The sequence below is a fragment of the Carettochelys insculpta genome, chromosome 8 (genome assembly GCF_033958435.1).
Source record: "Carettochelys insculpta isolate YL-2023 chromosome 8, ASM3395843v1, whole genome shotgun sequence".
Taxonomy (NCBI): domain Eukaryota; kingdom Metazoa; phylum Chordata; order Testudines; family Carettochelyidae; genus Carettochelys; species Carettochelys insculpta.
The window spans coordinates 33,408,395-33,534,699 of record NC_134144.1 but is presented as its reverse complement, the minus strand read 5'-3'; the positions used below and the strand labels follow the sequence as shown (position 1 = coordinate 33,534,699).

Genomic DNA, 126,305 nt, shown 5'->3' with positions numbered 1-126,305 from the left:
GCTGCTAGTTCAGATAGCAGCGGGAAGCAATGGGGAAGCATCCACTGCCTAAAAGATGTTTCCCTCTCGCTGCACTAGAATGTATGCTGTGGTATGTAGGATAGGACAAAACTACACGAGTGCAGCCCTGGTGACACCACAGCAATAGAACTAACAGCAGTGAAGACTGGCTTTGGGGAATGGTCACAGTTTTGCAGACTCATGGATGCTTCCTGCTTACCATTTGTGCTGTTTCCAAGTAAAGTGTGAGGCACTTTACAGAAGACATAAAAAAGCACGGTCCTTGCCCTTGGTCTATTGGCCAGATTTAAAATGTCTGGATTCATTGTTAGTAATATTATAAAGTTAAATTTTATATATACACACAGACAGAGACACACACACACAATAGTTGTAGAAGTGGTAAATTTGCCAGTTTAAAATTCATGACATGCTCAACAAAATGATCAACAGAATTAACAAATGTTTCTATCATGTAATGATGGATATATAGCATCTGTTCTTAATTTACCCGAATTATCTATTTTTTTCAGCAAAATTCATTAGTCCTTTAATATAATTCTGCTGAAAGTCTTTGGATGCACAAGACAAATGTTATTACAAGCAAATTAAAATATTAGTCTTTTTCCTGATGGAAAGCACTCAAGATATTTATAAATACAAGCTATATACTAGTATTTTACATAGCAGGAAACGAATAATGACTAAAGCCCAGTCTACATTACAAAGTTATGTCAAAATGAGGCAATGTGTATCCACCAGGATGTCCTGTGAATCCTCTGTGGAGATCACAAGGGAAGGTGACTGGTGTACAGCTTCATGAACCATGGAAATCAGCAGTACAGCTGGGTCTTTCAGGTATTCTACGGCCATTTTCGCATCCTGAATGGTAATACTGTGGTCTGGAAGAAAGTCCATGCTTGCAGTTTTCCAAACAGACCTGTGCTCTTCAAAAGGTGTGTCCCCTATGTTTATGTCAGTAAAACGTCTCCATTCTTCCACCAGCACTTGTAATACCATAGAAAATCAGCGCCTTCTTTTGATGCAATGTGTGACATGGTAGCCTGGCGTCAAAATGGAGATGTGTGCCATCTATCACCCCACTACAGATTGGTAACTCTATTGTTGTAAAACCCTCTGCTGTGTCCTACACATTGGCCTGAGTCACAGTCCTTCAAAGCAGAATGCAATTAGTGGCTTTACACACTTGCACCATACCAACCTCCACAGTGGATTTCCCAGCTCTAATCTACTCTCAATCGACAGTAGAGATCTAGCATTACCAGCTTCCATAGAGAGATCACCCCTTGCTTCTTCACATGCAATGCAACACTTATTTTGGTGTTGCTGCACTGGAAGGCTGGGGTGAGCTCTGCACACATTTCCAGGAACGTGGCCTTCTGCATCTGCAAGTTCTGCTTCTCACCCCAAATCTGCATAACAATATGATTCCACCCAGTTGCTTATTCCTCTGACCCAGAATCAGCACTTCACTGTTTGCAGCTTCTCCAAGGCCAACAACTGTGAATTGTTGCTATGTCCAACAGCAAGCTATTCCCCAAGGAATCATCATGTTCCCTCTGGTTCCTCTGGCAGTTCTGCAGATACGGCAGAATCAGGTATGTCATGCTGGCATCACTCATCACAGTGCAGAGCTGCGCAGGATACACACAGAGATGGCAGATGCATGGATTTTGAAAAGAGGTGCAAAATGTTATGGGATGCAGCTAAAATGATCACCTGGAGAACACTGCTTCCTGGGACATTGACATGCTCCCAGTTACCCCACATGACTCATTGCCCCAAGGAGGCACTACAAGCCCTTCCCAGAACACCTTGCCCAAGGTGGTAGTGAGTTACATCACCAGATAGCTAACTACAGTGCACTGCTCTCTGGATTGAAGCAGGAACTGGTAGTGAGGACGCAAGGAGCATAGCATGAACATGCAAAAGTGGTTTAATTATGAAGGGAGTGATAAGTTGCATAATTTTGTAGTACAGACTTGTCCAAACATGTATTTAAAATACCTTAAACATACAGTTCTCAATACAAAGCTATAGCTATTTATAATACTTATCTGATGTGTGATCAAAACAAGTTTTATGACCTTTGATTATGAATATTGTATATACTGAAGAATTGTAAATTCCTTATTAATCTTATATTTGCATTAATCTTATCTCTGTCTAATATGGTGCCCGGCATAATTATATCAAGTCTTTTTCTGCTTAAATTCCCTGTGTAATTTATTTAACTGTGGTTTTCCATTTTATTTTAAATACCAAGGAAGCCAAAAATTACTTTTTGGAACAATTCATTCATTTCAATTAATCAGTCCAGTTTAATCTACGGCAATATTTTGTTTTCAATAGTGACATATTACGACTGATTCTGCAAGAGAGAGAGATAGAAATGTCCATTGTTTTCCTAGCTAATAATGCTGTTTTGGAAACAGGTGAAGGAATTCCTTCTTTGGCCATTGAAAGACCAGCTTATGATGTAAGATTTAAGATTTAAATGTTGTCATTCAAATTTGTTAAACAAGTCTATCATTCATTCTCACACACATTATGTTCACTCTGCTGGGGGAGGCTACTGTAAATGAAACTCAAATAGTTTTGGTTACATTTTGATTTATCAAGATGGCCCCAAACCAGATTTAGGGCTCCATTTCCTGACAACGCACGTGCACATAAGTGAAAATTTCTTACCTACAATTCTGTTCCCATGCAGATATTTTTCTGACAAGATTCTCCCTCTTGGATCTTAGCAGCCAGTGTTAAACTGTCAGAACTCCTAAAGCTGTAAAACATTAACCCTGAGGGACAATTGCGACCAGGTTGCATGTCAGCCACGTTCTATTGCCTACCACTTGCCACCTCCTACAGATTACAAATACTATTGCCCCTCCCCTGGAAGCCACTTGCCTCCTGTTCATATTTGGAGAAGGCATTCTCGATATTGTGACTCACTTCATTGCTTCATGTCTTTCTGTATCCTTTGTATATTTTAATGGACTTTCAGTCTGTACATTGCCTAAATTACTGGCACTTTGTTTACGTATGTTATGACTACTCTTGCCTCCTTATTTCACTGAAATATTTCTCACTAAATCATCGCTGAGATAAAAATGAACTATGAAGTTTTACTGAGTAAGTGAAGAATGTATTGTACAGAATACCCCTTCCACCCTCCAGAAAAAGGTAACAAAAAATAACTTGTGTGCAAATAAAATACAGAATGTCATTACAAAAATGGCAAAAGTTGACGGGGAGATGTTTTACACCAAACAACAAATTAAAATGATCAAAGTGTTAATACATAACCTAATTTAAGTACAGTAAACCCTCGCTTTAAGAGACTAATGGGGGGAAGAGGTGTCCATTAATGCTGAAAGTCTGTTATATCCAAATGGTTATACTGTGTGATGATGCACGACCTTCCCAGCCCATCGTTCACTCCTGTCTTCTGCCCCACTCCTGCCCCATTCTTCCCCTCACAGCTCCATCTCCCTCTCTCAATTACCAGGAGAGGAGCTGAATGCTGGCCGCAGCTCCTCCAGCACCGGGCTCCGAGCCTCTACACAAAGGCGGAGTGTGGCTGCCCCCCGCCAGCCAGCAGGCAGCAGTCTTCGACACCATGGCTGCTGCTCAGCGCCATTGCAGGCAGCAGCAGCTGGGTGGTGGACTGCTCCATGTACACAGGGCTGTAGGAGGAGACCTCCTGTGCTCCACCGCAGGCCACCCCTCAGTTCCTCTAACCCCAGTGGCCTCCCAGCTCTGGCTCTGGCTCTGATGAGTTGCCGGCATTTATTTAGGGAGGATCGGGGGGGATGGCAGGCAGTGTCCATCATTTCTGAAGTCTGTTATATCAGGGTCAATTAGATCAGGGGTCTACTGTATCTAAAAGGGATACTTTTAGGGGTACAAGGAGGAGGGAGAAAGATTATTCTCCTTCGCCTCTTAGGATAGGACAAGAAGCAATGGGCTTAAATTGCAGCAAGGGAGGTTTAAGTTGGATATTAGGAAAAATTTCTTGCCAGGGTGGTTAAGTGCTGGAATAAATTGCCTAGGGTGGTTGTAGAATCTCCATCACTGGATATATTTAAGAATAGATTGGATAAATATCTAACAGGGATGATCTAGATGGTGTTTGGTCCTGCCATGAGGGCAGGGCACTGACCTTGATTACCTCTTGAGGTCCCTTCCAGTTCTAGTATTCTATGACCTATAATCCTATTAAATGACTAAACTTATTCCAGCCCTACACTTGTGCGATTAAAAAAACCTCTTTTTAAAAGACATGGTCATGTTTTATTTTTTATGATATGGCGGAAGTACCGCGTGTGACACAAACGAGCTAAATTCAGACCCGATTTTTGTATTGCTGCTGAATTTCATGCCACACTGAAAATTCTGTACAGTGTGCTATGACTGCTAAGACGTTCCAGAACATATTTTAATTAAATCTAAAAATGTACTATTGCACTCCATATGTGACAGGTCTGTTAGATATAAAACTTTCATAAACTTTTTGGTTTGTATTGTGCTTTGGAGCATCTTGCAGAGTAAACAGGCTGCAAAAAGCCAATGCCATACCAGACTCCAAGTGTGCAGGCTTCAATACAAGTTCTTTTTACTCCTTATTGCTGAAACATGAAGGTGGGGGCCAATGTTAAGTTACTACAGCCTGCATGCTAGGAACAAGCAAAGATGAGGGAAGAACATTGGAAAAAATAATCCAGTGTAGCTCCTTGAAAATCAACAATTACAGGGGCAACCCACATGGAGAAAGAAAGATACTGGGGAACAAACAGGGAAAAGGTAAGATTTTAAAACTCCAGAAAAGCATTCTGGGAAAAATACAATAAAGAAGCCATAGCTAAATAAAAAACAAGAAAAACTAGTGGGCAAGGAACTGTACAGCCACAAGGATCATTTTGCATGGAAATAGGGAGAGGGAAAAATAAAAAAAAGTATTAGAAAATACAAAGCAAAGTTAAAGTAAAAAAAATACCCAAAGATATGACAGAAGTAGATCTACTGGTGGAATCTAAAGGGGAAAAATCAGAGTGGGAGAGATTGGAAGAGGCAGGGGAAGAAGGCAGCCAGCACATTGTTTCTACATGGCTACTATCTATGGCAGTGGATCTCAACTAAAATTTTGGCGGCCTCAGGTGTAGCCACCAACTTTTGCTTGTCGTTGCTCTGACAATTTTCCTAAAATACTTAACTTCAGGAAAAACAAATGAACATGCACATATACATGTCCCATTCATTGTAATTTATCTATGTAAGGCTTTTTTGCAGACTCTATAAAAATAATGTACAGTTTTCTCTATTCTTTACTTAACCTAAACAGGCAAGAAGCACAATTAAGGTGTTTTGAATGATTTTTTTCTTGTTTCTTTTGCCTCAGAGTGTGCTATGAAAAACGATGTTGGTTAATACCACTTCTCACGTCAGACCTACTCAGTCTTGGCAAGCCTGAGGACAAATTAAGGCTGAGGTAGGAAGGTGGCTACACAGGCCCCAATGGCCAAAGAAAGGGTGCGGGGACTTGCGGTCAAAGCCCACCTTGCACAGCCAGGGAATGGAGCTCAAAGCTTTACACCCATGGGACAGAACTAGACGCCCTGTGACTGGAGCCTGCCACCCCAGGGCTACCGCCCAACCTCACCACCCCTGGTTAAAGTGGCAAATGCATTGACTGCCTACTTCTCCAGCTGGATTGTCTCCACAGCAGCTCAAGGGCCCAAGCGCTACTAGTGGCCCCTCAAGAAGGGCTGCTGCTTGCCTTGCCCCAACTCACTGCCTAGGAGCTGTGGAGACAAGAAAAGACCCTGGTGGCCACATTTGAGAAATACTGATCTATTGTGTTTAAATTCATCCTGACAGACCGTTTTTTCTTTGTCTTGTACAGCTCTAAGTGCAAAGTCACAATTTTAATAACAAAACATCGGCAAATGGGAACATGCCTCTGAAGTGAGAGGCTTCTTGCATTCCTGCCCTCAGGCGCAACAGTAGCCAGGACCCAAAGAGGCAGCAAGGCAACTGAACCCTTTTGTTTGGTATTGTATTCTTCCTAAACTTTTCCCAGTGCACGTAAGATTCCTGTGACTATCAGCAGGGCTGTCTAAGTCTGTTCTGTGCAGGAAACACTGCTAATATAGAGCATTCACAATTGCTGCAGACACTGGCAATAATGCAACACACAGTAAGAATTTTTATAGATAATATAAACAGATAACATTTATAATATTATAAAACAAACCTCTTTACTGCTAATTGTTTTCCTAGAAAGGCAGATAATACATCACAACACATACCCCTATATACAGACAGTAGTTTCCAAAATAAGTCTATTTTTTCCAATGTATATAAAATATATCAGAGTTCCAAGCTTACCTAAAATCTTGTTCAGCCTAATTTAACAACACATTTTATAGGCATATCTGAGAAGTCATATTTAAATGTAATGTTATCTATGTGAACCAATTTATTAAACCAAGTATATTTTTTCCTTATCAACCTGCATCAAGCTCCACTGTCAGTGTGCTGTTGTCTGTCTATAGCAAATTGATTCCAGAATTTGGATCCAAACTGGGTAAGATGCCATTTTAATATTTTTCTGTAGGCAATAAATGTGTGGTACCATGAAAACAGCTCAACAAAAAGGTTTGGGTTTTAGTTTAAAAAGCGATAGTATTTTAGGATTTTTTAACCAGATTGCTATGAGCAAATGAACTGAGAAGTAGGATCAAGAACAGAGCCCAAACCTCTTTACCTCTGATGTGACAGTCCTATTACCAAGCCATTATCTTCAAAGGGCAGCACCGAAAGGGAAAACAACATGGGGGCAAGGGGCACAAAAAGGCAAGATGACAAATCAAAGTACAATTTGTCCTAGATATTCTTTGCAGTGGGCTGACAAGTATTCACTAGATCTGAATGAGTCATTTATTCCACACATGGTTATAACGTTTGTAGCCAGATTATTTTCTTAAATTGACACATTTATTGCCTTTTTTCTTTTATTACCCTAAAACTGACTAGAAACAGATTTAGAGTGAACGGTAGACTAGTCTTCACTGCAAAGGAGGTGTGTTTTCTATAAAAGGATGTAAAATCATAATGGATACAAGATACAGGTAGTTGTAGTCAACCCTTTACCTCCCACTCTTTTAAATCAATTCACTACATCAAACTGCAAGCTAGCCATCAATCATCTCCATTAGGATTTTACATTGTAATTCCAAGTGACACGAGATAGTTATTTCAGTACAATGAAGACAGCTTCTGACTGGCAATTTTTAGGGGTTAAATAATAAATTTGCCAATAAATTGGATGGAAATTATTCACAATTTCAGATCAAATTCAGCAAATAACAGCCATAGATTCCAAGATCTAAAGGGATCATTGCAATCATCTAGTCTCATATGTAACACAACCAAAGAATGTCCTCAATGTAATTCCTACTGCGTATCTTTTAGATAACATCCCATCTTAATTCAAAAATGGCTGGTGATGGTGATCAACCACGACCCTGGAAACTGTTCCAATGGTTAATTACTCCTAAAAATTAACACCTTATTTCCAGTCTGAACGTGTCTAACTTTAACCTTTAGCCATTGGACTGTGTTATATCTTTCTCTGTTAAGTTTAAGAGCCCATTATTAAATATTGATTCTCCACATATTATACACAATAGTCAAGTCACTCCTTTACTTTCCCTCTGTTAAACCAAATAGGTCAAACTCTTGATTCTGTCACTGTAAGGCAAGTTTTCAAAACCTTTAGTCATCCCTGTGTCTCTTCTTTGAGCCCTCTTCAAATGGTCAACATCCTTCTTGAATTGTTGACACAAAACTGGACACCTTTTTTCAGAAGCACTTGCAAAATACAGAGAAAAATTTACTTCTCTCCTTGAGATTAATGTTTATGCACCCAAGGATTACATTAAGCCCTTCTGGCCACAATACTGTGCTGGGAACTAATGTTCAGCTCTTTATCATTCACATACTTTTTTCAACACCACTGGTCACCAGGATAGAGTCTAGAAGTATAGCCTACATTTTTTGTTCCTAGAAGTACAATTTGTAATTAGCCACACATTCAGAGATCCAGATCACTCTATCAGGCTACGGCAAAGCAGCAAAGTTATTTCAAGAGGGCACGTTATTTCGAATTTCATAGATCTCGTAGGAGGAATAATGCTTATTTTGAAATAGCTATTTCAAAATAGATGCTGTTAAGACATGGAATATCACTGTTTCAAAATAGGCACTGTGAGTGCTGCATGCTCTTTTGAAATGCAGCCTCATGTGTAAGCTGTGTTATTTCAAAATAAACTATTCTGGAAGAGCTATTCTGGAATGGATTATTTTGAAACAACACTGCCATGTAGATGCAGCCTCAGTGACTTGTCCTCTTCATTATTTCGCACTCCTAAATGCAAACTTTATCAATAAGGACTTTCTTTTCCTCCAGGTCACTGATAAAAGTGTTGAATAGCACATAGCCACAAACTGGTCCCTGAGGGACCCCATCAGAGAAAAACCTATTTGATGATTCTCTGGTTACAATTACATTTCAACATGTATCAGTTAGCCAACTTTTAATCTGTTTAATTTGTACCAAGTTGATTTCATATTGTTCTCAATCAACACTATTTCCTTATCAGCCAAATCTGTGATCTCATCTAAAAAAAAGATAAAGTTTATTTGACATAAACCTGTTTACTGGCATCAATTATATTACCTTTCTTTAATCTTTAGCAATTGAGTCTTGTATTAGTGGCTCCATCATCTTGCCTGGAAGTGATGGCATGCTGACAGGCCTATAATTACCTGGGACATTCTGTTCACCCTTTTAAAATATTGGCACAATATTAACTTTCTTCCCATCATCTATCACTGAGGTCAGCAACCCCTGGCACAGGTGCAAAGAGCAGCACGTGAGCTGATTTTCATCTGCACATATGGCAGGAGCTCATCCCCACCCCTCCTCTCCCATGCTGCCCGTGGATTAACAAAAGACCAGCTAATGCTACCAACCACCACCGAAACGGTAAAGCTCTGCATCTTACTTTATTTATTAATAAAGCCAGGGCCACCTTTTTTCCTGGGACTGTCATTTTTAAAAGGTGGTTGGGTAGATCTGAGCCGCATGTGGCTCTTTGAGCAGCCACTTCTGGCTCCCACCACTGCTGCGCACTTCGGCTCCCTCCAGCTCCCTGCTCTTCCAGTGTGGCAGGTCAGAGAGCTGCCCCTGCTGCAGGGTATGGGGAACTGGAGGGCTGAGGGGAGCCACGCAGCCATGCGGAAGGGAACATGGCAGCCAGCGAAGGAGCAGCAACGTGTGGTGCTCCTTTTGAAATATAAGTGAATCCGGGGTTTGGGACGGGGTGGTTGGGGGGGTTGTTCAAGACTGGGGGTGGCTTGGGGCCATGGCCACAGGAGCAGCAGGGGTTGAGGCTGGTGGTGGGTTGGGAATAGAGGGCGCGGGTGGGGTTAAAGCCTGGCCGCAGGAGGGTGGGGGGTTAAGGCTGGCAGTGGGTTGGAGCCAGGGGGTTAAAACCTGGTGGTGAGTTTGAGCTGTGGGGGCAGTTAAGGCTGCAGTGGATTGGGGCCTTGGGAGTCAGGGGGTTAAGGCTGCAGCAGCTTGGGACTGCGGTGGGTGGGGAGGGTATGGGCTAAAGCCTGGCAGCAGGTTGGGGCCACAGGGGGCAGTTAAGGCTGTGGTGGGTTGGAGCTGGGGGGGCATGACGTGGTTAAGCATAGCAGAGGGTTGGGGCTGTGGAAAGGGGGCAGAGATCCATCACATTTTTTCCTGGTAAACAAGCACTGAATAAAGCTGTTGTAAGTAGGACTGTTAGTGACTTTAAAAAGTATCACTGGCACTTGGACCATACATAGAGGTCAAAAGGTCAAATTTTGGCACTTTGCCTCGGAAAGGTTGCTGATCTCTGTTCTAACGCTTGCTTGGGGTTACCAAGATTTACTGAAAACAATCAAAAGCTGAAAAAGGAATGGAAAATAATTTTTAAAATGACTAAACCGTTTCAGCCATTTTGATACCAAATGTTAAAATACTGTTTGAACCATTTTAAAATGAAACGACTTCAGTAAAAATCCATTTTGTAATTAAATTTAGTTAACTGCAAAATTGTTAGACTTCCAAAACCCAAGACATTTTGTTTTGGAGTGAATGAAATGTTAGTTCAAAACAAAAACTTATTTTTATTCCCAGTGTGTCCCCAGAACAAACAAACAGACAAACAATTTTACTTATTTCTGACTCTACACACAATATTTGAACAAGGGTGGTGAACATAATTCCTATAAATCAGGAAAGGAGCCTCAGCTGACCTTTCACATCATCAAAGTCTCAGGGAGAAAAGCAAGAAAAGTAAAATATTACACTTTTTATCCTGCAGGCCTTGTTTGAGGCAATTTTCCTATATTCAACTTCTGTAAGAATGAATGACTACACGAAGAAGTTTAGTTTTCTCAAAATAATTGTATGTACAAATCCAGCTACAAAAAATGCAATAAGCTTCCTGTTTGCCTGGTTGTCCTCTCTCTGTATCAGAGCTCTGTGGAGAGGTTTTCGGAACCGGGTCTCCTAGATACTGTAAGGGGTGACGCATACTGAATGAACCATGTTCACTGTGAGCATGTAAAATGTATGTGGAAAGTACATTACAGATTATGAGTGTAAAACTTAACCAGCTCAAATGTTCTCAAAAAGCAAATATAAGAGAGACAGGATTTATTTTCAAATTTGATTGAATGCTCATAATTTGTGTAGTATTTACCTACCTCTACTTTCCACACAGCTACAGTGCTTATGAGTGCTTACAGTGATTGTAAGAGTCATCTGTAGATTTCCATTACTGTTGTAGCTACACAGATTATTAGCCAAAAGACAAACAAAAATCATATTAAACTCTACCATGGAACTCACTGCCACCAGATTGAACAACTTCAGTGACGTATGGGCAATGCTGCATGACTCCTTTCTGATGCCCATCTTCTGTTCAGAACTTATGATACAAGAAAAATTCCTCAAAAAAAAAGGGGGGGCGTGGTTTGAACCCAAGAGCAGAAGAATGGAATAGGACTCCACCAGGAGACAGGGATGTTCTTCTACATTTATATAATGTTACACTCCTCTGATCATGAGTTCCACATAAATTCTAACAACCATAACAACACTAGAGAAAGAAGTCTGAGCATACCACTATTTTTTAGAACAGTTATAATTTCATTAAAATAGGAACATAAAGATTATTTTGTGTTGATTACTCATGCAAACTGCACATAAAAGAAAACAGTACAGTTTGTGAAACGTCAAAGGTAAAGACTCAAAATGCTAAGTACAGAAGTAGTGTGACATAAGTCTCAAAATGAAGTTCTTGGTTGAACAACTAATAACTGTCTTCTCTATTTGCTAAACACAGACAGGTTTATTGTAGTTCTTTCCCCAATCCCATTGATGAATTAGTTAAATGTTTATATGTCTGCTCACATTTATATAGACGCATTTCACAGGCACAACAGTTTTATTAAAAAATCACTTGAATAAATAAGATAAAAATGCCTTAGTGTTTAGGAGAGAATGATGATGAGGTTTTATCTAGTTCACCAAAATTACAATGAAAAGTAATAACTATAGTTTTCCTGCATAATTCACATTTTGTGCCTTTTAGATCAATTCCATTTTCACAAGACTTACGGTGTATTTTATCACTGTGGATTTTTTCATGAAACCAGTAAAAGTATTTCAACAAATGGGTTTATCAACTCAAAAGTTACTTCCTTGTTTTTAAAATACAAAATATATAGAATTCCTATTATTTTCACACATATAGCAATGAAATGATATACACACAATTCAGATATTTCTTTGTCCAGTTTTCATTATGGTATAGTTGTATATTATACAAATTATGTTCTTCCTTTTCATTACCAATTAAATTTCATAGATTTAAAACTGAATCGCACAAGGAATTTGATAGCACTGAGATTTAAGTGTAGCATTGAGAAGGAAGAGAAAACGAACTACACAACCCATTATAAATGCATTAAATCCTTGTTATATACATAATTGAGTCCTGTCTGCCAAAATTTGCTACTCTTTTGCTATTATACAAAGTTTTCCGACCTGAAAGTACACATCTAGTCCCACCCCCCCACCACATAATCTATTGTAAAATATTGTACTGTATTTTGAACATGAATAGGTAATGGCACATTTAAAAAAACTCAATATCCCACAGATGATTGGATAATGAGAAAGTGTACCTACAATCATCCCATCAGAAACAAACGTACATCATGGAATGTTAGTTATCCAAGTTCGCACTGTAAATAACATTTTAAAACTGCAATCTATCGGCCAGCATCACATTGAAGGCATCTTTAAACATTCAAGCAAAGACTGCTGGCATAAACTACTGAACCATTCTCACACACATACACACCACATTATAATTACATTGTTTCCAAGATATGGTAGATACTGATTTATCCACAAGAAAGGTATCAAAATTTTGCTACTAAAAGATGACAGTGCTTACACAAGAATTAAGTACAAGTTAGCTTGCAAAGACAAGACAATGATAAAGAAGAAGGGGAAAAAGGTGTCATTTAACAGAGGTTTTTTAGGCTTCTCTGGCATCCATACTTGGGTATGAGTAAACTCCTTAGTCTGTGATTCAAAAATCCACAAAGTATCAAGACAGCTACTGAAAAATTATCCCATATTTGATAACCCTGTATTACACAGTATCCGTTTGCAGCTTTCTACTAGCCTCAACAAAGGGGAGTTGCAGACCATTGTTTTGACAGCAGAAATAAAGCCCCTTTAAAACGGAAGTGTTGAAAAAATTGGCATGAGTTTTCAAAGAAAATCTAGTTAGTAATGACCCTCATCTTTTTTAGGTATGTGCATAAAAGTACTGTATGTCCCTATACCATACTGGCCCTGTTAAACAATTAAAAAAAACACTCAACCAACCAAAACAGTTAACAAGCCAAACAAAACGCTACACATGATATAAAGCAAATATTTTCTCCCAATGTTCTCTCTCTCATATTGTGCAAAACAATAAAAAGGCAAAAAGACTAAAAGCAAATGTACTGTTACTGTCTTTTTCTCTTGCCTAGTGCTTTATGACCTTGCTAACATTACAAAGTCAATGGGGACTATGCAGAACTTTGGTATAACATGTCACATAACAATATTACTATCACAGTCTTGGGGATGAGCTTTAATAATTCACCCCCAACGTTGGTTGAAACCATACCAGATTAAAAGCAAAATAAAGCACATTGTACTGTACACACACTTTACACATTGAGCACAGAAAATAATTAGTAAATCTAACTTTTTTTAAAAAATCATTCTTCTACAAGGAGACTAGAAACTGCTGTTCAGTCTCCTCTTCATCTGCCAACCTGCCAATCTTTAAAGCCAAATTTCAATTTGAATCTTAAAAACGAGTAATTTTAAGCTACACTTTTTTAGATGGAGACTGGTCATGTTTTCCCTTTAAAGTCACAAATGTATACCTAAGAAACTGTTGCAATGCAAGTTTTTAATCAACTTCCTGAAGGCTGTGACTGGGAAGAAGGAGCCATGACAATCTGGGAAAGCACGGGTTCTGTACTCTGGTCCGCCATCTGGGTGAGAACTGACGTGGCTACGGCTTCTGCCTTGGAGGTTGAACTTACTCCATTGGAAGTGCTGACAGAACTATGCTGAATCGCTTCTGTATGTGGACTGTTGGGCACTGAAATGTCTTCAGAACTGTCATCTTTATCTGCAGCTGAAGAAAAAAAATCACTTGCTGTTTTTTCTAAAACATACATGCAATTTTTTCAGGTATTAATGAGTTCAGTAAATAATCACAATTAAGAGCACATATATAGAGACATTTGCCTCATTTCTTTTTAGAAATTAGTTTATATATACAGAACAGGTAACTTGGTTTGTACTTCTCTACAAACAACAGGCTAGAACATAAGAATATTTTGGACACTGGTACAGTTGCAAATGCTTGTTCCCACCTACATAAAACTACAGGTAATTTTGGTTGATTTTCCCCCCGAGTGCAGCAACTGATGACTGCAACACTTAAGTCTGATGATGCATGCACAGAGAACAACAATATTTATAGTTTAAATGCTGCCAGCTGTTCTACAGTAATGTGAACTGGATTCAGATTTTTAAAAAACCACAAGATACTGTATATAACTAGCAATTCAGCAAGAAAATCATCCTCAGTTTGATAATTAATGTTTATGAAAATCACTCCCTGTAATACCGTAAATTGTTACTGCACAGTTGGACAATAAAGTTTTCAATATGTAAAAATGTCATTCTTTCAACAGGATGAAATTCAATTAATTTTGCGTAGTGCTAAAATATCTGCCAATCAAAGTTAATTAATGTATGACATAAGTCTATAAAAATGAGAAGACATGCAAAAACTTCTTTGTTAGGCTTGCTGTGAATCAATGACTTACCCAACCATTCCTGTCCATATTTCTTATGAACACAAAACCTATGTGTTGAAAAAAACAAAACTTTTTCTTGCTGTGAAAATTAAGATTTAAAAAAATAGGAATTATTCTTTCAACAAATGCAGCAGTTGTATTTTAGAACATGATCCTTTCATTTAGAGCAGAGAAAGTTCCCCTAAAATGCGTTATATATATCTATGTATGAAAAGAAAGCCAATATGGGAAGTGAAATTCACTTTATAGATGTTCCTTCAGCTTTGGAGCTAACTGTCCTGAGTATTTGTATTATCTGCAAATTTTGCCATCTCACATTCACCCATTTTTCCAGATCACTTTTGAATATGTTGAATTGCTCTGCTCCTGGTACAGATCCATGGGTGAACCTTGCTATTAAACGCCATCATGCACTCAGGCTGTTCGTTTCTAGCCATTTTTTTTCCCCCACACATCTTTTAACCAGTTACTGATACATGGCAGGATCTACCTTCTTATTCCATGACTATTTAGTTTGCTTAAAAGTGTTTGGTGAGAGAATTTTTTCAAAGGGTTCCTGAAAGGCCAACTCTGTCAACTGGATTACTTTTGTCTACTAGAAGGTGAGCAAGGCTTTCCCTTTACAAAAAGCCATGTTGACTCCTCCTCCCAATACATAGGCTACACACTCACTAAAAGCATCTGTAGACAGAAGTTACTGTTGGAAGAGACGGTCTGACAAAACTTCTGTCGACAGATCACGTCTACGCATAAAAGCAGATCAATCTTTTGACCCACTTTGTCTACGAAAGGGCCCTCCGGAGCATCTGCAAGGCTTTTTTTGTCATCAGTTTCTGTCAACAAAACGCGCTTTGTGTGTAGATGCTCCATGAGTTTTGTCTACAAAACTCTCTAGTGTAGCCATAGCCATGGTACTTATCTAAGTGTCTGATCATTTTTTTCCTTATTGTAGTTTTGATCAATCACCTGCACTGAAGTTAGGTTTACCAACCTGTAATTGCCAGGATTGACTCTGGAGCCTTTTCTAAAACTGCGCATTATATTAGCTACCTTCCAGTCACCTGGTACAGAGAAAAATTTAAACAGGTCACATACCACAGCTAGTAGTTCTGTAACTTTTTATTTGAGTTCTCTCAGAACTACTGGGTGAATATCATTTGGTCCTATTGACTTAACACTGTTTAAATTATCAAGGTGTTTTAAAAAATCCTCTACTGACACTTCATTCAATCATAGTGACTCGTAACAGTCATCTAAAAAGAATGATTTCAGTGTAGGGATCTCCGCTATAGCCTCTGCAGTGAAGACCGATGAAAAGGAATCATTTAGCTTCTCTACAAAGGTCTTGTCTTCCTTGAGTGCTCCTCCAGCACCCTAATCATCCAGCAGCCCCACTGACCATTTGGCAGGCTTCCTGCTTCTGATGCATTTAGAAAAAAAGGTTAATGTTAGTTTCTGTGTCCTTTGCTAGTTCCCCTTCAAATTCTTTCTTGCCTGACATACTGTACATTTACATTGGATTTCTCAATGTTTATGTGCTTTCCCATTTTCCTCAGTAGGCTTTGACTTATAACAATGTCTTTTTGCTTCTCACTCCCTTTTAGTTTCCACTGCTGATCCATGGTGGCATTTTTTGGTCTTATTTAAAAAATAAACTGTGATAGACACTTAGTTTAAAACTCCACTATAGTACAGTATATTTGTATCCTCATCCATATCTACATCTACAAAAAGGAGTTGCAAATATCTGCACTGACACCTGCAGATACAAAGAGGATATCTGAACATTTACAGGGTTCTAGAGACAAACTCTGTATTCACACATCTATATCTGCAAAAATGAGCTGCGGATAGCTACATTCACACGTGGGTGCAGATGCCGGCACATATAAAGTGGACATCTGCAGATTTTCAGGACGCTACTAATTAAATTAGTCCTATTTTGAAGAGCATGGTGCTGAACCTTTGGAACGGTCTGCTATAAAATTTCTATTCACTTAGGCTGCGTCTACACTAGTTAGTTCTTTCAAAAAAGCCGGACCTTTTTCAAAAGAACCCACAGAGCGTCTACACACAAAATGCATTTTTTGAAAGCAAATCAAAAGAATGCAGTGCTTCTTCCAGAAGCGCTCTTCCACTCCCAGATCAGGAAAAGCACCTTCTTTTGAAAGGCTCTTTCGAAAAAAAGCATGTGTAGACGCTCTGTGGGTCGTTCTTTCAAAAAGACAGGTCCTCCGTGGCACCAGCTAGCTGGAGCACAGAGATGCCTTGGCCAGTGGTCTCAGAGCTCTAAGCTCCGTGCGTCCAACCAACTTAAAGGCCCAAAGAGCCCAGGAGGCTGAGTGTGTGGAGACAGCAAGGAGATGACCCTAAAGCACCACACACAAAATGCCACCCCTTGCAGCACTGAATAACATGACAGCTGACAGCCAGCTGCCCCGTGACGCTCAGGGAGCCTGCTGAGGTGTCCCAGGAGCCCACCCTGACCACGAAAAGGAAGACCCCGTCCTGGACCATGCTAGACCTCCAGGAATTCCTGGGCCTCTGGCAGGAGGAGGAGGTCCTGTGGACCACAACCGAAAGAGGCTGAACGCCCCTCCTTATGGCCAGCTGGCTACCAGACTCGCCACCGAAGCCACCCTGCCCGGACCGTGGAGCAGGTTCACTCAAAGACAAAAGAACTATAGCAGGAGTGTGTCTGGGATTCCAGGACTCCAGCAGGTGCTTGGAGGCAGGGCCAGTCACCTGACCCTTCTCTGGGGAGTTGCATGGCCTCCTCACTGGTGAGGACAGCTCCTCACCCCACACTATCCTCAACACTGCAGCCAAGGAGCCTCCCTGCCACACCGGAGGGGGAGTCATGGCCACAAGGGGACCAGCCTGGAACCTCCAAGACAGGCAACAGAGCCAGAGCTGGAATCTAAGGCCCTGTCTGAGGACCCTCTAAGTGCCTGGTGCATTGCATACCCCATGGCGTGGGAGTGGGGGGCACCCACCCCTGCCACGGCCTGAGGCATGCCAGCCACACAGGTGATTGCCTGACCCTAGACGCCCCACCAATGAGTGCATCTCCAGCATGTGGGCACACCTGCTGGCATCACTCATCATGCTGCAACCCTCACATGTGTATTGGAGAGGCCTGGGAAATGCTGGGTTATGCCGAGCTCACCTCCCACCCATGCAGGGACCCCCTGTGCCTGGACACTGCCACTTGCCTGCTAGCCTGTTCCCTGGAAGGGTGGGGGGAAGGGGGGGCGCGGGCTCAATGATCAGCTCCACCCCCAAGGCACTGCAGAGTCCATGTGTGGTAGGGTCCACTGTGCAGAGTACGCATGCCACCGCTTCTGGGACAACTCCGTCCCTTGGCCCGGGACTGGGGGCTGCTGCCCATGGGGGATAAGTGGCATGTCCTGGTCTGGCAGCGGGAAGCACAGGGAGAGGTCATGGTCACCCTGTAGACTGTATGCAGGGCCCTTAACTAACCAGCTGGCCCAGCCTTCCACCCCCCGTTCCCCCACTTCCTCCCCTCCCGCTGAGCCCACTGCACGCCACAATGCTCCTACCTCCGCATGGTCCCAGCCCCATCCCAGCCTGAAAGGGAAACCCACAACAAGGTCAAGAGCTGCTCCTGCAAGCCACTGTAAGGTCATGATCCCCCACTCCTGCAGAGGACTGAGGTCCCCACCCCAGCTCCAGGCCCCCCCTCCAAGTTTTGGTGCCCCTACACCCTGGCCCAAGTCCCTCCCCCAATGTATATAGTTCCCCATTTACCCCTGTAAATAGTTAGTAGTTTGAATAGTTTAAATTTTCTAAGTAGTTTTATTTGTTCAGCTAAACTGTTTATTTTTCTGCACCCCCACATCACTCATTACTGGGGGGAAGAAGGTGAGGAGTGGATGGGCAGCAGGGGTCAGGATGGGCATGGGATGGGGCTGTGGGCTGGAGGAGCCTGCAGGGGATGCTGGAGCATGGGTCACTGGGGCCCAGGGGTAAAAGCCTCCTGGGTGGGCTTCTTGGATGCAGAGCCTGCTGCTGTGGGCCTGATGGTCAGGGGCGGTGGAGGACTACTCGTATCTGGGGCTGACCTCAGCTGTCCACCCCATGAGAAAGGTCTCCCCCTTGGCCTCGACGACATTGTGGAGGGCACAGCACACCTCCATGACCTGGGGGACATTCTGCACTCTGACACTGAAGCACGTTAGGAAGCACCTGAACCATGCCTTCAGGTGGCTGAAGGTGCACTCTACAGGGTAGCATGCCCGGGTGAGATGGCTGTTGAACAGCTCCTAGGAAGGGTTGGGATGGCCTGTACAAGGCTGCATGAGCCAGGCTTGCAGTGGGTAGGCCGGGTCATCCACCCTACACCAGGGCATGGTGACATCCCCAAGCACAAACTCCTGTTGGGGGATGCAGTTCCCCATCTCCATCCTCTGGCAGAGGTTTGAATTGAGGAAGACCCACGTGTTGTGGGCCTGGCCCAGCCAGCCCATGTAAATGTCTGTGAACCAGCCCAGATGGTCCACCAGGACCCGCAGCACCACCAAATGGTAGCCCTTGCGGTAGCTGGTGCTGCGGCCCGGGGCTTGGACGGTGATGTAGGTGCCTTCAATTGCGCCAAAGCAATGGGGGAAGCCAAGGTCAGAAAACCTTGCGATAGCTGCATCCAGGTCCCTGACATGCACAAGTCTCCAGAGCAGCACCTGGTTGAGCACTGTCATGACCGTGAGGGGACAGAAAGTAAGCACACGTGTGAGGGGATAAAGGGGAGCACCTGTCCCCTCCCACCCCCCCGACTGTCTCCCCTCCAGGCCCTCTGAGACTCTCCCTGTGAGGCCACCCTTTGGCACTGGGCCTATGTAAGGGTAGGGCAGCACGGTCCCCCCAGGCTAGCCCTCCCTGCCCCCTCTGTCTGTATTCATCCCCTGAGGGTCCCTCCCCACTTCCCCTGGGCCGGGAAATGGAACATGTCTTACCTTGATGAGGACAGTCCTGACAGTCAACTTGTCCGCCCCAAAATGCTACCCTGTGAAGCAGTAGCTGTCCGGGGTGACGAGTTTCCAGATGGCAATGGCCACGCGCTTCTCCATGGTCAGGACAGGCCACATGTGGGTGTCCTGGCATCTGAGGGCGGGCGCAAGCCAGCTGCAGAGCTCCATGAAGGAGTCTTTCTTCATCCGGGAAGTCTGTAGCCAGTGTGCATTGTTCCACTTGGCCAGGACCAGTGGGTCCCACCAGTCAGAGCTGGCTGGTTAGCTCCAGAGGCACTGGCTGGGATGGGGTGGGGGGGACAGCATGGCTGGGGCAGTGGTGGGTTGGATGCCCTGGGGACAGGTCTCAGCCACTGGAAGAGGTGGAGGGCAGCTGGAAGTAGGGTGGCCAGCAGCCCAGCCAAGATATGCAGGCGGCTCTGGGGCTGCTGTCAGCCCATGGCTCTCAGGTCTGAGTATCAGGTCCGTGCACAGGCTCAGCTTTGCTTGGATCAGCTCAGCAGGCCTCAGTTTGTGCAGGAAAGGGGTGTTTGGGAGGGACACTTTAGGGGAGCACATGGCTGGCACTCCCAGAAGGGCTTGCCAGTCATGAGACCCCATCCACAGCATTTCCTGGACCATTCTTTCAAAAGAGGAGCCGGGGCTGTGCAGCCGCTCTCTTTTGAAAGAGTGGATCCATCTTTCGATGCACTTTGGTGTGCGGACGCGATCTTTCAAAAGAAGATTTTCTGGAAGAAACCTGGAAAATCTCCTTTTGAAAGATCTCTGTAGTGTAGATGTAGTTTTAGATAAATCATTGTGTACTGTGTTCCTTTTTTAAAACAGATGCTTCAAACATAAGAAAAAAAATCAAATTACATCAAGACAGGAGAGGAAGCTCACTGACTGGTAGCTGTTTTCACACATCTCAAGAGACCACATGGCAAGGGATGGGAAAAGAAAATGAGATGGAAAAAATGGTTTCAGAAGTTGTTCAAGTCCCTAAACAGGGCTGGAGCCAGCCAAGGTAGGATGCATGGAAGAGGGAGAAAGTTAATTTGTTCAGTGTGCCACATTTGGCAACAATCACCTCTTTGGTATTTGATACCCCATTTCATTAGAATACAAGCCTGTATTGATATAAAACCAAATTAAAATAGAGATGCAAAGAGGTTACAGATTTGTCCCTGAAAAATAATGGAAACTTCCATGCAATTTCCTGCATTTTACAAAATGAAGACTTTAAAAAAAATAATGAAAAAACAAAACAAAAAACAGAGAGAACTGGAAAGAATGAGGAGGTATTAGATGTAGCATCATTAGAGAAGAGGATGTACAATGGGGAGTCCCAGCAGATAAATCTCTTCTTCCCCTGTCAGGTGCTGCTGCTATCTCCATCCGCTGACAGAAAATACTGAAAGTCCCAGAACTTCTCCCCTATGCACCAGCGCCTTCTGCCGCTCTCATTTTAGTCCCCGCCTGCTGAGTCCTTCACATCACAAGCCAGAGAGAAAAAGAAAATCTGGTGGCCCTTTCAAGGAGGTTCTGCCTCTGTTTCACATTCCCTCACAAAAAACACAAACAGCTCATTGTGGGAGACCATTTATGCAATGGAAGGAAAAAAGTTATAAAAATCTGGCCCTTACAAAAAATACATAAAGGCAAGTCAGACAAAGATGCTAAATGCTGTCAATGAGCAAATATGCATTCGAAATAAAAGCTTTTGGTTCAAACACTTTGAGAAACCAAAGATTGGAAGGGGACACTTACACAGATGTTATTATCACTACCTAACAGTCAGGCTTAACACTTATTTAAAATAAAAATATGGGCCTCATGCTCCACAGCAAACTCTAAGAAATGAGCCAGGTGAGAAACTACTAGGGTTTGCTTCTGAGCATGAGATGGTGATCTGCAACACGAGATGCCCCTATTTTTGTAAGGTTTATTCAAATACAATCAATCATCTAGTTTTCTGAGAACTTCCTGAATCTTAACAAACAGAAGTAATGTCCTCAACACCTACAACTCTTCAGCTAGCCTCTGCTCCTTCACAACTATTCATCCTGACTCATTTCTCCCTATCCTCTACAGCAAGAAGTCATCTAAGACAGTACATAGGCCCTGCAGCAATGTGTTTCTGAAATTACGTCTGAGATGAGACTACAAATAGCAAATGAAGGTTTCAGTTGTCTCTTGTAAATTACAGATACAACTTCAAAATTTTCTTTCAGTCTCTAAAGGCTTTCTCAAAAAATTCCCCAAATAACTAACCAGTAACATACCTGCTTGGGAAGGACACATATTTATTCTTGACTGACAACTCTTACATTGCTCCAGGCTATCATCCATTAAATGTTATTGGTTTTCTTTTTGCCCTTTCAGGCTTCTCAGCCATTATCACCTCTTTGGCTGTGTCTACACTATGAGATAAATTTGAATTTATTAAAATTGAATTTATAATGCTGAGTTTTATAAATTTGAATTTGAGTATCCTCACCTTCCCACAGGTTCCCCACAAATTTCACTTATTGCTGCCACACTCAGTCGCCAAACATCGACTGTTGCTGCAGTGCATTTTGGGAACCTAACCCACAGTTCCCTCAGCCCCATAGCATTCTGCGTATTTTTGCAGATACAACATAGGAAAAAAAAATGCCTCGCAAGTAGTTGTGGGTATGTGATGTCATCTTCCCACATTGCTTTCCATGGGAGGGGAATGAGGATAATGCAAACAGCATTTTTCCAGGAGGAAGGAAGGAAAAAGTAGGGCCTGGCGTCAGCAAAGATCGCCAAATTAATTGAAATCAGTGGTTTGTGAGTTCAATCCTTGAGGAGGCAAATAGATGTATGAATCAGGGGCAAAAGATTTTTTTAAAAGAAGAAATCTGTCCAGGATGGTGGTAGGTCCTGCTGTGAGTGCAGGGGACTGGACTTGATGACCTCTCAAGGTCTCTTCCAGGTATATGACATAGGTATATCGCCAGATAAAAAAATGTAGCTGTAACTGAATTATCAAAGATTTACAAAAAAAAAAAAGCAGCAGGTGTCGGCAATGGGCAGCAAGGCAGCTGCAGTCTCTTCAACTGGCCCTCTACCCACTGCTCCCTACGTGTTTGGGGAGCCAATGCATGAAGAAAGAAAACAGGAAAGGTTCGGAAAGAGATTTTGTAATTGAAATATCAAAGATTTTGCAAAAAGCAGCAGGTGTCTAATGGGCAGCAAGCCCTCAAAAATATTTTTGGCAGAAGAGTCTGTGGCTTCAGAGCCAGTTGAAGATGTCCCCCAGGAGGCAGCAAGTTCCCAAAAATCCTAGCCGCTGGGGGAGACTGCCCCCCCCGAGTGGCAGCAAGCCCCTGAAAAATCTTTTCCACCTTTGGAGCCCTCATCATGCGCAAGCCAGGACATGGTGCTGCCTGGCAGCATGGTCTGCACTAAGCAGCAGGCATGGCCTTTTATAGGGTCAGGGGCTAGCCATGTGATGTGGTTGGGTGTGGGAAAGACCCCCAACTGTGTGGCATGGCGGGGAGGGGCTGCAGAAATGTAAAGCGCAGAAAAGAAGTTTCTCAGCCTCTCACACAAGCATGATCCTCACCCCTCCAACAGCCTAGCTACCACATGGTGTAGCGGGGCAGGGGCTGGCACCAGCACAGAAACAAAAAAGCAAGTGCTCAGCTAGCAGAAATAGAGACAGAAGAAAGAAAGAAGTTTCTCAGCCTATCACACAAGCATGACCCACAGCCATGGGCTTCCTGGATCCAAACTCAAAGGCTTCCTGTTACCTGATCCCTGTGCACCTGGACAGCAGAGGAGATGGAAATGGACAGAGTGGGGCATTGTGGGATAGATACGGGACACCTCTGGAGACTAATGAATCCGATTCAAAGATATCGCCTTTATTTGAACTTTTAAGTTCCAGCTTGATGCTACACCCAGCCAGTTCCAACAATATTATGGTGTCAACATTAGTGCTCCTTCATTTGAGCTAATGGTATTTACAGTGAAGACAGTCAAATTTTAATATTGAGCTACGACTTAAATTTGAATTTACCTCATAGTGTAGACGTAGCCTTAGAAGCAGAAGAAAGGTACTTAAAATAACCAGAAAATGCTAGCAAGAAAGAGGGACCATAGTACTTGTGTTTTTCACTCTATGTGAAACAGAAGCTGTTCAAAAGATCTCTAAAAATATCTAAATAAATGTCAAAAATCCTGCAATGCCATTGATGGCTTATGACTGTATAAGTGCATTTTAAGTAAAACACCATTAAAAGTTGCGGACCAAACTGTTAAAGCCACACCTGCATGGTACAAATAAACCATCTCAGCAGCACACTATACCTCATACGGCAGGAACATTCTACTTCTGCCTCTTTATCCTCTTCTATACCACACACAAAATGTTAAACTATTTAAGGCTTTTTTAAAAGTTCAGCTAACACCATCATGCTACTGATGTAGGTAATGTATAATTTTGTTAATACAAAAATGTGAAATTATTTTCCATTCATATCACAACCACAATCATCAATTAAAACAATTTTAATTGATACTTGCTATAATTTATCATATAGTCTTGCACAAGTCACTTTTGCTATTTTTGTGTTGGTCCAATACCTGTAAAATTAAGATACTATTTAATTCCCTTAGGGTATGTATACACAGCAGACTTATTTCAAAATAAGCCATTCCAGAAGAACTATTCCTAAATAGATTTTGAAATAATACAGCTACACACAAAAATGCATTTTGAAATAACACTTAGCTATTTCAAAATACAATGTCTATACACACAGAGCCTATTAAGAAATAGAGCCATTGGCTGCACTATGGCTTAATTTGAAACAGGCTCTATTCCCTGTCTTAACAGCACCTATTCAAAATAAGACAAGCGCTAATTTAAAATTATTTCAAAACAGTGGTTGTGCTGTATAGACGCTAGGATAGTTATTTCAAAATAACAGCTGTTATTTCAAACAACTTTGCGGTGTAGACCTACCCTTTTGGAGCTATTGTGAGGTACTTTGGACATAGGGTGAAATGATTTTAGTGCATATTCACATTCTGTATCCACTTACATATCTAGCTCATCTCCACACTGTATTACGCATTGCACTAATTCTGTAGATTATTTTGCATGACACTGTGCAAAAGGTTTTACAAAACTACAAAGCAAACATTACCCCACATTTCCTTCTGAACTTCTTTTTAAAATGTAGTTCTTTTTCCATGCAAATATTTCAGCTCCTTCACTTCTGCGTCCTTATTAGTATTGAATTAGTTTTACTTTGTTTTATCTAGTGAAGACAAGCCTTAGAACTTCAAGATCCGTACAGGCTGAACCTCTCTAGTCTGGTGACATCAGTTGTCCAGCATGCTTTCAGTTAGCCAGATGTCCGTTATTATGGATGTGGCCAAGTTTCCTGTGGTCCCAGAAAGTTTATAGGACCAGTCCTGGCTCTCAGTGTTCTGTTCTGTTATTTAGCTGTAATATGCCCCTAAAATGTCTTCTAAGAACCCAGTAAGCAGTGGAAGTGTTGGTAATGCTGATAGAGAATAATGACCTCCCATGGTTCAGCAAATTCCCTGCTTTGGCACCGGACAGGTCCCAAGGATGCCAGATGAGAGAGGTTCAACCTGCAGTGATATAGAAATACTACAGCAATTTTTCAGCTATGAAGGTCAACAACATTGCTAAACATTCAGTCGTTAGTGTTTTAATTAAATCCTTAGTATGTGATTGTATGCCATTCTATTTCCAAAATGCTTAAATTTAATAATTTCTCATGTAAATCCAGAGAAACATATGTATCTTCAAACTATCAAAATTCACAAAACCTAGCTTGTTCAGGAAAACCATGCATGCATAATGGTATTCCCAAGTTGCTTCTATATGAAATTATGTTGTTCTGGCAGAAGGGAGCCATAATGGCCTCATCCCTGCAGCCATCATTGTTAATGTAAATCCTGAATATATTTCTATATGGCTCCAATTTACTTCAGGATGCTATTTTCCAGCTTGTCAAAGTGCCTGGAGATCAAAGTACTACGATTTATAAGCTCAAAACTGACAAAATCACTATTCTCTAAATATATATGGTAACAGAGAGTTGCTAAACCCCTGAATCTTTTAAATTAAAAAATATTGCCCATTCTGATGAAACTGCTTACAATGACTACAAGTAAAGATGGTGGCCATTAAGTTTTATCGCAGGCACCTGAGGAACTGTTTGCATGCAATACAAAATGTTCCTTTATTCTCCTGAATTACTGACACGGGCAAATTAAAATGAAGTGGTTACATATGGCAGAAACAATCTTCACATTTACAAATATCCTGAAATATCACTAAATCATAAAAACGAAAGCTGTGGGTTCTATATTATGAATGTTGCCTAATGCATTCCCAGTTCAGTTATTTGTTACGAATTTGTGTACAGTGGATAAAATTGGCCATTTATTCTACAGCAGCAGCTGGTTCTAGCTCTCTGCATCATATCCAAAAAGTTACAAGAAAAGCACAATTAACCTCCAAAATGCTAAAAGAAAAAAATGAAAAAGTGAAAAACAAACTTAATTTCCTTAAAAATTTACATTTTTACCGATTTCACCTCAACTTGTGAATTCTTAGTAAGTCCTTCCGTATTAGAATCCTATTTTAGACATTCAGACATCTTAAATTCTTGTAACAAAGAACAGTTTTATTATGTCATAACAATCTAGGGACAGCATACAGTAAGAGCCAAGAACCTGCATCTGATTATTTTAATGGGTTGACTGATCCTGGGCATGCTAGTAAATAAGGACAGCTGTTACCCTACCCTCCATGGAAATCTCATTATGAAATGGAAGAAATAAGGTCCTTTCATCTTACCTAAGACAATGAATTACAGCGATTGCTCACCATACACTGTCAATACTCTAATTGTTTATACTAGAAGCTGCCATTGCTGTACTTTAGTATTAAATGAGTATACACATAGAAAAAACAATACTGTCTTTAAACTTCAGATAATCTATAACATTTTTGAACTGAAATCATTTAGAATAATAGTTTCAAAATATCATACATTCATTTGTATCTTGCAATAAGCTTGCAGAATTTTATATATTTAATGTTAAATATTGTAACTGCACTTTTAGTTCTTAATGGTTGCTCAGTTCACTTTGGCAGTATTTCACTGATGCAGCCTAAGGCTATAGGTAATGGAACATTACTCACTCTGATAGCCAGATTTCTTCTGCATGGCAGTTACAGGGCAATCTTTATGAGCCAGAAGAAGCTGTTTCAGCTGTGCCACTTCATTTCTCAGCAGGGTGACTTCATTCTAAAGAAGAAGAAAGTTATGTACTTCACCAGGCTCAGACTACACACATTTCAGAGATAAGTATTAACAGTCTTAAGTTTTACAAGATTTTTGGATGCCCATTTAGTACCGTACAAACTTCCATGGTCTCAGACTGCAAAAATACTTACTTTTGAATTCAGAACACTTTAAACATTAACTACAGCCATTACTTGTAAAAATATATTTTATAATAAATGCCATTGAATTTAGTGGATTACATTAGTAGATGGTAGACTGAAGGTTCTATATATGGTCCAATTCACACAATCAGACTGTTGTAAATCTGGATGATTTTGTGTGTTGTCTTTCAATCACATAGACTTAATTTTAATTACTCGCATTGTAACGTACATTATAACTCTGAATATGCTCAGTGAGTGTGGAATGATTTTTTGTGAACACATTTGAAGTCTCTACAAAATGCAACCAGAATAATAAGACAGTGATCTATTTTTAGATTTTATTTTTCATAGCTATATGAAAGAATCTAGTAATAAGAATGCGAACAATCCCATTGTAGCAGAGAAGAATTAATAATGATACGTTTAGATGCAGTATAAGATAGTAGAGCACTAGACTGGGACTCAGAACAATAGCCGTTTTAACCCTGGCACTGTTACTAGCCTAGTGGGTGACTGTGGGCAAGTCATTTCACCTCTTTGGGCACGTCTACACGGGCACAGATCTTCGAAACAGCCATGCTAATGGTCATTTCGAAGATTACTAATGAGGCGCTGAACTGAATATTCAGCATCTCATTAGCATTAGGACGCTTCTGGCTACGGCGCTTCGAAAGTGCCGCTTTCGAAAGCACGCAGCTTGGTGTGGCTACATGGGGGGGGTCCTTTTCGAAAGGACCCCACACCTTTCGAAATCCCCTTATTCCGATCAGTGAGCAGGATAAGGGGATTTTGAAAGGTGTGGGGTCCTTTTGACAAGGGCCCCTGTGTAGCCACGCCAACCCGCGTGCTTTTGAAAGTGGCGCTTTTGAAGCGCCGTGGCTGGAACCATCCTAATGCTAATGAGGTGCTGAATATTCAATTCAGCGCCTCATTAGTAATCTTCGAAATATGGCTATTTCGAAGATTTGTGCCCACATAGACACAGCCTTTGTGTTCACATTTCCTAGTTGTAAAATAGGAATAATGACACTGACCCTCTTTGTAAAGCACCTTGAGCTCCACTGATGAAGAGCATAACAACAACTGGGTATTATTATATTAGACAAGAATCAAAATTAAGAACAGCATGATATTTCAGATGCAAACATCTTTATTTAGAAATAGTTAAAACTGTCTTATGCAACATTATGCTGTCTATAAAACAGTAAGTAATCTGTCATCATTTGTTGCTCCCACATCTTTTCAAAATGCACTTGTAATGCTAGTTTTGATGAGTTAATTTTTGCATTGAACAAAAATGTTCCATGCAAACATGCCTATTAAAAAAAGAGTATGTTCGCACAGTAGCTTACAAAACTTTAAGCACAAAATTGTTCAGTTGTCAATGTGCTACTAAACTGATTAAAGAAAAGGGGAATAAAGGAATGAACAGAAGAAAATTTGGTCAGACATGAAAATAAAATTATGTCAGACATGGCATTTATTAGCCTGGGATGTTAGAAATGAAACACTATGGAGGTGCTGGTGTCATCATGAATAGGACAGACTACCAAAAGGAGGCTTCCAGGCAACTCTCCAATGCCACATTCTACAAGCCACTGTCCTCTGATCCCATGGAGGAGTACACAAAGAAACTACACCATCTGCTCAAGACCGTCCCTACAAAAGCACAGGAACAAATCTACATGAACACACCCCTACAGCCTCAGCCAGGTTTATTCTATCTGCTACCCAAGATCCATAAAACTGGAAATCCTGGACGCCCCATCATCTCAGGCATTGGCACAGTCACAACAGGACTGTCTAGATATGTGGACTCCCTACTCAGACTCAACGCCATAAGTGCTCCCAGGTTTTTTTGAGACACCACTGACTTCCTTAGGAAACTACAAGTCATTGGTGATCTTCCCAAAAACAACATCCTGGCCACCATGGATGTAGAGGCCCTTTACACCAGTATCCCACATGAAGATGAACTTCAGGCTGTTAGGAACATTATCTCTGATGAGGCTGAGGCACAAGTGGTGGCAGAGCTTTGTGACTTTGTCCTCCCCCACAACTATTTCAGATTTGAGGACAATCTATATCTTCACATCAGTGGCATCGCTACAGGCACCTGCATGGCCCCACAGTATGCCAACATATTTATGGCTGACCTGAAACAACGCTTCCTCCGCTTTCGTTCCCTAGCCCCTCCTCCTCTACTTGCACTACACTGATGACATCATCATCTGGACACATGGGAAGGAGGCTCTTAAAGTTCCCCCATGATTTCAACAATTTCCACCCCACCATCAACCTTAGCCTGGACCAGTCCACACAAAAGATCCACTTCCTGGACACTACAGTGCAAATAAGTGATGGTCACAAACACCACCCTATACAGAAACCCACAGACCCCTGTTTTTACCTACACACCTCCAGCTTCCATTCAGGGCACAACACATGTTCCACTATATACTGCCAAGCACTAAGGCACGACTGCATTTGTTCCAGTGCCTCAGACAGAGACAAACACCTACAAGACCTCTATCAAGCTTTTCTGAACCTACAGATGTGTACCCAGAAGTGACCTGCTACAAGACAGGCCCAACAAGGAAAGTAACAGAACACCACTGGCCATCACATACAGCCCCCCACTAAAATCTCTCAAGCGCATCATCAGTGATCTACAACCCATCCTGGACAACGATCCCGCACTCTCACAGACTTTGGGAGGCAAGCCAGTCATCGCTTACAGACAGCCTGATGACCTGAAACAAATTCTCACCAGCAACTATAGACCACACAACAGTAACTCTAACTCAGGAACCAATCCCTGCAACAAACATCGGTGTTAACTCTGCCCACATATTTACACCAGTGACGCCATCACAGGACCTAACCACATCAACCACACCATCAGGGGCTAATACACCCAAACATCTACTAATGTCATACATGCCATCATGTGCCAGCAATGCCCTTCTGGTATATACATTGACCAAACTGGTCGGGCTCTACCTAAAAGAATAAATGGACACAAATCAGCTATCAGGAACGGTAACATACAAAGAACTGTAGGAGAACACTTTAATCTCCCTGGACACTCAGTAACAGATTTAAAAGTAGCTATCCTGCAACAAAAAAAACTTCAAAAACAGACTCCAGAGAGAAACTGCAGAAACTGACACCATCAATCAAGGATTGAACAGAGACTGGGAGAGGCTTGACAATTACAAAAAAGGTTTCTCCTCTCTTGGTGTTCCCTCCTCCACATTAACTGCTGAAAGTGGGCCACATCCTCTCTGACTGAATTGACCTCGCCACGTCTTGCCTTCCTCTTGGTTGGGAATCCCTCCTTTTCATAAGCCTGTATAATTAGACCCTCCTGGAATCTTCACTACACATATCTGATGAAGCAGGTCTTTGCCTGAGAAAGCTTATGCTCCAAAATATCTGCTAGTCTATAAGGTGCTGGGGGACTTCTTGTTTTTAGAAGAACTAAAAAGAACAAAAAGGTAAAGAAATAAGATTGATCTGAGAACCATCTTGGATGTTTGTCTGCCTAGCTTTACAATTCCTGCCTTCTAGGAGGTTCACATAGCAGGCTGCCCTGGAATATGGGGCCCAGGATACCACAGTGCTGGGACTCAGGTTTCCTGCCATCCAGCCAGGCTGCTGAGGAGTCTAAATCAAATTGTATCATCATCAAGTGAGATGATACAAAGATGCTACCAGAAGACAATGGCATGCAGTATACTATACGTTTATCTGTGTTTAATGCTAACAGATACTTTGCATTTGAAGTTAATCTTGGATGGTTTTGAAGAAAGTATAAAATTAATCAATCATTCTTAAGTGTACCATAGTATGCATATGAACACTTGCAATGCACATAGCATGAGGACTAACGACACACAAGTTCAAGTAAGGGTAGTCGTCTGGATATTAATATTAGAAACCCAATTTGGAACATGAATTCAGTGTAATAGGGCTAGACCCAACATCTATTTTCCCATTTAAAACTCCCTGACATTTTTTTGCTCTGTATATCAGAAAACAGGAAAATGGAAGAAAAACAAGGAATACTTAAAACTAATGTAATAAAAATTATAATTTTAGATTCTTGGCAGTGGATAGGAGAGCTGCCATGGCACAATGTACCCAGATGCCATGACAACATCAACAAGCTAAACACACGGACAAATATTTGGTCAGATGCAAATAAATATGAAATGCATTTTGAGTAAAGTAATGGTGAGGAAATACAAATTTTCTAAATTCAGAGATCTCAAAATATACTATCATAAAGAAAATTTGTGGAGCAAAACCCATGAGTTACTATTAGATTCCTCAAAACTTATTTCAACATATTCCCAGAGCCCTTTAACAAACATTATTACTGCCTCCAGTCCTCAATGCAGTGCATGATGTTCACCATATAAACTTATCTGGCCGGTTGTGGGTTGTAGCCAAAGTTAACAGGTCCAGACTACATGCGTTTGACTATAGTCCACAGAATGGATTAAGCATGTTTAAATATAAAGATACACATCTCATAGAGCTGGAAGGGACCTCCAGAGGTCATCAAATCCAGTCCCCTGCCCTGTTGGTAGGACCAAGCACCCCCCGCCCCCCTTTTTTTTCAAATCTATTTGCCCCAGATCCTTAAATGGTCCCCTCATGGGCTGAACTCACAGCCCGGGGTTTAGCAATGCTCAAACCACTGAGCTATCATGTTGCACAAGACAAAGGGGGTATAGCCAGCACCTGGGATGTGTTTATCCTAGTCTCCATTAAGAAAGCCATTCAGAAGGGATTATAGTATATGGAGAGTGGATGGATCATCCTAAAGGAATCTCTACACAAGAACATGAACTTGTGAACATGGGTGAACATGGCAAGCTCTTCATGGGCAGAAAAGGATTTTTGCCATGCTTGCAGTTTCTTTTTATGGTTTAGTTTATGCAGTTTTGGCCATTTAGCCACTGGTTGCTAATAATTGGTTTCTCTTGGATCTACAATTTATCATTCTCTATTCAAGACAGGCCACACCTCCCCAGAAAAAAAAATCAACACTAAGAAATGTTGGCCAGAGAGATGCTTGGCTGGCTTTTGATTCCCCATCTTTAGGATGCTCAACCATGCATCTATAGGGGACGCATGAACTGGCTAACTATGGTGGACTGTGGTATACCACCATTGGCTGGCTCTTGGGGAGAGATACTCAACAGTCCTTACAGGAATTCTGCTTACTGCTGAAGTAGATGTAGTAAAACAGACAGACAAGGTATGTTTTATTGTTACATGACTACAGTATTCCCCAGTATTTCTGTAAGGCAGAAGCAATATGTAGAATTATATATAATGCTAGACATCTTTAACAAGGAATCATATTGGCTGAGAAGCCAGTCCACAAAAGCAAACAAAAAAAATGTTTTAAAAGATTGTACATGTGTGGTGACTGATGTAGAAGAGCTTGTAAAAAAGAAGAGATTTTGCCCATGTAACTGAAAATACTCAGAGTTACTGAAGTGATCTAATTAACAGACATTTGTGCTACATTCATAATAAAACAGAATGGTATCATGTAAACCCAAGAAAATGGAGGGCAGCAATGGTATCCACAACTATTTAACTCAATAAGTAGGTGGAATACTGAATAGTATTAAGAAAGGTTTAAGCAGACCTCATTTGCAGAGTAGAAGATTTATGGGACGCTAACAGAACATGAAGTAAAAATATATGTTATGTTGAAATTACATCTGAAAGAATATCAGTTCTCATCTTCCTAAGTCACTTGTTTAATGACTTGCTTCTAAAAACCCTGTGAAATTTACACAACCCAACACTGTGATACTTAAATTTAGGACTACTTATTAATACTGGTGAAAGATAATTTTGTTCAATAGTTCAACACATCTTTGTTTATGAAGCCAGTATGTTTATAAATAGCTTAATGATGTCAACAGTAAAATTCAGCTGAGCAGGGCATTTAAATATTAAACAAAATATGAACTATTAAACCCTAGACATGCAGTGTGTAAAACTATACTAAGGCAAAGATCCAAACTTATTAAATTTACTATTAAATAGAACATAAGTAATCATGGGTCATTACTGCCCACTATGCTGATCAGCTGTGCCAGGCTGTCAAGTGAAGAACTATTATGGAAATGCAGGATTGATTAATGTTTTCACATAAAGTACAGTTTAATTATTTTTTTGACATTCAATTTTCTTTACAAGTCATTCTGTTCTTCACAGTTAACGGTTTTGGTATTGGCAGATGGAAAGAAATTTCTCTCTCTTAAATTCACTATTACTGGGTTAACTCTTGACAAACTGGAAGCCAAAACCGCCTGGTATATTTTTAATGAAGAAAATTGCAAGGCATATGGGCCTAAAAATGCTAATAGTTAAAAGTTACAGAATAGTCTCCTGTGTTTCCTCTTACTAGTATAATTCCATTAATCTCAATGGGATTATAACACAGATAATATTAACTATGTATATAAAGTGGTTGCAGAATCAATCCAAATGACACAAAGTAACACAAAACTTTATTTCACCAGCTCAAAATTTACTTCTATTGTCACAAGCCAGATTAATGGAAATACAAGCAGTGGGAATGAAAGAATTTTTTTTTATCATTTTAGATCCAGATTTGTACAATTTAACAAATGTTTACCAAATGATTTCTCCAAAGACCTGCCTAATCCTTTTTAACAGCTGCAAATATTTGCAGTGAGAGAGCTAATTGAAATATAAGTACAAGACAACCACGCAACGTTTACTAACATATCCCAAGAATTGACACAATTGCATATATCTAGAAAATGGAATTTTGGACACAAGATACTGAGTATAGCAAAAACAGAATTCCTTTTACAGTTAAAGAAAAACAGAAGAGTACCAACATATTTTGCATCTACAAAGCACTAAATGCAATATTAAAGAAATGGCTAGAATGAACACAGAATGAAAAGGTTTAAATTCCACCATAAATATTTGCTGTAAGCAGGTATCTGGCGCCGTCTCAAGCCTAACTCATTAATGAATTGCAAACAATGTTATTTAGCTTGTTTTAAATTATAGGAAAGTTTTAAAAATAGTGCTATGGATTTAAGTTTGTGTATTAGTAAAACTTAAAAATAGCTTTAAGAAAAACAAAAAACAAACAAACAAAAAAAACCAGTTACTTACCTTTCTGTTGCTATTGTTCTTCAAGATGTGTTGCTCATGTCCATTCCATTGTAGGTTTGCGCATGCCTAAGCACAGTAACCAGTAATTTTTCACTCAGTAGTAACTCAAGTGGTTCAGGTGCCCTCTGGTGTCAGGCGCTCATTTCCTGTGTCATGCCATGCCACCCCCTGAGTTTCTTCTTTCTGGCCAACTCCAATAGAGAGGGGGAGGAGTGTGGGTTGTGGATGGATGGATGCAACATATCTCAAAAACAGTTATAGAAAGGTAGGGTAGCCATTTTTTCTTCTTTGAGCGCTTGCACATGCCCATTCCACGTAGGTGACACTCCCAAGAAGTCACACAGGAGTGGGGTTGGAACTCATAGACATGGTGACTGCAGAATAGGTCAACTGAATCTGGCATTGCCCTTAGACTACTCAGTGAAGGTGTAATAAGCAAAGAATGTAAATAGTGATGACCAAATTGCTGCTCTGCAAATGTCCTCAGTAAGGAGCCATCTAAGAATGCTGTTGCTGATGCTTGTGTTCTCATTGAGTCGGCAGTCAAGATACCTAATAGCCGAATGCTTGCCTGCTTTTAACACGTGCAAATGCATAATGTGATCCATGAGGAAGTTCTATAAGCAGATATAGGGAGACTTATCACCCTGTCAACTACTGCTACCAACTACCGGGTAGATTTACCAAATGGTTTGATTCTGTCTGTATGGAACACTAGAGCAAAGCTTACACCCAGTGAATGAAGCCCTTCCCTATTTGCATGTGATTTCAGGTAGAAAAATGGCAAGAATATTGCCTGATTGCTACGAAACTGGAAAACATCAGTAGGAAAATAGGGTGAAGACACAGATGCATCTTATTCTTAGAGATGCACAGCAGTTCCAGCATGAAAGCATGGATCTACAAAATTCTTCTAGCCGAAGTAATGGCCGCCAAGCTATATTCCATAAAAGGAACAAAAAGGGGCATAATTGCCAACGGTTCATATGGGGACCTGTACATTTTGACAAGACCAGGTTTCAATCCTACGGAGGGAAGGGTTCTTACACTTGAGAATATAGTCCTTTTAGGCTCGGCTCAAAGGAAGGTCTCAGCACTGCCTCTAAAAGTAGGAAGGTTGATCTGACCTCCTGGTCTTTCTTCATTTGGTGTTTAATGTCCTTGAAAATTTGACAGCAATCCCTGATTTGAACCACAACCAAGCACATCAAGCAACTGCAGTGCATGTTATTTAGAGCAGAGCTTACCTGCAGGAGGCATGGGGCTTGAGGCACGCCTTGACATTAAGCATGGGCAAAACTCTGCTAACCAAACTGTGCTAACAAAGACAGGTTAATGATTTACAACTATTAATTATATACAACTATCAAAAAATAAAGACCACTCAGAAAACTTGCTGTAACAAAGAACAGTTACAGCAACCATCGGAGGTGATAAAAGGAACTAAGGGCCAACTGGACAAGTTTATATTCTTATACTGGCAGTATGACAATGTGTCACCAGAAAGCACCTGAGCCTTCCTGACAAGTACCACAGACAGAAAATTTTCCAGTGACTGTGATTCCGCATGCATGCACCTACAGTGGAACGTGTGCAAATACTTGAAAAAGAACCTGGATTTTGGCAGAAATTACAGCATACATTCTAATTTCTTCAATAATATTCAAAAAGCTTAATTTGGTTTATCTGATAATTATTGGGATATGCACAACTTATTTACACAACTCCTATGACTGTTACCAAGAGCATGGCTAGAATCAATACATGGCAACAAAGAAGCTTGGGTATTGTCAAAATTCTCTCAATATTACCATATGTAAACTCATACCCATCTGTTATGTTAATTAACTTTGGTGTCATAAGTATTCCCTGCATCATTGTGTTATAATATTCTGATGTCAGAACTGTTACTTCACTACTATAGTTTACCTCTGGCCTGGCCGCTGGCTCCTGCTGGAATGACACCAGCCATGGCCATGCCCATGCTACCAACTGAGGCAATCAGCTTAGCACCAGCTGGGCTGTCAGATGGCCCTGTGGGCACTGGTTTCAGCACCAGCTGGGGTGCCAGACACAGCCCCAGCCCTGTGGACGCCAGGGATGCAAGCCCTGCTGGACTCCACTGTGTAGGGCCCCTTGCTCTCCTGTTACAGGGGTCTGCCCAGCAGAGTTCCCAGATGCCCTCCAGTTGTCCTCTGCAGCCTGTCTGGGGGGGCGGGGGATTCAGGCTCCAGGGAGTCCAGCCTCCATGGTCTGCAGGCTGTTGGGAGGCCCAGACTTGGGAGCAGTTCCCTCGACTTTAAAGCCCTCCCCCCAGGCTGCCCAGATCGCCCCCCAATGTTTGGCCCTGTCTTCAGCCTCCAGCACTCATTCCTGTGACCTGCAGGTTGTCTGAGGGCTGCTGCCCCTCCCACACCCCTCCAGCAGTCCCCTCTGTGGCCTGTGGGCTCTCCATAGGCAAAAGTGGGTGGGCTCTGGGTTGGAGGCAGGAGAGCTACCTACCTGGTCTTTGTGGCATGTAAGATGGCAGACTCCCAGCCCTGCTGGCCTCTCTCTTGGTTCTGCAGCTTCCCCCAGTGGCCACTCTCAGTACCACATCCCTCCTGTCTGTGCCCCTCCATTTTGCCTTCCTCCTCCTTCTTCCCCCAACCTTTCCACGTTCTGTGAAATACTGGGATTTCAGGCATTTCCCACTTTCTAGGCACATCCAAACCTTATTTAAAGTTAGGGTCAGAGGAAGCTACATACCAAATTTTTTGGATGTGGCTCTTTTGGTTTAAGAGGAGTTCTTGAAAAAACGTAGTACTGATGCATGCGCCCGCGCACGCACACACACACACACACACACACACACACTCTAAAATAGACAGAGATAGACAGACGGCTTCTAAGTTTCATTTAAAAATGAAGATGTCAGGAGATTCAGAACCAGATTCTCTGTTGGTGTAAGTCACTGCAGCACCAACTTCAGTCAACCAACAAATGATTTATAACAGCAAGGATGTGACAACCCAAAGTTTTCTGTGTATTCGCTTAATGGTTCCTGAATATTAATATTAGTGTGATTCTTTGCTTCATTCTCTATCCTATCATATTTATATTATCATATTTATATTATTATATTTATCTTCAGTAAAAATACAAGATAGCTACATGGTTTTTATTTACCACTATATCTTACACGGAGACATTGTCTATTGTGTTAATCTGTATGGGCTTCTAAATGGATGGATGTTTGCTAGGTTTTGGTTTAAATGGTTGAAGAAGCCTCGCTGGCTCAGGTTGAATGATATAGACCTTAAGACCAGACTGATAGCAAAATGCCAATACCACAAGATGCCTCTTTTATTGTCTATGTTAAGTGAATAGGGAAGTTTCAACTGACCACATTTGGGTGGGAGTCAGCATTGCAGTCTGACATTAACTGGCAGATGACTGGCATTCTCAGCAGAGGCACAGCAGGCTGACGACAGGGAACAGACACTGGACAACCCTATCACGCTCTACAATCCCTCAAAAATAGGGTTGAAGCATACTGGTAGGACAGTGTGGTGAAATTTGCGCTGCCACTGCCTGTGCTGTACTTGTTCTATGGATAAAGAGAGGCCTTCAGTTTCCAGTGCCATCAATCTGGCACCTTTCACAAGCACTACATTTGCTTTAAAGAAAAAAAGATACAAAGGAAACTAAAACAAAAATCTGAATTTAAATAACTCAGGTTATGACCAAAATTCATAAAAACATGGTATTTATTAATTAAGGATAAAGTTTTGCCAATGAAACTTCACTTCAACATAGTCTCCCTCTTGTTGGTTGTGTCACAGCCCCAAAGTTACTTAAAATGGAACAAAGGCCAAGTGGAAGAGATCCCAAATTTCATGTCTTTTAAGATGCATAGTCCCATTCTCAATATAACTATGATGAGCATTTTAATACAGATTATGCCTGTTCTGAATTCAATGGCATTTTAGAAGCTTTTCATATTATTGATCCCCTGCTAAGTTTGTGCTCCATGACTCCATGACTGTTAACTGAAAATCAAAAGAACTACTTGCTTGTAATCAAAAAAGAAAATACCTGTAATTGACCATTTAATGAGCTCAAGTCTTCTGCTTTTTTCTCCAGTGACTGCACCCACACTTTTCTTTTTTGTCGGCATCTTGAGGCAGCAGCACGGTTTCGCTCTAAAAACTTCCTTCTTTTCTCATCAGGGTCTTCATTTGCTGCTCTTCTTCGACGACCTCCTGTATTTTGGGTTTGTGGCGTGGGCTGAGCTGGGGAAGCCTGGAGACAAGAGCATCATAGTTCAGTTCCTTGCAACATGTAACTCAAATGTTACATGTCTGACTTACATATATAAATACACACATTTACACAGGAAAATATCAACAATATTTCTGTTCCAATATTCAAAATATTACTTTTGAGTAGAGGAAACATTAAATATGCATCTGTTTTTCTATGAAACGTATCCAGTGTTTTCATTATGGTTTTACTCACTACAGCATTAAATTTAATGTTCTGTCAGTATGACCTACTGGTTTACAGGTTTATAGTCTTGTTGCAAAAATTCATTCTGACACTTTGCATACAAGTAAGCCTAAAAGAAATAACTTTTCAGAATTTTTTTTAAATATTCTTTTGCCCATTTTAAAATTACAGGAAAACAAAATGTTTAGAGATTTCAAAAATTCTAAAAAACCCTCTAACTAAAATGACTTTGTAAAATAAAATTTATCAGGCAATAACTGCACATAGTTTTTGGTGCTTTCCAATAACCTTGCATCCTAAAACTTAAATTTTGCTTTGATTGCTGTTATGTATTTTTGCCCAATATATACTAACTGCTCATCACAAGGATCTGGACAAAGCAATGGTATTTATTGATCCCTAAAAGAGTAATTTCTTACCTGTTACTTCCGCATTTTCCAAATCCCTCTATGCCAGCCCAGACGTGAATAGGATCAAAGTAGTTAGAAAGTAAAATATCCTATTAAATTACACAATCCGCCTACTACATGAGCAGAATATAGTCCCCAATAAAAGGACTATTTTATTACAGCTATTCAACCTTGGATCTTCAAGTCTTAGCAAATTAAACTAACTCTCCTATTGACACTGCACACTCAATGCTTTGTTATGCACTAAATAACATAAAATAAATAAAACTATTAGATTAAAATAAAAATCAAAGCACCAATTCTAACTTAATAGCTTGTAGTATTATGAAATCTAGACTGGTATAAAGGGACTTTGGGAAGTGAAATTAACAGCTAAGAATTGACCATTTGCAAATAGACAGTGAGAACTTTCCTACTAGTACTCCTTAACCAGATTATACACAGGAAAGAAAAATTGTAACTGTCTGGAAAAAAGGATTTACCTTTTCAGGGCAGCAGCTACAGAGATTCTCACATGCAGATTAACAGCATTAAAAGTAGAGGACACTCAGGTGGTGACGTTACACAGTCTCAATCCAAGAGGCAGCTAGTGCTCTCGTGGACAGACATAGTGAGAAGAGCATTTTTACCCTGGGGAGCATACACTTGCTTAAGGTTGCCTCCAAACCATAAGAGGACAAGAATTTTTAAAGGGATGTCTCAAGGCTTGATTTCCAAAATTGCTAAGTGCCCAGCACCTACTGTTGCCTTAAGTGGTTTGCTAAGCAATTTTGAAAATAAGACCACTTATTTAGGCACCTACATATGAATTTACATATCCATTTTTGGAAGCCTTGGCCAAGATGCTTAAACTTTAGAGGTTGTAATGCCTTTCCTGGTACTTCAGAAAAGAACAAACAGGAGGGCTTTTCTAATTTTCAAAGTTATCTACAGATTGAAGAATAAATTTTCAATCAGTTTCACCAGGCTGCAAAAAACAAGGGGAAAAAAAACTTCCTGATCAAACATACACATTTCATTTAAACTGTCTCCTTTTGCACCTAAAAACTGTGACCAAAGATTAACATTCACATCTTACTACTTGATTGCACAGACAACATTTACAACTCCTATTAATCAGCCTGATATTGGTTATAGGTGTAAAGAGAGAGAAGGTTAAAAAACCTTTACAGTTTTGACCCTTAATATCTTGTTCTGATGAAAAAACTGAGGTACTGATATCTGCACGAAAGAGGGAGCCTGATCCTCAATTTTCTGGACAAGCAGATGGTTATTACTAAGACAGCATTATGACCAAGTCTGTGCTTTGGTTTCTCAGCTGCCCTGGAAAACCAAATATCACCTCAAGAAAGCTGCTTCTACAAGGAAAACCCAACTGAAATATTTAGCTTGATTTGTAAGGCCCTTCCGATTGCTTTATAAATCCTAAGGTGAATGAATCTTCAGGTCTTTATTTTGAGCATCCTTATAAAAGACTAACGTGAGTTTCTTTTCAAGAGACCCACTATCACACGAGAAACAGTTTCAACCTGGTGCTGCAGAGCCAATGCAGTAACCCTAGGCAACAGAGAAAAGACACACTAAACCTATTTTCTTTGAAAGTCTAACTCTAAAAGCTAGAACTTGTCATCACTGGAGCAATGATATTTGAGGCTAAATACTTCATACCAGCTCGGAAATGCTCATACAGCTGGGAAAAGAGACAGGAAACAGATACAGGTTATCTGATTTCAAGGACTCCAGCTAGGGGAAAGAAAGAACTGAACAGACACAGTGAACAACTGCTGATAAACACCTGTCTACAAATGTAATTTTCCTAGTGCACATTAACTTATAAAAGGAAATCCCTATCTAAAATATACTCAACATAGTATTACTTCCTTAACAATTGTCTCTTTCTCCTCCCAGAAAATGGGTGTGTGGCTTTATTTTCACTACGCTACTTAGTAAGACTGAATCTTCTTGAGAGAGAGCTTTCCAGACAGGCTTTTCTGACCAGATGAAAGCAGGTCAACAGCACTCCTTTTAGGTAAAACTGTAGTTTCTGAATCACTCTCTCAGAATCAAGGAACCAGACCTCTCCCAACTCCCAACTGCATACATATTCCCCTGCCTTCAAGTTGTTACCACCCATTTTCATCCTATTCTGAGTAAACATCTGGTCTAGCTCTCCCAATAACACCAATTTCATAATACTCAGGAGAGCACAATAAACTAACTAAATTATGCAGCTGAGTCACTCATTTTTATAATCAGTCAGTAATGGCTCTTCTAAGCAAATGGGACCTTAGGTAGGAATATGAAAGGACTAGGAAAATATTTTAAAATTAATATACTAAATAATATTAAATGAATATAATTCCATGGTAATCCTTCTTCTGTTGATATTTTACATGTGTATATCTTAACTTACTGCAGAATGTTCTGTTATTCCAGGATTCAACACCAGCATGCTGCAGCAATCAGGAGGCCTTAGTTTCGTCATATTACTGAGAAGATGAGACCACTCCACTTTTTTCTCCCCAATATTGGTTCATAACACACATCAATCTTATTTTCAATATATGTTAATAGTGAAAGTTAGAAGTACATCTTGGTTTTGTTGTCATACCGGTGTTTCTGTAGTTGATGTAGCAGGCTGTTGTAATGACTGTGGACGGGCTTCCTCTGACTGAGTCCTAATCAATCCACTAGTATGTCCCTTGGCTGTATCTCCATTTGTGACCTGAGGATGCTGTTGGGTCAAGGCAGCTTTCAGTCTCTGAAAGCAGAGTAAGAAAATATTCCATCACATTTTTCATAATGAGAATTCTGCAATAAGTTACATTATGTACAGATTGAACCTCTCTAGCCAAGTACTCGCTTGTACAGCAAATCCATAGTCTGGCATGATTTTAGTTAGCTGGATGATCACTTATGATTGGTGCGGTCAACCTTCCCACAGTCCCCCAACATTTGTTTACAGCCACCAGTCCTGGCTCTCAGCGTTCTGTGCTCTTATTTAGCTGTAATTTACCCCTAAATGTCTTCTAAGAGCCCAGCAACCAATGGAAATGTTGGTAATGCTGCTAGACAATATTGACCACCGATGGTTCAGCAAATCTTCTGGTTCAGCACCAGTCCGATCCTGAAGGTGCTAGATTAGAGAGGTTCAACCTGTTGTAGCTATTTATATCAACAGCCTTCGTGTACTGATAGCTACTTTCCAAAAATAGGCAATGAGCTCATGCTTTAAGATAAGAAAAGGGAAGTTACTCAGGTTGTGCAGTAACTATGGTTTTTTGAGATGTGTCCCCCTACAGGTGCTCCAAGGTAGGTGCTGGGCTCGGCCTTCACAGCAACACAGAGTGGGGCTGCACATGCGTGATTGCAGCACATGCTATTTGTGCCACTGGAGATCATGTGCGCAGCCCTGCACTCCTCGGTTATTTCATGGATGCCCTAACTGTGTATACTGCATCGAATAATGGAGAGGCAGGTGGGTTATGGAGCACACACGGGGACATGCATCTCAAAGAACCATCGTGACTGCACAAAGTGAGTAACTTCTATTTATTCTTTGAGTAATGCCCCTGTGGGTGCTCCATCGCAGGTGACTGTAGAGCAGTACCTTCTAGCTGGATGGTGGGTTTTGAGTCAGTACAGCTACAGAAGACAGGACTGCTTTAGCTACTGCCAGCTCTGTCTGCATGTAACTGTAGTGCATAGTGTGTCATGAACCTGTGGTTAGAGGACCGTGTGGCCGCTCGATATATGTCCTGTAACAGCAATCCTTTTAGAAAGGCTGTTGATGTCACCACCAATATTGTCACCACAAATATCACCCTTTGACATCTCAGTAATGGATAAAAATAGTCTTTGTGATTTCCGAAATGATCAAGTTCTGTCTACGCAGAAGGGTATGGCCCTTCTGACATCTAGTGTGTGTAGCTTGGCTTTTGAATGAGAGGCATGAGGTTTAGAATAGAAGGTAGGGAGAACTACAGGTTCACTGATGTGAAATTGGGAACATACTTTTGGAAGAAAGGAGGGATGGGGTCATAAAACTACTTTCTGTTTGTGGAAAATTGTACATGGTAGTCAGTCAAAGCAGCGCTCTCGCTTACTCTATGAGCTGATGTTATAGAAACTACAAATAGAGTTTGCATTGTTAACATGGAGAAAGAACATGTGGCCATTGGCTCGAATGGTGGTGCCATCAAGGTATGAAGGACAAGTTCCAAGTGGGAGGTATGGGCTTACGTGGAGGCATAATGGTTTGTAGACCTTTCCAAAACCTCTTTGCAATTGGATAAGAGAACACCAAAAAGCCACCTAAAGGTGGGTGAAAGGCTGTTAGGCAGACAGGTAGATTCGGCATGAGGATAAAGACAAATAAATATCTTTTAGATAGATAATATAGTCAAGAATCATGTGCAATGGGGAGGTTAGAGGTTGTATGCCCCTTTCCGAGCACCAGGCCATAAAACAGTTCTCACTTGGGAAGGTAGGTCTTACATGTTGTTTCTTGTCTGCTCTGTAACATAACTTCTCTCACTTGTTGGGAACAGTGGTGTTTGTCTTCTGCGAGCCACACAGAAACCAGGCTGTCAGATGCTGGGTATACAGCACAGGGTGGAGCACTGAACCCCCATTCTGAGAAAGTAGGTCTGGACAGCTGGAAAGCAGGCAAGAGGGATGAAGAGATAGGTGAGAGAATAAGGGAAGCCATATCTGCCTGGGCCAAACCAGAGCTATGAGGATGACTCCTGCTCTGTCTGGATTTTCCTGAGGACTCTGGCAATCAGTGTTATAGGTTGAAAGGCATACATAAAGTGAGCATTCCAGGAGAGCAGAAAGGCATACCCTAGAGATCTTTGGCCTTTGTCTGCTCTTGAACATTACTGGTTTGATTTCAAATTTTGTGGCATTGCAAAGAGATCTAAAGCTGGGAGACCCCCATGTCTGAAAGAGGCATTGGGTCAGTTTGTGATGGAGCCACCATTTGTGGTGTAAAGAGAAACGATGACTGAGGGAGTCTGCAAGTGTATTGCTCATGCGTGGTATGTATGATGCTTTGAGGGCAAGTTGTGTGCAATACAACAATTCCACAATTTTATGGCCTCTGCACAAAGCGATTGGGATCGGACCCCTCCCTGATGACTGGTATAAAACATCAGTGTGGTAGGTATTGTCCATAAGGATTCAAATTGTCTTGCGTTAAATATGAGGGAGAGAGTGCTTGCAAGCATTGAAGATGGCCATAGTTCAAGAAGATTGATACGTAGCCTCTGTTTGTCCTTGGTCCTTTGACCATGGACTTGACATGGTTGACAATGCACGCCCCATCCAAGAAATGATGCATCTGTTATAATTTGTTGGGCTGATTGAGCAGGATGAAATGGGACCCCCCCACTGCAATGTTTCGTTCTTGGGTCCACCAGCATAAAGACATGATTATCTTCAGAGGTATTGTCACCTACCTGTGTATGTAATGTCTGATGGGGGTATAAACTGACACCACCCAATGGTGATGGTGCCAAAAATGTAGACAAGAAGTGAGGACAACTTAAGTAGTAGCTGCCATATGGCAGAGGAGATGAAGCCATGTAAGAACAAGAACTGTAGGGATGATGGTGAGTTGTGATATAAGGTTCTTTACAGCCTTGTAGCATTGTATCTGAAGGTAAGCGCGAGCCATTGTAGAGTCGAGTGGAACTCCTATAAAGTAGATGACTGTGATAGGTTCTAGTGTCAATTTGGCAATGATGATGAGGAAGCCTAGAGATTGTAGAAGCCGTCTCATAGCTCGTACCATGGCTTTTGTGAAGGTTCTCGAAGGAGACAGTCGTCGAGATACGGGAATATGACGACTCCTCCTCATCTGAGGCATGGAGCCATTGGTACAAGAATTTTGGTGAATATCCTGGGGGGTAGCTGAAAGCCCAACGTGGAGAGGGTGAATGGTGATGTGGAAGTAGGCATCTTGAAAGTCAAGGGCCATGAACTAGTCCCCCATGTCCAGTATAGGAATTATAGAGGACAGTGTGGTCATCTTGAAACACTGTATACAAATACATTTGTTCAACCGCTATAGATCTAGGATGGGTCTCCAACCACGTTTTCTTTTCTGTTAGGAAGTTGTTTGAATAAAACCCTTTCCCTTGATGTTGTTTCTGAACTTCTATAGCTCCTATTTGTAGGAGGTGCTGTAGTTCGAAACACAGTAAGTACTTGCAGGAAGGATCCCTGAAGAGGGACAGAGAAGAGGGTGGGTGGGGGGGATGTTGGAGGGCTAGGGAGTAGAGGGTTAGTATATCCCTGTGCAATGATGCCTAAAACCCATCTGTCTGTGGTTATGATCGTCCATAGGTGATAAAAGGGGTGTAGGCAGTGATGGTCTATTTGGGAAATCTAGTGCACTGGAGAGTCTGGGAGGTTTGGCAAGCCCTTAAGCAAAGCTTCAAACCTGCTGCTTAGAGGTAGAAAGTGCAGCTGCACCAGTACTGCAGGCTCTACACCTCTGGTTTCGCAGTCTATTCGTACTGTGTTGGTATAAACTGTAAGGTTGTCTTGTGAAAGATTGATCTTTGTATCTATGATTGGGGTGTACTTCCTTTCGAGGAAAGGGGGAGTGTACATCCCCAAGGTGTGCAAAGCAGCAGGGTCTCAACATTCGTGAGGGTTCCACATTGACAGTCCTCATAAGTGTTGAATTTCATGAATATGGCAGCGTGCTCTGGAGCCCTGGGGAAAGCAGCAGCTGTCGACGCTCCATTCCCGGAGCCCCAGGGAAGCGGCCACTCGTAAATAATTGAATTCATGAACATTAAGTTTGCAAATCTTGAGACCCTACTGCAGTGCATGTATATTTGCTGGAGGACAAGATCTCATCCTTATTTGCTGCAAAGAGGTTGGTCCTACTGAATGGAAAGTCCTCTACTTTTGCCTGAAGTTCTTCTGCGATGACTGCTGCTTGCAGCCATGAGGACCTGCTCATGATGATGGCTGTAGCTATGGCTCTGGTTGCTGTGTCGGCCAAGTCTAGTGCCATTTGTAGTGCTGTTTTAGAGGAACGGGAACCTTCTTAAGCTTTTGGCTTAAGAGGTATCAGAGAGATAGCTGTGTTAGTCTGTATCTTTGAGAACAACAAGAAGTCCTGCGGCACCCTATAGATTAACAGATATTTTGAAGCAAAATATCTGTTAATCTTTAGGCTTAAGAAGAGTTCTTATCCTCAGGAAGCTGGTGAATCAATTGAGTAAGTTTGAATAATTATTGAAGTCACGATTAGCTAGAAGCACTGTGTAGTTGGCTATGCATAATTGAAGTGCAGGAGACAAATACATCTTTCTACCAAATAATTCCAAGTGTTCATGCTCCTTATCAAGAAGGTTACTTCTGTATTGTGGTGTTTTTGCTCTATGGTTGCATCTATCACAAGAGAATTTGGCTGTGGGGCTAAGAATAGAAAATCCATGCCCTTCATCTGCCACCTCCCCATTATAGTTTCATCAAGCGATAAGGTCACTCTGGCAGTGGCAGGTGGTTGTAGATGTTTTAGAAAATTGTGTTGTTTCTCTGCCATTTCTGTTAGGGTGACTAATTGTCACCCTTTAAAAAAGATCTTGAAATTGTTTAAGGTTATCAGGAGAAGGGTAATCTACGGGGCTGACTGCTTCCCCTTGAGATAGTGAAGATTTGGCCATTGGTGAGTCCAGAGACAGCTGTGATTCAAGGTTGTCCAACTTTTGAGTATCATGGAATTTTAACTCCTTTTCATGATATAAGGAGATGGGTATGTTAGGAGATGGCTGGTGCTGTGCCATGATGAAGGATGCTCTGGAGTGGTCCCTAACGGGATCATGGCAGTGTCAGAGAGATCAGCGTGACTGAGATCTGGAATAGTAAAACCCATGTGGGTGTTTCATATAATAGTGATGATAATCTGGGTAGTAATGCAATGCATGAGCTGCACTCAGGTATGAGAAAACACTTCTGTGATCATAATATTTATTAGTCCTCGAGAAGTCAGGCGATGTGAGGTCATCTGGAAACTGACTAGACGTTCTGGGTGAGCAAAATCGATGTGCAGCAGTATAGTGAGAAAGAGGTGAAGACCTCAGTGCCTATAATGAGAATGGTGACAACCCACATTTGCATTATGATGATAGGTTGGTATAGGAGATGGTAAATGATATCTCGGTACCGGTGATCTCATGGTGGGGTGTGAGCTATGGTTCCATGAAGGAACTCTGATGGATTTTGCCCTAGCCTTCCATGGTGCCGGAGACCGTCCCAGTGAAGTGGGGGCCAAGATTGTGCTGGAGTTTGATGTTTTTGATCTGGTGCTGAGGGGCAATGCAGTACCATGTTTTGTTGTTCTACTGTGGGGAGCGGCACTTGTTCAGCACTTGGCACAGCAGCCACAGCTTGATCTGCCGGTGCCTGTAACATAGATCATGCACCCAATTCCAGTGCTGTTGGTGCCACTGAAGTAAGTGGAAATTGAATCTGCTTTATGCAAAGTGAGGGTTTTCTGAGTAGACCCAAAGGCAGCTCTGGGCTTTTGTATGCCCAATGTGTCTGGCTAATCTCCTGTGCTCATCCAAGGTAGGAAGGAGCTTGACTGGCAAGGCTTAGATCTCGCCTTTGCCCTCGCTGAGAAGGCAGTGGAGTCCCTGTCAGAAGGGGTAGTCTCTGCATTATTTCATTCATTCAATGCAAGCTCGAGAGCCTTATCAAAGAGGAGCATTTTTAAATGAAGCTCCCTGTCCTTTCCGGCTCAAGGTGTCAGGCTCTTGCACTGTGAGCATTTTTGTGGAATGTGAGCCTCTCCACAGCAACGTATACACAGAGAATGACCATCTGAGGCGGGCACAGAGTCATGGCTTTTACAATACCTTTTGAATCTTGATGAGGCTGACGTAGTTGATATCACAGGTTCTCTCTCTCTTTTCCTCCCCTCCCCTCTTTTTAAACAGAAGTAAGTGGTTGCCTCAACCAACTATCTACAATCTAACAAAAACTAACGCTGAATAAAGAAGACATTTTTTAACCTAATGAGACTAACTAGACAGACAATATGAAGAACTACTAACTAGAAACATAATTTTTTCTATTCAAACAGGAATGAGGAGAGAGGGGTCAAGCTCTGTCAAGGGTGGTGATTAAGGATTTGAGGAGAGCGGGGCTGCATGCGCAAACCCCAGTGGTGCAAACGGCGCACGCTGTAATCACACATGTGCAGCCGCACTGCATACTGCTAGGAGAAGTCTCCAATCTGCAATGCGACACGAGCCCAATGCCTACTGTGGAGCACCCACAGGGACATCACTCAAAGAACAACATACTATTTTTTGACGTTTCAACAGTCTAATTAGCCCTCTTCTAACCATTAATAGTTGACAATTGCTTGTAGCCATCATTTTAGAAGTGAGGATTGAAAAGGAATATGAAGAAATGAAAGGGTAATGGCTTTATGAATAAATTTAGGAATGGCGTTCTTTCTACACAGCATCACATGGAAGAAAACAGACAAGTGAGCAAATACCATTCCTAGAGTGGATGGTGTACTATGCGTTAAAGAAACAAGAGCAAATAAACATGCTGAGATACTAAACCCAAACATGGGAAATGTCTTTCAAAACAAAATTCTAAACTTTTGTCAGGTTTATACTTTGTTTTGAATCATACTCCTTGCTCTATGGTGACATCTTGATGATGCATTAAATAATTTGCCTTTTAACTCAGACGTGAAAAATCAATGTTCACAGAGTGCATAGCTAAATATTTTCAACAAAAAAAGATTTACAAATGTTTTTATTAGCTGATTTATTAAGCAATGCAATTGCAAAAATAATTACAAATTGTATCTGTATACACAATATTTCAGCATTTTATACATTAACTGTGTGCTGTATTTTAAAGCTGATCTTATTGACTGTACTGATCTATTTGATAATGAAGAGTACCACTGCTTGAAAAGCTATGCTTTCACTATAAACATGACCCTTACTGAATTAGAATTACAGCAGATTTTCAACTGAAGGTAATGTATTCAGTTATACACAATGCCGGACAAGCGTGTTGTAAAGGATAAGCTTAAGTATCCCCAATGGTTATATGAATAGGTTTGTTTTTATTTTTGAATTTTGCTCTCTCACAATAAAAGTTTATACACTGTTATTAAACAATTTCCCTGCAAGATAAACTGTGTATGAGGGTGCATCTTTCCAGCCAGCAGTACTGTACTTAAACTTCATTAAAAACTGTGTGTGTATTTTTAAAATAAATTAACACATTTTTATTGAGTCTAAATAAATAAAACCACACAACTCTTTTGAATAATCTATTACTCCTCATTGCTACCTTCTGCACAAACTTTAAAAAAAACAAAACAGTATTTATTATTCTCTTTTGACTGCCACCAGGCTTACAGTGTACATTCCGCTCTCCTGTGTACCACAGATGAAAGGTCATTAATGCAGTAAAGGCAAAGTACAGAGATAACGACAAATAAGGCAGACGCATTCCCAGCTGTTCATATGAGAAGGTCACTGAAGGTACCGTGAGGAAGAGTGGAAAATAAGCTTGCCCACCGGATGATGACCACTAATTGCTTCCCAACAGGAGTCTACCTAAGGGAAGCTATGGGGAGAAATGGGAACTCATACAGATGCCTTTGCAAGTCTGGATAAGACTTCAAAATTGTAGCTGCTCGGACAAAAGCCAAATCTTACAATGCACTGAATTAGGGTACAGTAGTGCCTCAGTTTACATGAGGATTCTGTTACCTACACACCCTCGCGTAACTGGAACTTTGGGTAAGTCGGGGGGCAGCTATTTCCCCAGCAGAATGCACATTCTGCAGCCAGGGAAGCAGCAGGAGCACCTGGAGGCATTTGAGGAACATGGCCAGGATCAGGCTGGGGCATGTAAGTCCACGGGATTGACAAACAGCAGTGAGAAGAGCAAGAATGGTTCCAAGGTGAAAAGCAGTGCTGAGATCCAGCGCAGTGCCAAGGTCAGTGCCACAAAGCAGAGTAGTACCATGAGAACACAGGAAGAAAAGAAGCAGATCGGCGTCAGAACAGGGACCGGCACCTGCAGCAAGATTGGCGCCCAGGGGAAGGACGGTGCTGAAAACTGGCACGGTATCCAAAATGGGACCAGTACAGAGACAGAGACCAGCATCAAGAATGGGACTGACACTAAGACAAGACCGGAGTTGAGAATTGGACTGGTACCAGAACAGAGACTCACGTCGGGAGCAAAATATGCTCAGGAAGCGGGCATGCCAAGAAGGTGAGGTCTTGCACACCACCGAGGGCGGATACCCAGCGAACTGACCAGTGAGGGTCTTGACAAATGGAGCCAGACCAGAGTGGGAAAAAGGACTGAGTTCCAGATCGGGAACAGCGCTGGGGCATGTCCAAAGCTGCTGCAGGGAGAGGCCGAGACAAATGGATTCCAGAGCCTGAAGCTGAATGTCAAGGAGATGGAAGCAGGCGTGGTGAGGAATGGTACCAAGTATCAATGTGGGAGGCACAGCTTGCTGAAGAGCTAGAATTAGATCCACCTGTGATTGAGGCCCTGGAGCATGAATGGACAGACACTGAGTGGAAAGGAGATCAATGCCGTGAGTGCTACCAGTGCCATGAGTCAGATAAGCGACACCGCAGACTGACGTGCCAGGACTCAGAGTGGGGCCAAGACTCTGAGCAGTTGGGCACTAGTGTCTGAACAGGCCCAGCCAGAAGAGCAGGCTCACCCCTGGAGCCTTGCCAAGGGGCAGGAGCCTCAGTATGCAACAGAGAGCTCATCATCTTTTTAACTTCCTGTGCCACCCTGTCAACACTGGCTGACTACCAAGGACCAACTGGCACTGGATCACCTGTGAGTGAATCTAAAAGTATGGGTGTTGGTGAGTGTGATGCTGGGGCATCAGGAACTTCACCCATAGGAGCACCTGGTGCTTTCTGCTCTGACAGTGCCCATGCTGACAACTTGAGTGTCTTGGAAGCACACTTGGAGAGTGTAAGCAGTACTACATTGGAAGGTTTCAGGCGAGTTAAGCACTTTTTTGGTGATGAGCCCAGAGCGGAAGACAGCATGCCGCACGCTCAGGAAGGGGGTGCAGAGCCTTGCCATGGTGGTTCGAGTGCTGACGGCTGTGAGGAGCTGCAGGAGATGAAAGTAATACTCCTTACAAGTCCAGGGCTTGAAATCCCTGCAGATACAGCTGTTTGATGAGCTTCACTCGAACAACAAAGGCACAAGTCATCAGGATCACTCCATGGATTTTAAGCAGTCACTGCATTGCTTAAAGCCCTGGCACTTTTTCATCCACTTAACCCCCCAAGAAAGGAAATGACAAGAGAAGACAGACCTTCCCTACATGCTGACTACCTAACACTGACTGAACTGAAAGCAATAGTTTTGTGAAATACAACTTATTTATACAAGAGAGCTGTGGCATAGCAACAAGTACTCAAGCCACAATACGAACAACCTCATGGTCGGTAAAAAAGGAACTGAGGTGGTACTGGTACACAAGCACCACTCCAGGGGGCTCCCCAGCTGACCCGACTGGTTGTTGCTATGAAACAGTTTTCTGAGAGTCGTGCACATACACACACCCCTAACTTGAACAGATAAAGGCAAGAAGAATTTCCCTTTTAAAGAAACATTTCAAGGCATTCTACTTTTCATTCTGAAATGGAATGATTTCCCTCCACTCTCCAGAATTTTTGAATTTTCCCCAAAACAGAAATTCTGACCTTTGACTAAGTGTGTGTTATGGTGCAGCAGGTTACAAAGAACAAGAAGGATGCTTTCTTGTGTTTATGATACTAGTTTATAGTGTGAAAACTCAACTGAATTCAAGTTTGCCTGTGGCTCTGTTAAAGTCTTATGTAAAGCTGCCTAAGATCATAATACATACCTCTAAGAGGATCAAATTAAGGTCTTTTAATTTTGTCTTTTTGCACACAATATTTGAAAAGTGGTGCCACTGAAGTGCTGCCTCATTCACTCTGTGCAGTTTCCCAGCTTTGCCTGACCATGCAACTTTGGCAGGGACACAGGAAGTTGCTAGATCAATTTACATGAGAAAGAAAAGGCGTAACTTAACCCAACCTTCCACCCAACTCAAAAGTGAATTCTAATACCAAATACAGAAGAAAACTGCAGTCATGAGACCAAGTTTTACTGAATTCTACAATATTCTACAAATTCTAAATTCTTATTTTAAAAAGTTAATTTTCTTATTACTGTAAACACAGATTTACAGATAGGCAGACAGACAGACAGACAGATAAAACTCTAAGCTGGGCCACCAACCCTCTCCAGTCTAACAAGAACAGGAACAAGTTTCATCCTTTGTTCATTCAATTTGCCTTATGTAATGTCCAATTAGGACCATTTCCCCCTCATTCCAAAATTACAGCTGATGTACTAGTAGTTTAATGGTAAAATTTCCAAAACTATCTGGGCAATCAGCTGGATAATGTAATAAATCTTTTCTATTTGTAGAGCTGGCAGCTACTTAATAGTTATATGACACTTTCAACACATTTGCTTTTCAAAAGTTTTCTGCAAAGACTGATTTTTCTCAAATGTATTATTTTGAATTATCAGCGAAATAATTTCAAATAATTCTTGAATTACAACTTATTGAAAAGCAATTCATTGCAGATAATAAATAGTTACACTTAGAACTGTATTCATTAGACACAAGGTAGATGTTATGTTTCTAGTCCACTTTTTCATCACGTTTCTGGTGCAATACTAACCATTACAAAAATAAAAAATTCTTTTTTTGCAAATATTCTGTAGCACTTGGTTAAAGTTGGTTGGCTCAGTGAGCATCCCTGCAAGTACTACCCATTTGCTAGATAAGTAATGAACAAAATGCAAAGACGTGAGAAGACAGGAAAAGTATATTCTTTATAAAATACTAATATGTGCATGAAACCTTTTTGCAGTACACACCGAGCTACATTTTTGCAGCATACATTGCTTCCAATAGCAATGTTAACTCTGTCAGAGTATACATACATATTTTCTATTGAAATTTTTCCAATGTACTATGTAACAAAATATGCCTGCCTATGCTGTGATATGTACATTATCAGACGCACACAGAACTTGCAAACGGACCCACTAACATGCAGTTAAAAATATCTTTTGCATTTTAAAGTAAATCATCTATCTGAAAATGTGTTATATGGTTGAAACAAATTAGATATTTACCACAGAAATAGGAACACAAAACAATTTCCTGTTTTAGGCACTGGAGAGATTGAGAGAAGTAAAGAAACTCAATGTATTTGCTGTAGGTAAAAGTTATCTATAAATGGGCAGAACCCTGAAAATCCAGTAAGTGAATAGCTTTAGAAAATTCAGAAGAAGGGACCTTTAACAAGGAGGATCCTCTCTAAAAATTGTGTTTTTATATACGTTTTAAATACCTGATAAGTATTCCAATACTTGCATGGATGGACTTTGTATTTCAGCTGAATCGTGGGGCAGTCCTCCAAAATATTACAAATTGTAGTTTTAATAATCAGTTAAATTACCACATATATTAAAGATCTGTTCTGGATATAGATTTACAGTATTATATGTGAAGAAATAAAAAAGTAATCATTATGTAGCTGCTTATTTGTGTTAGGTTAAATTATCACAGGTAGAACAAAACTCTGATTTTTAAATATTGTTTAACATTTTAAGTCCTTAGTAATGCAATTTTATTATGAATGTGTACTCTTGAAAACAAATCCTTATCACATCTGTCAAAATTTGGTAGGAATAGATCACTCCATCAACAGCTCACAGAAACTAGGTAATATTCTTTAGAAACAATTTATGAAAAAGTCAGATCCATATTTCATATCTGCCATAAAAGCTCATCAGAGTAATAACCCTCCTTCTCCTGGGTGTTATCCTACCATCTGGTGCTCTATTACTTATCTTTATTTTGCAACTAATTAACAGCATAATCTTCTAAATTCAGCAAGTTAATTATCATTATTGTGGTCTTTGCAGCATCATCAGTCCTCATGAAATCTTGTCTCTCCACCCCCAGAGAATGTATGAAAATGAACTAGGTTGGGAGAGGGTCTGTTTCTTCAGAGTAGGCTCATTAGGTGTTTGCTGATTAGCTCGGCATGCAGAGAGGCAGGTCAGAAGAATTCTGCTGAACACAAGGTCCCATGCCGGGCTCAACCAAGCTAATGCAGGTTTCTGAACATTTGCCAAGCTGCCCTTTGTCAGCTCTCAGTAGAAACCCCCTGCAGAAAGCCTACTGGTTACCCACTGTGTTAGAGATATTTCTCAGTTTGTCACAAAAGGCTGTGTATGGTGGTTCTCAAGAGCAGAACTTTGTTTAAACAAAGATTTTTTAATTTACTTTCTTAGGAAACTTCATGATTCACTCAATGTTTTCCCTGATATTTTTTGTCTGCATTCTCAAACTGCATGTTCACAACAAACATGCTACACAGCCAAAAATAAACCATCTTTTTTTAAATGTACACTGATATCTGGAATTTCAGATTTTCCTCAAACAAATCAAAGACCCAATTCTGAAATAAATTAGCCTCCCTCACAATACGGTATATTTTCCTCATCATCTACTGTTACTGCATATGCTCTACACACCTCAAAACAATATATCAAACTGCATGTTTGGTTTTACATGTGTGATCTTAAGAGATTTCTGGTTAACGATGGACTTCATGAGTGAAAATCTGTAATTTGTGCACCTGTGCACACTTCAGACATGAATTGTGAAGCTGATCTTCACATAAGACTCCTAGAAACAGCAGCCCATGACCTCCCATTGTGATACTGTGACAAAAAGAGTGAATGTGATGTTGAGATGCATAAAGAGAAATCTTGAGCAGGACAGAGAGGTTATTTTACTACTGGCACCGCTGCTGATGAAATACTGGACCCAGTTCTGGTAAAAACAGTTCAAGAAGGATGCAGACAAGTTGGAGAAGGTTCAGAGATGAGCCACAATGGTCATTAAAGAATGAATAAACATGCCTTATAGTGACAGAATTAAGGACTTCAGTCAAGGTGTCGGATTGTGAAGGGATGATGATTACAGTGTGTAAGCAACTACACGGGGAACAAATATTTAATAACGGACTCTTCAGTGCAGCAGAGAAAGGCATAACATTAGCCAGTGGCAAGAAGCTAAAACACTGTAGTAATTTACCATGGCTCATGCTGGATTCTCCCAAAATGACAGTTTGTAAATCAAGATGGGTTCTCTCTCTAAAAGATATGCTCCAAGAATTATATTAGGAAGTTCTATGTTCTTGTTATACAGGAGATCAGACTAGAATTATCACAGTGGTTCCTTTCTGGCCTTGGAATCTATCAATCATCATTCTTATTAAAACCTACAAATAAAAATAATGTCAAAGAAGTAAAAAAAGCTGATACCTCATGCCTGACAACACTTTCCACCTTCTTGTAAACAGTAGGTGATCCAAGAATATTCAAATCATGCCACTATAGTGATTAATGCAACTAATTCTGTGTATATGAACATCCAACTCAAAAGAACATTAAATTGCCTGTTTTACCAACCTAAATTTAATATTGTATGCAGAAACTTAAATGCAGTATATCTTGCTGTCTAACTTCATATTATTATGCTTAAGAACTTAAGCATACACTCCACTGGTCCTTATACAGTACATTTTAACACAGTCTTAGGGAACAGCTTTTTGCAACAAAATGATGAGAGCTATCTGACCTGCAATTTTTATCCCTGTTCTTTTTTCTTCTCTATTTTTTCTGTTTGTTATTATTACTATTATTTTCATTCTCTGCTTTGTTTTCTTCCTTCTGTGTTTTCTCTCTCTCTTACCATCCAAGATAATTGTGTTCACAGTAATGTCCTCCCTCCCAATCCTGGCGTTTTATAGCATGCACAGTGACGAGCAGTGAGACTGACTAAAGGAGAGTTTTGTGAAACAGCAGTAAAGGAGACTAAACATGGGTACACCAGTAACAGCCTCACAACTCCCTTCACATGAGAAGCTAAGACTGTACCATCCTGAAGGAACCTGACATTTCCTGATTGGTACTTCACCAACATAAACAGCCATACCAAACAAAAAATTAAAAATCCAATTATTTAAATTATGTGTTTAAAAGAGTTAATATGCAGTTGTGCTGCTTGTACATTTGCTTTGTCAAATTAACACTGACATCAAATTTTGTTACATAAGTGAAAAACATCAAAAAAATTATCCTGGAAGGTTAATCTTTCCCCCCCCCCCGCCAGACATCTTAATGACACATCTTCAAAGGCCAAATACACATTCTTTCAAGTCAAATCAAAAGACAGCCATAACTAAGAAAATACTTAAATTTGCAAGCCAGACCAGACACCGCAGGGATACTCAAACATGTGGAAGTGGAATACAACTCAACCAATCATATGACAGGCAAACCTGAATATTAAGGGCAATATTAAGCCTAGACAACTCTAGGTTGGTAATACTTTGAATTGTCACTAGAAAGCAGATTTAGAAATTGTACTAAGATTTCAGGAGATGCATGTACTTGGAAGACAAAAATTGGGCAGAAGGATATGCTTTAGATAAATGCATGAGTGGAGGCTATATTTGGCATGTAAAACAGATTAGGTGGCCCATTGCCAACAACTGTGGGACTTTTGTCTTCTAGGAAAGCTAAGAGGAAATTTTACCCATGACATATCTATTCTCAAAGAGCTTCTTTACTGACCAATTATTTTTAAAACTGAATTTCCATCCACTTCTTATGAGTACCATGACAAATGGTGCCATACATAATTTTGAGCATGCAGCTTTACTATTTACAAGCCATAAGGAAACAAATAATTATTTGTCAAAACATGCAGTGGTTCCATGCTCTGATTCACTCTAAAAAGGTATGCTAAATTAGGCCTATCCATACTAGGACGTTAGGTTGAGTTTAGCCGAGTCAGATCAATTTTTTAAGCAATTAGTCCACGCTACCAGGCCCATTCCACTGCCCTTCAGGGCTCTTAAGGTCAGTTTTCGAACTCCTCCTTCTCATGAGGAGTAATACCAAATTCAACACTGAATGGTCATCCTTTGAGCAGTGCAGATGGAATGTTCTGAAATTCAGTGTTCTTGGTCTCCTTGAGGTGTCCCACAGTGCCCCAATGTGATCATTGTGGCCATCACTTTCAGCTCTGCTGTTCTCCTGGTGTAGAGGAAACTGCCCAGAAAAGTTTGAATTTCATTTTCTGTTTGGCCAGCATGGTGAGCAGGGCAGGCAGCACACCTCAGAAACACATCTAGCCATGAATTCCCAGGATCACAGATGAGCTCCAGCATGAAGCGTGCAGGAGATCCATGGCCTTACTGCTCAGGCAGAGGCTGGGAAGAGAGATGAAGCTTTGCTGGCAGAACTACAAAGCAGCAAAAGAAACACAGATATTTATGCCACACTTTCACAGGGCATGGTGGAAAAAGGATACACCAGGGATACCCGGCAGTGCCGTGTGAAAATAAAGGAGTTCAGGCATGTGTATCAGAAGACAAAGGAAGCAAACGGATGATCTGGGTCATCACTGCAAACATGCTGCTTCTATGAGCAGCTGCATGTGATTCCAGTGAGGGACTCAACCACTGTCTCCAAAGTGTCCATGGATACTTTCCATGAGATTCTTCAGGCAGCCTCTGGCAATGCTGGGAAAGACATGGTGGATGAAGAAGAGAAAGAGTAGGAGAATGATAAGCAGGTGATTGGAGCAACTGATCTCACCGACAGCTGGGATCCTTTTTCCAGCTTTGGAGCCAATCCTCTCCTCCCAAGATGTTTTGCTACTGGACCATGATGGTGGAAAGGGTAGCTCTGGTGAGTTCTCATTTTAAAATCATGCTACAAGTGGATTATGGCAATTGGGTGAGATCTGTGGTGGGTAGTGTAACTACAGCTGGGGCCCTTGGAACAACCTGTCAACATGTTTCGGAATGGAGTGGGAATCCTCCCTGCAATCTCCATAAAGCTCTCAGACAGGGACTCTTTAAAATTGGTATCACAAGGTTTCTGGGGGTGCCTGTCTTCGTCTGACCTTCACAATAGAACATCTTTCCACACCAATCCAGCAGTAAGTGATCTGGTGTCATTGCAGCACAAAGCAGTGCAGCATAAGACCAGCTGTCTGCCAACACTCAGCATCCGCACTATCGTGTGTGATTCAGAGAAGGCTAATACTGTGCATAGCAAGCTAGATGAAGCAGGAGAAGTTATATGTAACTCAAGGGAAACCTTCAGTCTCCCACTAAAGCAGGGAGTGGAAGCACATGGTGACCATGATACCCACACAGCCCCGACAGCACGAGCTGCACTACCATGCCTGCTTCTTCCACCCTGCCCACCTTTTCCTCCCTGGGCATCTGGGGAAAGGGAAACTTTCACTGTCCCAGCAATTGTGGGTGTGGGAAAGCAGAGCGACTGCATGAGCCACAGCCCCAATAGGCAACATGTCCCTTCCTTTCACTAAGGCACAGGGATGCACAGCAGCATAACCTGGTTTTTGAATCCTCTGCCCCACACACAGTTTGAAAGCATGCCTCAATCTGCACTTTACCACGTATTGCGGCAAACTGAGTCAACAACTCCCTTAAGATCACTGGTTTGTAACTGCTGCATAGAGGACCCCTAAAAACGAAAATATGCCCCTGTGTATAACCTCAGAAGAATGATGCTGCAGGATAGAGGTGTAGCTTGTGAGAACAGGAAAAAATTCAGGGAACGTGAAGTCCAGACCCAGATGGAGATGTTAAAGCTCATGATGCAGCAAAGAGATCTCCTGAGGTGCCTGGTAGAGGAGCCCCTCTGCAGCCCATGCTAAACCACATGCTCAACATGTTCTATAGGTTCCTCCCACCCTCAGTGTTGGGGGAGGCAAGGGCAGCCCTCCCACTCAACCCCAAGGAACATTTCCCAAAAGAGAAGGCTGACATACCCACACCTGTGATTGCAAAGACTCTTGCCCTTGCCTTGCTCACCCCATCTGAAGCTCCTGCCTCGAATTCCTTTACTGTCTGCTTCATTTTGTTCCCTAAATAAAAATGAATTATTGCTCAACAAAATCTTTTTGTAGCTTGTGTTACACAAGTGCAGGTGGTAGTTTTACAGGGTTTACAAGGCCAGCACACATCAAACAGGAGGCACCCCCTTAACATCAACATACATGACTGTTGCTATACATTTATTCACCTAAGGTGCTTTTCAAAGCCTCCCTGATCAGCAGTGCCCCTTGCTGTGCCCTCTCTCTTGCTCTGGTGTCTGACTGCTCTTTATTTGTGGCCAGGGGATCTGCCTCAGCCCTCTAGCCTGGAATGAAATTTTCCCCCTTTCCCTCACATAACTTATGGAGCATACAGCAGGCTGCCACCATGAGGGAAACGTTGCATTTGCTGAGGTCTAACCAAATCAGCTAGATCCTAAAACTGGCCGTTAAATGGCCAAAAGAACATTCAACCACCATTCTATAATTGCTAAGCCTGTAGTTGAACTGCTCCTTACTGCGGTCCCCTTCTCTCTGGATCAACACCTTGTCAAGGTGAGTGGGCTTGTGTTCCAATGAATTCAACAGCGATGGTATAGGGATGGGGAGCAAGGTGAAGGTGGAGGGACCAGACAAAGAATGATCCTAAAAGTCCTCAACAGCAGAACAGGCAGAGAATAGCAAGGGTAATGCTACAATGGCTGTGAAGGCAGGTAAAGGCTGCAGTGGACAGGAGACCCGCAATCATTGTGGACATAATGCCAATTAGACCTGGGCCTTCTATCTGTCAAGGATTGTGTGGTGGCTGAAGTGCAACAGTCCTCCCCCCCCCCAAGTTAAAAGAAGTCACAAATAGGCATCTTCCTAGGTATACTACTCTGCTAAGCTTAAGCCCTACAGTAACTGGCAAAAGGCAACAGGAGCGGAACTGTGGCATCTGAAAGCTTTTAGTCATGGACAAGCACATAGGTAGTGGATGTGTGTATCAGTCATTGTGTTTTGAGTCAGTTTGGCAGCTGCATTCATGACAAAGCAGCCCTATCTAGGATCTGCCTCGGCTCATCGCGCATAGGGAGGGGGCTAGAAAAGGTTCCCTAAACATAATCCACCTCAACCCCCTGACTGACAAACTGCATTCACTGGGTTCACCTCTATGCAGTCAAAATCAAAGGGTACCTTTGGAACATGGACTATTTGGACTCTAAGGGACAACCCAGATAGTGAGCAACCCGAAAGACATGCAGCTATTATCGCCCATGAGCTGCAGTGATTCATCAGATACTTGTGGTCCAGGATGTCTGTGTATGGCTTCATTAGCCAAAGGAACAACGGTTAAGCTGGGTCTCCCAGGATCACTATTGGCATCTCCACTTCTCTGATGGTGATCTTCTGGTCTGGGAAGAAAGTCCCATGATGCAGCTTTTGAACAGACCAGAGATCCTAAGATGCATGGGTCATGCACCTTTCCTGACCATCCCACATTGATGTTGGTAGCGTCTTTCTGTGAAAAAGAGAGGAGCTGGAACTCAGCCAGTTCCCTCCTAGCCAATCCCATGGCTGGGACTGTCGAGGTGCCAGTACTCAGTACTGGCTAGTACCAGCACAAAAGAAGCACTGAATGTTGGTGAAATGACCCTTGTGATCCACTGGTGCCTGCAACACAATTGAGTAGTACACTTTGTAGTTTATATATTCTGTGGCAAAGTGGTCTGGTGGCAAGACAGGGACATGCATTCCATCTTGCACCTCACTGCATTTTGGGAACCCCATTGTGGCAAAGCCAGCCACTATGTTCTGCACATTCCCCAGTGTCACTTTCCTTTGTAGCAGAAAGGTAATGACTGCCTTGGCTACCTTGATTCCAGCATCCCCCACTGTCGACTTGCCCACTCCAAATTGACTGCCCACTGACGGGTAGCTGTCTGGTGTGGCAAGCTTCCACAGAGCTATTGCTCCTCGCTTCTGAACTGTCAGAGCAGGTCTTATTACAGCATTGCTGCACTTCCGGATGAAGGAAAGCAATTCACAAAGCAGTTTTACACATGCAAAAGTTTTGTAGCCACTGCTTATTTTTCCATACCTGCAGAACACTGTGGTCCTCCCACTAGTCTGAGCTTGCTTCAAGGCACAAGAACCAGTGTTCTTCAATGTATACACAGCATCGAGTGCAGTCAATATCTGCACATTGCTCCCCTCCAGTGTTTCACATTATGGTTACGCCCATGTCCTCCTCAGAATCTTCATCACCTCTGGAGCCTGCTGCATTAGCTCTGCACATACCACAGCATAATGCATTGTTGCAGTCAAAAGTTATCTCAGGTTCGACGCTGGGCACAAAACACGCTGACAAGATATCTGTTAACCACAAAGCAGTTTATTGCTCTGATCGGCTTTAGCAATAAACCCTTAACTAAAAAGGAAAAGCATGATAGGAAAGTGGCATCTCATGTCCCTTCAGCAAGCTGGGGACCCTGGTCAGCTGCAGATGAGTGGGAGTTCTTCAGTCGTCCAAGGCACCAGCACCATGGTCCATCGGTGAGGTCCAAACTGCATTGGTTTCTGTGTTGGTTATATATAGTTTTTCTGCCTCATTACACAGTTGTGTTAGGTCACTCATTACCATTTATGGTATTTCCTTAACTATCAGTTATTGACCTGTTATTGGTTCTGTTACTTATTGTTCTTTAACCCTGCTTATGTGTTTACCACATCTCGTCATACAAGACTGTTGCATGTTTGTGCCCCTCCTCTTATCTCTATCTACAAACTGTTCTGATACAATGCCACCCCTTATCTTGTTCTGTAGTTTTTTCTTGAGGCTTGTTCCTGGCTCATGAGATATGGAGCGGAGGGGTTGCGTGCCTCATTTCATGTACTAAGTTCTTCCGCAAGTGACCACTACATGCATTAAGAGCTCATAATACTTGCCACAACAGTTCGAAGTTGGACAGAGTCCACGCTAGCCTTGCAAAGGCATCTGAATGAACATCCAGTGAAAAAAGGGCACACCACCACCATTTTCATTGCTTTCCAGTGGCAGGGGAAGGAGATAAGTGTACTATGAAAAGCTGACAAAACATACCCAGAACCACCTGCAGCACTGTTTTTGTCCTATCACGCAGGAGGAGCTTACCCTAGAATGCAAGAAACTGTAGAATAGGTACCCACAGGGCATTGTTGACAAAGTCAAAGCTGCCCACCCTACTGGGGACGCACACCATCGACTTCATGTGCCAGTGGGGACATGCACCCTTGAGTTTCCAAAATTGTGTACTAAGATGTCGCCCTTACTAAATTTGCCTTAGTCTCCTAGACATATCCTGAGAGTCAAACGGTAATAAATTACATGTCTACCACCTATCTAAGATTCTATTTCCTCCTGGCACAGATGGGAAAGCAGAATAAATGTGGGATTTTTAGAAGCACATAACAGAATTAGATGGGTAACATACATTAAAAGTTAACTTAATTGCTTTAGCCATTTCACCCTTCCCCTTTCAGAATATTAGGAAAGTCAAGGAAGCTTGTAATGGATGTAATTTTCATTAACCACAGAAATGTAGTGCTGGGAGGGACCTCATGAGGACATCTAGACAAAATTAGGTGTCAGAAATTAGGCATAATCGGTCTTTTAGGAAATAGTATTGAATTTTTAAAGCAATGACAACTCCAGCCCTTCTCAACTAATTTCTTTAGCTGTTTTCCCCCTCTCCCCATCAGTAAAGATTTTTAAGGGTGTATGCATCATGATACTAAGCAGGCTGTTGTCTCTATGCATCAAACTTCAAAACTTCTTTAACACTCATGCTGAACACTGTTGTACTAGTATTTTGACTCTTTGGTCCATTTATTCCATCTAATGTAATAGAGAAGACTGGATTAGATACACTTCCCAATTTGACAACAATCAATAACTACTCGGCTTATACTCTTTCAAATGGTTGTGCTCTCAACTTACAGTAATTTTATCTAGGCCACGTTTCCTTAGTTTGCTTGTGAGACTGTTATATGAGATTGTGTCAAAACCTTAATAAAATCACAACAGACTACAGCTACTGCTTCTCCTCACATATTAGGACAGTAACCACTTCAACAAGGAAAACTCTGTTGGAATAAGATGATTTGTTCTCGGCAAATCTATGCCGGCTATTCCTTATCACCCTATTAACCTCCAGCAGCTTCACAAACTTATTAATAATTTGTTCCAGTATTTTTCCAGGTATCAACGTTAGGCTGAATGATCTATAAAATCTGACAGATGGTTTTTGTTTCCATTTTTAAATATAGGTACTGTGCTTGCCCTACTCTGGTACTGTGGGGCTTCAAAGATAATTGCCAATGGTTCTGAGATTGCTTCAGTTAGTTTCTTAAGTACCTGAGGGTAAATTTCAGGGTGGATTGATTTCAATCAAGGTGAGTTAAAAAAGGAAAAAAAAAATATTTTTTTAAAAATGTATTTCGAGTGCACTTAATTTTGGAGTAAGCTGCAGTAAACTCACTATCACTCTGTCTTTTCAAAAAACAAGTGTAGAATGAGGTTCCCTGGGAAAAGCTGACTTACACTGAAGTAAAATAGGAAATAGACTTATGGCATCACCATTATGGTCTGTGGCCATGATATTCTAAAATAGGGGGCATGTATTATGTAATATAAAATAAGAAAATGACATCTGTGGCAACTGGCAACTCTAGATTTCTTTTACCAATGCTTTCGGTATTGTACATTTGAGTGATAGATTCTAAACTTAGTTAACTAACTGAACAAACCACAAGGATTAGCTAAACTAAACTTTTATTTTCTAGCAACATGCAACAAAGCAAACAGCCTGAGAATTCACTTGTCAGATCACACTTATACTAAAAGGCATAGAGAGAGTTATGAAGAATAATGTATTGCAAAGAGAAATTTAAGTTACTAACTAGTTGATCCACTTAGCCATAGACACATCATTTTCTCCCAAAAAGCAGTTTTCCATATGATGTTTCATCCTTGGACATGGACATCTTCTTGGGATGCATCTTGGGACTGCTTACACTTGTCACATTTTCCTTTTTTACTCAGGAAAGAAATATCTTCAAAATATTTCTAGTTAGGGTCTTTTCACTAGCCATGACAGTTTTTTGTGTGACAAAAGCATGGGGGAATATAGGAAGCTGTGTGTGCTAATGATATGTTCCCTTTTTCTTTTTAGTCCACTCCACAGTTCCTTTCTTTGCTGCTTCCATCCTGTTCTATATATAGTTTCCCTGTCTTTAAGACAATGTCTCAACACTTAACTCCTCCGCCAGGCTTGGCCAAGGTTCACCACACATACGTACTGAACAAACACAGTCCTATCCAACTTGCATCTTTCTTTGCATGTGTAACTTTTTAGGCTGCTGCTACACTACCCTGTCCTGCAGGAGAGGCCATGATAATGAGGCAATTCGAAGCAAACTAATGAGATGCTGACATGCATATTCAGAACCTCGTTAGCATAATGGCAGCCGCACGACCAAACGTCGATTTTCAGATTGACAGTGGAGATGGGGGTAGCTTTGAAATAAGAACCCCGCTTCAACATTCCCTTACTCCCGCAGAACTAGAACGGAGTAAGGGAATGTTGAAGAGGGATTCTTATTTCGAAGCTGCCCCCATCTTCACTGTCAATTTGAAAAACTGATGTTTGTTCGCGCAGCTGCCGTTATGCTAATAAGGCACTGAATATGCATGTCAGCTCCTCATTAGCTTGCTTCAAGTTGTTTCGTTACCATGGCCCCCTCACGGGACCATGGTAGTGTAGCAGCAGCCTGAGTCAGCTGAGAAACAGACACTAAAAGCCCAGAACTTCGACGAAGCAAGAGCTAATAGGGAGGCTGGACAGATTAGTGTCATTAATTTTTATGAGACTGGAAGTGTACATGTAGCATGTTTGTGATAAGATTTAATTGGAACTGTTATTTTTAAATGAGAAATTTAGTATTTTACTGATGATTAAAAATAAATTGGATTTAAATAAAAATCCAATTTTTTCAAATTGATTTCTATTCATCCTAGTGAATTTCACCAGCCCCTACAGACTTGAATACATTAGGAATTACAGTTTTTGCATTGTAGAAGTTAAAAGTTTAAAAAATGACAGCTATGGGCAAATAATATATTGCAGCCCTCCAAGTCACTTACCAACAGTCAAGACATCAACCCTAGTTCACAAGCCTATTTATTGTTACATTGAATATTTTGATATTAGGCAGCACATTGTTTTAGCAAGTTAGGCAACCAAGTGTCTTAGCAATTACATAAAGTATATATTTATGTTACTTTCTCATAGTGCAATATGAGAAAAATCAACAGCAATGAAATATGACTACATGTAACTAAGATGTATCTTACAATGTCAATAAGAAAGTCTCAAATGAATTTAAAAAAAATGTGCTTGACTTCTATGAGTAACCATAGAGCTATACTAAGGGAAATATGTAATAGGCCCAGAAATTGCATTTAACAGATATTAATAGTAACCAGCTAATCCTACTTCTTAAGTTTTATTGACAACCAGAGCATAGTATTTTAAATGTATTTACATTAACCTTGTCAAGGAAATATTAATCAAATATAATTAAATATGCTAATCCCTCTGTTGGTTTAACAGATAGCATCACAAAAAATAAAAGCAAATTTAATTACTCTGAAATTTGTAGAGCTTCGAATGTACTGCAGGTTACACTGCAGCAGTTTCATGTTTAACAGACAGACAGAATTAGGCACTGCAAATAAAATTTTGAATTCTGAAAATCACATGACAATTTTAAAATGCGGTAACCCATGATGTCTGTCCACAATACCATCATTCTCAGCTGTTAGTCTGTCTATATAATTTGTTTGAATTTTCTTCTCTGAATATTAGGTTTCTTGTTTCATTCTTTTTCCTTTTATAGAAATTAGAATTCATTTTAGTAAATTTACACTATATAAAAACAAAAATATACACAATTTTGATATATTCTGTTTGTTCTTTATTCACAGAGACAAGCAAGAAAAAAGAAATATGGTGAATATCCTTTTAACATTCCATTTAAAGAAGATCTGCAATCACTGAAGTGTACAGATTAAGTAAATTCTAATGAGAAAATTAATGAGACAAATGTTAAATCTTGCTCTTTTTTTTTCCTTTATGTTATTTTTTTGCCTTCTTGATCAGTGAGTGCTTTTTCCGACATGAAATTGAAAACTTTTACCATTTGTATTTTTTTTACATATAATTCATAAAGAATACTACTGTTAATTTCTTGTCCAACTATAACAATTTTTGTGAATTATTTGGAGCTTTAGTCCCAAAGTTCTAACAGGTTTCACATAGTGAAACGAGTCTTTTGGTTTTAGGGAATATGCTAGGTCAGGAAATGAAATTCTTGTTCTTATCAGCTCCCCACTTTCTTGTGTTGATGTTTTCCCAGAATTAGGATACATTCTTTCAGAAGACAGTTAGAATTAACATTTTACTGACTCTGAAAATGAAAGACTCTTTTTTTTCAATTTCCCTCAAGGATGAGAGAGAGGTCTGAGTAGGAAAAAACCCTCAGTTCTGTTCTCACTTTTCTTGCAGCCTTCAAAGATCAATACACCAGAGGAACCAGAGGTGGGAGAGTAGTTTTGACTACAGTAGGTCAATCTACTCAGAGTTCACTAGTGGCCAATGCACTAAGAGTTGATGTACCGTTTTTGGGAAAGGGATTCCACACGTCCAACAGCCTCACCTCACACATTTTGGCTGTGGCCACACTTGGCCAAAACTTTAAAATGGCCATGCACGAGAGGAATAAGGGAATTTCGAAAGAATCGAGGTCCTTTCAAAAAGGATCCCCGGGTAGCCGCGTCGAGCCGCATGCTTTTGAAAGCGGTGCTTTTGAAGTGCCGTGGCCAGAAGTGTCCTAATGCTAATGAGGCACTGAATATGCAATTCAGCACTTCATTAGTAATCTTCGAAATGGCCATTTGCATGGTCATTTCGAAGTTTTGGCCAAGTGTGGCCACAGCCTTTGTGTGGAAAGACTCCTCGCCCACCTCTTTGGGGTAACCCTGAACTCCTCCTCACTATTAAATACAACAGGTTTTGGAATGGGGGCCAAAAAGAAGTATATTGACTGAGGCATGCCCAGCCGTCTCCACACATTAATAAAGGATTTTAAGAGGATTAATTTCTCTATTCAGTCCACTATCCTCTTCTGCCACTTACGTACACACTCTCAGAGAGACTCCTCCAGGGCTGTGTCTACACTACCAACTTCCTTCCAAGGAAGGATGGTAATGAGGCTGATCAGAGTTTACTAATGAAGGGCTGCCGTGCACAGGCAGCACTTCATAAAGCAAAGTCCGCATACCCCCCTGCCCCCAGCGGCAACTCCAAAGTTTTAAACTTCAAAGTACCAGCACGCATCTAGCTGCGGCGCACCCACCGGTACTTCGAACTGCCGGGGCATCTTTGAAGTCCCCTTACTCCTAAAAATGTTGAGGAGTAAGGGGACTTTGAAGATGCCCTGGCACTTCGAAGTACCAGCGGGTGCACCATGGCTAGACGTGCACCGGTACTTTGAAGTTTAAAACTTCAGTGTTGCCGCGGGGGGGAATTTGCTTAATGAAGTGAGGCCTATGCATGGCAGCCCTTCATTAGTAAATCCGAACAGCCTCATTACCGTCCTTCCTTCGAAGGAAGGTGGTAGTGTAGACAAAGCCAAGGTGTAGCAACTGGGATGTCTGTTCTTGCTGTTGTCATGAAAGTGCCCCAATCAGACTGCTATTGCTCCCTACCTGTTCACATTTATAAATAATATTTTTACTTACTTATTGTACCTGATTCTTGTCTTGACTTTTAATTGCAAATGGAAGTCAGGGGAACAAAATACTGTTCTAAGTCAAATACATGTAATCTATCAGACAGATTCCGTTTGTGGAGCTACTCTACGGAGACTCAGAGAGGCGCTATTTATTTAAATTTCTTTCATCTATTTCCCACTCCTTTTAACAAAAACAGATGCAAAGAAGAAAAGTTAGATTAAGTAGTTGCTTCAATGCTTTTTTAACTGGAGAAGATACATATTTTCATTTGAAGTTATTAATTAAAATGTAAACTATAAATACCATGATACTTTTTCTTTACCCTTTTTTTTGTTATTTACCTCCCATTCCCTGTTCCAGGTCATCTTAACAAACCAACAAACTCTTTAGTGACAGTGATCATTACACCCTATCCGATTATATGACTGGAAGAAGAGACTATAAACAGCTGGGATTATTAGGCCATGTGGCATTATGAAAAGCCTGTTTTTTATTCCTGTAGTCTTTTCTGTTAAGAAGTCTGACACTCTTTGGCATGGGCTTACCTTTATAGCTCTTCACTTTTGCTTCTATTAAGAGGCATGGCTCACTGCAGAAGCGATATTAATCTTGTGTGTCTGCCCTCTACTAAAGCCACATATATACACCTAGCCTTCACCATTAAGAGTAAGACTGAATTAAAACTGGTCTTCTGCTGTTTCACTGGCACTGCTAAATTCAGAACTGTGTTTTAGTCCTAGTGCTAACAATCATATAAAAATCTGGAATTACTATAAAACCAAAACACATTGATAGTTCTCATTTGCAGTATAGAGATTCCAGCACAGAGTTCGTCTTCTGTAAGATCAAAGTCTGTAGAAAATAAAATTTTTCCTGCATAATAACAATTATAAAAATCAAACAACTACACATATAGTAAGACCTAACGGTTAGCAACGTAACATTTTTTCAGGTTAACCTTCTGGAAGATCAAGGAAATTCTAACTTACCAATTTAGCCTCTGATTGCACTGGCTGTGGGGAGGAGGGTCCCGGGATTCCTGGGATACTAGGCACCATGGTGACAGGTCTAACAAGCTGACCAGGACAGTCATAAAAATGAAAAACAATTGCTTAACATTACAGCATAATACAGCAAACCCTCGATTTATGTGTCTTCAGGTTGCACCAAACTTGCTTTAATGCGGTTTTCACACAACTTGAAGACGTGCGGCTGTCAGCCTGCCAAGCTTCTTGCAACAGCAGGCAGCTAGGCAGGATAAGAGCCCCTTCCCCATGCATTCCCAGAGCAGGGCTAGGCACCGCTCTGGGAAGGTAGGGGAAAGGCTTTCAGCTTGCCTACCTGCTTGCCTCTGCAGGCAGCCAGGCAGACTAAAACCCCCTTCCCAGAGCGGTGCTGCTTTCAGGCTGACAGCAGCCACGCACTCAGAAGGTAGGGAGAAGGGTTTTAGCAGCTGGGGGGGGCCTAAAACCCCCTTGCCCCCCCGGTCAGCTCCCCCCTTTCTGCCCCAGCTCATACACAGGGCTCCCAGCCCCCCAACTACCACCCCCCAGTCCTGACTCCAACCCCCGCACACCCTGGCTCAACACCACCCTCCCAACCCCGCTGCAGCCTTAACCCCCCGAGGCTTAACCCCTCGGCCCCAACCCCCCACCCCCGACCTAGCCGAAATTAGGGATAGGGAAGGGTTGCATGGAACACAACCCTCGTGTATCTTGAGGAACTGTTGTACAAATATATTTGAACTACCCACTAGAACCAAAAAAGCCACCAAATTCTGTAATACTAAATTCTATGTCTTAGGTATACGAGTAGCTTTTTACACTTTCATAGTAATCAAAGTATGTCTCTTCACTTCAGTAATATTTGAAATTATAAAAGATATTCTACTGTAATGAGTATTCAGAGCACACAAAATTAAAATAGTTGCCAAAAATGGGTATTACGGCACAGTAAAACAAGCCCAAAATTCTATTTTAAAATATCAGTGTTTTGACATTTTTAAAAAGCAGCATATATATGATGTCATGTGAACTTACTGGAACTGCAGCAGGGACATGAACATTAGAATTTGTGATCGAGGCAGGAATGGCAACAGGCATAGTCTGTCCATTAGGAAGATGTAATAGCAGAGGAAAAGGACCTGGCACTGGTCTAAGAAAAAACAAAGAGGATGAAATATTTTAAAAGGACACAAATATATAGCACATTTGAAAGATACTGACATTTTTTATTACAAAGTTTGATGCAGTATTAATTTGATTTAACCATGTACAAACTTAATACTGCTTAAACTATTTGCCATTTCAAAAAGGTATCAATAATAGCTACATTCAGTACTTTTGAAAGTAAGTCTACTTTACATAAATGTGCCAGAATTATAGTGTAAACTCACTGTATTATTGGAGACAATGGAGCTGAAGGCTTCAATGTATATTAGAATTGCGGAAAAAGTGACGAAAAGTACTTTGTAAATTGGACAAAAACTTTTTAGAAACCTGTAATAGTAAAATATTTTACTATCATACATCACTTACACTATTGGCCTGTTGGAAGAAGGAGCCTGGGTAATGACTGTGCTAGAAGTTGGAGAAGGTATTGCCTGCTGAATAATAACACTTGAGTCAGAACTCGTTAGCAGTACATTAGGAACCTGCAGTGATGCTGGGCGAACTATTGTTGATGTAGGCTGTGCAGTCTGCTGAAGTGATACTTCCTGTGGGAAAAATTAAAATTAAACATTGATATTTCAGACCATCAGTAGATACTGTCCAGTGAACACAGATTACAGAGACAAATCAGCAATCATTATGACCTTTACAAAAGTTGCAGACTGCTGGAGTGGAATCAACTATGCTGTTTAAAAGAAAAACATAGGCTTAAAAATTAAGGTTGTGACCAAAAAAAATCAAGAAATGCCTCTGTTCATCACAATTTTAGTCAAAAATTAAGACCAGTTAGCCAAGCTATGAAGCCTATTGCTCCAACACGCTATCAGGTTTTATATTAGAAAGTGCAATAGATGCACGGGAAAGGAATTGACAATAAATATTATGCTAACAATATTATACATTAGTTCTTGATAAACAGATATTTTCAATATGTCCTGACATATAACAAAAGAGAAATATAAAAATGAAGTATTTTTTTAGGTTTACACAACACCTGAAACAAAAGGGCCACTAGAATCATTATGACGACAAAACCATGTACATTTGTTACGCCTTTTAAAAACTCATTTCTCTTACTTAACTAGGACTCTATCTAGTGAAAAATACTCACAGGATTCTACAGTTCTTTCAGTCTTTCAAGATGTTTAGAAATACTGTTCCCCACATCTTGACTGAGTCTCAAAAAATGATTTGAGTAGAGAAGAAAGGTTATCTTGCTCGTAAACCAGAAAGTGACTGGCAATTGGATGTGACTATCATAGTGCTGAGTCTGGCAATCAATTAGGAGTCAACGAAAATAGTAAATACGCTTTTAGCACATCTATACACACCTTCCACCTGAAGACCCCAAAGCACTTCATAGAACTTAATGAAATGAAGAATTCCTTTTAACATGTGACCCTGTACACTGTGCTATTCATTCTACCTTCTGTACGAGGCAAATGCTTCCCACCCAAATTACTGAGACAGCACTACTTTATTCAGCCAACTGGAAATTATATGGCAATGTTTGTTATAAAATTCAATAACCTTTACTTGCATTGATATAGAATACAAACACTCCATAAAATGGAAACACGTAATAAATGCATTCTCTGAACAAGTCAGCTAAGATAAGAACTAGTTAGCTAAAACTCAAATCAATATCAGATAAAAGTGATACTTGTGGGTTGGAAGATAGGATTATTATTCCCACTAACAAAGGAAGAATGCCCAAGATTTGTTCCTTATGGTAGAATCTCCATTGCTCTTGGAGGTACAGGTAGCAGCAGCACAGCACTTTATCAGCACCTGGCTTTTACCTTTTCTTTTGGATGCAGTCCTTTACAGTTACCTATGCTTTTGACAAATGTGAATCAGGACTACACTTTAAAACTATGAAAAAAACTTCAGTTAGTACAGTTTCAGATGCCCGCTTATTAAACAGTATTTCACTTAGGGAACACAGACATATGCCCACATTTGATTTCTGAATGAAGGTTACGGTGTAGATTTGGACTGATAATGCCTTGAACCGTAACACAGAAGAAGCTGTGTTAGTCTGTATTCCAACAAAGCAAAGCAGCAGAAAATGTAGCACTTTAAAGACTGACAAAATGATTTATCAAAGATCTGAAGAAGTGGGTCTGTCCCATGAAAGCTCATCACCGAATAAATCATTTTGTCAGTGCTACATTTCTGCTGCAATGCCTTGAACAGTTAGGAATGCGGACACTGTAAAGATTGCTCCTCTTCTCTTTCCCTGGTGCCTTTTGAATTCAGAAGAAGGGGTCACCTGGGAACATTTCTAGTTTTAATAGCAGTGGATTAGCAGCAGCAGAACTCTCTCAATAAAGAGACCTTCAGCTTTAAAACTTGCTCTTCACCAAAGAGCCAAACACAACCTGCATTTGTTGCATTGCTCATCGGTTTTCCCTGATTTGAACAAGGGGGTGAAGCATTTCATTGTGGGAAACCAGGGGAGGATTGCAATAGAAGAAGTACTCCGCAGAACTCCTAACGGGTAACCTTATTAGTTCAGGAGCAGTAAAGGAGAATGGGGCTTTCATCAAGAGCTCAAAAGTGCTGCAAAAATGAAGCGGTGATCCTCAGCAGTTGACAAGCACCAGATGGCAGCAAATTCCTCCTGTAAAGCTTCCTTGCCTAAGATATTTCAACTGCTTTGGGTGCTTTGCCCATTTAGTTATTTATATGATGCCTTGGCAAAAAATTTAAAAAGTGAACTATGCAGTCATTTGTACAGCTACTATCATGTTACTAGGTCTCGATTAGGAGGTTGTGGTGCTGGGACAGGGTGTGTTAATGCAGGTAGTCAGTGCTTTCTTATTTTTCCAAGGCAGTTATCAATAAAGATCACAGAGCAGTCCTTAAACCTGTGACTTTTATTAAATTTACCAAAACTGCACCAAGATTTTTTTGATAAAAAACTGTGACAAATCTGCAGCCTTATTTATTATGGTATAAAGTTGCCCTTGAAAAAAAAAGTGTTGTCTTTCTTATGGACAGAACAGAAAAGACAGTGATCTTGACTAAATGCAGAAAAGTGAGTGATCTGCAAGAATGCCTATCAAAATGAAAAAGAAGATCTACAAGATGGTAATTAAGCTCAGTGCTAGACACTGAGGAAGATGATGGATCCAGACTTAGATGGATTATTCTCATGTGCCTGAGACTGGAAGAATATATAGGAAACAGGATGTTAAACTGAGAAGTGGAAGGTAAGATTGGTGGATGTTTTACAAAAGGATATAATTAGCTGCACAGCATTTCCAAGGAACTGCCTCAAAACAAGGTAGAATGGAGAAGGACTCAGAGCTGAACTCATGGAGATGGGACTATGACAAGAAGAAAAAAAATCTATTCTCATAAATTTGCTGGAGAACCAGTGGGAAAAATAAGGGATCCTTACTATAAGCGGAAAAGGGTTGAAGGTTTTGACACTTTTACAATATGACTATGTGATGGGATAAGCATACCCCACACTGGGCCAGAAAGGGTTAATCCCACACTCTGGGTGGAGGCAATCCTACCCCTCCAGCTATACCAAGTATGCTCAGCGTGCTGACTCAGTAAAAAGGGAAGCCGCTGAGTTCAGTCTGGTCCAGATGCTGGAGAGGAAGTACATTCCGCTAGAGCTCCACGGGTGGACCAGCCCCAGACCTGGACAGCAGAAGCCAGAGATCCAGGAGAATGGTGTGAGCCTCTCAAGTCAACTCATCGCATGGAGCCTGAAGACCCTAAAGCCTCTCAGATTGTCTCACTGCCAGAGACGGTAAGAAGGGGCCCATGAAGGGGACACAAGTGGTTTCTCCCACCCAAGTAAGTTTGTATGATTCCTCACTTAGCTAATGGTGAACCACTCCATCACTGCCAGGGCCCTGAGTCAGGGCCCAATGGCATTGGGTAGGCCTGGGCTCCCTTAGCTGAGCTGCTACCCCACCCCTTTCTTCTATTGATAGCTCTAATGACTCTGGCTATTAGCCCATGTTACCCTGTAAGGAAGGGTGGTTGTACTGACTCTGGCTATTAGGCCATGCTGAACGGTGAATGGATTGATTCCAGCTATTAGGACACGCTGCCCCAGGAAAATTAGGGCTAATGCCTCTGCCCTGAATCTGAGACTGTGAGGCCAGAAGCCCCTGAGCAGGTGTATCAGAGTGTCCACACAACCCCTTGCCAAGCCGGAACGTGACCAGAGTGTGCATACATCACGACAGACTACCATCACGGTGCAATCAACAATCAGGTCATCCAAACAAACAGTTCCAGTAAATCTATGCAAAATTAAATAAATTGCTGTGAATGATGCTTATAAAATGTTTTTAATCCAGCAAAGTAGGTTCCTGACCTTTTCATCACTGGTAGTAGACTCTGGATGAGGTAAAGGACTATCCTGATGAGTTGTCTCCACAACTGAAGGCTCTTCAGTTTTATTTCTTATGATTGGTGTTGCAAGAGGAGATAGATCTAGAGGCATCTAGAAGAGTAGACAAGTATATAAACACGTCAGGCACTCAAACAAAAATATGTTATAACAAAATAGGTTGCCTGGGATGGTACCAGCCCTATGGAATAGGGGCTCTATTCTGGAGGAGCACAGGCAACCTAAGAGTCAGCTCATTAAGCAATCCCATCATTCCCATTTCTGGATGATGTTCAATCCGTTGGGCAGATGCCTGATTCCTCTCCTTCAAGGTCCCCAGGCCAGTCAAACTAAAGGCAAACCCCTGAAAGTTCTGCAGGAGAAGTATTCCTTTCCTGAAATCCCTAGAAAGTTCACAGATGGGAATGGAGTCTATGGTATTCTGCTTTACAAAATAGCCAGACTCTCCAGAGAGCCACTTTCCATGTCTCCACTTTCTATTATCTTCAGTCCTTTGGGTTTCTGCATTGCCTGATCTTCTCTATTATTCTGAACACTACAGCTGGCAATACTGATTCTAACAACGTGAAAAAGAAGACAAATATGTGACCATATATGTAACTGTGTAGTCACACTGTAACGGGCTCTTTGTCTGCAACTGATTTTTAATTCAATCATAAGCAACTTGTTACAGAAAACTCTCAAAGGAGCCGAAGATGACAAATGCTAACATTTTAAATTGCATTGCTAAGTTTAAACTTTGAAAGCACTTTAAATATCAAAAGATATGGAAATCTAAGGGAAAACTTACAAACCAAAAACCAAAAAACAAAAAAAACCCACCCACTTTCTCTCTTAGGAATTTTGTCTTCTTTTGTGTGATTGCAGATTTGTTCTGAATAACAACAACTGTCCATTACAACCTAACTTGTACTTTATTTTGTACTCACATCATGAAGCCACAAAGGGATGCTTATTAAATCTTACTGTTACCATGCAAATTACTATAATCACAACTGCGGTATCTTAACCTTATTTAAGTTCAGAAAGCTACAAGGGACAAAGCATTTTCAAACAAATATTTTTAATAATTATTGGAAGATGAAATTATTTTAAAAAGAGAGTGGGAAAATATATTTAACTTCTTAAATGGCTTCACATTGTTAAAAACTGACAGAACCAATTTTAAAGGTCATAAGAACTACATCTAAAATCCCCTTAAAATATCATTTAACCAGTATCAGTGAGAACATTTAGAAGTATTTTGCCACTAATTCACATACTGCAATGTAGCCCATCTGCCAAAATACCTTAGAGAAAAATAATTCTCTTCAGAAAGATTTACCCTTCCCATTCTACTCTTCTATCTGGTTCTTCCAAAACATAACCAAACGTTATTAAACAGAGAAAACTGTTCAGGTGTGCCCCTTCTCCCTCTGCTCATCCAGAACGTGAAGGTAAATCCCAGAAATTAAAACCAGAAAATGCAATTAGATAACTCCTTCCCCAATGATACTCTCATTCAATGTTCTCACTAATCTTTTCCATCCATGTGCAGAATGAGTTTTTTATAGTAAGAGAGAGGGAGCCCAGACACTATTGGGGCTCTTTGGCATACCTGGCTTCATCTAATTCTTGACACCTCTCCCCCCTCTGATCTGCTCACCTTGATAGTTTTTTTCCTGATATATCAACTTTGATTACCGTTTTTGGTTCTTTATGCCTTAAATATTGAGTCTGTTTTGGTCTGGCTATGGTCTGAAGAAGTGGGTCTGTCCCACGAAAGCTCACCGAATGAATTATTGTTAGCCTTTAAAGTGCTACTTGACTGCTTTTTTGTTTTGAGTTTTTTATGTGCACCAAGGCATGTGAAAATGTGCACCACCAGTAAAAACAAAACAAAACAAAACAAAACAAAAAACCAAAAAGAAAAACACCTCGCTGTACATGCTCTACTAATCAGCTGAGCAGCATCTGAGTCTCTCCTGAATGGACGCACAAGCACAAAGCTTACAGAGAACACTGCTTCCCACTTAATCCCACTGTCCTTCGATCACTACCTTTAGGAGTCACCCCGAGAGATAACAGTACAATATCCCTTCCATAACGCATAAAGGTCAGCTGGAGGGTCGAAGAGCAGTGTTGGGCCCCAAGTCACTATAAATGAGGAGGAACTAAACTGAAATACCAAAATGTAAGTTTATTTAAATAATGTTCACTGGAAATGGATTCAAATTTACACAAAAATTCAATGTGTACGATAAGAACAAGTGTGGCAGTTTTGGCTGGGAATCACGTGTCTTTCAAATGTTTCATTTAGATTTGTCAGATTTAAACCCCACTAAATGAAATTAAAATAACAAATTCTGTTCTCAAGCCAGTTGCTGAATTTGATTACCACTATTTAAACTTATTAATATACAGTTGTTAAAATAACGTGTATATAGTTAAAATATTGTCTAATCTGTACACCTGCAAAACTACTACTGAAAGTTTTACTCTTTTTACCTGATTTTTATTTATATATCTTTTCTCCTTATAAAAATTGGGATTTTTTTTAGAATGATTTACTCTTTTAGGGCGCCATCAAAAGCCCACTGGACTCAACAGAAAGGTGCACTTGGACCAGACCTTTCAATAAGGCATAAATAAAGAAGATAACAGTAGAACGAATTGAAGCCATATTGTGTAAAACGAAGCAGGCGTTATAGTCTTTGCACGATTGGGGCCTAAATTCGTATTCTGTCCATACAACATATACATACATATTTTATATATATATATATATATATATATATATATATATATATATATATATATAGACACACACACACACACATATATATATGTTGGTAACTGATGCATTTCAAAGTTGAAAAACAAAATAATGAGAACCTTGATTTTTCTAAAAGCACACGTCAATATAACATGGTTCCTCTGCTTTATCCAAAACAAACAGCTCTCAGTACACTATGTCCAGACCAAAACAAAAACTACAGTAACATCTGAGTCCAATATTGCCAACCTACTTTTTTAATGTCATCTTCTGAAGCCTTTTTGAATTCATTTTCAAAAGGACTTGCTAGCTCATTGAATAAACCCACTTCTTCACAGTTCTTCAAGAACCTAGTCGGCGTCGGTGTCTGATCTGAAATGAAATTAAACATACAATTTTTTTTTCCAAAAATACTATTTAGTAAGAACATGCTGTAACTCTTAAAAATAAATACATGAAAACACCACCAATTCCCAAGTTTTAATTTAGTTATTCTAAAATTAACACTAAAGCAAACCACCTAATTAAAATACAGCTTGTGCTACAGTTTAAGAGCTCTTCATTAACATTATTTTAAAACACATTTGACAGCCATGTTTCTTCACTAACGGTACAGACTTGCAGTCCATTCTACCTAAAACCACTATTTCTAAGGTTAACTCCTCTTATGCTTTAAATAATTTTGCAATGGAAGTAGACACATAACTTCAAAATTTTCTGGCAATTTAATTCATAACACTTTAGATATTTTTACTGAGTGTGTGGGAAAATATTTTGGCAGTTTGAAATATTTCTATGCTAGTTTTTCTTAAAATGGCATATTAAACAACCTAGTGCTCAGTTATATCATAACATGGGTTTTGCTTTCACCTATTTTGGAGAGAGTGGTATGACCTGAAAATATTTAACTGATTAAAAACAGATATATCTCAGATACATAGCCAATTTTCTTAAAGATGTCTCTAATAATATATTCTATAAATAAACTTCATAATACCAATGAATGTTAGTTTTCACCTTCACAGGAACACACTTTGCTATGCCCTAGTACGAAACAACAGGTGTAAAATCTAACACCACAGACAATTGGGTCAACAGAGGAATGCCTTTCATTAGATTTTCTCTTCTGTTGGGTGGAGTTCTCTCATCAGTTTCCCCTTTTACATATACATTGATAAGTTGTATGCTACAGGGGAGGCTTGAATGATTACATACATAAACAAAATATAATTAAAATATCATATTTACATTTAAACTTAACTTTTGGAAAGCGAGTTTGGGTTTGGTAATTAGGAAGACTCTCTCATTCCAAATCCTAGCAATAAGACTGGAAGGTGCCATATAGCATGTGGCCAAAAAGCTTCCTAGGCCTTCAAAATATACTTCCTTTTACCACCCTGTTACTATTCTTTTATTCAGGACAACCATAAGTGTTACTGTTGCTCCACCTGCTGCAGACACATAACTGAGGTTTCTAGACCAGTAATTCCCATACAGGTACAATAGTAACAGAGAGGGAGCTGTGTTAGTCTATACACTATCAAAACAAAAAGCAGTCAAGTAGCACTTTAAAGACTAGCAAAATAGTTTATTAGGTGAGCTTTCGTGGGACAGACTCACTTCTTCAGACCATAGCCAGACCAGAACAGACTCAATATTTAAGGCACAGAGAACCAAAAACAGTAAGCAAGGAAGACAAAATGATTTTCTGATTTGTCCTCCTTGATTACTGTTTTTGGTTCTCTGTGCCTTAAATATTGAGTCTGTTCTGGTCTGGCTATGGTCTGAAGAAGTGGGTCTGTCCCACCAAAGTTCACCTAACAAACTATTTTGCTAGTCTTCAAAGTGCTGCTTGACTGCTTTTTGTTTTCATACAGCTACAGAAGATAAAAATCAAAGTTTGAGTTCTGTCTCCATCTGGTGGCTGAAGGAACTATTCTTAAGTACCTGGATTAGCAAAGAGAATCATTTTAAGAATTGGCTTTATTTTTCAAACAGCAGTGAGAGATGCTGTTGTATGAGGGCTCCCAGTTCAAACCAAGCGACAGTGGCATTCATGGAATCACGGACCTGTGCTGTATTTCTTCTTTTGTTGTGAACAGCAATAGGGAATACTGGTTGAACGTCTCTCCATCCAGCACCCTGAGCTGACTGGAGTCAAATGAAAGAATTTGGCACGCGATGGGAGGTTGACATTGTCTAACACATTACCAACACTTTCACTGCTTACTAGGCTCTTAGAAGACATTTAGGGGGTGAATTAGAGCTGAACAATAGCACAGAACCCTGAGATTCAAGACTGGTGGCTGTAAACAAAGTTTACTGGACCACAGGAAACTTGGCAACACCCATAAGTGATCAGTCAGCTAACTAAAATCATGCCACGTTACGGACGTTGCTGGACAAGAGTATTCCACATTAGAGAGGTTCAGCCTGTACTGCTTTTGTTACTTATGTGCCGTGTCATTTGTAAGTCATATGCAAAATGTGGTGAAGAAAGTATTCCAATTTTTTTTTAAATCTAATAATTGTTTGCAGAGTAGAACTAGAATCACATCCCTTCCACCGATGACTGTGTGAATAACTTCTGTACTCATTTTAAATTTACATTTCATATAGTACGGAAACGCCAATTTATTTCACTTGGAATTTATGCACCATCAGATTAAAATAAGCTATTTTCCTGTACAATGTGCATTATAAATATAATGCTATAATATTATACAAGGTTTCACTAATTTGGAAAGGAGCTCATGTTTGACAGTGGATGAATATCACAGAAGTACTGTAGTGTGCGTGGGAAGATAGATGATAAACTCTCCCATTTTTTCCACTACTGCTCACCTGTTCACCAGACAGATGTCCTCTGCAAACTGCACACCCTGCAGATCGCATTTACAGTTTTAAAAAGTCTGGAAGATTTTTTTAAATGTAGAATTCCATTGGTCTAAGTCTCATAATAAATTACCAATTTGGAATAACAGAAGGTTGAAAAGAGGAGCTAGTACATTTGTACAATTAAATTAGAGTCCTTCACCACTGGAAAATGTTTTGACAATATTCCATAGTGTAGTATATGCACTATCCCCAAGAAGCTCAAGAGGTGCTTCCTTTACACTATTCACAGTTGGTCTGTGTTGACAAGTGTCACAGACTTACAACTAGAGAGGAACTTTTTGGATGACTTCTCTTTTAAAAGATATAAAACAATAATAAGGAAATAATATTCAGACTGGCCAAAAGGGCAGAGGGATTCAGAGGAGAAAGTTAAATTTTGGATATTGTAAATAAGCTATTTTGACTTACACATAATTAAAAGACCTGTCTTCTTCATAACAAACTATTTACACTCATCCCTCACAAAACGAGCACAGTTGGTTCCCAACTTTCTGCTCGTAGGCAGAAACTCTTAAGTGGGACACTAAATTCCTATTAAATTACACGTAAAAGTCTCTGATTAGTTCCGAGGGCTCCTAACTTGGAGAAGGAGTGGCAGCAGGAGGCGCTGCTTTTGAAAGTTAAGTGAACCGTGGGTTGGGGAGGGTTAAAAGCTGGGGGTATTTTGGGGCTGTGAGTGAGAGAGAGGGTTCAAAATCTGGTGGAGCGAGGCTTCAGGCTGCCGTGGTTTGGGGCCGGTGGGGGGTCAGGCTGTGGGGCTGCAGGGGATAGAGTGATGGGGGGGCTGCGGGGTGGTGGCGTTACAGGCGGTGGGGGGGTTCAGGCTGCAGGAGGTCTGGCCGCAGGAGGGTCAGGTGGCGGGGGGTGGGGTCTGGCCACAGGAGGGTCAGGCGGCAGGGGGTACAGGCAGCATGGGGGTGTCGGGCCACAGAGGGTGCAGGTGGCAGGGGCATTAGGCTGCAGAGCTGGCAGGGGGGTCAGGCTGTGGCACCACCGGGGGGGGGGCGCAGGGGTTACAGGCGGCAGGGCCACAGGGAGTACAGGTGCTGGGGGAAGTGGCGGGGTCTGGCTGCAGCGGTTACAGGTGGCAGCGGGGTCTGGCCACGGGGCTGGCATGGGTGTCAGACTGACGCAGTTTGGGGCTGCGGAGCCTCTGGGGGCAGGGAAGGTGTCAGGCTGCAGGGCCGTGGGGGGTACAGGCGGCAGGGGTCTCAAGCTGCCACAGTTTGAGGCTGTGGGGCCAGTGAGGGGTCTGGCTGTAGCGGGGCGGGGCTGGTGTGTGTGTGGCCGGGGGGGTCAGACTACGGGGGTTGGAGCCATGGGAAGTGGGGTAAGGCTTGTATTAGTGGAGGGAGTTCACTAGTAGAGTGAACTAAGGCAGGTACATGTGTCCCTCATTTAAGCGAGTACTTGTAAATAAAAGTACTCGTTTAATGAGGGATGAGTGTACTTTTAAATATTTACACTACTACTGATTGATTTTCTTGAGACAACAAAAGTCTGTAAAACATCTAGTCTTTTTAGAAAAAAAAGAACATACATGTAAATTACAATGGCAACCAAAACCTTGGAGGGGCATTTAAATGTCATATGAAGTTAGACAGTGTGTGCTTTTTTATATGAATGCTTGCATAAGTTAACAGACTGCTGCGATATTGGCTATCCTGTTTTTAGTCTATATACCACCTGTGAAGAAAAGTGATTCGGATAGAGCTTTAATGAATAAGGAATACATATTGCAAAACTTTACCCTAAACGGGGGGTGGGGGGTGTCTCAACCTTCATCATACCATGACCCCTCTGCTGAAATAAAAATTACTACATAATCTCAGGAGGGGGATCTGAAGCCTGAGCCCATCCAAGACCTGCTACCACAATGGTTGACGTTCCAACCCACAGTTTGAGAATCACTGCTATATAAAGAATGTTTTAATATTTTCTTTCACAAAAAACTACTGAAGTTATATCATGTGCATTAAAAACCCACAACATCTGTGCACATTTCAGAAGAAAGATGGATAAGTTATTAATAAAAGTGTATACTAACCAGCCACAATGACACTATCATTACGAGCTGGACCAAATTTCAATGTCATCTCATGTTTATGTTTATGGACAGCCAAATGATCCTCGTTGGTAAAACGCTGTGGCAAAAAGTTTTAAAGTACAGTTAAAATTTTGAATTTGAATCAAGTGAATATGGAAAACAATTTTTACAGGATGTAAAACCATAATATTACTAAAATATTAATTTTTAAACAGCTATAACTCTGTTCTTGTTAATGTTGGATATAACATTCTACCATCCAATGGTCAAAAAAGTTAACATACATAATATGACTACAAAGACCATAGTGTGTATGTATGTATTTGTGTGTACATATATACACATGCATACACACACAATACTGATAATGTTCACAATCATTAAGTAACAACACAGTCAGTAAAAGTCAATGTAAAACAAAATTTTACTTTCTGATACCATGAAGTCTGAGCTGTGAATTTCTGATCCTTCAGTCATGAAAAAAGTCAAGAAAAACTTTTGACACAAAGCAAATACAATAAACTCTTCCATATCTGGCAGCCCCAGGACTGTGAGGTTGCCAAATATTCAAATATTATGGATAACAGAGAGGTATACCTAGCAATGTATAACCCTAAAGAAAAACAAGATTACATATTAAGACAGAAACAAATGTATGCAGAGTACATTATTTACCACCAACAATAGTATTTGTACACTGTAACTTACATTGTATTTGCTGCATTGATTTGTATTTACTTTCACTATACTGTGCTTATGGAAAGCCTAACTAAAATTTACTTATGGTTAAAATGCTGGTTATTTGAGAGTTCTGGATAACAGAATGCCAGAGACGAAAGAATGTGCTGTACAGAAGAACCCCGAGATACATGCATTCAACTTGCACATATCTCAGGTAACGTGACTGAGTGGCAGGGAGCTGTATTATAAATATCTATTGTCTTTGAACATGGTAACCTCCTTAGGTTTTGCAATTACAGAAGAGCTGATTTTCTGCCATAGAAAGCTGAACGTGTGTGAGGCTGGATTTCCGATTAAGGATTGCCCATTGTAAGTGCTCTAAAATCCACAACCATTTGGATTGTCTTTGCTGTAGTGCATGGGGATATAGAACTAGGTTTAAAAATCAATAAAGGGGTCATCTGAGCAAGGGGATTCCCAAGACACAGTCCCCTCTACAAAACAGATTTTTTACAGAATCACTTTTTTTTTTAAACACACACTTGGAACTCAGATTATGGCTCCAACAGTACCACAACTCATCTCATTCATCCAATATTTAATTTAGCTATCACATGACAAGAACGGAAGACAATACTGAAAAAAAAATAACTGACACGAGAATTTCAATCTAGATGCCTAAGGCTGTGTACACTAGGAAATAAAGCTGAATTTATTAAAGTTGACTTTGTATCGCTAGATGTTATAAAGTCAATGGTGAGTGTCCACACGTTTAGAAAGTTGAAACAGAGGCCCTGACCAACTCTGTGCAGAGTTGGTTTTACCCAGACATTGCTGGGGGGAAAATGATGCCGACTGCTCATTGTAGTCCACTTGCAGGGCAAATGGGCATACAGAGGATTTATGACAGTTAAAGAGGAATTTCTACTGTCCAGGAATACAAAATGATGTGAGGGATTACCGTAGGCCTTACGCAGAATGCCAGGAGAGCAAGAAACCCAGGGGATCCCAGAAAGCTCCTCTCTGCCTCTTCCTTGTTTTGCAAAAGGGCTTCCTGAGAGTGGTGGCTGACAGCATGGGTAAAAGCATTCGTCTAGCCAGCTCCAGCTCAGAGGGGGAACAAGCAGAGCTTAGTGGTAGTGGATTTTTAGGGTCCACTGTAAGAAGCTGGCCCACCCCTGCTGTAGCATGTAGAAGCTGAGACAATGGCGAGAGCTCTGTTCACCCTATTTAGCAGAGTGAGTTTCCCCAAGGGGATTGCCTGATTAGGGGCAAACTTTATTTCATAGTTATTCAATAAGCTACAGAAGATGCGTGGCATGAAACAACTTAAAACTGCTCCCTATCATGCCTAATGCAGGAAAGGTTAAATGGGATCCTAAAATCCAAGCTGGGGATGTATATTAAGAAAAAGGGTCAAAACTCATGAGTTACTGCCATTTCTATCATATGCTTACAGGAACCTAACCCCAAGAGTCTAAAGGATTTTCCCCACGGACCTTCAATATGAACGGAAAGTGAGGGGGCCCTTCCATCTCATTAAAGACACAAGGGAAAAGAGCAGTGAAGCGAAGGATGAACCAGTAACTGAGTACGTTCCAAGGTTCAGAAGGGAGTTAAAAGACATGATGGAAATTGTCTAAGCCAACCTCCAAGATAGTCAGGCCAAACAAAAAGGTGGGGTATGACTGAAATACTTGTAAACACAAGAGACTTACTGATGGTGCTGAACCCTAAAAAAAAGTTCAAAATTTAAAACTCAGGGGAGGGGTTTTCTGAGGTGGTAGAAGTGACAAATGAGGACAGGTTGCAAGTTAAAAGGTCCCAAGATGATTCTCTTCTCCATCTGGCGCATGTGATCCAGCTTAAAGCCCATCCCAGTGGAGAAGCCAAGGTAAATACAACTGCTGTGTTGAAGGGAAAAGTGACTACACACCTTCACTGATTTGTTGGCTCAGTGCCAAGAGAGGTCAGCGCTGGAGAATGTGGAAATCTACAATGAGTTGACCCTGCAGCCAAAAAAGAGGAGGTGCTGGCAGAACTACAAAGGTACAGCAACACATTTTTCAACAAGCCAAAGAAAAGGCAAAAAATCCTCACTAAGGGAGTACTACCTCCCACTTCCAGTCCTTATAGGAAGTACAAAATTGCACAGAGATAGCAAACATGTTGGACCTGGGAGTAATTAAAGAATCTAACAGCTCGTGGCAGCCCCTGTAGTCTTGGTCCCCAAGAAGGACAGCACTGTAACATTGTGTGGACCAGAGGAAGCTTAATGCTGCATGAAATAATCTGGGCCATATTCCTCAGTACTTTTGATTTAAGTACAGATCCCTCTGGAAGAAAAAGCACAACAGAAATCCACTTTTTCCCCGACAGAGTTCTATGAATTCCGTTTCACCTTTTGGTTCGGTGAACGTGACAGCAACCTTCGAGATCAACTAAGTGTTAAATGGTTTGCAAGGGCCTATACAGATGACACTGCTGTGTTCAGCAATACCTGGTGTGAGTACAAGGAGCACCACAGGTGGAGCCCTCAAAGTTCAAAGAGGTTGGGCTGATCATAAAACCACTTGAGTACAAGATAAGGAACTTTTGTTGTCCCTGTCTAGGACATTGGGTTGTGAGAAGAGCAAATGACCTCTGATCCTTTTAAGTTAGAAGCCACTGTGAAGTGACCTGTGCCACATACTAAAAGGCAGGTCCAATTCTTCATAGGCTTGGCAAATTACCGTAGGAGGTTGAGGGGTAGCGGGGAAGGAGGGAGGGAGGGTGGGTAAGAGACATGGTAGCATTAATCACAGACTTGCGTAAGAAGCACCAACCTACTAAGATAATTTGGTCAGAGGCATGTCCAAAGGGCTTTGATAAGGTAAAAGCATTCTTGTCAGCAAAGCCTATGGTAGCCAGCCCTGACCTTGATAAGCATTTTGAATTGTGTAATGATGCATCTGACACTGGCTTGAGTGCAGTAGTTATGCACACTGGACAGGACAACAAGAAGGACTCTATTGCCTTTCTATGCAAAAAAGTCCCCTTACTGAACAGAATTAGTCTGTCACAGAAAAAAGTGTTATGTCACAATGTGAGTAGTCAAGCAGTTGAGACACTAATGTTTGAACAGGTTAAAGATCTAGAGCTTAGGATTTTTACAGACCATTCACCATTAATATGGCTAAACAAAACTAAGGACACACACACTCCAAATTACTGTGCTGGAGCTTAGTCCTGCAATAATTCAACAAGGAGACAGCACACATTAAAGGCAGGAAAGCACGGTAGCACACATCCTGCTAAGAAAACAGGAGACTTGGGACACTGCCTCCAAATTGGGCCTGTTCAACCATTTAACAGTGAATTCAGGGGAGAGATGTGACCCTGCACCCTCATATTTTTATGGAAATTTGTTTCTGAATATGAATATCAATAGTTTGAATATGCTTTATGCAAAATTAGACAAGTAACCTATCATTCAATAGCTTACAATCTCTTAATGTATATATTCTATTTGTGTGCCTATATCTTTCTTGTACATGAAGTTAGAAATATGGAAGGTAATCCTGTTTATTAATCTAGGTCTCTGAGTGACAGCTACTAGTGATACCTAAGGAACTCAGTGGCCCAGTGAAAAGACAACAATCTGTAAACAGTCTTGTTTTTCCTGTAAATCTAAACTGTGGTTGGTTCTACAAAGACATGTGACCATGCCACCTGACTTTGGAATCCCTCTTGAATTTTTCCACAAGAGTGGAGGAAATGGAACAAAGACTTCCCACACTAGGTAAATTTTATTTAAGGAATAGAAAGCAAACAATAACTGTCAACTGGTTTCACAGACTGTTCCCCATCGTAGGAGGACACATGAAAGAACCTGGAAAGACAAGAACTCTTAACAATAGGGCAGGGGGTGGGGGAAGCTGCTAGACCCAGCTCAGGAAAAGGATCAGATGTGGCCTATGCAGAACTTTACCCAACATAAGAACTAAGATGAGAAACTATGATTTGTAACAATTTCTCTTAGGCTGTGGCTACACTAGCCCCGCTCCCCTCTCGAAAGGGGGATGCTAATGAGCCACTTCGGCAGATGCTAATGAGGTGCTGCTATATTAGCATAATGCAAGTGATGACAGATCAAAGTAAGTTACTAAGCTAAAACAAAATATGCCAGCTAAACCTCATAACTAGAAGAAGGGGCTTTCAAAATCCGGGGGTCCTTTTGAAAGGCCTCTGTCTACATTGGCAGTATGTGTTTCAAAAGCAGCACTTTCGAAACACGCGCAGCCACCATTACGCTAATGGGGCACTGCATACTGATAGCAGCACCTCATGAGCAATGCCGAAGTGGCTCATCAGCATCCCACTTTTGAAAGGTGGGGGCTAGTGTAGCCATGGCCTTACTTATTAGGTTTAGCTGGCATATTTGTTTTAGCTTAGTAACTTATTTTGATCTGTCATCACTTGCAAACACTTAATAAAATCTTTTTTTTTTTAAAATGGTGTCCCTATTCAATTCATTTGTACCTCTGGCTCCTGTGTGAGGTGCAGGGATAAATAACACATCCTTATTCACTCTCTTCAACCCATTCATGATTTTATGGATCCCTACCATATTCCCCCTTAGTCATCGCTTCTCTAAGATGAACAGTCACAGTCTTTGTTAATCTTTCCTTGTATAGAAGCAGTTCCATACTCCTGATTGCTTCTGTAGCCAATCTCTGCACTTTTTCCAATGCTAACACAGCTTTGTCAAAATGAGGTGACTAGAACGACACACAGTATTCAAGGTGTGGGCATAGCATAGATTTATATATGGGCATTATGATATTTTGTTTTATTTTCTATTACTTTCTTAATGGTTCCTACCATTGTTAGCTTTTCCATGTTGATCAGATGTTTTCAGAGATCTGATAATTTCAAGATCTCTTTCTTGAGAGTTAACAAGTAATTTTGAACTCATAATTATATATGTGTAGTTGGGATTATGTTGTCTAATGTGCATTACTTGTAATTTATCAATATTGAATGTCATTTGCTGCTTGCTTGCCCAGTCATGCAGTTTTGTGAGATCCTTTGATCTGAGTAATTTTTCTATTGTCCGCAAATTTTGCAACCTCACTGTTCACCCCTTTTTTCCAGATCATATATAAATATATTGAGCAGCATCAGCTCCAGCACTTTGCCTTGGGGGACCTTGCTATTTAACTCTCTCCACTGCAAAATCTGGCCATTTATTCCTACATTGTTTCCTATCTTTTAATCAGTTACTTTTCCTGGATAACAAACGGCCCTCTTATTCCATGATCACTTACTTTGCTCAAGGGCGTTTAGAGAGGGACCTTTATCAACTACAGATTGAACCTCTCTAATCCAGCACTGTCAGGACCTGACCCGTGTTGAACAAGAGAATTTGCTGAACCACGGTAGCTCAATATTGTCTAGCAGCATTATTAACACTTCCACTGTTTATTGAGCTCACAGAAGACATTCAGGGCTAAACTGCAACTAAATAACAACACAGAACGCTGACAGCCAGATCTGACGGCTGTAAACAAACTTCATGGGACCATGGGAAACTCAGCAATACCTATGATAAGTGGTCATCTAGCAAACAAAAATCATGTCAGGTTATGGATGTTGCCAGATGAGTGTGTTATGGACCAGAGAGATTCAACCTGTATATTTTGATCAGATTTGGTGATACCCTTAACAAAATTCTAATAGGGTTACTGAGGCATAATTTTACTTTTATAAAAGCTACAATGACTCTTCCCTAGCAACTCTTGTTCATCTATGTATATTGTAATTCTGTTCTTTTCTGTGGTTTCAGGCAGTTTTCTTACTGGCCTATTATTGCCAAAACAACAACTGGCGCCTTCTTTTTTTTAAGTTATGCTTTAGCTCAAAATGGGAGGGAAATTTAGAAATGGACAAAAAGCAGACTGGGAACCCCCATTTGTTAGGAATATTCTCTCAATATGACCAATCAAAAAGGGAAAGTCTCCTTCTTGAAGCATGGTAGAACCAGCAGGCTGGTACTGGTTTATTATAATGCGTTTGGAGAAATTGGGATGTTTACTGAAACAAAGTATACACAGAAACTTCACTATCCTAGCTTCCTGCTTACCCGACCTCCACAGACTTCACAAACACTTTGCATTACACTTGTTTTTTGGCTACTTGCTTTTAGAGAGTTGAGAACATTATCAGTATTAAGCAAATTTAGAACATTTCTAAAACTTAGAAAACTACAAATACAGAATTAAAACAAGCATTTTTCAAATAGAGATATGACAAATGTGAAATTTTTTTTCTTTCATTTTTATTTTCAAAAGAATTTATCATTCTGTGGACAGTGTTTTTGAAATTTTTTAAAATCACTAAAAATTCCTACTGTCATCTGCTTTATAAAATAATTATAGCTCACAGTTACTTTCCAGCACCTGTGATTAAGAAATATTTCTATTCTTCAATCTAACATAAAATACAATTACCTGTTTTTTTCTACTTGATCAACATTAATAGATTCAAAGCATCCTATTACCTGGCCACATCCAGGGGCAGTGCATAAAAAGGGTTTGTCATCACTCATATTCCACAGGTCTTTGTGCTACCTAGGTTGAAAAAATAAAAATAAATCTCTAAATATTTAAATTAATTGCAATAAGTTAACAATACGTCAACCTCCAAAGCCCAGGCTGCAAGAACTGCTGAGGTTCTAGCAAGAACCACACTCTTCTGCTTGTAGTGAGCTAAGTCTTTGATAATATGGTTGCATGCATACAAAATGGGAAATGATGATCTAGAAAGGAGTATTGTGGAAAGCAATTAGAAGATCAGAGGGTAGCTATCACAAACTAAACATGAATTAGCAATGTAACACTGTTTGCAGAAAAAACTAATTTTATTCTTGGATGTATTAGCCGGAACGTTGTTATCAAGACACAAGAAGTAATTCTTACACTCTACTCTGTGCTGATTAGTCCGAAGATGGGAGTATGGTGTCCAGTTCTGGAAAAATGTGGACAAACTGGAGAAAGCTCAGAGAAGAGCAATTAATTGTCTACAAATTTGACCCATGAGGGAAAACTAAAAATATGGATTTGTGTAGACGAGAAAAGATGACTGGGAGGGGCTAAGGTGACAGTTTTCAATTACATAAAACGCTGTTACAAGGAGAAGGGCAGTAAATTGTTCTCTTTAACTACTAAGGATAAGGCAAGAAATTATCTTACATTGCTACAAGGACAGTTTAAGCTCGACTTTAGGAAAAACTTCCTAATTGTCAGGGCAGTTAAACACTGGAATAAATTACATAGAAAGCTGTGGAAACACCATTATTAGAGATTTTTAAGAACAGGTTATTCAAATATCTGTCACATACAGTCTACATAATACTTAGTCCTGGGCTAGACTAGGTAACCTTCAGTCCTATGATAATAAATGGAATTTCAACAGACAGGGCTTGGAAGGTATGTTTTTTAAGTCCTGGAGGTAGATACACAAATCCAAACTGGTACATATAATAGAATTTGAGACAGCATCTCAGCTTGAAACACAAATCAACAACAACAATAAAAAAACCAGTATGCAATACATAATTCACCAATGAAGCACATTTCACAAGATATCACTGAGGCAGTTTTTATAATTGGAATAAAAATATATTGTAAATGCTTTCTTTTTACAAATACAAAAACTAGCATAGCAGATAATATCCAAAAAGACAACCGCATAGTGCTAATAGGCCATGGAAAATAGCTCATTCCCCATTTCTCTCATGATCTACATTTAATGCCAAGCCAGCGGATCAGAGAGATGCCTATGCACATCTCCACAGCAGAGACGTCTTTTTTTTTTAAAAATATTTATAAAAATATATAAATATCTCTTCAGAATTATAATAAAAATACTTAAATTTACCTAAAGATTTTATATATGTGTGGAAAACAAAATCAGCAGAATATCAAAATGTCATTTTACTTATCAAAGCTCTGAACAGAGAGACACATGCATATCTATACCTGGCAGATTTCACATATAAGCCAAATTTCATAGAGTGAGACGTTTATCACATTCTCCTTTTCATGGTAATAACCTGTAATTAAAGAACAAAATTATTGGGCATGCTAAATAAATGAACTTAAGCTATTCCCTGGTAATGTCTTTGGATAAATTATAGAATACCATTCATGACTTTGAATAAGGTTTGGACTGTACTGAACTTTTCATGTGTGCATATACTTGAGTTTACATAACAGCCTTCCTTCTCAGAACTGGTTTTCACTTTATTATACCATTTCATGCAAACATGATGTTGGCGTAAGTGCATCACTAATGGCAGTGTAGACAGTACTATGCTGATGTTCACATACCTATCACCTCTCAGCGAAATGGAGCACCTCTACCAATGGGCAAAGTTCTCAAGTCAGCATAGGTAGCTTCTTCACTAAGTGCTACAGTAAACATATAGACTCACCTCCAATTTCCTTAAGAGCCTTTGGTGAGGCACATGTCAAAGGCTCTCTTATATTCCAAGCACATTAAATCCACAGGATCACTCTTATCCACATGCTCCTTGACTCCCAAAAAGAACTCTGATAGATTGGCAAGGCATGAATTCCTTTTCCAAAAGCTGTACTAACTTCTCCAGCAAACCATGTTTATCTTTACCTGATATTTCTGTTCTTTACTATAGTTTCTACTAATCTGCTAGTTAGGCTCACGTAACCAGTTAGCCTATAAATTGCCAGGATCTCTTCTAGAGCCCTTTTAAAAAAAACTTCTGTTATGTTAACTATATTTCAGTCATCTGGTACAGAGGCTGATTTCCATGACAGGTTTCATATCACACAGTTACAGGCTGGAACTCCTAAATCCGGCATTCTGTGGTCTGGCAACATTCCTCACCCAGCAAGAAGAGGGGTGTCACTGGATCACAGAGACATGCAGGATGGTGCAATCAATCTCCTCTGGCAGCCCTGGAGAGAGAGGGTTACAGCAGAGCCTACATCCCCGCAGCAACCCTGGTGGAGGGGAAAGCCACACAAAGCTGTGGTTGGCATCTACTGGCAGCTCTTCCAGGCCGGGGACAGCTGCCCCAGGGCTGGAGACGGCTTTTGCGGGCAGTCCCACAGGACTGGTTCCAGCTTCCTCCAGCAGCCGAGCAGGGGTAGCCATGTAGAGCTTGAGCTACGTCCCCAGCACTGGTCTGAAGCCAGCATCTCTCAGGATTCCTGCAGAGCTGGAGCTGGCTTCCTCCAGCAGCTCTGCAGGTCAGGGTTGGAGCTGACTTTCCTTGGCAGCCCCGCAGGGCTGGAGACAGCCATGTGAGGCTGGAGCTGTGTCCCCAGCACGGCCAGCAGCCAGTTTCCCTTGGTAGCCACAGGGCATGGGTGATAGCCTGGCAGCAGCCACATTCCAGTGCCCAGGCAACAGCAGAAGGTAGGGGAGTAGCCCAGTGTCGGGGGAAGGGGGAGGCAATTTGGGGGCTGTGATAGGGAACCTTCCCTGGTCCAGCAAATGCTCTTGTTCAGGACCACCAGGGAGGTGGAACCTCTCAGAATCCTGCAATTTGTCCTTCAGAACTCTTGAGTGGACACCATCCGATCCTAGTAACTTATTATTACTGTTTCATTTATCAACTTCTTCTAAAATCACTTGTACAGACCCAAACTTACTAATCTATTAGAGTTCTTTGAAGGGGTTAACAAACGTGCAGACAGGGGGGATCCAGTAGACATAATATACTTAGATTTCCAGAAAGCCTTTTACAAGGTCCCTCACCAAAGGCTCTTATGTAAACTAGGTGGTCATGGGATAGGAGGAAAGATCCTTTCATGGATTGGAAACTGGTTAAGAGAGACAGGAAACAAAGGGTTGGAATAAATGGTAAATTTTCACAATGGAGGGGGGTAACTAGTGGTGTTCCCCAAGGGTCAGTCCTGGGACCGATCCTGTTCAACTTGTTCATCAATGATCTAGAGAAAGGGGTCAGCAGTGAGGTGGCAAAGTTTGCAGATGATACCAAGCTGTTCAGGATAGTCAAAACCAAAGTAGATTGTGAAGAACTTCAAAAAGATCTCAGCAAACTGAGTGATTGGGCAGCAAAATGGCAAATGAAATTTAATGTGGGTAAGTGTAAGGTAATGCACATTGGGAAAAATAACCCCAATTATACATACAATGTGATGGAGGCAAATTTAGATACAACAGATCAGGAAAGGGATCTTGGAATTATAGTGGATAGTTCTCTGAAAACATCCATGCAGTGTGCAGCGGCAGTCAGTAAAGCAAAGCAGATGTTAGGAATAATTAAAAAAGGGATAGAAAATAAGACAAAGAATATCATACTTCCCCTATATAAAACTATGGTACGCCCACATCTTGAGTACTGCATGCAGATGTGGTCTCCTCACCTCAAAAAAAGATATACTGGCATTAGAAAAAGTTCAGAAAAGGGCAACTAAAATGATTGGAAAGGGTACCATATGAGGAGAGGCTAGAGAGACTGGGACTTTTCAGTCTAGAAAAGAGGAGATTAAGGGGCAATATGATAGAGGTATATAAAATCATGAATGGTGTGGAGAAAGTGAATATTGAAAAGTTATTTACTTGTTCCCATAATATAAGAACTAGAGGACACCAAATGGAATTAATGGATAGTAGATTCAAAACTAATAAAAAAATTTTTCTTCACACAGCACACAGTCAACCTGTGGAACTCCTTGCCAGAGGAGGCTGTGAAGGCCAGCACTCTAACAGAGTTTAAAAAAGAGCTTGATAAATTTTTGGAGGTTAGGTCCATAAATGGCTATTAGCCAAGGGTAAAGTATGGTGCCCCTAGCCTTTAGTCAAAGGCTAGAGACAGATGGCAGGAGACAAATCGCTTGATCATTGTCTTCGGTTCACCTCCTCTGGGGCACCTGGCACTGGCCACTGTCGGCAGACAGGATACTGGGCTGGATGGACCTTTGTTCTGACCCAGTATGGCCATTCTTATGCTCTTATGTTAAACTCTTTAATTAATCTAAAACCACTTTTTAAATCTAAAATCTCAAAGAGGTAAGAAAAAAAAAGCCAGAACTAAAACTACATGAACATTACTGAGAGAAAAATAAAATTAAATTCAGATTGATTCTCACACATGTGCATTTAGCTGGATCCCTGAAAGTATCACGATGCCAAAGAAAATTAAGATCTTCACATAAAGATAGCTCTGAATTGGTTACACAGAGATACAATTTTTTTTTAAATACTATGAGGTCGACAGAAGAAAAGAGGGGTGGTGAAAGAATGTAATTGCATTTCTTTAGAACAGCAGCTCAAAAAAAACAGAAACACAACCATCTACAGACAGAGCCTCCTTCTCTAGGTCACCAAGAACAGTAACAGCACTACAGAGTATTTGTGGATACCACAGCTCAGCAAAGGACCACCCCTTTTCGATGTTTGGAGACAGAAAATAAGGAAATGAAGCAACCAAACTGTGAATTAAATGACAGATATTCCCAGCTCACAAGTTTATTTAATCCACAGAAGTTTAAGGAAAGTGCTATTTAAAAAGTATTTGTAGACTGGGCCAATGAATGGAAGTTTCAATGCTGCTTTGCTTGATAAAGGAAGCAGTAGCAGCTTTATTAACTGAATGTGCTATCAACTTTGCCTCTTTGACTGTAAGTGAAAGGTCATGAGAGTTTCATAAATGCCTAAATTGTCACTGAATGTTTATTTCCTCTCGTACATAACTAACGTTGAAACATAAGATAGCTCAGCTGTTCCCAGACAGATCCATTAAACTGACATTTGTCACCTATGTATGCGATTTATAGCCACTGTTAATGGGCTTGTTCCAAAAGCAGGCCCACTAATGGTGGGGGGGAAGGAGCAGGAATGCAACAAAGAGGGCAACTTCTCTGAAGCCCAGCAGTTCAAAGGGGTCTTGGGCTCACGGCCACCACTGCTACTGTGGCAAAGGCTAGAGCCCCAGCCCCTAATATTGACACGGGAATGCCATGCCGCATGCTCCAGGCCACTCTGAGGGTTGGGAGAGGGATGCACTGTGCTCCACAGGGTGTGCAGGGCTGGGAGCCCCTGATACTGCCCCTTCTGCCTGAGGCTCCACCCTTTCCAGGATCATGGAGCCAGTCCCACCCCACTTGCCCAGGGCCTGCAGAGGTTGTCAGTTCCCCTGTTTAAAATGGAAATGTTTACCACCCTTTACTAATTTTGTCTCACTGGATAGATCTTTGGGCTACAATGCACGCAATAAAGGAAAACTCATGACTCTAGCCATAAGAACTAAACCAAAGCAGCAGCAAAGATATAGTGCAAAAAGATTCCAAAGTGTTGATTCTAATACACACATTCAACAGTAAAGGACTGACTAACCCAGATCAGAAGAAAACTAGACTATCTCCCAGGACGGGGTCGTTTTGTTAACTATACTCGCATATCTATAATTTCAAAGTTGTCCCAATTGACCACATCAGTGCTTTGATTAGATGCAGAAGGAATGCTTGGCTCTCACAGTCACACAGCACTTCATTTCATATGCTCTCACTTTACATGCATTTCACTTTCGTAATACTGGTAGAAAAAAAACACCAATGTGGATAAAAATTAGCAGAATCTGGCAACCTTGTACATAGGTGATGGTAAACAAAATGTCTCGTGGGCCACTCATAAAATCCCAGTGGGTTGCATGCTCATTATTACCTACAGCCCCCAACTCAAACCACTGCAACACGATTAAAGACCTGCAACCTACCCCAAATCATGATGCCACATTCCAGAAGGCCCTAGGTGACAAGCCTGCTCTCTCCTATAGACCTCCTAACCGTATGGAGGATACTCACTAGCTATACTCACAGGCTATACCACACTACTACTAAACCTGGAACTTCTCCTTGCAACAAGCCCCACTGCCAACTTTGTCCACACATCTATTCTGGAGATACCATCGCTGGACCTAACCACATTACAGGGGCACATTTTACTGTTCCTCAACTAACATACATGCCATCATGCGCCAGCAGTGCCCACACATCATGTATATTGGGTAAACTGCAAACACTCTTCACCAAAGAATGAATGAACATAGAGCAGACATCAAAAATCTCCAAATACACAAACCTGTCAGCCAGCACTTTAAATGGAGAGGGCCATTCTGGTAAAGACCTGAGCGTTTGCGTTCTGGAGAAAAGAGACTTTAATAACCATCTACAGAGAGACTGTTTGGAACTAACATTCATATTCAACACATTAACAAGTGGTTTGAACAGGGACAGCAATTATCTGATCCATCACAAGGACCCTTCGCACACATTGATGTTTGACTTAACACTTAACTTCCCCACCCCACGTCCCCTTCTTTCTGCTCTTCTATCTGACTTGCCAACCTTGATCATTTTTGGACTGCTGTGCTTTATATATTGAGTCTGTTCTGATAAGGCTACAAATCTGAAGAAATGGGTCTGTCCCACGAAAGCTCATCACCTAATAAATTATTCTGTTAGTCTTTAAAGTGCTACATGACTGCTTTCTTGTTTTGATAGAATACAGACTAACACTGCTATCTCTCTGTTACTATGCAGCCCTTAGGCCACAGATTGCCCACCACTGCTTTAGAATCTCTGACATGCGAGAGTGTGACTACCAAGATAAACCATGGACTGAAATCATTCTGTTATTTCCTTCAAAGAGTTCATGACATGCCCCAGGTTTCCAAAGGAATTCAATATTTGTTGGGCTGTTGAGCTGAAGATGTGTGTTAACGTTGACATTTGTGTAAAGATTTACAGAACACAGGCAAATGGCAGGGCACAAAAATGAGTATGACAATTTCACAATTCACTATAGATTGAGTGATTAAAAGGATGTTGGGCTATGCAGTTATCTTGAACTTCAAAGAACGCTTGAAAGTCTTCCCAGAGAAAATGTCATCCCAGATCTGCTGTGCTCCATTCCAATTTTTTTTTCTTGGTTCAGATTCAAATCTGACACGTACAAATCTCAGACCTTGAAATTAATTAACTAAACTTTGTTGAATCTCTCTCCAAGGGAAACTGGCGGACACCACCTATATTGAATATAGCTGAAACTTCTCTGTAGCTTTTACAACTTCCAAAAAAGTTTTAAAACAATCATGATATAGACTTAGATGGGGAAAAACAGCCTCCTTATCTGTCCACCATGACAATATACCTTGCTGTTTATCCAAGGGACGAACTAACTCCATACTAGAGGAAACCATGGAATATCAGTCAGATTGCCTGTAGCAGATATAGCTTGTTCCAAATACAGCAGACCCTGAAATACAGACACTTCAAGAATGGAGGCTGTTCATAACTCTGAAATGGTTCTAACTCGGAACAACGCACACTTCAGGCTCCAGATACAGCAGCTGACAGGCTGGCCTAGGCTTCAGCAGTAGCTGAGCTCCCTACTTAGACCCAGCATTTAAGTTTGCAAGCTTGTTCCAGTGAGGGTGTGAGCAAGTGAAAAGAGCATATCCCTCTCTTCGGGGAAGATGGGGGCAAATAGCATATCCCCCTCCTGGCTGGGCATGGGAAGGGGTAAAAGCAGGGTCGATACTGCTCTGCTGGCTGGCTCCAGCTGTCTTAGGCTAGCTGCCCCAACATTTTACTGTAAGTGACTGTCCTGTGCATATGCACAGTACAGTACGTGCTTTGGAAGGACCCTCTGCTGCTACTTGATTGGTTACTTCTGATTTCCAGTTTCACATGGTGTCCAGTTGACCTGACGGGCCCTAACTCTGGTCTTCATATCCTTGAGGTGCTACTTTAAATCTTTCTTCTGTACCAGGATTTGAAATATATCAGATGTTTTGCTATCTGCCTATTCTATCTTTTAGTAAAGAGCAAAATAAAATAGTGTGTAGTGTAATTATCTGTTTTAAATATACTGGGGTGAGAATGAAATCTTTTTTTTTTACTACTACTTTTTTGATCAAAAATCAGTCCCTTTGAAACAGGGAGTTCAGATGAACCCATAATCTATTTCAGAGCTGTTTTGTGAGTGATTGAGAACAGACCCCACAAATGGGAACTAACTCCAAAAGAACAAAACCCAGTAACTAGTTCAAACAGATACAATAATCAGATGGTATGCAATGGCAGGGGACTGCCTATGGAAAAGAACTACCGTTCAGAACTTCCATCCTCTTGAAATCTCTTGCTTGCTGGTGAGTGCTAGAGGCCAGTAACTCAGGCTTCAGACATGGCAGGTAAGGCGGAAGGCGGGTAGAACATGGACTGGGACTTTTGTTTTAACTTTGGAGCATTGCATTCTCACTTTGCTTCCACACCTTTCCCGGCTTTGTTTCCCTGGTGCCAAAATTCCTTCCTGATGTTACTCCACAGCCAACGTACACAGGCTAAGTTACTGTGTTATGCTCTGAGAGACTACTTGAGCGAGGGACTCTAAAGGGCCAGAAAGGAGGGGGAAGGAAAGAGAATGCTATCTGTAGAGGAAGAAGGGTTGTATCAATTCTCCTCTGACTAATAATAACCCAGTTGTCACCTCACTTCCCTTGCTGGCTGGGCTTAGAACTTCTCCCTTCTGTCCACCAAGTCAGGGGTGCGCCAAGTCAGGGACAGGCCCCCTGAGAGCGTGTGAAATTTCCTAAGGGAGACCCAGCATGATCAGCTAATGGGTCTCAGTCTCATCCATCTCATTAAAAATGCTGAAATATGATACTGTTTTAATATACGTGTATTCACACTAAAAGACCGATTAATAAAGTTTTTACATTCTACATACTTATTTTCTTACCTGTGCCAAAACAGTTTCTTTTTTCATGTGAAGATATCCAAAATTTCCAGTGGTTTGGATTACATTAGACAGTTTCTGGTGAGGATAGGGGGGCTACTAATTGCAGGAATGAAAAGAGGAGCCTCATGTAAAAATGTCTGCTCATCTCTGCACTACAGCAGGGAGGCTTGTTTGTTTTCTTCAGAACAGATTTATTTCTTATTGTTTGATTTCAATGTTACCCACTCCCTGATATTCATTTATTTAAAATATTCTACCCCGCTTCTCTTTTTAAAATATTTGAGCTGGCTTACAAAATTTAAAAACAAAACTATATAAACATGTAAAAAATATCTAAAAATACAAAACTCCAGAAGGACATAAAACACCTCAAAAGAAAGAGCACACACACAAACTCAAACACCAATAAAAGCATGAGTAAAAAGAGCAGCTATAAAAACTGGTAGTGAATTTTTTATTATTTAATAAGGTAAAGAAATATTAGTGGAGGGAAAACCCTAAGCTACTTTTCTTTGTTACTTTGTAATGCATTCCTTATTCCAAAAGGAAGTACTTAACTTTTTTTTTAATCTTACAAGAATGTTGGAATGTTTTGAGCTAGCTGCACTGTGTTTGAGGTGACTGGCTCAAACGCAGAGAAGTGAACAAACACGGTACACAGGTCAGACCATTCTTTGAGCCCAATTGCTAATCACTTCCAGTCCCAAACTGAGGCTGCTCCTACCTAGACCCTAAGATATAGTTCTGATAACATAATGTATGGGTATCATGTGATTTGTGATTTATCCTAACCAGCGTTCCCTGTAAACTGAGAGCTTGGGCAGCCACACAGAAGAAATTCAAATGCCGCCTAGTCAACTAGCAGAGTGCCCACAGCCAGCAGCATGTGTTTCTATTGGTGGTGAAAATGTGAGCATACTTTGGTGTACATACAAAATGTATTCTGCATATAGATGGAAAAAAATATGGAAACCCTGACTCCTAACCCAGCAATCCAGCTCTTAGCTGGAAAATGTGATATATTTCTGCAGACAGAATATTGTTCAATGAAATTCTATTGAGAAAGCTCCTGAAGAACATAAGAATAAATATTCTTTTGCTAAGAGTTACAGCGTGAGCTCAAGTGTGTGACAGTCTGCAGGAAATGCACCTGAACTAGTTCAAATTTTTTGAAGTTAGTGCCTGAACCAGAGAGTTAGGAAATATTAATAGACCCACACCAGAGCAGAACCAAAATTTAAACAATTTGACTCTTTGTTTCGAAAGGAAAATAAAACTTTAACTGAAGTGAACTAGTCACAGGATAAAGGTCAATATTCCCCCTCCGTTAATATTATTTTATTGTGGGTCATGGCCTAAGGTAGTTTTGCGAGTGTGAGACATGATGTAATGGGCTGCCAACTAACACCTGGAAAAATGTATTTTGAAAAGCTTTGCAATCTTTAGACAAATATAAGAACTTAACTTGGGTCAGAAAGAAGCCTCGGGGTGGTCGGTGGGGTGGGGAGAAACACTATTTGCACATGTGTCACAGGGGCTTGCTCAAACTTGGCAGCAAAATTCTACAAATATGCCATCTGTACTAAACACGTTCTACCCCTGCAATGCTCCTGTTTTCCAATGGCAGTTTGTGCTCTAGCTCAAGAGGCTAAGCATTTCCTGCAATTGTTTCTCCCAGTTGCCAGGGGTCAGAGCATGAGAGAGGTTGCCCTTCTGACAAGGCAGCTGCCCCCTGCACCAGTTAACAAAGGATTAAACAGCTCTTGGAGAGAGCTGTGTCGGCAGCCAATAAAAGGAAGGCTGAAGGTGACCAATCAAGGCCGAGCTAAGCCTTATAAGAAGCACTATTAACCAGAGGAAGATCAGTTTCCAGCTCTGGGGAGAGGACTTGCTGCCTAGATAGACAGAGGCACCTTGGACAAATCAATGCTGCAAAAAGTCAGGGGGAAGCCAAGGGAGTCTGAACCTGACTAATTCCCAGTCTGAGAGGGTAGTTAGGCTTCAAGGAGGCAGTCTGAAGGGAGAAATAGGAAGCAGGTCTAGCCCCCCACCTCATCTCACAGATAAGTGGCAAGTTAAGAGTGCAGTTTGCTCCGATGGAAAGGGCCTAGAAAAATAATGGCCGTGGGTCACCGAGGCAAGTGGTGGGCTTGGGGTAAGTGGGTTCCCAGAAGGCAGGGGAGAGGAAGACTCCAGGTGCGAGTGCTGCCACGGGGCAATACACAGGGCACCAGAGTCCCAGAGGAATGCAGGTCCCAACGCCATGTACAGAAAATGGGCTGGGAAAGTTTCAATTTCATTTCCTGTTTGGCCAGCACGGTGAGCCAAGCACACAGTACACCTGGCCACAAATTCCCAGAGTCATAGGCAAGCTCCAGCATGCAGAAGATTGAGGACCTTATTGCTGGGGGGTGCAGGTGGGTGGAAAGAAAGAGGCAAAACTGTATTAACAGAGCGCAAAAGAAACAGACTAGATCTATGCCAAGATCTCACCAGAACACATCGGAAGCAGACAGACATTGAGTCATCACCACACATATGCTGCTTCTAAGAGTAGTTGCATGAGATTCTAGAGGGTAGGGACCCAACCACTAACCCCAAACAGTGTATTGATACCAGCAAAAAGATTCCTTAGGCATCCTCTGGCAACAGCAGGAAGGACACGGTGGATGCAGAAGAGGACGACGACAACAATGGTCAGCAGGCGAATGGAGCCGCTGATCTCACTGACAGCCAAGAACGTATTATCTCATCCCCTCTTTCTAGGGCATTTCACAGCTGGATCGTGACGACAAGGAGGACACCTCTGGCAAGTTCTCATTTTTTTAATCATGCTATAAGTTAGTTGAGGCATTTGGGTGTGATCTGTGGCAGGAGCTGTACCTACGCGGCTCAGGGAGTCTGGAACAACTTGTTAACGTATCCGGGGACAGAGCACCTGTCTTCCCTGTACATCTCCATAAAGCTCTCAGATGGATACTCTATTCTTCTCATCAGGTTTTTGGGGAAGCCTACCTTATTTCAACCTCCTCAATAGGACACCCTTCCTTGCCAGCATGAAGTAATCTGGCATCACTGCACCACAGAGTAGTCCAGCATACCAACCAGCCTTCTGCCCACATTGTCGGTATCCAGTCCTTATGAATTTTTGTTACTCTAAGGAGGCTAATATCCCTCTTAGCAACCTAGAAGTCGTAAGAGAAGGAGCATAAAGCTTTTATGATAGCACAGGGTGCTCTGCCACACCTAGACCCCACACACCCTTTTCCCAGAGCTCTTGAGGGAAGGGAAACTTTCAATACTCCAGCCAAGTAGAGGGAATCATGCAATACCTGTGAGAGCCACACACACAGCCACAAGCAGGAAAGCACAAGCCACACTGCCATGCCCTGTTCCCATCCCTGGACTGCTACGGGAAAGGACACTTTCACTGTACCAACAGTGTGGAGGAGAAGCAGGCAGCAACCGTGAGAGCCACACAGCCCCCATACCTCGAGCTGCACTGCCATACCTCAGGGAAAGGAAAGACTGAATGCACCAGCAAAGCAAGGAGGGGAAGCATGTAGTGACCACCACTACCACAGTCACTAACGAGGCCCCCCCCACCCAGCATGCACAGCTGCAGAAACTGCTTTTGGACTCACAGGCCTGATAGCACGCCTCAATCTGTGCCTTACAATAACTGGAAGCGAACCAAATCGAGCAGGTTCCTTAAGATCTCTGTAGTACCTGCTGCACAGAGGACGTTGAAAAGTCAAAATTTGTTCTTGCACAGAACACATCCCTGTTGTGTTCCAGAGGTTCTTCCATGAAATTCCTTTGTGTGTTGCAAAACTTATCTCCCTAATATCTGACCTTCACTTGTACACATACACATATCTCACAGAGCTAGAAGGGACATTGAGAGGTCATTATGTCCCGTCCCTTGCCCTCACAGCAGACCCTATCACCATCACTGACTTTAAATAAATAAATAAATAAATAAATAAACAAAAAAAAACCTACTCCTGTCCCTTGAAAGCCACACCCCGCCAGGGCTGAACTCTCAACCCAGGGTTTGCAAAGTCAATGCTCTAACCGCTGAGCTATTATGTTTTGTTGCAGTAAACTCAAGAGTGGGCTCATTGATTACTGCCCCCCCAACCCCCACCACTGGAAGGAGGGTGGACTGGGACGATAAGAGAGTGGAAAGCAACTCCACACCCAGGAGATGTTGCAGCTGGTGAGGCAGGAAAGAGAGCTTCTGAGGTACCTGGTACAAGAGCACAGAGATCCAGTGCAGCCCATGATGAATCCATGTCCTCCTTGCCATACTCCCCAGCTTCACCCAGAATGCCATGGGGAAGTCAAAGGCAGACTTGCATTCCACTCCCAGGGATGCTTCTCAGAGCAGAAAGCTGACATTCCCCCACATGACAGCAAAACACCTCTTGTCCTTGCTTATCAACCCGTGAAGTCCTGTCATGAACTCCTTTACTGTCTCTTGTACAAAAACAATTGAGTTCACAAAGACAGTGTCTTTATTGCTTGCATTGCATGGGGGCAGGGAGTGGTGGGTTACAGTATTTACAGGCAAGCACACATCATACAGGGGGCACCTCCTTAAGAGCAACAGGCGTGGCTGTCATGTTCCTATTGGGTCATTCATAAATCTGTTTTTCAAAGCCTGCCTGATTAGCAATACCCCTCCCTGTGCTCTCCTTATTGCCTTCGTGTGTGGCTGCTCAAAAATTAGTGGCCAGGTGATCTGCCTCCACTGTCCAACCTAGAGTGACATTTTCCCCCTTAGTTTCACATTAATTATGGAGCACACAGCAGGCTGCCAACAGGTGAGGCATGTTGCTTTCAATGAGGTCTAACCATGCCAGAAGGCTCCTGAACCTGGATTTTCAATAGCCAAAAGCACGTTCTACTACCATTCTTCACTTGCTCCACCTATAGTTGAGCTGTCCTTTACTGTGGTTCAGGCTGCCTGTGTATAGCTTCATGAGCCAAGGCAGCAAGGGGCAAGGTGGATCATCCAGGGTCATTACTGGCATCTCCACATCTCCAATGGTGATTTTCTGATCTGGGAAGAAAGTCCTACTCTGAAACTTTCTGAGCAGACTAGAGTTCCTAAAGCTGTTTATGTCATGCACTTTTCCTGACCATCCCACTCTGATGTTGATGAAACAGCCCCTTGTGATCCACCAATTCCTGCAACACCATAAAGAAGTACCCCTTGTAATTTATGCACTCCATAGCAAGGTGGTCCGATGCCAAGACAGATGGAACACATAACCCCTTCCCCTGCTGCAATTAGGGAAGAGATCTGTGGCCTTAAGGGATCAGCTCAAATAAGTACTAGCCAAAATATGCAGCATAGAAAAAGGTTTTGTACACACACACGAGAAACTGACAATGGCAAACCAAGACAACAAGTACAGTTAACAGAACAAAGAAGCTGTGTTTAATGTGATGAGACACATCCAAAAGCACACAGATAGGACAAAATTCTGAAGGTTCTGCAGATGCGAACAGCAGCTTGACTTTGATGGGGTGAAACAGGACAAGGATAATAGACCCAGGAAGATTATCTCAGAAGCTGTATTTTACGTCCTTTGGAATCACATGCCTCTTTTAGGCGTGTTACACTTAAGCATTTTGTTTATGTAGTTCCAGTCCTCTAACAGTATGTTGTGTTGCCTCATCACTGGCCTTTATATGTATGCTTTGATGTAAGTCTTAAATGGGGAGAGAAGTATAGAAGCTCGTCTTCAGATACCAAAATAACCTGTTTAAGATACTGCAAATGGAAACAGGGGAAAAGAAAGGTTTTTGCTTGTTAAGTCCTTGAGAGCCAAGCTCTGTGATCCTTGTATTATTTATACACATGACAGAACTAAACTAAACTAAAGGCAATATTAGGCAGCCAGAGCAGGTGACCTTTATCAATACATAATGATTTCCCAAAAATCAGACTGGCTCTTGTATGGCTATTGTTTGGGCTTGTAGGAAAAAGATCTCATACTTTGTCTTCCTGTTTCTTTAACTATAGTCACATCTCTTCCTTTAATATGTGTACAATAAAGTAACTCTAGCCAAAAAACCCCACCATTTTAAAGGCAGTATTTACTCATATGTCAATGTTTTACCCACACGGAGTGCCTCTCTAACAGAATTCAACATAATTTAGCCTGAGACTCAAACCATGATTTGCATGGAAAGGCATACTAGTATAAGCATTTAAAAACTTTTCTCTAGGTTTTTTTCAACTTTTGAATCTAGAATTTTTTTTAAAGTCTTATGCAGAATTCACTCTAGCCAGGCAAACTGTTTTAAAAACTTGTTTCTCTGAAAAGTTACCACCACCAGTGTAGGGGACATTTTGAAAAAAGTCTGAAGGGCAGAAGTGCATCTCATATACAAAAAATGCTCAAATGATTAGTGATTTGCGACATACAGAACTTTCAACAACGATAGATGATATGGTGTGTGTCACGTTGGGCCTTTTAACTGCAGGGAAAATTTCACTCTATTAAATGAACAAGCTCAGTACAGCTGTCCTGAAAGCAAAAGGCTAAGACTTTATAACCATTAATTCATCAAGATTAAGTCATTTTGACAAAGTTATTTTTCCTCAGCACTATGGTAATACGAGTAATAAGACATTCTATATGAATGCAAAGCATAATCATCAAGCCCAAAGCATCTCTCTTAAAATGGAAAAGACGACAAATGGAAGTGGAGTGGACATTAAACACGGCATCACAATTACTCTATGGCTACATCTATACTAGAAGCTTCTGTTTATAGAAGTTACTGTCGGAAGAGGTGTTCCGACAAAACTCCTGTTGACAGATCACACCTACAAATAAAAGCAGCTCAATCTTTTCACCCACTCTCTTGAAAAAAAAGGCCCGCTGGAATGTGTACACACCTTTTTTGTCGACAGTTTCTGTTGACAAAACACATTATGTGTAGATGCTCTGTGAGATTTGTCGACAAAAACCCAGTTTTGTCTACAAAACTCTTTGGTGTAGACATAGCCTATAGGTTTTATTATTTGAATTTTTTAATATAATTGTTTGCAGATCACTTCATAGTCCATTTGTCTCTCTTGTTCTCTTTTCCACCACTGTAGATGGATGGTAGTAGCCCTTAACTGGGAATGATACACTGAAAATGTAAAAGAAAATGCTACTTTTAAATGTAGAAACTCAAGAGTTCTTTGAGCCATTAGGCTACCTAGAGTACTGAAACACACTATGGCTGTGTCTACATGTGCCCCAAACTTCGAAATGGCCACGCAAATGGCCATTTCGAAGTTTACTAATGAAGCGCTGAAATGCATATTCAGCGCTTCATTAGCATGCGGGCTGCCGCGGCGCTTCGAAATTGGTGCGCCTTGCCACGGCGCGTCCAGACGGGGCTCCTTTTCGAAAGGATGCTGCCTACTTCGAAGTCCCCTTATTCCCATGGGAATTATTATTATTATTCCCATGGGAATAAGGGGACTTCGACGTAAGCGGCGTCCTTTTGAAAAGGAGCCCCATCTGGATGCGCTGCGCGGCGGCAAGGTGCGCCAATTTTGAAGCGCCGCGGCAGCCCGCATGCTAATGAAGCGCTGAATATGCATTTCAGCGCTTCATTAGTAAACTTCGAAATGGCCATTTGCATGGCCATTTCCAAGTTTGGGGCACATGTAGACACGGCCTATGTGCACTGACCACTGATAGACCACTTGGTTTGCACTGCTGTTATTAATTCATGACTGTTTATATTCACAGAAAAATTTTACTAGATTATTTTAACAAAAATGTTTACTGCAGACCTCTTGAATGGGAAGAGGTATTAAACTGTATTCTTAAAGGTTTATTGTACAACAAATAAAATAAATATTGGATGGGTTAGCCAGAGCAGGCAAGGAAAAATAGTCACTTAAAAATGAAGAGGCATTTTGTAATGTATTTAACTCCTGGTTTTTACTTTCTTTACAATGTCTTTTCTCATATATGAATGTAAACGCAAAACAATCGCTATTTAGGTGACTGATAATAAAATAAGCCACGATACAGACTACATGTTAAACACTGAACACAGGAAGGTATGTTTATTCAAAATATTTAAGTTTTGGTATGCATTCATTTTCCTCTAGTCCATTCTTAACATGGGGGATATTAATTTGGATGGAGTAAGGAGACAAATGTGAAAGAGAAGGGTTCCCTATTTTTTGTTTAGCAAATTAAAATTACCCTAAATTATATCAGCAGTCACCTTTTAGAGCCAAAAAACCACCTTCCACAATACAAATTAAAATGAGTGACAGAGTTCTAAGAGTTAGCTCTGTTGTTACATGTTTATACTTGGAGTGAAATTTTTAAAAAAGCATCCATTTTAACCTAATCTTAGTTCCCACTGAAGTTATTGAGAATTATACCATTATTTTAGGGCAGGAGAGCTAAGATGATCTTGAGTATTTTTGAATGTTTTCACTTAAGCATAGACATTGGTAGGTGGAAAGTCTACCAAATTAAACTACTTAATAAATAATGTAAACTAAAATGAATTAAAGAGAAAGTCACAGCTGCACATACCTGGAGGGGCTGGAACAGCTTCTTGGATTCCTAGAACACAAGAGGAAAGGTGAAATAAAACAAAATATTTACCGTTTCACACTTATAGAAAAACCCAGCAAAGTCAATTACTCATTTTATAGAGGTATTGTTTACCATCATTATAGGATGTGAAACACAAAAGTCAAAAGGAAGGATTCAAGTGTTTAAAGTGCCTGTAAATCAACCTTCTGTGACAAAGTATTCGACAGTCTGGACCAATGGCTTTTTGTCTGATTTTAACTTCTCACTGGCTTCCAAGAATTGTTCTCACAGCCAGCTATACTTTGTACAAGACAGCACCTATGCTTTCCTTAGTGCAGGATATGCTCCAGTGTGCTGCCATGAAGCCTTCATTTGGACCAAAGGCTTAAATGACAATTTCTGTGGCATGTCGGAATCCCTGCCTAAGTCAATCTGAGCAATGTTCTGTTCCCACAGAGGAGACTGGGAGCTTGGTCACTGAAGCCTGTAGGACTGCAAATAAGCAGGGTAGGCTCCATTTTTAAGCACCATGTGTCATAAAGAGATGGCACCAAATGGAGCAAGACTCTCAGAATGTAGATCAGGAGAATCTGCAGTACACACTGTCTCCTTTGAGATGAAAGTACACCAGTTCCTAACATTGACTAACCAGGCAGGAGCTGTGCAGACGGTAGAGAACTTACTTGAATACAAGGAGAAACAGACCCTCCTACTTTGTTGTAGTTACTACTTTTCTTGCTGTAAGATGCCATTGTATGCACCCTAAAGACAGAGCTGGGCTTGCTCCAATGGATCTTGAGGAAAAGCAACAGGGGGTAGAGCAACTGCAGCATCATAAAGAGATTTAAGCACACACAGCCACAGCATTTTCTGTACATCTGAACAGCTTACTGCTCCAGGAGGTGCCAAGAAGAAAGAGCATATAGAAGGAGTGCAACAAGACAAGAAGAAATGTTTGAAGTTAGTTATTTGATAGGCAATGTGACTACCCAAAAAGTAGAGGAAGCTCATTTATCCAGACTGTCAAATGAGTGGAAGCAAAAAGATCCTGTACACATCCCAACAGCATCAGCAGACCTAATTACGGATGAGGTACGTGCAGAGGAACAACTAGAGTATTACTTTGGTGAGACAGGGACAAAACTGGAAAAAAAGATAAATTTCTCTGTGTGTAAAAGGTAAGTGGAAGGGTAAGTACTGCAGGTGACGTGCAAGACATAAATTTACCTTTCTTTTTCTCTCTCTCTTTTTTTTTTTTAAAATAGGAAGATGAAAAAGTCAAATTACAAATACCGATACGAGTCCAGGAAATGATCCAATAAATGTGAATTTGACAGGATATAAAAATGAGTTACGAGAATCTGAGTGTATTTAAGGTGGATTGTATGTCCTTAAAACGTTACTGTTCTAAGCATTTGTACTGTTACTGATGCTTTGTTTCGATTCAGCGAATTACGTAGTTTATCATAAGCTGTTGTCAAAGGTTACCGACAGTTTCACAAAAACGAAACTGCAGTCCTCTCGGATATTTCCGGAATAAAATTCTTTTTGAAGTTCATTATGATTTATTGACTGAATTTACCTGCTGGCGTTCTTAGCTCTCAAAATTCAGAAGAAATAAATTCCATCAATCAAAAATGAAAACTCTTGGGCTGTGGCCACACTTGGCCACAATTTCGAAAAGGCCATGCTAATGGCCAAGTCGGAGGATACCAATGGAGGTGCTGAAATGAATATTCAGCAGCTCATTAGCATGCTGCCAGCCACGGCACTTTGAAAGTGCCACGTTTCGTTCGCAAGCGGCTCAGCTATACGGGGTCCTCTTCAAAAGGACCCTGCAAACATCAAAATCCCCTTACTCCTATCATATAGGAATAAGGGGATTTCGAAATGCATGAGGTCCTTTCGAAAAGGGCCCCAGTGTAGCTGAGCCGCTCGTGAATGAAACGTGGCACTTTCAAAATGCCATGGCTGGCAGCATGCTAATGAGCTGCTGAATATTCATTTCAGCACCTCCATTGGTATCCTCCGACTTGGCCATTAGCATGGCCATTTTGAAGTTTTGGCCAAGTGTGGCCACAGCCTTATTGTCACTACAATAATCCTAGGCTAATTTTACTATTTCAACTTTACTAATATTCAGAAAAGTGGTTCATTTCTACTTTCACACTTTTATATAGCTATAAATATGATCCAAATAATCATTCCTGAATATGTCTTGAAAAACTGCTTCACTATAAGATAACTTCTGTTAAAACAGATTTTAGAGGAATCTTTATCAAAAAGTAACAGAACTGACCATTTTGAACACTACTTTATGAAACTTGTTTGCATTTACCTGTAGAAATGTTCTACAATTAAAGCTCAAATTTCTGAACCATAAGAACAATAGGACAATGGAACAGTCTGCCTAGGAACATCATTGACACTCCTTCACTGGAGGTTTTCAAAAGAAGACTGGATAGCCATGTCTTGTATGGATTAACACAGCAACTTTGCATCTTGGCAGGACGTTAAATTAGATTCTCGATCAGGTGCCCAATAATTTTCACCAGGAATAGGCGGGACCTTGGGCAGAAGGGTTGGGGCTGGGGGCTACGGAAAGTGAAAGAGTGGACAAGTACGAAAGAGAAACTGCGTGAGAAACAGACTGTGACATAGATTGGGTGTATGCTGCAGTGCCCTACGACAGTGACCATGGTTTATGTAAAACAGGCTGGGTATGGGTGACAGTGACACAGAATGAGTGTGCTGGCTGCTGCTTGATAAGTTTCTAAGAGAAGTTACCCTCTGTATTTAAGGGAAATATGCCCTGCTCTGTTGTCTTTACCCAGCCCTGCTCTGCGCTCCTGAGTCACTTACAATCCATGCTTCAGACTGGAGCAACTCTTCTTTGTGTCTCCCTCTCCCTGATCCCAGTTCTGCAGAGATGGGGCACAAGGTAACACCCTGGCTATGTCTACACATGTGGCATGGTAATGAGTCATCTGGAAGATGCTAATCAGGCACACATGTAAAATTTCCCATGCCTCATTAGCATATGGCCACATGATTCAAAGTCCAGAAGAAGGTCTTCCAGACTCCAAAAATACATGTGTGGAGGTGCAGCCCACGGGAATCATCCAGAATGAAACCCTCCTTCTTGAACCCCATCCTTTCTCAAAAATTTGAGGAAGAGGGGGCTTCCAGAAGGAGAGTTTCCTTCCAGGAGATCTTCACGGGCCGCACATCCGCACGTGTGTTTTGGAGTCAGGAAGAGCTTCTTCCAGACTCTGAATCATGTGGCCATATGCTAATGAGGCATGGGAAATTTACATCTGCGCCTCACTAGCATCCTCTGGCTGGTTCATTATCATGCTTCTTCCAGAAGAAGCAGCATCTGTAGACGTAGCCCCTGACTTTAACACTACCTTCTCTCTCCCCTTCTGCATAGCTATCAAGAGAATCCTAAGAGAAGCTCTGCTGCAGACAGAACAAAGCGTGGGGCATGGCAGCTGAAAACATACTGCTGGCTGTAAGCATGCAGGGTTTGCTAGTCAGCTGCTCTGGCTTGAGAAAAATGCTTGATGGGCCAAATCCAGACCGAGGGCTGATTTTGCTCACCCATGATCTAGATGATCCTTCCAGTCCCTTCTACCCTATGGTTCTTTGATTTTACACTTAGTCATAAAAAGGCCAAACTTACGTTGGTTAAGATACATTGCGGTAATATGTTATTAAGCCCTGGCATAAACAGCATACCGCTATTCTTGTATCCACCTTGTTACTATATCTTGTTAGGATGGATATACTAATGCTACTGAAAAACCCCTTCTTTCCTGTCGTGTTGTGTCTATTAACTTGTCTGTAATGAAAAGCTATATCAGCACAGCTAGGTTTCTGAAAGGTGTGAAAAATCCAAATCCCTAAGAGTAGTATGCAAACAGTTCTAGATCAATGGAAGAATTCTTCAAATCAACTTAGTTACTATATCACACTTCAGCAATGACAGAACTCCTCCAGATGCTTCCATACGTACATCAATCCAGCTGTGCCACTGTAGAATTTTAAGTGTAGACACAGTCTTCACTACAGTGGCACAGCTGCAGATACATGTTCAGTCACCGTGAAATCCTGACCCTGCTCAAGTCAATGACAAAACTCATTTACCAGAGCCAAGATTTCACCCTGAATTCCTACTACTTATTTAATGCAGAACAGGAATAATATGGCATTGACTGGTATTACATGATTATACAATAACCCAAACTTTCCACTTTCATATACATTACATATATTTTTCCTGTCTATAAAACTGTCTTTCAGGTACTCCTACTTTGATTGTTTTCCATTTATATCAAACACATACTTTTGTCAATTATAGGGGCAATGACTTGAAATCCAGTTATTTAAAAACAAGAGCTAAAAGTCCTTGACTCCTTCTGCCAGTTTTTGCAGTTTTACAATAATTTAAGTGTTCTTCAATTGTTATTTGAAATACTAGGGAAAACTCGAGAGTACTGATGAGTAGTAAAAAGAAAATTCAAGAAGTTTTCCCCCCCATTCTATTTAGAACAACAACATTTTAATGATTATAATTACTATTTCTTGTAACAGCAGTAAAGATATTTCAAATAGAAGCATGACTGAACAGAGGCCAATACCATGAGAATCTACATTTGGTGCTTACTAAAGTAGTTTTTATTCATTATATATATATGGCAATAACATCCTATAGCTCCAAGAAAGAACAGGGACCCTTTGTCCTGGGTATACAAATGTGTGGAAAAGTAGTACCTACTCATGAGGATTTACGGTATAATTCAAGACAAAGCCTAACTAGCTAGAGTGACAAAACAACAGGGCATGGTTGAAGATAGACAATCTATCTGTAAGTAAGATGATGCAGTTAAATAAACTAGCCAATGCACACAATTGACTTCAGTAAGTATTAGTATATAACAATAATATAACTATATTATATAATAGTATGGTTGACTCATATGAAAGCTTGAATAGGTTATTGGTAAGTGGGAATTTGATAAACGTTGTTTGAAAATGGAACACTGCCAGTTTGAGATCAGATAAAATTCCAGAAAAGCAATGAATGTCAGCTACCAGTTAAAGATTGGTGTATGGCTATTATTTTTGGCCATATTAATATAGACACAGACAAGAAGCTTAAATAATGAAAAAAACCAACCAAACAAACAAAGATGAATTAGAAGGGCTAAAAATGGAAGAAGACCTTGACATAAGGCACACTGGAAACATGGCAGAATGTCAAAAGTTAATGGAATATAGTATTATCTGGGTATATCCTGTCCAAGAACAAACTAAGTGTGGGAGCAGCAGTGAACCCAAAAGATTTAATACAACAGAATAAAACAGAATTTCTGAGCAGAAATAAGTATAAATGGCAAAATCTGCAGGGCTATAAAAATTCCCAGTTAGAAAAATACAGATGTGAATAAAATGAGGCTTACTAATCTCCAAGTCAGGATAAAGACACTGACTGTGCAATGAAGACTAAATGTTAACATACAAATATATACCATAATATAAGTTTCCCACCCTCCTGCAGCAAAATACATTTTTATTTATTTACAGTTCTGACAGCAACCTTTAATGTAAAAGGGATCCCCAATCAAGTTTTGGATTTTTAAACTTCATACATTGCAATGAGACCCTTTGAAATATGCCATGTAAATGTGTTATTTTCACAATGGTGCTTAGTAAGTTTCATAACTACAAGATCAAAATACTGTCCTACCTAACCCTTTCTGGTCCCAGTTCTGCAAATACTTGCTTGAAATCAACCAGGCTATTTACCAGTACTGTAGTAAAGTTAATCATATCCATACGTTTGCACTGTTGGGTCTCTGAAAATAGCTACCACCAGATACTTCAGAGAAACATTTAGGAGATCCTGCACTTGACAGTCATGAAGTAACCTGCCCACAGGGATTATTTCCATGCTTCAGCTGCTAGTGGCAGTCTTCTAGAACAAATCCGTAGTTTTCACCATTTCTCCCCATTTGCAAACACTGTCAACTCTTCAAATGGAAGCACTGCCACCTCTAGAAATTTTAAGTATAGTCTGAAGCCTCGCAGGGGTCCATGAACCACAGCTTATAAACCCCTGCTATCAAGCATAAATAGTATCCCATACCTTTTTACCCTATCTAATGTAAATATGAATATTCTCAGTAGAAACAAATGGCTATTTTAATTTTATTTGTCTAAAAACTCTTGCACTCAGAGATCATCTGGGGCCCCAGAAGGAGCAAAATCCAAGATGTATTGCCTAGGATACAAGAGAAATTTGAACAAAGATTTCACTAAAGGGTGTAGAAAGGAAAAAACACAAGAAAGACCAGAATTCATTTATCTGGATAAAAAGACAGCATAGAATTTACTAGTTAAAGGGAGGGGGCCCAAAAATCTATTAATTTTGGGGTCAAAATATTTTCATATATTTTTGATAAAAACCCAGTTATTTGGGGAAATCCATATGGGGGTGGGAACAGAAAAAAGGCAACCAAAATACATATGAGACAGAAGTAATCCAACTGATTTTATTTGCAAGGACAGCATTATTGTGTGCCAGGAAAGTCAAGAGGTTGCAATATAAACTAAACAGGTGGTGGGAAGGGGGCATGGCTACTTATTAAGTCCCTAGTACTACCAAATAAGAAGCTTAACCCTGAGGCATGAGAAGGTGGAATCAGGAAAGATTTTCAAGCCCTTTTTATATCTGTCATGCTTTGTATGTCTGGGCACCAGTTCCGCCTCTCATAAAGCATCTTTCTAACGGGCCCCAAGTAAATGAGGTTATTAAGAGGACCCTAGAGGAAACACGTGCAACTGGGAACACGATGTCCAGCTCCCACTCACCAAGTCATAACGGAGATGGGCTCCAGCAGACCACCACAGCCCAGGCCTGGCCGGAAACAGGCACACGCCACGAAGATGCCTACAAGCTCAGGGGCAGCAGAGTGGCAGCCGCCTCTGCGGCAGGGCAGCTCCGGCACCCCCTGTTGGTATTTGCTTTGAGGGCATCTGGGGTCGCCTATCTCCCTCCACCCCCTCCCTGCCGTGGGGCAGGCACAGACGACGACAGGCGCCGCCCCACTCCCGTCCTGGCTCGGTGCTGCAGCAGCAGGGGGAGGGGCAGGCCTGGCTGCACCCCTTCACCACCCGCAGTGGAGAGCTGCTCCTCGCCCTCGGGACGGGTGGCAGCCGGCAGGACCTATCAGGGTTGCTCGCTTCCGGAGACCGAGCCTCGCCCTGCTCGCCAGCGCCCTCCTTGAGGCAGCCGCAGGGACCAGCCTACCTCGGGGGCGGGTAACGGTGCTCTCCGCGCTCGCTCCGGCCCGAACCCCGCTGCTCTAAGGGCGGCGGGGGCCACAAACCGCGGTGGGGGCGGGGGTCTCTGTGGAGAGCGGCGACGCCATGTTAACGCCTTCCGGGCACCCCCATCTAGCCCAGACCGCCCCAGCCCTTCACCCGCCCGCTGCGGCTGAGGCGCCACCTCCCACAAACGCGCAAGACCGCGACGGAGGTGCTGCCCTGCTCCCCTTCACCGCGCTCTGTTTACAAACTCACCCGGGTAGCTGGGCCAAACCGCACATTAAAGGCCGGGTCCCCCACAGGCTTCCGTCCCTTCCCGCGATACCTCGCTGACATTCCCCCTCCCCCCCAACAAGGCCGAGGGAGGGAGTTACGTGAGCCACCGGGTTGCGGCTAGGAGTGGCACAGAAACGGCCGCTGATTGGCTCGGAGGGTGGGGCCCTCTAACGTCTGGGTGGCCGGAAGTACTCTGCTACGGCCGTGGAGGCGGCTGGGGACGGAGGCTGGTGTTAAGCTAAGCAGCGCTCGCAAAAATGGTGCCTCGTAACGGTTATCCGGGGTTGCTCTTTCTGGTGGGTTTTACTGAAGACAATGGGGCGGGGAGGGTCATGGCTGGCGTGAGCTTCAGCTGAAATGCCAAGCAGGGTTTGTCAAGTCAAGTGGGTGGAAGGCGGGCTCCCTTTAACGCTAAGCAGGTCACAGTGAATGAAACCTGTCCTTTCATGGTTTTACCCTATAGTGTAGCGATTGCATGGGGGGAGACTAGCATTTCTTACATATGCATCTCTCGTAGAACTGGAATGGACCTTGAGAGGTCATTGAGTCCAGTCCGATGCCTTCTCTGCAGGACCAAGCACCATCCCTGACATTTTTAAATCTCTTTGCCCCAGACCCCGAACTGGCCTCTTCAAGGATTGAGTTCACAGCCCTGGGTTTAGCAGGCCAATGCTCACACCTCACGTTTCTCCAGCTGAACGTTTTGACTCAAAAGGGAGCTGTAGGGGGCTCAGAAGGTTATTTCAGGAAGGTCGTGGTATTGCCTTCCTTACGTCTGTATCCACCATCTTCGGAGGTGGTGCCTCTTGGTGTCTCAGAAACCCAGCTCTGAAGGTGACACCCACCAGCAGCAGTGCAGAAGTAAGAGTGATATAATACCCATGTCACCCCTCTGTACTTGTGCCATCAGAGCTGGGCAGCTGCACATTGATGGCTGTGGACTAAGGGTCCAGCTCTACAGGCAGCAGCCAGAACTGAGGGTGTTAATACCACACTATGTCATCCTGTGCTGCTGCTGATGGTGGCTCTGCCTTCAGAGCTGTGTTTCTGGCCAGGTCACTGCTCTCCAGCTGCCAAGGTCTGAAAGCAGTGATAATACCTCCACAGAAGTGCAGTTAGCAACCATTCTTCCCTGTAAACTGAGCATTCGAATGGCCACCCAGGAGTTTAGCAGAGTGCTCACAGCTACCCATAGCCACGAACAGGTATTTCTATTAGTGGTGCCTATCTGCACATGCCTTGGTGCATATAAAATTTATTCCGCCTATGAATGGAAAAAATAGAGGGAACAGTGGTAACAATACCACAACTGCACCTGCGATAACCTTGTGACTCCCCCCCATACAAAGCCTTTTTTGAGTCAGTACCCCTATGACTACAACACCATGAAGGTTACATCTACACTAGCACAAATTTTTGAAATGGCCATGCAAATAGCCATTTTGAAGACTACTAATGAGGCACAAATGCATATTCAGTGCCTCATTAGCATGCCACCAGACATGGCTCTTCCAAATTGCCGTGTTTCGCTGTCATGCAGCTTGTCCAGATGGGGGGTCTTTTTCAAAAGGACCCCAGCAACTTTGAAATCCCCTTATTCCTATCTGCTGATACACATTTCAGCGCCTCATTAGTAATCTTTGAAATGGCCATTTGCATGACCATGTCGAAGATTTGTGCTTGTGTAGACATAGCCCAAATTTCAGATTTAAATATCTGAAATCATGACATTTACCCTGTTTAAAATCCTCTTACCTAGGATCTATGACCATGAAATTGACCAACATGGACAATTAATTTTGCAGGGCCCCCGTTATTAACGATTGTCCAAGGATTAGCTGTCCTTCTGGGTTTGTACTGAAGATAACAGTGGAGGAGAGGCTTGGCTGGAGAAAGTGAACTTTAGAAGAAATTTAAAATAGACATCCTGACTCTTTTATGGTAATTTAATTTAACTTACATTGTGTTTGGGGCAGAGACCATCAATTTGTTCTGTGTACAGTGCCTAGCAGCACAATGGAATCCAGGTCCATGACTGCTATTATATCCCCTGGCTTGAAGTTGTTTCCATCAGAAACAGGGTTTGTTTGAGGCTTCTCAGGACCCTTATTATACAAATTGTAACAGCACCAGTGTTCACACTGTATCAGGGATCAGCGACCAAAATAGAAAGAAGGGCCATTTTTTCAAATTTGGTAAAAAGCTAAATATTTCAAGAGCCACAATGCATGTGAATATGAGATAGTCCTTAAGTACCATCAAACTGTACTTCTTGTAACACCTATGTTAAGAACAGTGTACACACAGTTTGTAATGCAACACACATTTACTGCAGGACATTCACAATCCACATTCCAGCCATTAAACTGACTAAATTCAGTCCCATTATTTCAGCATGGCAGAGCAGGGACCTGCTTGCGCTGTAGGTGGGGGAAAGGAGTAGGAGGGCTAGGCAGAGCCACACAGCCACAATGAGGAGGAGGTGGCAGCCCTGCAAAGGTGCAGTTGGGGGACATCAGCAGCAGCGCAAGAAGGCGGGGGCTGGTTTGAGGCTGGAAGGGATTAAGCCTGGGGCCGGGTAGGGATGGGCAGTCTGAAATACTTTTTTACAATATGAAATGTTAATTGAACAGTGATGGTTGGAAAATATGCATGTGAAGAAAATTATCTCCATGTTATTGCAAAGTGACTTGTTTGATGTTTTATGCAGTTAAGCCTGGGGATGGCAGGGGCAGTTTGGGGCTATTTTGTGTTCAGACCCCAGAACATGTAAAAATTGCCATGTGGCCCCCAATGAAAAAAGGTTGGCCATCTCTGGACTAGGGCTACCCAATCTCAAAATAAATTATTTCAAACTGAGTGCTGGCTACCCAACGCCGAAGTTCAAAATAAGTGCCTATTTCAAACTTCCCACTATCTCTCTCACACTGAGGGGCAGCAGAAACAAAATCATAGAATACCTCACTCAAAATACCTCACTCAGAATAGCCCTGCTATTATGAGCACAGTGTCCAGCCATGGGGTTTCTATTTTGGGATACAAATGTATCTCGAAATAGAAACCTCAGTGTAGCCTTACCCATAGTGCCCATTTTGAAATAGTCTCATTGAATGCTGATATGGTGTATTTTGAAACAGCACTGCTGCGTGTCTAAACAGTGTCTCTCTTCTTCCTGATAAGGTTTATGAAATTTGAAATAATGTGCCTGCTATTTCAAATTTATTTCAAAATAGCATGTTCATAGTATAGATTTTCACCCAGTTATTTCAAAATAATGGCTGTTATTTCAGAATAACTTTGTTGTGTCGACATAGTCCAGTGAGCAGACAGGGCTATGATTCTGATTCTCTGGTACTTCAAGAGATATTAAGTGGCTCAGGGACCAAAGACTGTGCCAGAGAATGTGCAGATAGGAAAAGATGTACAGGAAATGTACATCATTCACCTAGTCTCCTTTTTTTTCCCCTGCAAGGATGGTCATTTCTCGGCCATCCATTTGTGGACGTTTTAAAGAAATGTATTGATTCATTGGCCTTGGTTTTGGGGTGCTTTGTCAGTAGTTTGATGACAAGGTATTACGTTACTGGGCTGGGCCTCTCTCATAGCTGTTATTCACTTAGGCAAAATTAATGTGTTGAAAAGGAACAGGTAAGTTTTCTTGTTAAGATTGTTGACCAGAGTTGGGAATTTGGACGAGAATATTAATTTGGGAAAAGCCAGATGATCTGACCTAAGAATCTCTAGGTTCTCCCTCCGCCCTGGACTACAGTTATTAATAGCTAAGAGAGCTCTGTGTCTGGATGTTTCAGGACTTGCAGCAACTACACCTACACTGTGAACAATATCATAACATGATTTTATTACAGTCAGTAGTGGAATTTCACACAAATGTCTGAGCTAACGATCACAAAGATGAAATCACACTGGTTAGTTACATAAATGCAGTTTGGATCTACAGTTACAGATATGCCTTGTATAATACCATAACCCTGCCCGAGGGCCCAAGGAGTTGAAGAACCAGCCTCACTCTGCTGGTAGTGAGATGTGAAAAGTATTATAGCAGAAGAACCTTTCAAGAAAGACTAGTATTAGTGGGGGGGAAAAAAAAAGAGGCATGTAGAGAATCCTTAGATTTTAGAAACCCTAAGGGAATTCCTCTCTTTGCTGTCAGCCAAGGGGTGTTTATAGGCCTCTGTGCGTCACTCCAGCCCAGCCTCCCAAAACCAAAACCAGACTTCTGTACCCAAAGGTTTTGAGGGTACACACTTCTGAAACGGGTCTTTGCTCACAAAAGCTGATGCTCCAAAATATCCGTTAGTCTCTAAGGTGCTGGAGGACTTCTTGTTGTTTTTGAAGATACTGACTAACTTGGCTCCCTCTCTGATCTCTTAAGCTAAGACACCCCTTTGAATACGTATTAAATGTCACTTCAGAGCCCCCTGGACAAAATCCTAAAATAGACATCTGTGGTTAAATGTTAAGAAATACCACCTCATGACTCGTGGTGACCTGTCTCTCTACTTTACAGTAAACAAAATGACCAGTCTGACAGGATCATTGCATATTTGGCATCCGTTTATACCACACAAAATAAATCCCACCTTTCATGTCATCATACTGGTCCATTTGTAGTTAAAATAGCCAAGATGGAAAGTAAGATATATATCTGGAAATTTCTGTATATAGTTACACCAACCTGAATATATAAAAAAAAAGTGCTAAAACTAGTATCTTACAAAGTGTGATCCCTGTACGTCCTCTGTGTTACTGCTAAGATGGACTAAAACAGTAAAAAGGCTAAGAATAGCTAGGCTGCATATAAGCCTACAAGCTGTATATCCAGTGCACATATCCTTATAGGCCACAAGATGAAGCTTATTCAGAGTGCATTAAGTTAGATATTATGTCATTTTAGTTGATTGGAGTAATTCACAATTACTCGGCCATTTGCCCATTGAAGTTATAGTGCATAATCATGGCTAAAGGCTATCCTAACTTCCTGCATAGAGATAGAAGGTCACGTTATGAGCATTTGGATGAGGAGAAGTGCTTTAACTAGGCAGAACTAGGTAGGCAGAACTCTGGACAAATCAGATTTGAGGATTTTATTGTGAACCCTATCCCACTATTATCTTGTAAAGTAACTTGTATCCAATTTGGTTCTGGAGTCTGTTGTCGCTGGAGATGGACAGATAGAAGAGCATGGTTTGAGTTATATAAATATTCTTATTGCAGGTTTTGGAATAAAAGTTGCAGTCATTTGTTAAACCATTAAACAAGGTGCAGAGCCTTTATTTCCAACATGGCATGGTTGTAACAGTTACTGAAGACATGTTTATGAAGCAGAATGACAGAATGCCTAAGTAAAGTAGAGGTATGGATTCTGTCTTCACATTTGACAATTATGTACAAAAATTACCCTTCAGACGTGGTAGGGAACTCTAGTACCAAATTATGTAGTAAGTCCATTGTATCTTAAAAAAATTCTAACAAGGATTTAGAGACCTTCACGTGCAGGCCTAATCCTCATATTAATCTTACTCAAAGTCACAGTGATATCCTGACTTGTAACTAGAAAAACTAACATTTGGGTGTCTGCAGTGACAATGGACAGCTACAACAAGTCATTACAATCAGCGATGGTCCAACAATCCCATTCCGGAAGCCCACAGAGCACCTAAATCCTATGTTCTATCTTGCCAGCTACCCATTGCTCTGTCCTAAGTTAGACATTTGCTACCTTCCTATGGTTATATCCAGCATCTTGTACCTTTAGCCCCACATTGCTTGAAGTACCTTCAGCTTTTGTCATTTTTGATCTATAACACAGCACCAAGGCAGCAGCTTGCCAGGCATACAGCCATCTGGCCAGAGGAAGATACTAAAGTCTTAGTTAACATTTTGCCTAGAATGAGAACTGCTCTGCTATAAAGATGCCATAGCTCAAAAACTGCTGGCCAGTCATGCAGGCTTGGAACATTTGTCTGCAAAGACACAGAAACCACCCCTTTGTTGTGAACAGCCAGCCTGGAGAAGATCTCAGTCCCAAACCACAGCATCTCTGTGGTAAGCCAAACCCCAATGAGAACAGTAGGGTGGAGGAGCATTTCATGGAAGAACCAGTGGAGGACAGTCAGGTAATAGGGCATAGCCATTACTGTAAAATCAGAGTTCCATGTGACCTATACCTGCGAAAGGCAGGCCTCCGAGTCTCCCCCGCATCATAGCTCACAAATCACTGCTCATCATTTTCAAGTTCAGCTAAAAGACACAAAGATTTCCCTTGTACAATCAGAAACTGTCTCCAGTCCAAGCCCTGGAATAACTGCTCTATCACAGTCCCAGCCTGGTATCTCCAATAGGACCACATCAACACCACAACCACACAAGCTTGAAATAATCACCTATAATCCCCACCCCCATCTCAAGAAAATTCTTCTCTGTTCCATTGAAAATTTTGCTTAGTGGGAAGGTCTAGGTACTCGACATTTTTTGCCCCCCTACAAATATGCTTTAACCAAGCAGGGAATTTGAAAGCTGTTAATCACAGCAAGGCATTGAACGGAATGATACAAGATGAAAGTTACAATTTCTTTGTCAACATTACACAGGAAGGATATAAAACTACTTCAGGACTCAAAACACATTCAGACTTTGTTTGTTAGGAATCTTCAGAGGCACAGATGTGAGGGAGGAGAGGACACCTAAGAGACTGCTCTCTGTGAGCTCAAGGCTATACCACCTGAGGCTAAACAGAAGAGCTGGGAGTTTCTGGACAGCAAGACCAGCATCACAAAATGGAGTTCACCAGTAGCAGGTGGGCCAAGAGATGGCTGCCAAGTGAAACAAAGAGAGGACCTAGTGTCAGAGGAGATGTGAACTCTGGCTGAAGAGATGTTGGCACGGTGTCTTGCTACGATAGGGAGATGAGGGAGCAAGACATGGCATTTCAAGGAACACCCGAGCGATTTTAGGGATTTTGAGCCAGTGAATTCCAAGCTTCTTCCCAAATCACCTGTCCAGTCTCATCACTTCACAACAGCTCAATTACATGTAAAAATCATATCTATAGTTCACATTTAATAGCTTTATTGCAGCATCTCAGGCTTCTTGATCATTAAATAATGATAAGCACTCTAACAGGTCAGGCATTGTCAATTCAATTTATTTCCATCTGAAACTTGACTACAGTAGATACATATGTAGCATCTAAAATGCCTCTGAGCTTGTCAACCAATTATCTGATCTCTCAGTCCTCATCCTCAAAGGAAATCTGCAAAAAACACATTCAAAATACAAACCTGGGAGCTTATATGCACAACTTTGTTCGACTCAAAAGGATGGCCTCTGAATTTATTGTTCAGTAAAACGTTTTCACAATCTATAACCCGCTCTAACCCACCTTCTATTGTCCTATTACAACAGCAGTGCTAACTCCGCACTTTACCTTGCATGGTCTATTACAATATATGTAAAGTCTCTATGCTAAACAATCTGTTCCTCCTTGGACTGAGCTGTGATATCGTGAATACTTTTCCCAGATATGAAGAACAGCACAGAATAAAATAATAATAAGAGAAAAAAGAGTTACCTGCTGTTCCATAACTGGTGGTCTTCAAGATGTGTTGCTCATGTCCATTCCAAAGTAGGTGTATGCTGGTGCATGCCCAGTGGCTGGACAACTTTTTTGCCCTAGCCAGTAGCCGAGGTGGAGTGGCACCAATATGGTGACCAATATGTGCACTGCCCGCCCCACTCCCTGCTCATTTCCTTCTTGCCAGCTAATCTAACAGTAGGAAAGACAGGTGTGTTTTGGAATGGACATAAGCAACACATTTTGAAGAACACCAGTTAACTGTCTTTTCTTTGAGTGATTGCTCATGTGCATTCCAAACTGGGTGAATACACACTAGTGCCTAGGGAGTGGGGTTGGAGCCCTGGAATGATGGAAGAATAGCCCTGCCCACTGCAGCATCCTCCTGAGCATGCTGCATGAATGTATAATGGGCCATGAATGTATGTATTGAGGACCAGGTGGCCATTCTGCAGATATCCTGGACATGGGCCAAGAACACTGCTGAAGATACTTGCACCCTGGTAGAGTGAGCTCTGATGGAGGAGGGCAACCCCCGTCAACCTGCAGCATTCTTTAATGCAAGCCACTATCCAGGAGGAAATCTGTTGGGAGGAGACCAGAAAGCCTTTCATTCTGTTTGCCAATGCAACAGAGAGCCGACCAGTTTGGTCCTATCCATAAGGAAGGCCAAAGCGCAGGCGCAGTGGCAGCTCCTCCAGGCCACATGTTGGCCCCTCCAGCCGTGTGTGTGTGCGCGCGCATGAGTGCGCACCCCTTCAGCCACACACAGTTAGCTGGCTCCAGCTAAGCACGGCAGGGTCCCAGCCCCACAGTGGGATCCAGCAGCTCCAGCTATGGTTACTGACAGGGTTGGGGGGGAGGGGGGCAGAGGACCCCGGTGGTGGTGGGGGGGGCAGTAAACTCTTGCATTTAATGAACTTTTGGGAATAGCAGACACCCCTCCCCCCATTAGTCCATTAAATTGAAGGGTTTTTGTACATATTTCACCAGCAAGACTGGTGTGTCTCATTCGAGATCTGGACTCAAAAAGGGAGCTAGAGGGGGATCACAAGATCATTTTAGGAAGATTATTATATTGCCATTCCTGATTTCTGCGGTGCCTTCAGAGCTCAGCAACTGGTGAGCCATGGTTGTAATGTCAGCCCGGCCTCCTCCTTTGAAGGCAGCACTCCACATACAGCAAGGATGCGGCTATACCATACCCATGCTGCCCTTACTCCTCTACTGCCGATTTCAGAGCTGTGTAACCAGAGAGGCGGCTGCTGACTCAGGGCCCAGCTCTGCAGGCAGCGGCACAAAAAGGTGACAACACCCTCCCTTGCCATCTTTAATTCTGCTGTGCTGCTGGTTGTTGTAGCCCTGCCTTCAGAGCTCAACTCCTGGCCAGCAGCCACCCCTCTCCAGCTGCCCAGTTCTGCAGGTAATGTTGCTGCCAGCAACACTGCAACCTCCCCACCCCCCGCTATGAACTTGTGACCGCCACACAACTCAGTCTGGACCTACAATTACAACAGGGCAAAGTTTCAGATTTTACAGATCAGATGCCCATGAAATTGACTGAATTTGGTAGGGCTTAGTAAGGATGTTAACAGTTAAATGGGAAGCCTCATTCTCAAGGGATGAGACGGTAAGACTCATTCTAAATGGATGAGACTTACCTTACAGTTAACTGATAGGGGCTGGAGCAGCCCCAATGGGCCCAGCCTGGACAAGGGGTGCTCCAGTGTGGCCAGAGCAGCCCTCATCCACAGCAAGCCTGGCCCAGGAGCATAGAGGCAGGGATGATCCAGCCCAGCCAGAGCACCCCTGGTCCATGGCAGGGGGGCCAGTCCACTCCATCCTGGTTAGCCAGTTAGCTAATTAAATGGGCTTTTACATCCTTAGGCCCTACCCATGCCTGGGGCTCTTAGTTATAGCAGTACAAATAAGAATGAAAAAGACTCCTTGTTAAAAACACCTTATCAAAGGCCCTTTTCCCGCCCCCCCACCCCCAAAGAGTCAGTTTAAAAAGATACCAGCTTGACCCATGTCCCTTTTAATTTATACTCAAGTTTACATTATCAACTCCCCCCTATCAAACCACAATGGAATTGTTCTGAAGTTGGTAGATTCACCATGCAGGAAAGACAGCATTTGTCTGATTGGAAGAGTTATGAATTATGACATCATAATGGGAAAGTATCATTTTCTTATGAGTTTGTACAATCTGTAATCAGTTCCAGAACCACAGTGGAACCTCTATGCAACAGCACAAAGCAAATGGCAAAAATGCACTATTATTTGGTAACAAACAAAAAGAATTCATTGAGCTCCTGTTTGTTATCTAGGAAATAAACAGAGCTGCTGGACTTATTTTAAAGTGGCCAAACTAGATTTTTCAGAAACTAAATTTTGCCTTGCTGGCAGCTTTAGACAGTAGTTCACGCCTATTTCCCCGAGTTAGGTCAAAGAGGAGAGATCTCAGTAGCTTTCAGAGACTTTTTAGCTTCCCCTCTCCCACCATTTGGAAACCATTCAAGGTTTGGGAGAAGCTACCACAGAAACTTTTGCTCATCATCAGGAGAGGTGGGGAAGGGTAGTGGTGTCTCCTAAAACTTGTATCCCCCTCCTTTTTGGGCCTGCAGAACGTAGGAGACAGACAGATTAGGTCTACTTACATTAACCTCTTCTGTGGTGTTAAGATAAGGCACCGTTCTTGTGTACTTGAAGCAGATAACGTACACAATACTAATACCTGTAGACTTAAAATTTTAGGTTACAATATTGAACAACATGCACATGCAAAAACATATGTTTCAGTAGTAGCAGTTTTGCTCTTAAATATCTTTTAACAATGTAAAAATAATTTACTTCACTCCCGAAATTTTAAGTGTTCAATGTTTCTTATGTTTAAGCAGTTGGCTCCCTAACAAAATTTTGTGCTGCATGTTTGGTGTTTAAATGTTTGCTCAGCAATAAGAAAACTGACTGAACACGGGGAATAATGAAACGTGGCTGAAAATAATCTTAAGGATACAAAATTGCAAGAAATCCCATTTTAAATTACCTGCAGCAGGTAGAAGTTTCAAAGACTGATAGTTTCAAATGAACATTAACGCTGAGGTTTTTTTTTTTTTTGGCTGGGAAGTTAAAACAAGCAGTTTTGATCATCCAAGTCTTTAGCAATTTGTTGCTACCTACTACATCTTCTGTATGAGGGACAGGGTCCTGTTCATTTATTTAATATTGCTGCCAGGGGGAAGATTATGACTGGAATTTTCAATTTTCTCTTAGAGCACTTTTACTATTCTGCTAGTAAAGCAGCTAGGACAGAATTGCTGTAACGTTTGTGTTACAAAAAACATGGAGCAGTGTACTTAAATGTTTTGAGACAAATTAACTTGAACACCAAATCTTGTGGTTAACACCAGCGCAAATAACGTTGCTATGGTTTACTTCACAGAAAAGATTACCCCGCTTCTTGGGGATTTTCTGTACTTTCCATGCAAATTACTTTAAAAGGGTACTACTACAGTGGCATACAGGTAAATCAAGGTTGGCTAGCCCATATAGGCATTAATACTCCCACTTTGACCACTCACCCTGATCTCCCCTCACCATGAATACATGTATTTGAGAAAGCAATCTCCTACACTCAGAAAAGCATACACCATGCTTTAAACTATGAAAGCAGCATATAGCCATCAGCCCCATTAATATTACTTGTTAAAGTGCAATCAGTGTAGAACTCACGTGGTATTTTGAATGTTTCCTGTACATGCTCCACCTAGAAACCAGTTTATAAGCTGATACTTAAAAGATTGAGACCCTGGTCAAGATTTGTCTAGAAGGGGACGCAGAACCATTTTTGAGACATGAAATTTGAAATAGGTCACTCTGCTGGATTTAAT

The 126,305-nt window shown here is 41.4% G+C and overlaps 1 protein-coding gene across 3 annotated transcripts; it reads right to left on the bottom strand.

The window, feature by feature from the left end:
• Window positions 1-12,215: 12,215 nt before the first annotated feature.
• Window positions 12,216-114,894, bottom strand: ATF2 (activating transcription factor 2). 3 transcript variants are annotated; one of them, XM_075001823.1, is made up of 14 exons: window positions 114,798-114,894; window positions 107,208-107,237; window positions 90,861-90,934; window positions 89,381-89,450; window positions 82,159-82,255; window positions 77,467-77,585; window positions 74,423-74,551; window positions 70,441-70,619; window positions 69,943-70,057; window positions 68,893-68,979; window positions 41,665-41,814; window positions 38,230-38,436; window positions 26,716-26,821; window positions 12,216-13,835 (listed from the first exon to the last, which is right to left on the bottom strand). In XM_075001823.1, the coding sequence occupies exons 4-14, from the start codon at window positions 89,426-89,428 to the stop codon at window positions 13,609-13,611; spliced, it is 1,464 nt and encodes a 487-aa protein (XP_074857924.1). In that variant the 5' UTR covers window positions 89,429-89,450; window positions 90,861-90,934; window positions 107,208-107,237; window positions 114,798-114,894; the 3' UTR covers window positions 12,216-13,608. The 3 variants fall into 3 exon arrangements, with proteins under 3 accessions (XP_074857924.1, XP_074857925.1, XP_074857926.1); XM_075001824.1 differs by lacking the exon at window positions 114,798-114,894 and adding an exon at window positions 114,526-114,748; XM_075001825.1 differs by lacking the exon at window positions 114,798-114,894 and adding an exon at window positions 114,087-114,519.
• Between the last annotated feature and the right edge of the window lie 11,411 nt (window positions 114,895-126,305).

What these genes read in the sequence shown, in the direction of transcription:
- ATF2 (XM_075001823.1), bottom strand. Translation starts at nt 89,428, where the DNA reads ATGAGTGATGACAAACCCTTTTTATGCACTGCCCCTGGATGTGGCCAG. An exon ending in TCTTCCAACAGGCCAATAGT is followed by an intron (nt 70,058 to 70,440) that starts GTAAGTGATGTA and finishes GTTTTTTCTTAG; the next exon opens with ACCAGTGCCAGGTCCTTTTC. An exon ending in CATTAAATGGTCAATTACAG is followed by an intron (nt 26,822 to 38,229) that starts GTATTTTCTTTT and finishes CTTCTTCTTTAG; the next exon opens with AATGAAGTCACCCTGCTGAG.